This window comes from Pecten maximus, chromosome 4 (genome assembly GCF_902652985.1).
Source record: "Pecten maximus chromosome 4, xPecMax1.1, whole genome shotgun sequence".
NCBI classification, from domain to species: domain Eukaryota; kingdom Metazoa; phylum Mollusca; class Bivalvia; order Pectinida; family Pectinidae; genus Pecten; species Pecten maximus.
The window spans coordinates 39,825,470-39,955,500 of NC_047018.1; the positions used below are offsets into that span (position 1 = coordinate 39,825,470).

General features: G+C 38.1%; 2 protein-coding genes across 5 annotated transcripts in view; both read left to right on the forward strand.

Moving 5' to 3' along the window:
• Window positions 1-72,020: 72,020 nt before the first annotated feature.
• LOC117326057 (regulator of G-protein signaling 22-like) lies at window positions 72,021-121,570 on the forward strand. 3 transcript variants are annotated; one of them, XM_033882654.1, is made up of 21 exons: window positions 72,021-72,184; window positions 91,620-91,682; window positions 92,275-92,505; window positions 92,949-94,267; window positions 98,431-98,592; window positions 99,442-99,619; window positions 100,488-100,636; window positions 100,797-101,115; window positions 101,413-101,514; window positions 101,900-102,094; window positions 103,157-103,240; window positions 107,093-107,425; window positions 108,066-108,293; window positions 110,350-110,511; window positions 111,133-111,312; window positions 111,995-112,156; window positions 113,370-113,411; window positions 116,680-116,911; window positions 117,273-117,414; window positions 118,729-118,796; window positions 119,194-121,570. In XM_033882654.1, exons 1-21 carry the CDS (start codon window positions 72,143-72,145, stop codon window positions 119,331-119,333), a joined length of 4,533 nt encoding a protein of 1,510 aa, XP_033738545.1. In that variant the 5' UTR covers window positions 72,021-72,142; the 3' UTR covers window positions 119,334-121,570. The 3 variants fall into 3 exon arrangements, with proteins under 3 accessions (XP_033738545.1, XP_033738547.1, XP_033738546.1); XM_033882655.1 differs by lacking the exon at window positions 72,021-72,184 and adding an exon at window positions 77,157-77,663; XM_033882656.1 differs by lacking the exon at window positions 113,370-113,411 and having other exon boundaries at window positions 72,023-72,184.
• A 7,536-nt stretch (window positions 121,571-129,106) lies between these two features.
• The window catches only part of LOC117326058, an 8,471-nt gene continuing 7,546 nt past the window's right edge, over window positions 129,107-130,031 (forward strand). For both annotated transcript variants that reach the window (XM_033882659.1, XM_033882657.1), the window contains exon 1: window positions 129,107-129,321. The gene's annotated coding sequence lies outside the window, so the exon portion shown is untranslated. The remainder of the gene's footprint in view (window positions 129,322-130,031) is intronic.

The window sequence follows — 130,031 nt, forward strand, 5'->3', positions numbered from 1 at the left end:
ATTATTTTTTGTAGAGAAAGTTTTGACACCATTACCAAGGGTTATAACTCTGTATATAGAAGGACATACAGGTAAATTTCAGTGTATAACTCTTGACCTTCCTAAGTAAGTGGTAAAAACTTAACTGAACGTACCGTAGGTGAAACAGCAGAAAATTTATGCTCATGAAAATTATTGAACATCAATTCAGCCAACCAGACAGCCAGATAAAACAATACCTTCAGATATCTTGTCATAGATGTGTGTCAGGAATACATCAGGAGGTCTAAACAATTATTTAACATTTGTTATTATGTTTCTTTTGTTACAGGATAGAAATAAAAATGCAATGACGAGGCCAAGACTCGAACCCAGGACCTCTGAGCTCTAGACAGACACTCTAACCATTTGAGCTACCAGGCCCCCAGCACTCAGCCCAGTCCAGTTCAATCATTCCTGCAAGTGAATGTTATTGGTTGAAAAAATGTCTGAGAAGAGGCTGTTTGGGAGTTTTCAACAATGGCTGGAAGTCAAGCACTTTTACCTTTAAATCAGGGTAATTTACTTGGACTTCCTTTCGTTCTAGAAAATAAGCTTTACAATTCTTTAGAAGAAGTTGTTTTGATATTTGTTGATTATTGATATTGTTAATAGGTAGTAAAGCTTAAATTTTGATAACTTGACCTTCAATTTGGGTCAAGGCCATACACATGAGCAAACTTGATAAACCAGCTCCCCTGTAACCAAATATCATCACTCAAAATCTCATGGGTCAGTAGAAGAAGTGATTTGAAGATTGGTTTTGACGTATTTTGACCTTTATGATATGAATATGGGACAAGATGTAATAGGCCTTCAAACAAGCATGTGTCAATAAACTGACACACATATGTACTGACACTTGACAATAGCTATATACACACACACATATCACCCCCACACACAAACTGCTACAAATGTGTGGATACATGAAATAGCTTTATACTATAAATATTACTCCCCCCCCCTTTAACCCTAGCCCTAAAACACCCCCAAACACCCGAACACATACAGTTACACATGTATATAATTACACATGTGTTTTAGACACCTGACATAGCCAAACACCTGTGGCGGAACATCATCCCAATAAAATAGAATCAACCTCTTTGAAATAACTGCCACGATAAAACACTAAATGTGCGATTAATCAGGTCCCACCGATTTTTTCCATATTTTTTGAGGATGAGAGTCCGCAAGCACTTGTTACTAGTCCTCGAACCTGGTGGTATGTCTGCGGGCTTCTTCAGCCTCACGTGTTTAAAATACTAAAATTCCCAACTCCAACAAAACAAATAATTTTTATGACCAATCATAAAATCACACACTGTTACCCGTTTTATGACAAATCTTGTTTTCCCTGAAGGATGAGAATTAAAACTAATGATAACCATGTACTGAGAAGCTCTGGTTACTCCTACAGCTGGGCCCCGAGCCCTACGCGCGTTTTACGATGTACTATAAAACAGAGGGAGCTACTTTTTTACACAAAACACAAAATTGTTGAATAGGTCAGGGGTCATCCTTTCTTGTCATAACTCACGAGACCTGTCAGATTTAAATGAAAATTACAGCTTGAGTTTATCAGAAGTTGGAGAAACTCGGCTGATATAGTTTGATATAATGGTAGTAGCCATCCAACGATGCCAATACAAGTGTCTATTGTTGTTTCTTCGAGAGACATCAATGCTCGGACTTCGGCCACGATAACATTTTGAAGTCCTGTTTTTTATCTCTTTATTTGTTGCCAGCCTAATAGTTCCTGTCCAAATTAATATGTTGAGCTTTCGTGTAGCTCCAATTTTTAGGCCATTTTGTTGCTAAGAGCTGGCATGTTTCTTGTCAAGGATTCCGATGGAATTATCTCGTAAAACACTGACAATAACAAATACTATCACATTAATATCTCTGGTACCTTGAACTTCGACCTGAATTCATCAGTCCGGAACATATGCCTCTCTATAGGAAATTCTATAATACCCATAGTCAAGGTCAACTCTGAACTTTGACCTCACCATAAATGAAGCTTTTATACAGAAATAATCTTGACCTTTGGCCTTTTGTTCAATTACATAGCTTGGTTTGATACCAATGAAATAAATTATTTTGACCTTCAACCTTATTGCGAGTGTTATAACAACTTTGACACCATTGACCTTTGACCTTTTGGATATTACATTTTCAATTTTCAGACAATTTTCTTTATATGGAATACAACATTACAGTAGAACTGGATTTGCTATAAAGGATATCTCTTTAACACAAAACCTGTCTATAAAGGCCACCTGTTGCCCCCTGATGTACCAAAGCTCTTTATATTACTCTGACAGGTGTCCAAGCCAAATTGCCAATTTGATGACAAGTGACAAGTGATAAGAACCTATATCATTAGATTTCTCTTGGTTTGTCTTTGATAGCTTAACCTTTGACCTTACAGCAAATATTTAATTTTACACATTGAATCGGGTATGTTGAATTGCACCTTCATCCTTAATTTGGACATGCTTGCAGAATGAAAGCACTACATGAAGTTTGAGTTCAGTTTGAGCTGAATTCAAAACATAATGCAATGAAATGAAATCTTTGTTTCTATTGATAGATAAGGTGACCTTGACCTTTGATCTTCAGGCCTGAAAAGTAATCCCATACAAGAACTCTCAATAAGAAACCACTCTATTCAGTGTGAATTTCATTTACCAACAAATATCTGAGTTCTAATTCTAACAAGAAATCAAGGGAAGTAACTCACCCCTGGTTCATCTCCCAACATGATGATTGATGCTACCCGCTTCTTCTCCTTGACAACCTCCATCTTTGTTTTCCCAAAATCCTTCAATATGACAGGAAGTGGGTTTCTTCCCTCGTTCTGTCAATTCTTGATTCGTTCCATTAAAACTGCAAGGAGATCACAGACCATAATTCCACTAATTTTCATAACTCTGTTTTATATTGATATCACAAAAAAAAAAAAAATGTATGTTGGAAATCTAAAAACAAATATAAATAAATCGGACTTCCACCTTTGTTTATACAAAATTGGTTTAACACTTAACTCAGGGATACTCCATACCACAATCCATGAAAATCCCTTCAACCATTCATACTAACAGGGTATTTCTACATTTTTATTACCAATATCCCTCTAGTTTAAATATGGGAGAAGATTGTTTAGATATGTACAATATGGAATCCTCTTAGCCGAGGGATGCTCTATACCAAGTTTCGTCAAAATCTGTCAAGCCATTCTATCATAGTAGTTATGTGGAAGTTGACACCGGTTGCTAATGGATACAACACAGCACAATTATTTAGGGAAACAGAAGTTCGAGCTGTGGATTAAGTATCCACACAGAAAATCCAGGTAGTGCTGCATGGATTACATCAGCTGCACATGACAGTAAGAATAAGAAATGTATCCCATGAAATAAGATAGCTTTGTTTAAACTCATCCTGTTTACGGTACAATAAATAAATCAGTTTTAAATTGCAAGAAACTGAAAACAACATGTTTTAATGATTTTTCTTATAAAATAATAATGATGTTTGAATTCTAATTCAAATTTGATGATCAACCTCTGGTAAAATGCTAGATTCTGAAAAAAAACCTTAGATTTATTATTATGTAAAGTTAAATCATAACAACAGGAAATTATTGATACATCATCAACAGCTGGGTAGTTTTTTTAGTCGATTTTATGTTTGATTTACGATTTTGTTTACATGTTGGCATACTGTTTGTTGTTTGTTTTGAGTTTTGCATCAACAAAGCAATCAATCATTGAAGCATCTCAATAAATATGTTTTTAGTAGTTTTGCAGATTACCTTTATAGGTGAACTATTATTGAGAATGAAACTGATTGAAGAATATAATACTACAAGAAATTTGGAAAAAAATTGTACAGTATTCAAAATCTGATATTGAACAACATGGTAATCATGGAAACATTAAATACAAAAAAGATAAAATTCCTTGTGTTCGAAGAATCCTGGGATTCCAATCTAAAAATGTAACAAAGGATATTTGGTTTAAAAATTTTGTACAAAGTGACACTGTTTTTTAAAAATTCCTTGATACAAAATACTTTAAACGTATATAAACAGATCTATGGTTCAAATAAAGAAGACGCGTTGAGACATTCACACGTATTTACAAATTCAACGTTTAAAATTGTCCTAAAGAAAGCTAAAATATCACCGCAAGGATGTTACAATTAGTTTATTTCACAGTATATTTGACTTTTTGCTGAATGTTTTAAGGTTGGTTTGGTATTGTTTAACGTCCTATCAACAGCTAAGGTCTTTTAATTCATGTATGTGTGAGGTGAATGTGTGTGTTCTGAGGGGATGCGGTATGTTGGTGTGTGTCTCCTTGTAATAGCATGAAACTGATGCTGAATTTATAGTGCTACCTCACTGAAGTATACTGCATTAGACACCAAATAGTACACCACACTTGGCAACATTAAACGAACAATGAGCGAACGAGTTGTCCCACTCCAAAATACACTAGTTATATTTTTTAGAAATGTTTTCTAAAAAGGTACACATACATAGCTTAATATTTGCAAGAAGGACCGGCAAGTTGGAAGAAATGGATTATGGTAAATAACTGTTTTAACTTTGATATGGATATATAGAGGTCACAGGCCTGCATCCATTATTAATCTTAACTTATCTTTGTCAAAATTAGCATGGAATCCTTATTTAAATATCTACCAATTTGATTTGGGAAGTGCTGTTTCACCTTGAGGAGGCACTCGACTTATGGTCAAAGGGAAGTAACTGCTACCTAAATCAAAGATTACTGTCTTCAAGAAAAATGTTTTCTTATACCATAAACATATATAATAATATTTGTCATTTTCTCCATGTCTTCTCCATGCACCTTACATTGCTCTTTAGACATTTATATTAATTTATTTGTCATGAACTCCCTGACCCTTATCATGACTTTTGACCTTATCATGAAACAAATTGAACCCCCAAAAGTTATGTACCCAAAAAGTGCATTATTCAACCATTTTACCATTCAAATTTTGTTCACTTATATAATTAGAAAAATACATTCTTGGAATAAGTTTTTTTTTTTAAATTTCATGAATTATCGTAGGGGCCTATAAGCTAATTATCTGATCATGAGAAAAATAATACAAATACATATCTGAAAATTTATAGAGCATCCTTCAGACCAATTGATTTGCAATTACAAGGTTCTTACATACATTTATGAAATGAAATAAATAAAAATTAACAAAACAAAATATTTAAAATGAAAGAGTAATCATTAAAAAGTTAAATCTTCATTCTGAAACAACACCTCTTAGACACAGAGTGTAATATATGCTTTTATGGTTGAAGGGAGATAACTCTTGTTAAATTAATATTTTACGGTCTTATAAAATACATGTTATATTCAAGTTCCAATTGTTCCCCGGTAGACACTAAACAGTTTCTTTAGCTTTGTTGATTTCTTGTTGTTTAATTTTTTATCATAAATCTTTTTGATACTACTATGATGCAAATGAAAGAAACTAACAAGTAATTTCTCAAAAATTCATTGTTCTTAAACATGTTGAGCAAATACATTGTATAGCAATTTTGATTTGTCAACAACATGATAACACAAACACACATATTAATCTATTTTTATACAAATAGTCAAAAACCAACAAGGCATCGCATGAGATACAAATCCCTTTGCATGATTAGCCCTGAGGCCAACCATTTCGTCTCATTGTCATACTTGACCACTGTAAGAAGTGTAATCAAAATTGATTCAAAAATGAAGTTGTTAGAGTGGTGACAAAGATTTTCAATTAATAGTAACAGTGATCTTGGCATCCTGAAACAAGAACTTGTTCAAGGTTTACTTATTCTTGACCATGGTATGAAGTTTGATTGAAATCTAGTTAAAAATGAAGTAGCTAGTAGGCTGACAGGTGAACATACATACACTTACGCACATATGAAATGTTTTGGCACCCGTTTTGGCACCCGTCGTTCAGCCCCTGAGGGCAGGTCAGGATCAAAAAGTTCATAACATCAAACCATCATCTCATGGATATGATACCTAACAAATTAAATTATTTCCAACTGAAAATAAACAAAATATACCCAAAAAAAAAGAAAAAAAAATCCAATATAGACTTTGATTAAAAAAAGTTTTGAGGAAAATGTAAATTCACAATTTAAAAAAAAATCCTTTAGACCCTTCTATCTATGATGGATATTCGATTCCATCATGTCTGGGTTTGGTGAAATTTTAGCCAAGTTGACAAACTGGGGCTATACCCCTCAGAGACAGAGACCATAAAATCTATAGATTTCAGGATTTTTTTAATGAATTAGTCAAAAACATCAACTGTTCAAAAATGCACAGCAGCAACAAAGAAGGACAAAATACAATCAGGTGGTTACCAGGAGTACAGATCTCAAAGATGCCAGGGACAAATAATTTGTCTCATGACTGTAAGATACTATATCAGATTTATCCTGGAAACTGTTTTGGACACTTATGAAAGTCAAAGGTCAATATATATGGCATTAAAGGTCATAGGGAAATTCACTTTGATAACCGATACATCACAGTGAGGGAAGACAGCTGGTTACTGTCTAGTTTAGTACAGGGACTTCCTGGTACTTTTATAGTGTTATTTTAGCTGAAATGTAATTCAACAGTTCAGCATGCCATCTATCCCGATCCCCATTATACTGACAACGGAGGGGGCCAGTCATGTTACCCTATACAACCCCTTCTGTCATGAGTGTCACATTATTCTGACAAAGGAGGGGCCAGTCATGTTTCCCTATACAACCCCTTCAGCCATGAGCGTTACATTATTCTGACAAAGGAGGGGGCCAGTCATGTTTCCCTATACAACTCCTTCAGTCATGAGTGTCACATTATTCTGACAACGGAGGGGGCCAGTCATGTTTCCCTATACAACTCCTTCAGTCATGAGCGTTAAATAGTACTGGTCCATTTTTGAAGAAGTTCTTATAACTAAAGTGAGGCTTATCAAAGGAGATATTAGTCGGAAGAAAAATACCGCTTTAATCAAATAAAGGAGTAGACTGCATATTTGACCTAAATGACCTTAAATGTAGGTCAATATCATTGGGGCCGCGGTGGCCGAGTGGTTAAGGTGTCCCGACACTTTATCACTAGCCCTCCATCTCTCGGTTGCGAGTTCGAAACCTACGTGGGGCAGTTGCCAGGTGCTGACCGTAGGCCGGTGGTTTTTCTCCGGGTTCTCCGGCTTTCCTTCACCTCCAAAACCTGGCACGTCCTTAAATGACCCTGGCTGTTAATAGGACATTAAACAAAAACAAACCAAACAAACCAAAAATCAATGTCATTCATTTAAACAAACTAGATAACCCATCAGTCAAGCATCCTAATATCAATTATCTAGGCCTCTTGGCTATTGAAAAGGAATTGCTTAAAGTAAAAACTTGATGCCAGCCAGCTAGAAACTAAGTCATCTCCTATATAAACATGCATAAAAAATACATGATGTTGAAGTAAATTAACTTAATTTGACACTGAAAACCCAACTTCTAACTTTGAATTAAGATTAAGAAAGACAACTCTTCTGTTCTTCAAAATTTTGTTTTTTCAAAATGCTCCAACTTCATCTAGTTGGCCCCAATTCCTACTTCCACTAGTTGGTCCCTATTCCTACTTCCTCTAGTTGGCCCCTATTCCTACTTCCACTAGTTGGTCCCTATTCCTACTTCCACTAGTTGGTCCCTATTCTTACTTCCACTAGTTGGTCCCTATTCCTACTTCCACTAGTTGGCCCCTATTCCTGCTTCCTCTAGTTGACCCCTATTCCTACTACCTTTAGTTGGCCCCTATTCCTACTTCCACTAGTTGGTCCCTATTCTTACTTCCACTAGTTGGTCCCTATTCCTACTTCCACTAGTTGGTCCCTATTCCTACTTCCACTAGTTGGTCCCTATTCCTACTTCCACTAGTTGACCCCTATTCCTACTTCAACTAGTTGGCCCCTATTCTTACTTCCACTAGTTGGTCCCTATTCCTACTTCCACTAGTTGACCCCTATTCCTACTTCAACTAGTTGGCCCCTATTCTTACTTCCACTAGTTGGTCCCTATTCTTACTTCCACTAGTTGGTCCCTATTCCTACTTCCACTAGTTGGTCCCTATTCTTACTTCCACTAGTTGGCCCCTATTCCTACTTCCACTAGTTGGCCCCTATTCCTACTTCCACTAGTTGGTCCCTATTCCTACTTCCACTAGTTGGCCCCTATTCCTACTTCCACTAGTTGGCCCCTATTCCTACTTCCTCTAGTTGGTCCCTATTCCTACTTCATCTAGTTGACCCCTATTCCTACTTCCACTAGTTGGCCCCTATTCCTACTTCCACTAGTTGGCCCCTATTCCTGCTTCCTCTAGTTGGCCCCTATTCCAACCTCCTCTAGTTGGTCCCTATTCCTACTTCCACTAGTTGGCCCCTATTCTTACTTCCACTAGTTGGCCCCTATTCCTACTTCCACTAGTTGGTCCCTATTCTTACTTCCACTAGTTGGCCCCTATTCCAACTTCCTCTTGTTGACCCCTAACTCCAACTTCCTCTTGTTGACCCCTAACTCCAACTTCCTCTTGTTGACCCCTAACTCCAACTTCCTCTAGTTGACCCCTACTCCTACTTCCACTAGTTGGCCCCTATTCCTACTTCCACTAGTTGGCCCCTATTCCTACTTCCACTAGTTGGCCCCTATTCCTACTTCCACTAGTTGGCCCCTATTCCTACTTCCACTAGTTGGTCCCTATTCTTACTTCCACTAGTTGGTCCCTATTCTTACTTCCACTAGTTGGCCCCTATTCCTACTTCCACTAGTTGGCCCATATTCCTACTTCCACTAGTTGGTCCCTACTCCTACTTCCACTAGTTGGCCCCTATTCCTACTTCCACTAGTTGGTCCCTACTCCTACTTCCACTAGTTGGCCCCTATTCTTACTTCCACTAGTTGGTCCCTATTCTTACTTCCACTAGTTGGCCCCTATTCCTACTTCCACTAGTTGACCCCTATTCTTACTTCCACTAGTTGGCCCCTATTCCTACTTCCTCTAGTTGGTCCCTATTCCTACTTCCACTAGTTGGCCCCTATTCCTACTTCCACTAGTAGGCCCCTATTCCTACTTCCACTAGTTGGCCCCTATTCCTACTTCCTCTAGTTGGCCCCTATTCCTACTACCTTTAGTTGGCCCCTATTCCTACTTCCACTAGTTGGCCCCTATTCTTACTTCCACTAGTTGGTCCCTATTCCTACTTCCTCTAGTTGGCCCCTATTCCTACTTCCACTAGTTGGCCCCTATTCCTACTTCCTCTAGTTGGTCCCTATTCCTACTACCTTTAGTTGGCCCCTATTCCTACTTCCACTAGTTGGCCCCTATTCCTACTACCTTTAGTTGGCCCCTATTCCTACTTCCACTAGTTGGTCCCTATTCCTACTTCCTCTAGTTGGCCCCTATTCCTATTTCCACTAGTTGGCCCCTATTCCTACTTCCACTAGTTGGCCCCTATTCCTACTACCTCTAGTTGGCCCCTATTCCTACTTCCACTAGTTGGCCCCTATTCCCCTTCCTCTAGTAGGCCCCTATTCTTACTTCCACTAGTAGGCCCCTATTACTACTTCCACTAGTTGGTCCCTATTCCTACTTCCTCTAATTGGCCCCTATTCCTACTACCTCTAGTAGGCCCCTATTCCTACTTCCACTAGTTGGCCCCTATTCCTACTTCCACTAGTAGGCCCCTATTACTACTTCCACTAGTTGGTCCCTATTCCTACTTCCTCTAATTGGCCCCTATTCCTACTACCTCTAGTAGGCCCCTATTCCTACTTCCACTAGTTGGCCCCTATTCCTACTTCCACTAGTAGGCCCCTATTCCTACTTCCACTAGTTGGCCCCTATTCCTACTTCCACTAGTTAGCCCCTATTCCTACTTCCACTAGTTGGCCCCTATTCCTACTTCCACTAGTTGGCCCCTATTCCTACTTCCTCTAGTTGGCCCCTATTCCTACTTCCACTGGTTGGCCCCTATTCCTACTTCCACTAGTTGGCCCCAATTCCTATTTCCACTAGTTGGCCCCTATTCCTAATTCAACTAGTTGGCCCCTATTCCTACTTCCACTAGTTGGCCCCAATTCCTATTTCCACTAGTTGACCCCTATTCCTACTTCCTCTAGTTGACCCCTATTCCTACTTCCACTAGTTGGCCCCTATTCCTACTTCCACTAGTTGGCCCCTATTCCTACTTCCACTTGTTGGCCCCTATTCCTACTTCCTCTAGTTGGCCCCTATTCCTACTTCCACTTGTTGGCCCCTATTCCTACTTCCACTAGTTGGCCCCTATTCCTACTTCCACTAGTTGGCCCCTATTCCTACTTCCACTAGTTGGCCCCTATTCCTACTTCCACTAGTTGGCCCCTATTCCAACTTCCTCTAGTTGACCCCTATTCCTACTACCTTTAGTTGGCTCCTATTCCTACTTCCTCTTGTTGACCCCTAACACCAACTTCCACTAGTTGGCCCCTATTTCTAATTCCTCTAGTTGGTCCTACTCCCTCTTCCTCTAGTATATAGTGAATCAATTGTACCAAATAAATGCTTTAAGATCCTGCGATAGCATTTTATGCGATAATATGAGTTGACCATTCCCAACATACAACCACAGACATGCCTATCAAGAGCTCTGGCACAGGATATGGCCCAATTCCCCCGGTTTTTCGTTTTGAAAAGAGAAAAAAAAATCCAATATAGACTTTGATTAAAAAAATTTTTGAGGAAAATGAAAATTCACAATTTAAAAAAAAAATCCTTTAGACCCTTCTATCTATGATGGATATTCGATTCCATCATGTCTGGGTTTGGTGAAATTTTAGCCAAGTTGACAAACTGGGGCTATACCCCTCAGAGACAGAGACCATAAAATCTATAGATTTCAGGATTCTTTTAATGAATTAGTCAAAAACATCAACTTTTCATAAATGCACAGCAGCAACAAAGAAGGACAAAATACAATCAGGTGGTTACCAGGAGTACAGATCTCAAAGAATTGCCAGGACAAATCATTTTGTCTCATGACTGTAAGATACTATATCAGATTTATCCTGGAAACTGTTTTGGACACTTATGAAAGTCAAAGGTCAATATATATGGCATCAAAGGTCACAGGGAAATTCACTTTGATAACCGATACATCACAGTGAGGGAAGACAGCTCGGTACTGTCTAGTTTAGTACAGTGGCTTCCTGGTACTTTTATAGTGTTATTTTAGCTGAAATGTAATTTCACTTCCAGATCGGCATGCCATCTATCCCGATCCCCATTATTCTGACAACGGAGGGGGCCAGTCATGTTTCCCTATACAACCCCTTCAGTCATGAGCGTCACATTATTCTGACAAAGGAGGGGGCCAGTCATGTTTCCCTATACAACCGCTTTAGTCATGAGCGTCACATTATTCTGACAACGGAGGGGGCCAGTCATGTTACCCTATACAACCCCTTCAGTTATGAGCGTCACATTATTCTGACAACGGAGGGGGCCAGTCATGTTACCCTATACAACCCCTTCAGTCATAAGTCACATTATTCTGACAAAGCAGGGGGCCAGTCATGTTACCCTATACAACCCCTTCAGTCATGAGCGTTACATTATTCTGACAACGGAGGGGGCCAGTCATGTTACCCTATACAACCCCTTCAGTCATGAGCGTAACATTATTCTGACAAAGGAGGGGGCCAGTCATGTTACCCTATACAACCCCTTCAGTTATGAGCGTCACATTATTCTGACAACGGAGGGGGCCAGTCATGTTTCCCTATACAACCCCTTCAGTCATGAGTGTCACATTATTCTGACAAAGGAGGGGGCCAGTCATGTTACCCTATACAACCCCTTCAGTCATGAGCGTCACATTATTCTGACAAAGGAGGGGGCCAGTCATGTTACCCTATACAACCCCTTCAGTCATGAGTGTCACATTATTCTGACAACGGAGGGGGCCAGTCATGTTACCCTATACAACCCCTTCAGTCATGAGCGTCACATTATTCTGACAAAGGAGGGGGCCAGTCATGTTACCCTATACAACCCCTTCAGTCATGAGTGTCACATTATTCTGACAAAGGAGGGGGCCAGTCATGTTACCCTATACAACCCCTTCAGTCATGAGTGTCACATTATTCTGACAACGGAGGGGGCCAGTCATGTTACCCTATACAACCCCTTCAGTCATGAGTGTCACATTATTCTGACAACAGAGGGGGCCAGTCATGTTTCCCTATACAACCCCTTCAGTCATGAGTGTCACATTATTCTGACAAAGGAGGGGGCCAGTCATGTTACCCTATACAACCCCTTCAGTTATGAGCGTCACATTATTCTGACAACAGAGGGGGCCAGTCATGTTACCCTATACAACCCCTTCAGTCATGAGTGTCACATTATTCTGACAACGGAGGGGGCCAGTCATGTTACCCTATACAACCCCTTCAGTCATGAGTGTCACATTATTCTGACAACGGAGGGGGCCAGTCATGTTACCCTATACAACCCCTTCAGTCATGAGTGTCACATTATTCTGACAACAGAGGGGGCCAGTCATGTTTCCCTATACAACCCCTTCAGTCATGAGTGTCACATTATTCTGACAACAGAGGGGGCCAGTCATGTTTCCCTATACAACCCCTTCAGTCATGAGTGTCACATTATTCTGACAACAGAGGGGGCCAGTCATGTTACCCTATACAACCCCTTCAGTCATAAGTCACATTATTCTGACAACGGAGGGGGCCAGTCATGTTACCCTATACAACCCCTTCAGTCATGAGTGTCACATAGTACTGATACCATTTTTGAAGAATTTCTTATGTCTAAAGTGAGGCTTATCAAAGGAGATATCAGTCAGTTCTCTAGGCCTCTTGGTAATTGAAAAGGAATTGCTTAAAGTGAAAAGTTGATGCCAGCCAGCCAGAAACTTAGGCACTTCCTATATAAACATGCATAAAGAATACATGATGCCCCTATTCCTACTTCCTCTAGTTGGTGTCCTGACACTTTATCACTAACCCTCCATCTCTGGGTTGCGAGTTCGAAACCTACTAGGGGCAGTTGCCAGGTACCGACCGTACGCTGGTGGTTTTTCTCCGGGTACTCTGCTTTCCTCCACCTCCAAAACCTGGCACATCCTTAAATGACCCTGGCTGTTAATAGGACGTTCAACAAAAACAAACCAAACCTCTAGTTGGACCTACTCTTACTTCCACTAGTTGGCCCCTATTCCTACTTCCACTAGTTGGCCCCTATTCCTACTTCCACTAGTAGGCCCCTATTCCTACTTCCTCTAGTAGGCCCCTATTCCTACTTCCACTAGTTGGCCCCTATTCCTACTTCCACTTGTTGGCCCCTATTCCTACTTCCACTAGTAGGCCCCTATTCCTACTTCCTCTAGTAGGCCCCTATTCCTACTTCCACTAGTTGGCCCCTATTCCTACTTCCACTAGTAGGCCCCTATTCCTACTTCCACTAGTTGGCCCCTATTCCTACTTCCACTAGTTGGCCCCTATTCCTACTTCCACTAGTTGGCCCCTATTCCTACTTCCTCAACTTGGCCCCTATTCCTACTTCCACTAGTTAGCCCCTATTCCTACTTCCACTAGTAGGCCCCTATTCCTACTTCCACTAGTTGGCCCCTATTCCTACTTCCACTAGTTGGCCCATATTCCTACTTTCACTAGTTGGCCCCTATTCCTACTTCCACTGGTTGGCCCCTATTTCTAATTCCTCTAGTTGGCCCCTATTTCTAATTCCTCTAGTTGGCCCCTATTCCTACTTCCTCTAGTTGGCCCCTATTTCTAATTCCTCTAGTTGGCCCCTATTTCTAATTCCTCTAGTTGGCCCCTATTTCTAATTCCTCTAGTTGGCCCCTATTCCTACTTCCACTAGTTGGCCCCTAACACCAACTTCCTCTAGTTGGCCCCTATTTCTAATTCCTCTAGTTGGCCCCTATTTCTAATTCCTCTAGTTGGCCCCTATTCCTACTTCCACTAGTTGGCCCCTAACACTAACTTCCACTAGTTGGCCCCTATTCCTACTTCCACTAGTTGGCCCCTATTACTACTTCCTCTTGTTGACCCCTAACACCAACTTCCTCTAGTTGGCCCCTATTTCTAATTCCTCTAGTTGGTTCACTCCCTCTTCCTCTAGTATATAGTGAATCAATTATACCAAATAAACTCTTTAAGATCCTGCGATAGCATTTTATGCGACAATGTGAGTTGACCATTCCCAACATACAACCACAGACATGCCTATCAAAAGCTCTGGCACAGGATATGGCCCAATTCCCCTGGTTTTTCGTTTTGTGTTGTGAAGAAATGTACGCATGGCTTTGAGTTCAACAAGATTGACTTTGCGGGAATTCTGACTGTCATATCTGGAGTACTAATTTCCAATCCCCAAAAAACTACTACACAATTTTCAGGGGCACCTGGGTACTTTTAGCTCTCCTGCTTGAAGGGCAAGTGAGGTTATGCAATGGTGCCATATTAGTTGTCAATGTCTAGCAACCTTGACCTACTTTCAAGATCGGAAAATGTTTGAACCATTCTTTTCCAATGTCAAAGAGACCAATGGTCAGGGTATTGGGCCTGTAACATGTTTGAATCAAAATTTACCAAAATGACCTGGTGCCCTTGCAAACTGTAGGGGAGGCCAAAGGGGCTGTTTTTGATTGGCCACCTGCAGCTGATAATAGAAGTTGACTTTGATAAAAAATACATTTCCTATCCACATTTGGTTGTAACATTAAAATGACCCAACTGATATATTTCCATTTCTGCATTTGGATCAAACAATGTGCAAAATGCATGATAGTTAGGTGAATCATCAGGACATCCAGTTAACCCTAGAGTTTTAGTAAGTTTAGAAGTCAAATCACTATTTCTCAGAAATCTGTAGGGTCAAAACATATGTTAAATAGACTGTACATGTACTTTTAAACTTAAGAGTCAAATTTGATTTTGGGGGGTCAAAAACATACTCTCAAAGTTCTACTGGATGCTTTGAGTCATGTAAAAAAAGATAACCTCGTAAATACCTTGCTTATGGTGTGAAACATATCCATCTTAAAATGCACTGAAACAAGAAATTAGTAATGAAAAATTTGTAACTTTTATTTGTGTTTTAGCTGTGACATTTCTAGAAAGATAAAGGTGTCATCAATTCTGGTTTCCAGATCCTTAAGTCAGAAAACAAAATAATGTAGTCATTGTCATAAAAATTGATAGTAGCTATCTTTTAACAAATATTTACTTTGCTGCAAATATATTTACCATGCCTTTCCTTGCTAAATTTCTTGCAATCAAGATTTTTGGAAAAAAAACCCATTTTTTTCAAAAAAGCAATAATTTAAAAATGAAAACAAGAGGCCCATGGGGCCTGTATCGCTCACCTGGTTGGATTAGACCAAATGTCATAATAATGTTCATGTTCAATTCGTTCTATTTGTCAATCTCAAACTAGAACTGTCGCCAGGATGGCTGACCAATACCCCCGCAATCTGCACGAGTCAATGGCGAATTGGAACTGTTAATTAGAGGCTAACTAAGATAACCCAGTAATAATTTTGAGAAAAGAAAGTGACATGCACATCTACGCATGGTCCTCTATATTTGTAAGAAATTTCATTGAAATCGGCCCTTCAGTTTAGGAGGAGTTGTCCGGACAAACTCAAAGTAATGGTTCTTATCGTAAAACTGTTTATAGTGACCAGTTGCCATAGCAACCATAATTTTGAGAAAAAGAAAGTGGCATGCACATCTACACATGATCATTGATATTTGTGTGAAGTTTCATTGGAATCAGCCCATCGGTTAAGGAAGAGTTGTCCGGACAAAATGTGTCTACAGACAGACGGATGGATGGATGGCCGGACGGACAACCTGATTCCAGTATACCCCCCCTAACTTCGTTGCGGGGGTATAACAATGCTATATATGGTAATGGTGTGGGGATCCAAACTGCTTTAAAGACTCTCTAAGGTCTGAAAGACCTCAAGGATTGTTTTTAGAACATCCATTTATAACTTTATGACTAGTAGCGATTTAAAGGAATTACCTCTATTTCCCCTATGGGGCCCCTCCTCTTTGGCCCCTCGGGGGGCAGAGTCACCATTTATGCAAAATCAGTTCTTCTTCCCCCAATGATGTTTCTGACCAAATTCAGTTCAAATACATTCATAACTTTATGACTAGTAGCGATTTGAAGGAATTACCTCTATTTCCCAATTAGGCCCCGCCCCTTTGGCCCCTTGGGGTCAGAGTCACCATTTATGCAACATCTGTTCCCCTTTCCCCAAGAATGTTTCTGACCAAATTGGGTTCAAATCCATTCCTAACTTTATGACTAGTAGCGATTTAAAGGAATTGCCTTAATTTCCCTTATTGGGCCCTGCCCCTCGGGCCCCTTGGGGGTCAGAGTCATCATCTATACAAAATCTAATCCCCTTCCGCAAAGGATGTTTCTGACCAAATTTGGTCAAAATCCAATAAGAACTTTATGACTAGTAGCGATTTGAAGCAAATAATGGCAGACGGACGACGGACGGACGGACGGACGGACGGACGACGAACGCCGCACCATGGCATAAGCTCACCGGACCTTCGGTCGAGGTGAGCTAAAAATGCACAATTTTTGTTTAGTTGTTACAGGTGGAATCTTATTTTTGTTTAGTGGTTTCAGGTGGAATCCTATTTTTGTTTAGTGGTTTCAGGTAGAATCCTATTTTTGTTAATAAACTTTAACTATAAGTAACAATTTTATTTTTTGGGGCATTTTTATTTCACCAAAATATGGACTTTTTTTTGCCAATTTTTTTGTTGTCATGAATGAAATAACCTTTCCTGTAGTGATATGTATCAGATTACGGAAGAATAAAAAACATAATCTTACCATAGAAATAAAAATAATACAAGACAAATCATGTTGCAATGTCACTTTCCAGGTGTCAGCATAACATGCTTCCTGAATATACATCTGATGTTCATCAGTTGTTCACAAGGGCAATAACTCTTATAGGCTTATTACCAGATACAAGCTTATTATGAGACATGGGCATATTACCTGGCTTTGGCTTATTGTCAGACATGGACTTATTGTCAGACATGGGGCTTATTGCCAGACATGGGCTTATTACCAGACATTATAGGCTTATCACCGTACAATGGCTCAGTACCACACAGAGGCTTATTACCATGTACATGGGTTTATTACCAGACATTGGCTTATTACCATACACTGGCTTATTGTCATACATGGGTTTATTACCACACATGGGTTTATTATCATACATGGGTTTATTACCATACATGGGTTTATTACCAGACATGGGTTTATTACCATACATGGGTTTATTAGCAGACATGGGTTTATTACCATACATGGGTTTATTAGCAGACATGGGTTTATTACCATACATGGGTTTATTACCAGACATGGGTTTATTACCAGACATGGATTTATTACCATACATGGGTTTATTACCAGACATGGGTTTATTACCATACATGGGTTTATTACCAGACATGGGCTTATTACCAGACATGGAGTTTTTACCAGATAGATAAGTAACATGTATTGTTTCCCATTTCTTTTGTATAGATGTATTCTTTACCAAAATCAGCTTGCAAATGTCTGTAAAAGAACAGGGAAGGACGTATTTCTAGCGTGATAATTCCTGGCTCTACCTCCTGTGACAGAGAAGCATACTCCATCAGCTGAGTGACAGAAACTGTATTTAACACTATGTACAAGCAACACAAACTCATTCCATCTACATGTCAATGTTTGCATAATTACAACAAAAGCTTGAAAAATGTGTAGATGAAAAGGAAACAAACAAGAGGCCCATGGGCCTTAACGGTCACCTGAGATTTGAAATATTTCAGTTAATTTAATTTACCCTTTTTGACCCTGCCCATCAGCCCTCAGGGGTCAGTCAGGGCCAACATATGCATATTATCAAACTTTCATCCCATGCTGAAAATGTTAACCCAAACTTTCATCCCATGCTGAAAATGTTAACCAAGTTAGAATGAATTCCAATAGAAATCAAACAAATCAGTCAAAAATGTAATTTCCGTATATAAACTATAGTAAAATTTAATCCCTCCCCAGGGGCAAACTTATGACCCCCGGGTCATTAAATTAATAAATTTTAGGGGATTAGAATAGGGGATTAGAACAGGGGATTAGAATAGGTCACTTGAGACTTTGTCTCAGGTGACCTAAAAATGTCAAATTGATATCTTTTGGCCCCGCCCCTCAGCCCCCTGGGGGGTCAGCCCCACCAATTGTACAATTTTGAATCTCTACTCCAATGGGGTGCTACCAGGCGAATATGAGCGATATCCATTGCTTAGTTTCAGAGGAGAAGTTGTTTATAACAATTCAGCCAAACTGGCCCCTTTTGGCCCCGCCCCTCAGCCCCGTCATTTGTACAATTTTGAATCCCTACCCCAAGGGGATGCTACCAGTAAAATATGAGAGATATCCATTGATTAGTTTCAGAGGAGAAGTTGTTTATAACAATACAGCCAAACTGGCCCCTTTTTGGCCACGCCCCTAAGACCCCAAGGGGGTCAGCCCCACCATTTGTACAATTTTAAATTCTTACCCCAAGTAGGTGCTACCAGGCAAATATGAGAGATATCAATTGCTCGGTTTCAGAGAAGAAGTCTTTTATATCAATATAGCCCAATTGACCACATTTAGCCCCACCCCTCAGAACCCTAGGAGGTCAGCCTGATCATTTGTACAATTTTGAATCTCTACCACATAGTGATGCTACCAGGCAAATATGAGCGATATCCATTGCTCGGTTTCAGAGAAGTCGTTTATATCAATATAGCCCGATTGACCTCATTTGGCCCTGCCCCTCAGGCCCCTGGGGGGTCAGCCCCATCATTTGTACAATTTTGAATCCCCACCTAATAGTGATGCTACCAGGCAAATATGAGCTATATCCATTGCTCGGTTTCAGAGAAGAAGTCGTTTATATCAATATAGCCCGAATGACCTCATTTGGCCCCGCCCCTCAGGCCCCTGGAGGGTCAGCCCCATCATTTGTACACTTTTGAATCCCTACCACATAGTGATGCTACCAGGCAAATATGAGCGATATCCATTGCTCGGTTTCAGAGAAGGGGCCGCGGTGGCCGAGTGGTTAAGGTGTCCCGACACTTTAACACTAGCCCTCCACCTCTGGGTTTGCGAGTTCGAAACCTACGTGGGGCAGTTGCCAGGTACTGACCGTAGGTTGGTGGTTTTTCTCCGGGTACTCCGGCTTTCCTCCACCTCCAAACCTGGCACGTCCTTAAATGACCCTGGCTGTTAGTAGGACGTTAAACAAAAACAAACAATCGGTTTCAGAGAAGAAGTCGTTTATATCAATATAGCCCGATTCACCTCATTTGGCCCCGCCCCTCAGGCCCCTGGGTGGTCAGCCCCATCATTTGTACAATTTTGAATCCCCACCCCATAGTGATGCTATGGGGCAAATAGGTGTAATATCCTTTGCTTGGTTTCAGAGAAGAAGTCGTTTATACTAATAGAGCCAAATTGACCCCTTTCGGCCCCGCCCATTAGCCCTCAGGGGTCAGTCAGGGCCAACATATGCATATTATCAAACTTTCATCCCATGCTGAAAATGTTAACCAAGTTAGAATGAATTCCAATAGAAATCAAACAAATCAAAAATGTAATTTCCATATATAAACTATAGTAAAATTTAACCCCTCCCCAGGAGCAAACTTATGACCCCCGGGTCATTAAATTAATAAATTTTAGTAGAGCACCTTAAGACCCTTCCAACTATGAAGAGTATTTGATTCTACCTTATTTTGGTCTTTAGAAGAAGATTTTTGAAACATCAGCCAATTTGACCATTTTTAGCCCCGCCCATCAGCCCCTCCGGGTCAATCAGGGCCAACATGTGCATACCCTCAAACTGCCATCCCAAGTTGATAATGTTAACCAAATTAGAATGAATTCCAATAGAAATCAAACAAATTATAGTCAAAAATGTGATTTCCCTATATTAACTATAGTAAAGTTTACCCCTTCCCCAGGGGCAAACGTGAGACCCCAGGGTCATGAAATTCACAATTTTAGTAAAGCATCTTTAGACCCTTCCAATTATAAAGGGTATTTGATTCCAACTTATTTCGGTCTTGAGAAGAAGATTTTTGAAATTTCAGTCAATTTGGCCATTTTTAGCCCCGCCCATCAGCCCCTGGGGGTCAGTCAGGGCAAACATGTGCATGCCATCAAACTGTCATCCCATGCTGACAATATTTACGAAATTAGAATGAATTTCAATAGAAATAAAACAAATAAAAGTCAAAAATGTGATTTCCCTATATAAACTATAGTAAAGTTTACCCCCTCCCCAGGGGCAAACTTGAGACCCCGGGGTCATGAAATTCACAATTTTAGTAAAGCATTTTAAGACCCTTCCAATTTTAAAGAGTATTTGATTCCAACTTATTTCGGTCTTGAGATGAAGATTTTTGAAATTTCAGTCAATTTGGCCCTTTCTAGCCCCGCCCATCAGCCCCTGGGGGTCAGTCAGGGCCAACATGTGCATGCCATCAAACTGTCATCCCATGCTGACAATGTTTACCAAATTAGAATGAATTCCAATAGAAATAAACAAATAAAAGTCAAAAATGTTATTTCCCTATATAAACTATAGTAAAGTTTACCCCCTCCCCAGGGGCAAACTTGAGACCCCGGGGTCATGAAATTCACAATTTTGGTAAAGCACCTTCAGACCCTGCCATCTATGGAGTGTATTTGATTCCATATTATCAGAGAGTAGAGAAAAAGATTTTTGAAATTTCAGTCAATTTGGCCATTTTTAGCCCCGCCCATCAGCCCCTGGGGGTCAGTCAGGGCCAACATGTGCATGCCATCAAACTGTCATCCCATGCTGATAATGTTAACCAAATTAGAATGAATTCCAATGGAAATAAAACAAATAAAAGTCAAAAATGTGATTTTCCTATATAAACTATAGTAAAGTTTACCCCCTCCCCAGGGGCAAACGTGAGACCCCTGGGTCATGAAATTTACAATTTTGGTAAAGCACCTTAAGATCCTTCCATCTATGAAGAGTGTTTGATTCCACCATATCTGAGAGTAGAGAAGAAGATTTTTGAAGTTTTAGTCAATTTGATCCTTTTTAGCCCCACCCCTGAGGCCCCTGGGGGGTGGGGACCATATAATTTACAATTTTGGTTGACCTTTAGCCATAGAAGCTTCCTGCCAAATTTCATTGAATTTGGTTTAGGGGTTTTGGAGAAGAAGTCGAAAATGTAAATTGTTTACGGACGGACGGCGCACGACGCACGACGACGGACAAAAGGGGATTAGAATAGGTCACTTGAGACTTTGTCTCAGGTGACCTAAAAATATAACAGAATTTCTGAAGGTCAAAAGCAAAATAATATGAGTGGGGGCAGTAGTTGAGTGTTTGGTGGAGGGGGATGGTTTGTAGAATGGGTGGGCCAAGCTCAAACTTACTCTCTTAAAGGGTCACTTCCTAACTACGCAGGTATAGGGAAATTCCCAACAGTTTGAGCTAGTAAATTACATCCTGAACTCTCGTTTTTGTTGCACTCTATTCCATCATTCAACTTAGTCTCTGACCTTAAACACAATCACAACCTAGGTTGGTAGCACAGTGAAACCTCTCAAATATTCTAAAGTTGAAATTTTTAAAGGGTCAAAGGCACCAAATCGTCACTAAGAAGTTGTAACGAAAATATTTTGACGTGCTGGATCTCGAACACAGGAACTTTCGTTCTATAAAAACCTTCACCACCTTTCTAATGGGGACATCACTGCCAGCGGTAATTAGTGAGACAACTATTACCTGTACTCTCGGCTGTGACACTAGATAGTTTAATTAGTATGGTAGCTATTCAAGTTTAACTTCCTTAGAACCAAAATATTTTGGCTGACCAGAAAAAAATATACTACTGGCATTGAATAGCAAAAAATTCTCTGATTGCTGCTTGGAATATCAATGATGATGATAAAAAAGAAATAGTCATTTTCGTAAAACTTATTTATAATTATATTGCTAAATATGTGATGAAACCAACAACCAGGTGACATAATCTTATCTGATCGCGAGCCGATATATAATTAGTGGGTTATCAGATAATCAAAATCTAAAAATCTTGTCCGCAGGCAAGTTTACATGCAAATGTTATACAACAACCATTCTTTAGAATGACAAAATTTGAAATGAAAAACTTCCTCAGATATTTTCACACAAACCTGCGTTGATTTCACTTGTCAGGATGACTTTCTGTGTAATATATCCAGGATGTGAATTTCATTTCTTTTCATCTGTAAATTGGTGATGAGCGGAAAATCCTACAAGTCACTAGCAGAGAAACATATGTACCCGCGACAAAAAAGTCCACATTTAATGATCGTACACAAATTAGCCGGAAATCCTTTTATAAAAATATCCTGCTACACACCATTATGGAGGTAACTCTCTCAATTCTTTGTATCTTTTGAGCTAATTAAAGCATATTGGACATGATGTATGGGCAACTTGTCAAACAGTTGTGAATAAGAAAACATGACAAATTTTAATTCTATACAACAAGAGATTTGAACAAATAAAACCTTTCCGATTTCTAAAACGTAAAAATGCTTGAAGAGTAATGCTATTAATACACCATTTTGATTGAGGAGTTTTTTAACTGGTTGGGCTTATGTTGACGAGATAGCTGAAAATTACACTTTAAAATGCATTGCAAGCTTAATGACAAATTATCAGAAATATACAATTAACTCTTTCTCTAATTCTTGAAATATTTTCAAGCATTTTGAATTTTCTTGTATTTTATGTATCAATTTTAGTCCAAAATTTCATCTTTTTAGAAAATAAATATTTCAGAAAATTATTTCAACACAACACCTGTGATGAATCTAACCAGGTATGAAATACTATCAGATTGTGTTTGATACCACCTATGTGTTTTGAAGGACAATGTCCCCTATTCCAGGTGAAAGAGACTTCGCCAATCACTTCCTACACATAGCAGGTAAAGATCAAGGTAAAGTTCATAGTAATTAAAGAGTACCAGGTAATATAGTTTACCTGATGCAGGTGTTAACGATATGATGGAAACTTAAGGATCCATATGCAGTAAAACTGAGTATTTTTTCAGGTGTGAACTATTTTTGTAATTGGCTTCCAAAACTAGCAATAATTTTGGTCTGTTTTATAACTGAAAAGAGTTTTATCTCCAGTATCTACTCCACAATGTGTTCTATCTCAAGTCTCTACTCCACAAAGAAGTGTTCTATCTCCAGTCTCTACTCCACAAAGTGTTCTATCTCAAGTCTATACTCCACAAAGTGTTCTATCTCCAGTCTCTACTCCACAAAGTGTTCTATCTCCAGTCTCTACTCCACAAAGTGTTCTATCTCCAGTCTCTACTCCACAAAGTGTTCTATCTCCAGTCTCTACTAGTACTCCACAAAGTGTTCTATCTCCAGTCTCTACTCCACAAAGTGTTCTATCTCCAGTCTCTACTCCACAAAGTGTTCTATCTCCAGTCTCTACTCCACAAAGTGTTCTATCTCAAGTCTCTACTCCACAAAGAAGTGTTCTATCTCCAGTCTCTACTCCACAAAGTGTTCTATCTCCAGTCTCTACTAGTACTCCACAAAGTGTTCTATCTCCAGTCTCTACTCCACAAAGTGTTCTATCTCCAGTCTCTACTCCACAAAGTGTTCCATCTCCAGTCTCTACTCCACAAAGTGTTCTATCTCCAGTCTCTACTCCACAAAGTGTTCTATCTCCAGTCTCTACTCCACAAAGTGTTCTATCTCCAGTCTCTACTCCACAAAGAAGTGTTCTATCTCCAGTCTCTACTCCACAAGAGTGTTCTATCTCCAGTCTCTACTCCACAAAGTGTTCTATCTCCAGTCTCTACTCCACAAGAAGTGTTCTATCTCCAGTCTCTACTCCACAAAGTGTTCTATCTCCAGTCTCTACTCCACAAAGTGTTCTATCTCCAGTCTCTACTCCACAAGAAGTGTTCTATCTCCAGTCTCTACTCCACAAAGTGTTCTATCTCCAGTCTCTACTCCACAAAGTGTTCTATCTCCAGTCTCTACTCCACAAAGAAGTGTTTTATTTCCAGTCTCTACTCCACAAAGTGTTCTATCTCCAGTCTCTACTCCACAAAGTGTTCTATCTCCAGTCTCTACTCCACAAAGAAGTGTTCTATATCCAGTCTCTACTCCACAAAGTGTTCCATCTCCAGTCTCTACTCCACAAAGAAGTGTTCTATCTCCAGTCTCTACTCCACAAAGTGTTCTATCCCCAGTCTCTACTCCACAAAGTGTTCTATCTCCAGTCTCTACTTCACAAAGTGTTCTATCTCCAGTCTCTACTCCACAAAGTGTTCTATCTCCAGTCTCTACTCCACAAAGTGTTCTATCTCCAGTCTCTACTCCACAAAGTGTTCTATCTCCAGTCTCTACTCCACAAAGTGTTCTATCTCCAGTCTCTACTCCACAAAAGTGTTCTATCTCCAGTCTCTACTCCACAAATGTGTTCTATCTCCAGTCTCTACTCCACAAAAATGTGTTCTATCTCCAGTCTCTACTCCATAAAGTGTTCTATCTCCAGTCTCTACTCCACAAAGAAGTGTTCTATCTCCAGTCTCTACTCCACAAAGAAGTGTTCTATCTCCAGTCTCTACTCCACAAAGTGTTCTATCTCCAGTCTCTACTCCACAAAGAAGTGTTCTATCTCCAGTCTCTACTCCACAAAGTGTTCTATCTCCAGTCTCTACTCCACAAAGTGTTCTATCTCCAGTCTCTACTCCACAAAGTGTTCTATCTCCAGTCTCTACTCCACAAAGTGTTCTATCTCCAGTCTCTACTCTACAAAGTGTTCTATCTCCAGTCTCTACTCCACAAAGATGTGTTCTATCTCCAGTCTCTACTCCACAAAGATGTGTTCTATCTCCAGTCTCTACTCCACAAAGTGTTCTATCTCCAGTCTCTACTCCACAAAGTGTTCTATCTCCAGTCTCTACTCCACAAAGATGTGTTCTATCTCCAGTCTCTACTCCACAAAGTGTTCTATCTCCAGTCTCTACTCCACAAAGTGTTCTATCTCCAGTCTCTACTCCACAAAAAGTTCTATCTCCAGTCTCTACTCCACAAAGTGTTCTATCTCCAGTCTCTACTCCACAAAGATGTGTTCTATCTCCAGTCTCTACTCCACAAAGATGTGTTCTATCTCCAGTCTCTACTCAACAAAGTGTTCTATCTCCAGTCTCTACTCCACAAAGTGTTCTATCTCCAGTCTCTACTCCACAAAGTGTTCTATCTCCAGTCTCTACTCCACAAAGTGTTCTATCTCCAGTCTCTACTCCACAAAGATGTGTTCTATCTCCAGTCTCTACTCAACAAAGTGTTCTATCTCCAGTCTCTAATCCATAACGTGTTCTATCTCCAGTCTCTACTCCACAAAGATGTGTTCTATCTCCAGTCTCTACTCCACAAAGTGTTCTATCTCTAGTCTCTACTCCACAAAGGAGCATTCTATCTCCAGTCTCTACTCCACAAAGATGTGTTCTATCTCCAGTCTCTACTCCACAAAGTGTTCTATCTCCAGTCTCTACTCCAAAAAGTGTTTTATATCCAGTTTCTACTCCACAAAATGTGTTCTATCTCCAGTCTCTACTCCACAAAGAAGTGTTCTATCTCCAGTCCCTACTCCACAAAGTGTTCTATCTCCAGTCTCTACTCCACAAAGTGTTCTATCTCCAGTCTCTAATCCATAACGTGTTCTATCTCCAGTCTCTACTCCACAAAGATGTGTTCTATCTCCAGTCTCTACTCCACAAAGATGTGTTCTATCTCCAGTCTCTACTCCACAAAGAAGTGCTCTATGTCCAGTCTCTACTCCACAAAGAATATTTCTATCTCCAGTCCCTACTCCACAAAGGAGTGTTTTATCTCCAGTCTCTACTCCACAAAGAAGTGTTCTATCTCCAGTCTCTACTCCATAAAGGAATGTTTTATCTCCAGTCTCTACTCCACAAAGTGTTCTATCTCCAGTCTCTACTCCATAAAGTGTTCTATCTCCAGTCTCTACTCCACAAAGGAGCATTCTATCTCCAGTCTCTACTCCACAAAGAAGTGTTCTATCTCCAGTCTCTACTCCACAAAGTGTTCTATCTCTACTCCACAAAGTGTTCTATCTCCAGTCTCTACTCCACAAAGTGTTCTATCTCCAGTCTCTACTCCACAAAGATGTGTTCTATCTCCAGTCTCTACTCTACAAAGTGTTCTATCTCCAGTCTCTACTCCACAAAGATGTGTTCTATCTCCAGTCTCTACTCCACAAAGATGTGTTCTATCTCCAGTCTCTACTCTACAAAGTGTTCTATCTCCAGTCTCTACTCCACAAAGATGTGTTCTATCTCCAGTCTCTACTCCACAAAGTGTTCTATCTCCAGTCTCTACTCCACAAAGTGTTCTAGCTCCAGTCTCTACTCCACAAAGATGTGTTCTATTTCCAGTCTCTACTCCACAAAGATGTGTTCTATCTCCAGTCTCTACTCCACAAAGTGTTCTATCTCCAGTCTCTACTCCACAAAGTGTTCTATCTCCAGTCTCTACTTCACAAAGTGTTCTATCTCCAGTCTCTACTCCACAAAGTGTTCTATTTCCAGTCTCTACTTCACAAAGTGTTCTATTTCCAGTCTCTACTCCACAAAGTGTTCTATCTCCAGTCTCTACTCCACAAAGTGTTCTATCTCCAGTCTCTACTCCACAAAGATGTGTTCTATCTCCAGTCTCTACTCTACAAAGTGTTCTATCTCCAGTCTGTACTCCATAAAGATGTGTTCTATCTCCAGTCTCTACTCCACAAAGTGTTTTATCTCCAGTCTCTACTCCACAAAGAAGTGTTCTATCTCCAGTCTCTACTCCACAAAGAAGTGTTCTATCTCCAGTCTCTACTCCACAAAGAAGTGTTCTATCTCCAGTCTCTACTCCATAAAGATGTGTTCTATCTCCAGTCTCTACTCCACAAAGAAGTGTTCTATCTCCAGTCTCTACTCCATAAAGATGTGTTCTATCTCCAGTCCCTACTCCACAAAGTGTTCTATCTCCAGTCTGTACTCCACAAAGTGTTCTATCTCCAGTCTCTACTCCACAAAGTGTTCTATCTCCAGTCTCTACTCCACAAAGATGTGTTCTATCTCCAGTCCCTACTCAACAAAGTGTTCTATCTCCAGTCTCTACTCCACAAAGAAGTGTTCTATCTCCAGTCTTTACTCCACAAAGATGTGTTCTATCTCCAGTCTCTACTCCACAAAGATGTGTTCTATCTCCAGTCTCTACTCCACAAAGATGTGTTCTATCTCCAGTCTCTACTCCACAAAGTGTTCTATCTCCAGTCTCTACTCCACAAAGTGTTCTATCTCCAGTCTCTACTCCACAAAGATGTGTTCTATCTCCAGTCTCTACTCCACAAAGTGTTCTATCTCCAGTCTCTACTCCACAAAGTGTTCTATCTCCAGTCTCTACTCCACAAAAGTTCTATCTCCAGTCTCTACTCCACAAAGTGTTCTATCTCCAGTCTCTACTCCACAAAGATGTGTTCTATCTCCAGTCTCTACTCCACAAAGATGTGTTCTATCTCCAGTCTCTACTCAACAAAGTGTTCTATCTCCAGTCTCTACTCCACAAAGTGTTCTATCTCCAGTCTCTACTCCACAAAGTGTTCTATCTCCAGTCTCTACTCCACAAAGTGTTCTATCTCCAGTCTCTACTCCACAAAGATGTGTTCTATCTCCAGTCTCTACTCAACAAAGTGTTCTATCTCCAGTCTCTAATCCATAACGTGTTCTATCTCCAGTCTCTACTCCACAAAGATGTGTTCTATCTCCAGTCTCTACTCCACAAAGTGTTCTATCTCCAGTCTCTACTCCACAAAGGAGCATTCTATCTCCAGTCTCTACTCCACAAAGATGTGTTCTATCTCCAGTCTCTACTCCACAAAGTGTTCTATCTCCAGTCTCTACTCCAAAAAGTGTTTTATATTCAGTTTCTACTCCACAAAAATGTGTTCTATCTCCAGTCTCTACTCCACAAAGAAGTGTTCTATCTCCAGTCCCTACTCCACAAAGTGTTCTATCTCCAGTCTCTACTCCACAAAGTGTTCTATCTCCAGTCTCTAATCCATAACGTGTTCTATCTCCAGTCTCTACTTCACAAAGTGTTCTATTTCCAGTCTCTACTCCACAAAGTGTTCTATCTCCAGTCTCTACTCCACAAAGTGTTCTATCTCCAGTCTCTACTCCACAAAGATGTGTTCTATCTCCAGTCTCTACTCTACAAAGTGTTCTATCTCCAGTCTCTACTCCATAAAGATGTGTTCTATCTCCAGTCTCTACTCCACAAAGTGTTTTATCTCCAGTCTCTACTCCACAAAGAAGTGTTCTATCTCCAGTCTCTACTCCACAAAGAAGTGTTCTATCTCCAGTCTCTACTCCACAAAGAAGTGTTCTATCTCCAGTCTCTACTCCATAAAGATGTGTTCTATCTCCAGTCTCTACTCCACAAAGAAGTGTTCTATCTCCAGTCTCTACTCCATAAAGATGTGTTCTATCTCCAGTCCCTACTCCACAAAGTGTTCTATCTCCAGTCTGTACTCCACAAAGTGTTCTATCTCCAGTCTCTACTCCACAAAGTGTTCTATCTCCAGTCTCTACTCCACAAAGATGTGTTCTATCTCCAGTCCCTACTCAACAAAGTGTTCTATCTCCAGTCTCTACTCCACAAAGAAGTGTTCTATCTCCAGTCTTTACTCCACAAAGATGTGTTCTATCTCCAGTCTCTACTCTACAAAGTGTTCTATCTCCAGTCTCTACTCCACAAAGATGTGTTCTATCTCCAGTCTCTACTCCACAAAGATGTGTTCTATCTCCAGTCTCTACTCCACAAAGTGTTCTATCTCCAGTCTCTACTCCACAAAGTGTTCTATCTCCAGTCTCTACTCCACAAAGATGTGTTCTATCTCCAGTCTCTACTCCACAAAGTGTTCTATCTCCAGTCTCTACTCCACAAAGATGTGTTCTATTTCCAGTCTCTACTCCACAAAGATGTGTTCTATCTCCAGTCTCTACTCCACAAAGTGTTCTATCTCCAGTCTCTACTCCACAAAGATGTGTTCTATTTCCAGTCTCTACTTCACAAAGTGTTCCATCTCCAGTCTCTACTCCACAAAGTGTTATATCTCCAGTCTCTACTCCACAAAGTGTTCTATCTCCAGTCTCTACTCCACAAAGTGTTCTATCTCCAGTCTCTACTCCACAAAGTGTTCTATTTCCAGTCTCTACTCCACAAAGAAGTGTTCTATCTTCAGTCTCTACTACACAACGAAGTGTTCTATCTCCAGTCTCTACTCCACAAAGTGTTCTATCTCCAGTCTCTACTCCACAAAGAAGTGTTCTATCTCCAGTCTCTACTCCACAAAGAAGTGTTCTATCTCCTGTCTCTACTCCACAAAGATGTGTTCTATCTCCAGTCTCTACTCCACAAAGTGTTCTATCTCCAGTCTCTACTCCACAAAGATGTGTTTTATCTCCAGTCTCTACTCCACAAAGAAGTGTTCTATCTTCAGTCTCTACTCTACAAAGTGTTCTATCTCCAGTCTCTACTCCACATAGATGTGTTCTATCTCCAGTCTCTACTCCACAAAGATGTGTTCTATCTCCAGTCTCTACTCCACAAAGATGTGTTCTATCTCCAGTCTCTACTCCACAAAGATGTGTTCTATCTCCAGTCTCTACTCCACAAAGATGTGTTCTATCTCCAGTCTCTACTCTACAAAGTTTTCTATCTCCAGTCTCTACTCCACAAAGTGTTCTATCTCCAGTCTCTACTCTACAAAGATGTGTTCTATTTCCAGTCTATACTTCACAAAGTGTTATATCTCCAGTCTCTACTCCACAAAGTGTTCTATTTCCAGTCTCTACTCCACAAAGAAGTGTTCTATCTCCAGTCTCTACTCCACAAAGAAGTGTTCTATCTCCAGTCTCTACTCCACAAAGATGTGTTCTATCTCCAGTCTCTACTCCACAAAGTGTTCTATCTCCAGTCTCTACTCCACAAAGATGTGTTCTATTTCCAGTCTCTACTTCACAAAGTGTTCCATCTCCAGTCTCTACTCCACAAAGTGTTCTATCTCCAGTCTCTACTCCACAAAGTGTTCTATTTCCAGTCTCTACTCCACAAAGAAGTGTTCTATCTCTAGTCTCTACTCCACAAAGAAGTGTTCTATCTCCTGTCTCTACTCCACAAAGATGTGTTCTATTTCCAGTCTCTACTTCACAAAGTGTTCCATCTCCAGTCTCTACTCCACAAAGATGTGTTCTATCTCCAGTCTCTACTCCACAAAGTGTTCTATCTCCAGTCTCTACTCCACAAAGTGTTCTATCTCCAGTCTCTACTCCACAAAGATGTGTTCTATCTCCAGTCTCTACTCCACAAAGTGTTCTATCTCCAGTCTCTACTCCACAAAGATGTGTTCTATTTCCAGTCTCTACTCCACAAAGATGTGTTCTATCTCCAGTCTCTACTCCACAAAGTGTTCTATCTCCAGTCTCTACTCCACAAAGATGTGTTCTATTTCCAGTCTCTACTTCACAAAGTGTTCCATCTCCAGTCTCTACTCCACAAAGTGTTATATCTCCAGTCTCTACTCCACAAAGTGTTCTATCTCCAGTCTCTACTCCACAAAGTGTTCTATCTCCAGTCTCTACTCCACAAAGTGTTCTATTTCCAGTCTCTACTCCACAAAGAAGTGTTCTATCTTCAGTCTCTACTACACAACGAAGTGTTCTATCTCCAGTCTCTACTCCACAAAGTGTTCTATCTCCAGTCTCTACTCCACAAAGAAGTGTTCTATCTCCAGTCTCTACTCCACAAAGAAGTGTTCTATCTCCTGTCTCTACTCCACAAAGATGTGTTCTATCTCCAGTCTCTACTCCACAAAGTGTTCTATCTCCAGTCTCTACTCCACAAAGATGTGTTTTATCTCCAGTCTCTACTCCACAAAGAAGTGTTCTATCTTCAGTCTCTACTCTACAAAGTGTTCTATCTCCAGTCTCTACTCCACATAGATGTGTTCTATCTCCAGTCTCTACTCCACAAAGATGTGTTCTATCTCCAGTCTCTACTCCACAAAGATGTGTTCTATCTCCAGTCTCTACTCCACAAAGATGTGTTCTATCTCCAGTCTCTACTCCACAAAGATGTGTTCTATCTCCAGTCTCTACTCTACAAAGTTTTCTATCTCCAGTCTCTACTCCACAAAGTGTTCTATCTCCAGTCTCTACTCTACAAAGATGTGTTCTATTTCCAGTCTATACTTCACAAAGTGTTATATCTCCAGTCTCTACTCCACAAAGTGTTCTATTTCCAGTCTCTACTCCACAAAGAAGTGTTCTATCTCCAGTCTCTACTCCACAAAGAAGTGTTCTATCTCCAGTCTCTACTCCACAAAGATGTGTTCTATCTCCAGTCTCTACTCCACAAAGTGTTCTATCTCCAGTCTCTACTCCACAAAGATGTGTTCTATTTCCAGTCTCTACTTCACAAAGTGTTCCATCTCCAGTCTCTACTCCACAAAGTGTTCTATCTCCAGTCTCTACTCCACAAAGTGTTCTATTTCCAGTCTCTACTCCACAAAGAAGTGTTCTATCTCTAGTCTCTACTCCACAAAGAAGTGTTCTATCTCCTGTCTCTACTCCACAAAGATGTGTTCTATCTCCAGTCTCTACTCCACAAAGTGTTCTATCTCCAGTCTCTACTCCACAAAGATGTGTTCTATCTCCAGTCTCTACTCCACAAAGAAGTGTTCTATCTTCAGTCTCTACTCTACAAAGTGTTCTATCTCCAGTCTCCACTCCACAAAGATGTGTTCTATTTCCAGTCTCTACTTCACAAAGTGTTCCATCTCCAGTCTCTACTCCACAAAGTGTTCTATCTCCAGTCTCTACTCCACAAAGTGTTCTATTTCCAGTCTCTACTCCACAAAGAAGTGTTCTATCTCCAGTCTCTACTCCACAAAGAAGTGTTCTATCTCCTGTCTCTACTCCACAAAGATGTGTTCTATCTCCAGTCTCTACTCCACAAAGTGTTCTATCTCCAGTCTCTACTCCACAAAGATGTGTTCTATCTCCAGTCTCTACTCCACAAAGTGTTCTATCTCCAGTCTCTACTCCACAAAGATGTGTTCTATTTCCAGTCTCTACTTCACAAAGTGTTCCATCTCCAGTCTCTACTCCACAAAGTGTTCTATCTCCAGTCTCTACTCCACAAAGTGTTCTATTTCCAGTCTCTACTCCACAAAGAAGTGTTCTATCTCCAGTCTCTACTCCACAAAGTGTTCTATCTCCAGTCTCTACTCCACAAAGAAGTGTTCTATCTCCAGTCTCTACTCCACAAAGAAGTGTTCTATCTCCAGTCTCTACTCCACAAAGAAGTGTTCTATCTCCAGTCTCTACTCCACAAAGTGTTCTATCTCCAGTCTCTACTCCACAAAGATGTGTTCTATTTCCAGTCTCTACTTCACAAAGTGTTCCATCTCCAGTCTCTACTCCACAAAGTGTTCTATCTCCAGTCTCTACTCCACAAAGTGTTCTATTTCCAGTCTCTGCTCCACAAAGAAGTGTTCTATCTCCAGTCTCTACTCCACAAAGATGTGTTCTATCTCCAGTCTCTACTCCACAAAGAAGTGTTCTATCTCCAGTCTCTACTCCACAAAGAAGTGTTCTATCTCCAGTCTCTACTCCACAAAGTGTTCTATCTCCAGTCTCTACTCCACAAAGTGTTCTATCTCCAGTCTCTACTCCACAAAGTGTTCTATTTCCAGTCTCTACTCCACAAAGATGTGTTCTATCTCCAGTCTCTACTCCACAAAGTGTTCTATCTCCAGTCTCTACTCCACAAAGTGTTCTATCTCCAGTCTCTACTCCACAAAGAAGTGTTCTATCTCCAGTCTCTACTCCACAAAGTGTTCTATCTCCAGTCTCTACTCCACAAAGTGTTCTATCTCCAGTCTCTACTCCACAAAGTGTTCTATCTCCAGTCTCTACTCCACAAAGTGTTCTATCTCCAGTCTCTACTCCACAAAGAAGTGTTCTATCTCCAGTCTCTACTCCACAAAGATGTGTTCTATCTCCAGTCTCTACTCCACAAAGAAGTGTTCTATCTTCAGTCTCTACTCTACAAAGTGTTCTATCTCCAGTCTCTACTCCACATAGATGTGTTCTATCTCCAGTCTCTACTCCACAAAGATGTGTTCTATCTCCAGTCTCTACTCCACAAAGATGTGTTCTATCTCCAGTCTCTACTCCACAAAGATGTGTTCTATCTCCAGTCTCTACTCCACAAAGATGTGTTCTATCTCCAGTCTCTACTCCACAAAGAAGTGTTCTATCTCCAGTCTCTACTCCACAAAGATGTGTTCTATCTCCAGTCTCTACTCCACAAAGTGTTCTATCTCCAGTCTCTACTCCACAAAGATGTGTTCTATTTCCAGTCTCTACTTCACAAAGTGTTCCATCTCCAGTCTCTACTCCACAAAGTGTTCTATCTCCAGTCTCTACTCCACAAAGTGTTCTATCTCCAGTCTCTACTCCACAAAGTGTTCTATCTCCAGTCTCTACTCCACAAAGTGTTCTATTTCCAGTCTCTACTCCACAAAGTGTTCTATCTCCAGTCTCTACTCCACAAAGTGTTCTATTTCCAGTCTCTACTCCACAAAGAAGTGTTCTATCTTCAGTCTCTACTACACAACGAAGTGTTCTATCTCCAGTCTCTACTCCACAAAGTGTTCTATCTCCAGTCTCTACTCCACAAAGAAGTGTTCTATCTCCAGTCTCTACTCCACAAAGAAGTGTTCTATCTCCTGTCTCTACTCCACAAAGATGTGTTCTATCTCCAGTCTCTACTCCACAAAGTGTTCTATCTCCAGTCTCTACTCCACAAAGATGTGTTTTATCTCCAGTCTCTACTCCACAAAGAAGTGTTCTATCTTCAGTCTCTACTCTACAAAGTGTTCTATCTCCAGTCTCTACTCCACATAGATGTGTTCTATCTCCAGTCTCTACTCCACAAAGATGTGTTCTATCTCCAGTCTCTACTCCACAAAGATGTGTTCTATCTCCAGTCTCTACTCCACAAAGTGTTCTATCTCCAGTCTCTACTCCACAAAGATGTGTTCTATTTCCAGTCTCTACTTCACAAAGTGTTCCATCTCCAGTCTCTACTCCACAAAGTGTTCTATCTCCAGTCTCTACTCCACAAAGTGTTCTATTTCCAGTCTCTGCTCCACAAAGAAGTGTTCTATCTCCAGTCTCTACTCCACAAAGTGTTCTATCTCCAGTCTCTACTCCACAAAGAAGTGTTCTATCTCCAGTCTCTACTCCACAAAGAAGTGTTCTATCTCCAGTCTCTACTCCACAAAGATGTGTTCTATCTCCAGTCTCTACTCCACAAAGTGTTCTATCTCCAGTCTCTACTCCACAAAGATGTGTTCTATTTCCAGTCTCTACTTCACAAAGTGTTCCATCTCCAGTCTCTACTCCACAAAGTGTTCTATCTCCAGTCTCTACTCCACAAAGTGTTCTATTTCCAGTCTCTGCTCCACAAAGAAGTGTTCTATCTCCAGTCTCTACTCCACAATGATGTGTTCTATCTCCAGTCTCTACTCCACAAAGAAGTGTTCTATCTCCAGTCTCTACTCCACAAAGAAGTGTTCTATCTCCAGTCTCTACTTCACAAAGTGTTCTATCTCCAGTCTCTACTCCACAAAGTGTTCTATCTCCAGTCTCTACTCCACAAAGTGTTCTATTTCCAGTCTCTACTCCACAAAGATGTGTTCTATCTCCAGTCTCTACTCCACAAAGTGTTCTATCTCCAGTCTCTACTCCACAAAGTGTTCTATCTCCAGTCTCTACTCCACAAAGAAGTGTTCTATCTCCAGTCTCTACTCCACAAAGTGTTCTATCTCCAGTCTCTACTCCACAAAGTGTTCTATCTCCAGTCTCTACTCCACAAAGTGTTCTATCTCCAGTCTCTACTCCACAAAGTGTTCTATCTCCAGTCTCTACTCCACAAAGAAGTGTTCTATCTCCAGTCTCTACTCCACAAAGATGTGTTTTATCTCCAGTCTCTACTCCACAAAGAAGTGTTCTATCTTCAGTCTCTACTCTACAAAGTGTTCTATCTCCAGTCTCTACTCCACATAGATGTGTTCTATCTCCAGTCTCTACTCCACAAAGATGTGTTCTATCTCCAGTCTCTACTCCACAAAGATGTGTTCTATCTCCAGTCTCTACTCCACAAAGATGTGTTCTATCTCCAGTCTCTACTCCACAAAGATGTGTTCTATCTCCAGTCTCTACTCCACAAAGAAGTGTTCTATCTCCAGTCTCTACTCCACAAAGATGTGTTCTATCTCCAGTCTCTACTCCACAAAGTGTTCTATCTCCAGTCTCTACTCCACAAAGATGTGTTCTATTTCCAGTCTCTACTTCACAAAGTGTTCCATCTCCAGTCTCTACTCCACAAAGTGTTCTATCTCCAGTCTCTACTCCACAAAGTGTTCTATCTCCAGTCTCTACTCCACAAAGTGTTCTATCTCCAGTCTCTACTCCACAAAGTGTTCTATTTCCAGTCTCTACTCCACAAAGAAGTGTTCTATCTTCAGTCTCTACTACACAACGAAGTGTTCTATCTCCAGTCTCTACTCCACAAAGTGTTCTATCTCCAGTCTCTACTCCACAAAGAAGTGTTCTATCTCCAGTCTCTACTCCACAAAGAAGTGTTCTATCTCCTGTCTCTACTCCACAAAGATGTGTTCTATCTCCAGTCTCTACTCCACAAAGTGTTCTATCTCCAGTCTCTACTCCACAAAGATGTGTTTTATCTCCAGTCTCTACTCCACAAAGAAGTGTTCTATCTTCAGTCTCTACTCTACAAAGTGTTCTATCTCCAGTCTCTACTCCACATAGATGTGTTCTATCTCCAGTCTCTACTCCACAAAGATGTGTTCTATCTCCAGTCTCTACTCCACAAAGATGTGTTCTATCTCCAGTCTCTACTCCACAAAGATGTGTTCTATCTCCAGTCTCTACTCCACAAAGATGTGTTCTATCTCCAGTCTCTACTCTACAAAGTTTTCTATCTCCAGTCTCTACTCCACAAAGTGTTCTATCTCCAGTCTCTACTCTACAAAGATGTGTTCTATTTCCAGTCTATACTTCACAAAGTGTTATATCTCCAGTCTCTACTCCACAAAGTGTTCTATTTCCAGTCTCTACTCCACAAAGAAGTGTTCTATCTCCAGTCTCTACTCCACAAAGAAGTGTTCTATCTCCAGTCTCTACTCCACAAAGATGTGTTCTATCTCCAGTCTCTACTCCACAAAGTGTTCTATCTCCAGTCTCTACTCCACAAAGATGTGTTCTATTTCCAGTCTCTACTTCACAAAGTGTTCCATCTCCAGTCTCTACTCCACAAAGTGTTCTATCTCCAGTCTCTACTCCACAAAGTGTTCTATTTCCAGTCTCTACTCCACAAAGAAGTGTTCTATCTCTAGTCTCTACTCCACAAAGAAGTGTTCTATCTCCTGTCTCTACTCCACAAAGATGTGTTCTATCTCCAGTCTCTACTCCACAAAGTGTTCTATCTCCAGTCTCTACTCCACAAAGATGTGTTCTATCTCCAGTCTCTACTCCACAAAGAAGTGTTCTATCTTCAGTCTCTACTCTACAAAGTGTTCTATCTCCAGTCTCCACTCCACAAAGATGTGTTCTATTTCCAGTCTCTACTTCACAAAGTGTTCCATCTCCAGTCTCTACTCCACAAAGTGTTCTATCTCCAGTCTCTACTCCACAAAGTGTTCTATTTCCAGTCTCTACTCCACAAAGAAGTGTTCTATCTCCAGTCTCTACTCCACAAAGAAGTGTTCTATCTCCAGTCTCTACTCCACAAAGATGTGTTCTATCTCCAGTCTCTACTCCACAAAGTGTTCTATCTCCAGTCTCTACTCCACAAAGATGTGTTCTATCTCCAGTCTCTACTCCACAAAGTGTTCTATCTCCAGTCTCTACTCCACAAAGATGTGTTCTATCTCCAGTCTCTACTTCACAAAGTGTTCCATCTCCAGTCTCTACTCCACAAAGTGTTCTATCTCCAGTCTCTACTCCACAAAGTGTTCTATTTCCAGTCTCTGCTCCACAAAGAAGTGTTCTATCTCCAGTCTCTACTCCACAAAGTGTTCTATCTCCAGTCTCTACTCCACAAAGAAGTGTTCTATCTCCAGTCTCTACTCCACAAAGAAGTGTTCTATCTCCAGTCTCTACTCCACAAAGATGTGTTCTATCTCCAGTCTCTACTCCACAAAGTGTTCTATCTCCAGTCTCTACTCCACAAAGATGTGTTCTATTTCCAGTCTCTACTTCACAAAGTGTTCCATCTCCAGTCTCTACTCCACAAAGTGTTCTATCTCCAGTCTCTACTCCACAAAGTGTTCTATTTCCAGTCTCTGCTCCACAAAGAAGTGTTCTATCTCCAGTCTCTACTCCACAATGATGTGTTCTATCTCCAGTCTCTACTCCACAAAGAAGTGTTCTATCTCCAGTCTCTACTCCACAAAGAAGTGTTCTATCTCCAGTCTCTACTTCACAAAGTGTTCTATCTCCAGTCTCTACTCCACAAAGTGTTCTATCTCCAGTCTCTACTCCACAAAGTGTTCTATTTCCAGTCTCTACTCCACAAAGATGTGTTCTATCTCCAGTCTCTACTCCACAAAGTGTTCTATCTCCAGTCTCTACTCCACAAAGTGTTCTATCTCCAGTCTCTACTCCACAAAGATGTGTTCTATCTCCAGTCTCTACTCCACAAAGAAGTGTTCTATCTTCAGTCTCTACTCTACAAAGTGTTCTATCTCCAGTCTCCACTCCACAAAGATGTGTTCTATTTCCAGTCTCTACTTCACAAAGTGTTCCATCTCCAGTCTCTACTCCACAAAGTGTTCTATCTCCAGTCTCTACTCCACAAAGTGTTCTATTTCCAGTCTCTACTCCACAAAGAAGTGTTCTATCTCCAGTCTCTACTCCACAAAGAAGTGTTCTATCTCCAGTCTCTACTCCACAAAGATGTGTTCTATCTCCAGTCTCTACTCCACAAAGTGTTCTATCTCCAGTCTCTACTCCACAAAGATGTGTTCTATCTCCAGTCTCTACTCCACAAAGTGTTCTATCTCCAGTCTCTACTCCACAAAGATGTGTTCTATTTCCAGTCTCTACTTCACAAAGTGTTCCATCTCCAGTCTCTACTCCACAAAGTGTTCTATCTCCAGTCTCTACTCCACAAAGTGTTCTATCTCCAGTCTCTGCTCCACAAAGAAGTGTTCTATCTCCAGTCTCTACTCCACAAAGTGTTCTATCTCCAGTCTCTACTCCACAAAGAAGTGTTCTATCTCCAGTCTCTACTCCACAAAGAAGTGTTCTATCTCCAGTCTCTACTCCACAAAGATGTGTTCTATCTCCAGTCTCTACTCCACAAAGTGTTCTATCTCCAGTCTCTACTCCACAAAGATGTGTTCTATTTCCAGTCTCTACTTCACAAAGTGTTCCATCTCCAGTCTCTACTCCACAAAGTGTTCTATCTCCAGTCTCTACTCCACAAAGTGTTCTATTTCCAGTCTCTGCTCCACAAAGAAGTGTTCTATCTCCAGTCTCTACTCCACAATGATGTGTTCTATCTCCAGTCTCTACTCCACAAAGAAGTGTTCTATCTCCAGTCTCTACTCCACAAAGAAGTGTTCTATCTCCAGTCTCTACTTCACAAAGTGTTCTATCTCCAGTCTCTACTCCACAAAGTGTTCTATCTCCAGTCTCTACTCCACAAAGTGTTCTATTTCCAGTCTCTACTCCACAAAGATGTGTTCTATCTCCAGTCTCTACTCCACAAAGTGTTCTATCTCCAGTCTCTACTCCACAAAGTGTTCTATCTCCAGTCTCTACTCCACAAAGAAGTGTTCTATCTCCAGTCTCTACTCCACAAAGTGTTCTATCTCCAGTCTCTACTCCACAAAGTGTTCTATCTCCAGTCTCTACTCCACAAAGATGTGTTCTATCTCCAGTCTCTACTCCACAAAGTGTTCTATCTTCAGTCTCTACTCCACAAAGATGTGTTCTATCTCCAGTCTGTACTCCACAAAGATGTGTTCTATCTCCAGTCTCTACTCCACAAAGTGTTCTATCTCCAGTCTCTACTCCACAAAGTGTTCAATCTCCAGTCTCTACTCCACAAAGTGTTCTATCTCCAGTCTCTACTCCACAAAGTGTTCTATTTCCAGTCTCTACTCCACAAAGAAGTGCTCTATCTCTAGTCTCTACTCCACAAAGTGTTCTATCTCCAGTCTCTACTCCACAAAGAAGTGTTCTATCTCCTGTCTCTACTCCACAAAGAAGTGTTCTATCTCCAGTCTCTACTCCACAAAGATGTGTTCTATCTCCAGTCTCTACTCCACAAAGTGTTCTATCTCCAGTCTCTACTCCACAAAGAAGTGTTCTATCTCCAGTCTCTACTCCACAAAGATGTGTTCTATCTCCAGTCTCTACTCCACAAAGTGTTCTATCTCCAGTCTCTACTCCACAAAGTGTTCTATCTTCAGTCTCTACTCCACAAAGATGTGTTCTATCTCCAGTCTGTACTCCACAAAGATGTGTTCATCTCCAGTCTCTACTCCACAAAGTGTTCTATCTCCAGTCTCTACTCCACAAAGTGTTCAATCTCCAGTCTCTACTCCACAAAGTGTTCTATCTCCAGTCTCTACTCTACAAAGTGTTCTATTTCCAGTCTCTACTCCACAAAGAAGTGCTCTATCTCTAGTCTCTACTCCACAAAGTGTTCTATCTCCAGTCTCTACTCCACAAAGAAGTGTTCTATCTCCTGTCTCTACTCCACAAAGAAGTGTTCTATCTCCAGTCTCTACTCCACAAAGATGTGTTCTATCTCCAGTCTCTACTCCACAAAGTGTTCTATCTCCAGTCTCTACTCCACAAAGTGTTCTATCTCCAGTCTCTACTCCACAAAGATGTGTTCTATCTCCAGTCTCTACTCCACAAAGTGTTCTATCTCCAGTCTCTACTCCACAAAGTGTTCTATCTCCAGTCTCTACTCCACAAAGAAGTGTTCTATCTCCAGTCCCCAATCCACAAAAAAAATGTGTCCTTATATCTCAAGACACATCAAAGAGTAGACATTACATAGGTATACATTTATATATTATAACAGTACAACAATATACAAGAGGCCAAGAGGGCCTGTATCGCTCACCTGGATTTCATGAGATATGAAACAGGAATGATGATTAAGTATATTTGTCACTGGTATTGCTATGTCAACATATCATAGGCATTTTATATGGGTACGTTAGGTTTTTATGCCAAAAAATGCATTAATCCATGAAATGAAATTGACTTTTGGCGCAACCCCATAGTGATGCTACCACACAAATGTGAGTGATATGCATTGCTTAGATTCAGAAAAGAAGTTGTTTAAACCAATTGACCCCTTTTGACCCCGCCCTCTGCACCCCAGGGGGGTCGGCCCCGTCATTTGTACAATTTTGAATCCTTAACCCAAGGGAATGCTACCAATCAAATATTAGAGATATCCACTGCTTAGTTTCAGAGAAAAAGTTGTTTATATCAATTCTGCCAAAATGACCCCTTTTGGCCCCGCCTCTTAGCTCCCCAGGGGTCAGCCCTGTCATTTGTACAATTTTGAATCCCTATACCAGGGGCTTGCTACCAGGCAAATATAAGCAATATCCATTGCTTAGTTTCAGAGAAGTTGTTTGTATCAATTTAGACAAATTGATCCCTTTTTGCCCCGCCCCTCAGCCCCCAGGGAGGTCGGCCCCACCATTTGTACAATTTTGAATCCCGACCCCAAAGTGATGCTCACAGTCAAATATGAGCAATATCTATTGCTTGGTTTCAGAGGAGAAGTCGTTTATATCAATATAGCCCAACTGACCACATTTGGCCCCACCCCTCAGGCCCCTGGGGGGTCAGCCCCATCATTTGTACAATTTTGAATCCCCACCCAATAGTGATGCTACCAGGTAAATATGAGCAATATCCATTGCTCGGTTTCAGAGCAGTCGTTGTTTATATCAATATAGCCGTATTGACCACATTTGGCCCTGTCACTCAGGCCCCTGGGGGGTCAGCCCCATCATTTGTACTATTTTGCATCCCCACCCCATAGTGATGCTACCAGGCAAATAGGAGCAATATCCTTTGCTTGGTTTCAGAGGAGAAGTCGTTTATATTAATAGAGCCAAATTGACCCCTTTTGGCTCCGCCCCTCAGACCCCTGGGGGGTCAGCCCCACCATTTGTACAATTTTGAGTCCCCACCCCATAGGGATGCTTTTGACCAAATTTGGTCAAATTCTGATCTGTGGTTTTGAAGAAGTCAATTGTTGACGGACAGACGACGGACGGACGGACGCTATGGTATGGCATATGCTCCCCTTGGTCCTTCGGACCAGGTGAGCTAATAATAGGACATACATGTACCAGGTAATTATCTGACTATAGATTTAATAATTCATATAGCTACTTTCAATATACTCCATTATATAAATGTATATTACTGTCTAATGATATCAGTATTGTAGAATGATATTTTGTCAGTGAATTAGAACCATAACAAGAGGCCAAGGGGCCTTAACAGTCACCTGAGTTCTGATGTGTACACTGAGAGATGATGTTTTACCTTTAAACGAACAATAAACACATCTCAGCACTGTTACCTTGAAAGACGGTCAAGGTAATTCATTTGAACAAACATGGTAGTCCTTCATACCAAAATGCTAGAGGCCCAATATCATGAACCTGGGCCTCTTGGTTAATGAGAACAAGAGGCCCATGGGCCTTAACGGTCACCTGATTTTTGAAATATTTCAGTAAATTTGAATGAAAGAATGAATTTCAAAACAAATAAAACAAATGATAGTCAAAAATTTGATTTCCCTATAACTATAGTAAAGTTTATCCCCTCCCATGGGGTAAACACGAGACCCCAGGGCTAGGAAATTCACAATTATAGTAAAGCACCTTAAGACCCTTCGATCGGTGAAGAGTATTTAATTCTACCTTATTTGGGTTGTAAGAAGAAGATTTTTGAAATTTCAGTTAATTTGACCCTTTTTGGCTCCGCCCATCAGCCCCTGGGGGTCAGTCAGGGCCAACATGTACATCAAACTGTCATCCCAAGCTGATAATGTTAACGAAGTTAGAATGAATTCCAATAAAAATCCAACAAATAATAGTCAAAAACGTGATTTCCCTATATAAACTATAGTAAAGTTTACCCCCTACCCAGGGGCAAACGTGAGACCCCAGGGTCATGAAATTCACAATTTTGGTAAAGCACCTTAAGACCCCTTCATCTATGAAGAGTATTTGATTCTAACATATCTGAGAGTAGAGAAGAAGATTTTTGAAATTTTAGTCAATTTGACCCTTTTTGGCCCCGCCCACCAGCCCCTGGGGGTCAACCAGGGCCAACATGTACATACCATCAAACTGTCATCCTATGCTGATAATTTGAACAAAGTTAGAATAAATTCCAATAGAAATCCAACAAATAATAGTCAAAAATGTGATTTCCCTATATAAACTATAGTAAAGTTACCCTACCCAGGGGCATACGTGAGACCCCAGGGTCATGAAATTCACAATTTTGGTAAAGCACCATAAGACCCCTTCATCTATGAAGAGTATTTGATTCTAACGTATCTGAGAGTAGAGAAGAAGATTTTTCAGTCAATTTGACCCTTTTTGGCCCCGCTCCTTCAGCCCCTGGGGGTCAACCAGGGCCAACATGTACATACCATCAAACTGTTATCCTATGCTGATAATTTGAACCAAGTTAGAATAAATTCCAATAGAAATCCAACAAATAATAGTCAAAAATGTGATTTCCCTATATAAACTTTAGTAAAGTTTACCCCCTACCCAGGGGCAAACGTGAGACCCCAGGGTCATGAAATTCACAATTTTGGTAACGTACCTTAAGACCCTTCCATCTATGAAGAGTATTTGATTCTAACATATCTGAGAGTAGAGAAGAAGATTTTTGCAAGTTTAGTCAATTTGACCCTTTTTGGCCCCGCCCACCAGCCCCTGGGGGTCAACCAGGGCTAACATGTACATACCATCAAACTGTTATCCTATGCTGATAATTTGAACCAAGTTAGAATAAATTCCAATAGAAATCCAACAAATAATAGTCAAAAATGTGATTTCCCTATATAAACTATAAAGTTTACCCCCTACCCAGGGGCAAACGTGAGACCCCAGGGTCATGAAATTCACAATTTTGGTAACGTACCTTAAGACCCTTCCATCTATGAAGAGTATTTGATTCTAACATATCTGAGAGTAGAGAAGAAGATTTTTGAAAGTTTAGTCAATTTGACCTTTTTGGCCCCGCCCACCAGCCCCTGGGGGTCAACCAGGGCCAACATGTACATACCATCAAACTGTTATCCTATGCTGATAATTTGAACCAAGTTAGAATAAATTCCAATAGAAATCCAACAAATAATAGTCAAAAATGTGATTTCCCTATATAAACTATAGTAAAGTTTACCCCCTACCCAGGGGCAAACGTGAGACCCCAGGGTCATGAAATTCACAATTTTGGTAAAGCACCTTAAGAGCCTTCCATCTATGAAGAGTATTTGATTCTAATATATCTAAGAGTAGAGAAGAAGATTTTTGAAATTTCAGTCAATTTGACCCTTTTTGGCCCCGCCCACCAGCCCCTGGGGGTCAACCAGGGCCAACATGTACATACCATCAAACTGTCATCCCATGCTGATAATGTTAACCAAGTTAGAATGAATTCCAATAGATATCCAACAAATAATAGTCAAAAATGTGATTTCCCTATATAAACTATAGTAAAGTTTACCCCCTCCCCAGGGGCAAACGTGAGACCCCAGGGTCATGAAATTCACAATTTTGGTAAAGCACCTTAAGACCCTTCCATCTATGAAGAGTATTTGATTCTACCATATCTGAGAGTAGAGAAGAAGATTTTTGAAATTTTAGTCAATTTGACCCTTTTTGGCCCCGCCCCTCAGGCCCCTGGGGGGTGGGGACCATATCATTCACAATTTTGGTTCACCCTCAGCCATGGAAGCTTCCTGTAAAATTTCATTGAATTTAGTTCAGCAGTTTTTAAGAAGAAGTTGAAAATGTAAATTGTTTACGACGCACAACGCCGGACAAAAGGCGATTGCAATAGGTCAACTGAGACTTCGTCTCAGGTGACCTAAAAAGTCATTCAAAGATTTTAATACATTTGACCTCTGTGACCTTGAAGGAATGTCAAGGTCATTCATTTGAACAAAATTGGTAGACATGCAATCCAGCTGCTACTGGCCCAATATCATGACCCTGAGCCTCTGGGTTATTGAGAGGTCATTTAAAGATTTTAAGAATTTGACCCCTGTGACCTTGAAAGCAGACCAAGGCCATTCATTTGAACAAACTTGTAGCCCTACATCAAAACATGCTACTGGAGGGGCCTAATATTATGACCCTGAGCCTGTTGGTTATTGAGAAGTTGTTGAAAATGTAATTCTTTTACGGACAGCCGACAGACAGATGCACGAATCACAATGATAGACAAAAGGAGATTGCAATAGGTCACATGAGACTTTTCTTTGGTGACCTAAAAACATAGCACAATTACGTACATACGCACATAGTTAACATGTAATATGTTTTAAACTTTTACATAATACATGTAGTTTGCTGCTACACTACAATATATGTACATGTATAGTAACACAATATGTCAATATCTATACTGACCTGAAAGAGTCAAGTCATAAACTTTTTGAAAACATGCTTTGCATCTTTAAACAATTCATAATAATAATACTTATATTGACAAAATATACAATACGTATGTAACCCTAATATATACCAGCCGCAATATAACACTCGGCTAGGGAGATCGATCAGTTGAGCATCAGACTTGTAAGCTAGATGTCCGGGTTCAATCCCTAGCGGAGGCAGTGCTTTAAAATTGATTAATCATGCGCTCTGTTACATTAACGCCCATGTAGGGACTCGGGAATGATACTCATCACTGCTTGTATCGCTGTTACCCCTGGATAACTCGAGGACAAGTTCTTTCCTGGAGGGGAAGTATGTAACCCTGGTAAATACTAGTCACAATATAATGCTCGGCTAGAGAGATTTTCTCTTTAGATCGATCAGTTGAGCATAAGACTAGTAAGCCAGGAGTGCCCATACTTGCCAACTTTTTAAAATTCTCATGGGGGAGAAAGTGCGTGAGCGACATTTTTGACCGGAAAACACATTTCACGCGCGACACATTTAGCAAACAAAAACTAAGGGGAGATAATTTCCTATTGGAAAATAAATCCCTTGCATGAACACTTAAGCTTCCTTCCCTCACTGAAAAAAAGGGGGGGAAAACTTATTTCAATGCTCTTTTTTATTCAAGTTTGGAAAGATAATTATATAAGCAACAAGTTACAAAAAAAAAACTGCAAAATTACATCATTTTTAATTATTTCTGGAAATGATTTAACTCACTGTTCACTCTAAATAAAAGTATTTACTTAGATATGTTATGAAAACAAGTCTCTGTTAATTGACACGAAGTATGGTGATGCTACGGTGATTGAAACGACGTTACCTACCGGCAACCAGGCCTTCGGTCTATATGGTCGTTATTGTGAATTTATTTCCTTGTGCTAATTATCTAAAGATCAGTCAATGTTTAAATGTAGATAACATTTCAATAAGTAATCTGTCAAATTTGATACTCCGTTGATAACATTGCCAGTGTTGTTTTCACTTTTTCTGTCCGAGATATACTGTCAAGTAGAGGTCGTTTATGCGCTTGACATCAAAGGCAGTATACGAAGCCATTCACAAGCGTTCAATCAACCATGACTGACCTGCTACAAAACCATCACCACGCGTCCTCAGCTTAATTAGTTTTAATTAATTGTTTATTTATCGGGGTATTGTCACCCTTGCAGTCAGTGAAGTGTCAGAATTTCGTTACGGTCTGTGAGCAGTTAAGTTAACTGACCAATGCCCCACACATATGTCTTTCACCAGCCAGCAAGCGTTACCTGTCATAGGCCTTGGTGAATCTAACAAGATGAATAGGGGCTCCATACGGGGTTATCGAGACATATTCTCCAAAATCGGGAGAATACACTATGTTTTATCTATACGATCGGGAGACGGGGCAGGGAGTCTGGAATCGGGAAATTCCCGACTAAATCGGGAAAGTTGGCAAGTATGAGTGCCGGGTTCGATCCCTAGTGGAGGCAGTGATTTGAATTTTATTAATCATGCGCTCTGTCATACACATATTAAAGAAGTATCACACCGTACGCTGAGAATCATACAACTCCATCTCTAGGGTTTCTCTATGATGTACAAAAATATTACATTGTGTTTTTTCGATCTTGTGGATAGAAATTGTCCTAGCTTATTCAATTCTTTGAGTATTTAAAAGTTGAACAAGTTTAAAAACACTGGGTTGTTTGTTAATACAGTATTTAATGTACTCCCGTCTCAAGTCATCATAGAAGTCTCATATGAAATGAAATTCATCTTCAATGTTATTATTACATATATGGTACACAGCCTTTGGACTCTTTGTAGGTTTCTATACCTACTTAACTACCAACCATTAAATAAAAAAGTAATGAATAAAAAATATGAATATCTTCCCAGCTTTACCGGAATATTACTTAACTTCCCACATTTCAAACAAACACTGTTGTTTTCACATAGAAATATCACTGAATTAAAGCTTAGCCTGTGCTATCAACTGAAAATAAGTCAAGAGTTTAAATGGAGACTGTACTCTGTAAGTGAGGGTAACACTTCCTTTGCCTATACAACACCATCAACACCACTAGGAACCAAAAAATGTACATTTTAACACTAACCCATGAATTTTTGTAGGATTTAAACAGACAAGTTTTGAACATCATTGCCAAATACATATAGTGGGTATTCAAAGTTTAAGCAAGGACTCATGAAAATCATAAGTTCAGGACTCAAATATCCAGGTCCCAAAACCCACCTTGAAACCTGGTTGACATTAGTTGTTCTTCTGATTACACAGGATGTCAAAATACACAGGTATTATTTATTGTGTAGTTTTTAAATGATGTTTGAATACTCAGTGGTCAGATTAAGGCAGGCTTCATAATTTAATGAACTATTTGCTATGCATGTGTAAATCTATATATAACTTGTCCAACATGTGGGTATGTTACATGCATAGAAAATGTGTCGATTACAGCCTATGAAATGGATTTCAAACAGATTATTTGTTCTATTAAAACTTCTCAGCTGTCACACTTCAATACAACATATTTTAAGTCAATATTAGTCACATGTGTATGACCTCCTTAACCTATTTCAAGAAAAAAACAAACTTGTAAATTTAAATTTCAATGGCCTTTAGAGTGTACGTTCTAGATATATATCACGGGAATTTTTGCCAATATTAAGTTTAGTTTGCATGAAAAAGATATTTAAAGTCTTTCAAAGTACACACCTAAAGCAGAATGGATGCATTGGAATAAGTTTACCGTTTACAAAAGATATATGAAAGGATGTAATTTGATCTTTGTTTGGTCTGATACTCCGTCAAAACAAACCTAGAGCCGGAAGTTGTTCCAGTCCAGCCTCTGTAACACGTAGCCTACAGCCATGTTCGTTGTAGCGAAACAAAACTTGAGCACGTGCCGTTTTGTTACAAGTTTGGAGAGTTCTCACAATCTTCCGAGTGAGATATATTGTAACATATAAACATAATATAGCTCTATCAGCACGTGCCGGCATTCTTACCTGATGTATCATACTCCCGTGCTCTATAGCCAACGTGTCCAACTCTAACGCACGGTTCCAAATGTTCGCCATTTTTGCTTGAATCCTGGGAAAACATGTTAGAGGTACGCAGAGGGGTTACTTTCAAGACGATGCATTTTGCGTGTCTAGATATTCTAGCGTGGGCGAGAGCGGTTCACACACTCTAAACTTTCTTATGTAAAATAACTCATAATATTTAATTCCTCCTGTTTTAAAACTAACCAAATTAAGTAATGTTAAATGTCATTATGGGACTCTAAATTTTATTTATCAGAATCAAGCCGAACCTTAAGCAGAGAATTTTTTTTATATAGATGTGACATTTTATGTGAAATTAGTCCAGTAATTATGTGGTGAAGAGAGTTTTCTTTTCATTTAATTATTTATAAAAGTAGATTCTAGTTATAGTTTCTATTTTTCTCTTTTTTTTCTCTCCCCCTTTTTTAGGGGAGGGTGTTCCATTCGATATCAGTTAGTTTCTGGAGACGATCCAAGACTAAACGAGAAGATAGTAAACTATAAATATGGGCTCTTATGGATTATCATTTAATGTCATATTGCCAAAAAGCAAATTAAGAAACAATTGGAATCTTGATTATAGACCTTCTAGAAGCGCGCATGATATATTTTTTCATAATTATATAAAAAGGGAGTTACGATACGCGTAGTCAACATAGAAATGAGAAGTGAGTTTTTAAGTAAAGTTGATGCGAAAAACACACCCCAACTGTCTTTTGCACAATCACCTGCAAGCACAACTGACATTTTACAATTCAAAAGTATTCAACCATTTCTTTAACTAGTTTGACTAGTAGACATGATTACATGTTAAGCCATTAACCTGCTGGTTGTATGCCCCCTTTGCTGAAAGATAGAATCTCCTGCCTAAAATTAATAACACATTTCATCAGAGTCCCGAACGGACAGCCAGCTGTCCAGCTGTTTGGGCGATCCCACTTTAGTACCAAGGATGGGAACATCGATCATGTGTCTATGGACAGTGTATACTGTATATACAGACTATACATAATAAGACATTGCCTCCTGCATTATTTGAAAATATGGCAAACAAAGTCACAGTTTATCGAAACGATAAGTTTCTGAGCTGTCTGTCTTAGTATTTTGTTATAAGGGCAACGCGATGATGATGATGATGATGATGATAATATGATGCTGCTGCTGCTGCTGCTGATGATGATGATATGATGACGACGACGACGACGACGACGACGACGATGATGATGACGATGATGATGCTGGTGATGCTGATGTAATATAATACAAATGACATCGTACAATAGGATGTAAATTAATTTAGACCATAACGTTCGAGTTAAACATGCATGTGATCAAGTTTTAGATTTTATTTCTAATAATAGATTATTCACGTATTTGAATATTAGTAGCAGATTTTAAAGGTTTTTTTTTTTTTTCTTTTTAAACTTTGAAGTACGCTGCCAAAAGACGTGAAATGCATTCCCCGAAATATCTTAAAATGGCTTTAACCAAACAAATAGTTAATGCTAAGTAAAAGGTAAAGAAAGTAACAGGGATGTTACAAAATATCAAGAAATAATTACATGTCAAAAATCTATCAAAACTATCTATCTCGCGGATTCGACTTTATTGAAATTTCAATTTCTCTGTCGGTTGCATTTGAAATGAACAGTAAATCCAGAAGCTCCGCCTTCTAACCTGTCAATCAAAAATGGTGTGATGCATGTTTCGCTGTTGCGCTTGCGCGCATTAATTATATCAGCACCAGACCGCCTGCGTGTGTTCGAAGAAAGCAGACATATTGGAAAGTTTTGGAACATCAGAAGTTTGAAAGAAGACCATCGACGACAAGTAGGTGGAGAAGCTTCAAAGGGTAAATTATTGTAAAGTTTCAGCAAGTAAAACAATTGTAAACAATTGTTGCCTAGTGAATGAATGCAATTAAGAAATATTTTTTGTTGTTAAAATATGAAGAAAAAAAATCCGTAAGGGACATTGTATCATATTTCAGTAGCGATTCCGAAAAACTGTCAGCAGAAATGGCCCCTGTTTTTAAATTCTCAAATTTAAGTGGTAAAGAGAAATACAATATTATCTCAACAAAAAAGTAAACCCACAGTTCCATGTGAGCTCTTACGATTTGAATCCCGCCAATAACCAACAACTATAGGGTTTATAACCCAGATAGCAGGTCATCATAACAGGGATTCATTTCGGGGGAGGAAACTCCTTGTAACTGTGATAACTACTTTTTTGAGTCTAGATTCATTTTGTTTAATTTCATACAAGTTTCCTTCTACAGATATGTGAGTAGACTGCGTTCTGTGATTTACTCCATTTTGTTTTGTCAACAAAATATATTTCAAATTGAAATGCTGTTGGACGTCTTCCATCAACACCGAAATGAAACGTTTCTAGACTTGTTGAGTCAATTTCAGGTTTGAAGTGTCAATCAAAATGGCGAACAGAAGCAAGTACCGATATCGTGTTTGGTTTGATTTCGCGATGTTGACATATTATGTTGGAGACAACGGTACCTGAAAGGGGGGACTCGGAAGATTCAGATGATCCAGTCACATTCTGATATATAAATGTACATCAGATGATAAATAAAAGAAATGTTAAATGTTACCAAATTGAGATGTTGTTATATTTCCTCCGGAATACATAATGATAGAAATGAACAGTTCCGGGCCTGGGATGGAGAACTTTCGTTGTGCATGAAATATATCTAGGATAAGATTTCACCCTAAGTTGGAAGCGTTGTTTTTCTTTAAATGAAATCATAATCACTTCAAAATGTACATGTACTTACTTAACTATATTGGAAAGTTGTGACACACCCGAGAAAACAAAAAATATACATGAGTAGGCCCAAAGGGTAAACATATTGTAGATATTTTAACAAGAAAAAAACCCCAGTAGAAACGGGCCATACATATATTTCGTCAGTAAGTGTACATTTTTGTATTATGAGGAATTATATATACATGTATACACAAATACGAACAAAAAGCAAACCCACATTTCCTTGTGAGCTCTTACGATTTGAATCCCGCCAATATCCAACGACTGAGTGGTTTATACCCCAAATAGCTGGTCATCATAATAGGGATTCATTTCGGGAGATGATCTACTTGTAACTGTGATGCTTGCTTTTTGTCCGGTTTGTAATTCATATTTCATACAGGATGTGAATTAACATGTAATCACGCCCATACACTTAGAAGTTGTAGTTTCGTTTTGCTGTACACAATGTGTATAGTCAACAGGATTTGTCTTAAATTTAGATTCTGTTATTTCTAGGCTTGTTGAGTCAATTTAAGTTTAAAGTTTCAATCAAAATGGCGAACAGCGGCAAGTACCGATATCGTGTTTGATTTAATTTCGCGAAGTTGACATATTATGTTGAGGATTTGGAAGATATGTGGAAAGACTCCCTTTTGCACCCCATGCAAAAATGAAGTAAGTAGAATATATGTGGAGGTGCATGGGGTCAGGATCCAATTTGTTTGTTTCCTAATGGATGCCTCAAAAATACACATGCAATGCATAAATGCAACAAATGGTGGGAGGGTGGGGGTGGCGGGAGGAGGGGGGGATTGCAAAAGGAAGTATTACCATTTATTTTATATGATAAATAAAATAAAGTTACATGTTATCAAATTGAGATGTCGTTGACATATTTTTTGCTCGCATGCATTGCTCTTAGAAGTTAACAGATCCGGGTCCCGTGATAAAAAAATTCCGTTACGAAAATTGGGGTCAGCGTATACCAAACTCTGGCGTCTGTTTTGAGATATAAACCATAATCAGCTATAAACTATAAATGTACTTATTTCACCATATTGGAGAGTTGTGACGCATCCGAGAAAAACAGTAGACACAGAGTAGGACCAAAGAGTACACATATTGTACACATTTCAACAATTTTTTTTTCTTCAAAAAGTAGAAACGGACCATACATTTATTTCGAAAATACATGTTTCATATTTATAAAATGGGGAATTATATATATATACATTATGCAGAAATACAAACAAAATCAAACCCACAGTTCCATGCGAGCTCTTACGATTTGAATCCCGCCAATATCCAACGACTGTGGGGGTTTATACCCCAAATAGCTGGTCACAATAATAGGGATTCATTTCGGGAGATGATCTACTTGTAACTGTGATGTTTGTTTTTGGATTTCAAACAAATTTACTTATTAACTTCATTGTCATTATGTAAATCAGCGTATGTACTGGTTAAGCGGAAGGAGATTTCGATTATTAAATTGAAATTCTGTTTTGCAATGAAATGTTTGTAGATTTGCTGCGTCAATTTCAGGTTTGCAATATCAAACAAAATGGCTGACAAGATCAACAAGTATTTGATATACTGTTTTGAACTCGAATTAAGTTCCACATCTCTGCAGGAGTAGTGCGAGTATTGGGATATTCATGGCGAGAGAGAGGTGTGTTTTGCGTATTGTAATTTTTGTTGATGTTGTGAACAAATAAAATTAGTACTCGGCATTGTCGAGCCATTGTAATTTATTTTAGATTTTGTGTTATTTCTTGACATGGCGTTACGTTGATGGCGATGACATGATACAGTGTCATAGGAGAAACGACGCTATTCATTTATATAAATAAGTTGTATGAATAAGTGATGTTGGTAAACTGAGAAAATGTACATGTATACATAAACAAAAAGCAAACTTGCGGTTCTTTGTGAGCACTTACGATCTTAATCCCGCCAATAACCAACGACTGTGGGATTAATACCCCAAATAACAGGTCACCACAACAAGGATTCATTTCGGGAGAGAATATCCTTGAAACTGTAATAATTACTCTTTTTAAATTGATTCATTTACAATGAAGTTTGAATTCCATACAACAAGCTTCCGCAATTAATATCTGATCAACAAACGTGTCATTATTCCACGTAAAGTTTAAATCTATGACGATTTAGTCCATTATGTTTAGTCAACAAACTATGTTATAAACTGAAATGCTGATTGTTCATTCGACGACTTCCATTAATTTGGGAATGTAATGTGAAAAGATTTGTTTGTGACTTGCAAGTGTCATACAGATCGGCGGAAACGGACATGTATACAAAAAGCAAATCCACGGTTCCCTGAGAGCTCTTACGATTTGAATCCCGCCAATAACCAATAGCTCCAGGGTTTATACCCCAAATAGCCGGTCACCATAATAGGGATTCATTTCGGGAGAGAATATCCTTGAAACTGTGAGAATTGTTTCTTATTTTTCCTTTTTTTCATCTTTTTATCTAATAATTCATCATTCCATATAGAGTTAAGATATACTGATTCCATTGTGTTTAGTCAACAAAATTCATTTTAAATTGAAATGCTGTTTGTTCATTGGACGCCTTCCATCAACATGGTAATGATACGTGTTGTGACTTGCAGTGTCATACAGATCGACAGAAACAGACGTATACAAAAGCAAATCCACTGTTGCCTGAGAGGTCTTACGATTTGAATCCCACCAATAATCAACGACTGTAGGGTGTAAACCCCAAATAGCAGGTCACCATAATAGGGGAGGACACTCCTTGTAGCTGTGATGTTTGTCCTATTGATATATATTTTTTTTAATTTCCTACAAGTCTACTTTCCCGATATGTATATTAGTGAATGTACTGATTATTTCACCAATTAAAGCAAAAGAATGTTTGAATTGTTAAATTAAAAGTCTGTTTTGCAACGAGACATTTGTTGAATCAATTTTTTTCAGGTTTGCAGTGTCAAACAAAATGATAAACCACGTCCACAAGTATTGCTCTCCTGTTCAGTAATCTTTTAACACCGCAATGTTGACGAATAATGTATTGTCACAAAACATATCAACAGATAGCAAACTCGCGATTCCTTGTAAGCTCTTACGATCTGAATCCCGCCAATATCCAACGACTGCAGGGTTTATACCCAAAATAGCAGATCACTACAATAGGGATTCATTTCGGGAGAGAATCTCCTTGTAACTGTGATGCTTGCTTTTTGTCTGGTTTTCAATCTATATTTTGTTTAAACAATATTTTTATTAACATTCAAGTACACACATCACAATACAAATCATATATACCTATAGGATTAGAAAACAAGCTACAATAATGTATTTCATACAGGATGTGAATTAACATAATTAATCACGCCCATACACTTAGAAGTTGTAGCTTCATTTTGCTTTACACAATGTGTTTAGTCAACAAAATGTGTTCTAATTTGTTTTAAATTGAAGCTGTGGTGCTTGCTTTTTGTCAAGTTTCGTTTTGTCAATTGATGATTTAACATACATACATACTGGTTGTATACCGTTACCTGTCGTCGAGATATTTATATATCGGAGTTCGCTGCTCTGACCTTTCACAAATTGGAGGTCATTGTATTGTATTGGATCCCATCCATCTTGCATTAACGACGAAGTGCTTTATATTCAATTACGTAATGGCAAAATGGAATATCCAGTTAATTCAGGAACAATGTAACATTTCAAATGTATGATATATCATATTACAAATAAAAGAAATATTGCATGATATTGAATGGCTATATAGTTTAGTTTTACTTATTGGACACCACATGGTCACAGAAGTTGACAGATTAGGATTTTTTTTTATAGAAAAATGAACCCTTTCCTTTCAATGGGCAGTGTATTTGATAAAATACTTTAAAACGAATAAATGTATGCAGTGTCAAGAAATATGGCGGGCAACAACAAGTACTGACATCGTCCTTGAAATGTTGTAATCTAACAGTAGGAATATACATGTAGTTGTTGATGTATCGCTCTCTATTTGTTTACATGTTTATGTTGTCACAATAAAGAGCATTACACAAAGATACGTGCTTTTGTTGTTTTATTGTTTTTGCATTTTACAGTTAATGAGAAAGCAATATTTTTATGGAAACGCACGGTGGTTCTTAATTGGGGAGAAAACCGGAGTCATCGTAGAAAACCCGCGTGGTCCGGCAGGGACAGTTTTCCATGTCCGATCGAGGAATCGAACCCTGGTCACCTTGTAGAAATGCGTGTGCGTTACCACTCATCCATCTAAACACTCGTGCATATTCACGTGTTTCCGTCGTTGAGGTATGATTATGGTACATGCAATGTAGGTTTCTTGAAAGCGATGTCTGTGGTTACATGAATCAGTCCAAATATGCTACTGTACAAATAAATAAAATAACATTGTATTTGACGTAGTATTACATATATACGGTGTAACTGGAGTAATTTCATTAAAAATCTCGAAGACGAAAACCACAGTTCCTCTACCAGAAATGAGGATGTACCGAGGTATCGTGTACTCGAGCCGGTCACCTCAGCTGATCTGACCTTCATCGGTGACCTTGACAATGTGACGTCGCTAGTGGAGAGCAAACAAATTCCAGTACCTGTGTATTGGAGGGCAGGTAATTAGAGCTTGTATTTGCGGATCGATTAGTTTTGTAACTACCAGTAACACAATCTTTCTAGAGACAAATGTTAAAGGGCTCCGGCGAGAAGTTAAGATTACTGACACTGGCAAATCAACGACTACTGTACTAGTATATATAGTGTTATACAAAATCAAACGCCAGTGTTACATCCCCTCACATTACAGTGTTACACCCCTCACACTACAGTGTTACACCCCTCACACTACAGTGTTACACCCCTCAAACTACAGTGTTACACCCCTCACACTACAGTGTTACATCCCTCACACTACAATGTTATACCCCTCACACTACAGTGTTACACCCCTCACATTACAGTGTTACACCCCTCACACTACAGTGTTACACCCCTCACACTACAGTGTTACACCCTCACACTACAGTGTTACACCCTCACACTACAGTGTTACACCCCTCACACTACAGTGTTACACCCCTCACACTGCAGTGTTACATACCCCTCACACTACAGTGTTACACCCTCACACTACAGTGTTATACCCCTCACACTACAGTGTTACACCCCTCACACTAGAGTGTTACACCCCTCACACTACAGTGTTACACCCCTCACACTACAGTGTTACACCCCTCACACTACAGTGTTACATCCCTCACACTACAGTGTTACACCCCTCACACTACAGTGTTACACCCCTCACACTACAGTGTTATACCCCTCACACTACAGTGATACACCCCTCACACTACCGTGTTACATCCCTCACACTACAGTGTTACACCCCTCACACTACAGTGTTACACCCCTCACACTACAGTGTTACACCCCTCACACTACAGTGTTACACCCCTCAAACTACAGTGTTATACCCCTCACACTACAGTGTTACACCCCTCACACTACAGTGTTACACCCTCACACTACAGTTTTACACCCCTCACACTACAGTGTTACACCCCTCACACTACAGTGTTACACCCCTCACACTACAGTGTTACACCCCTCACACTACCGTGTTACACCCCTCACACTACAGTGTTACACCCCTCACACTACAGTGTTACACCCCTCACACTACAGTGTTACACCCCTCACACTACAGTGTTACACCCCTCACACTACAGTGTTACACCCCTCACACTACAGTGTTACTACCCCTCACACTACAGTGTTACACCCCTCACACTGACAGTGTTACACCCCCTCACACTACAGTGTTACACCCCTCACACTACAGTGTACTACCCCTCACACTACAGTGTTACACCCCTCACACTACAGTGTTACACCCCTCACACTACAGTGTTACACCCCTCACACTACAGTGTTACACCCCTCACACTACAGTGTTACACCCCTCACACTACAGTGTTACACCCCCTCACACTCCGGTGTTACACCCCTCACACTAGAGTGTACACCCCTCACACTACAGTGTTACATCCCCTCACACTACGGTGTTACACCCCTCACACTACAGTGTTACACCCCTCACACTACAGTGTTACATCCCCTCACACTACAGTGTACCTCCCTCACACTACAGTGTTACACCCCTCACACTACAGTGTTACACCCCTCACACTACAGTGTTACACCCCTCACACTACAGTGTTACACCCCTCACACTACAGTGTTACACACCCTCACACTACAGTGTTACACCCCTCACACTACAGTGTTACACCCTCACACTACAGTGTTACACCCCTCACACTACAGTGTTACACCCCTCACACTACAGTGTTACACCCCTCACCACTACAGTGTTACACCCCTCACACTACAGTGTTACATCCCCTCACACTACAGTGTTACCATCCTCACACTACAGTGTTACACCCCTCACACTACAGTGTTACACCCCTCACACTACAGTGTTACACCTCCTCACACTACAGTGTTACACCCCTCACACTACAGTGTTACACCCCTCACACTACAGTGTTACACCCCTCACTACAGTGTTACACCCCTCACACTACAGTGTTACACCCCTCACACTACAGTGTTACACCCCTCACACTACAGTGTTACACCCCTCACACTACAGTGTTACACCCCTCACACTACAGTGTTACACCCCTCACACTACAGGTTACACCCCTCACACTACAGTGTTACACCCCTCACACTACAGTGTTACACCCCTCACACTAAGTGTTACACCCCTCACACTACAGTGTTACACCCCCTCACACTACAGTGTTACACCCCTCACACTACAGTGTTACACCCCTCACACTACAGTGTTACCCCCTCACACTACAGTGTTACACCCCTCACACTACAGTGTTACACCCCTCACACTACAGTGTTACACCCCTCACACTATAGTGTTACATCCCCTCACACTACAGTGTTACACCCCTCACACTACAGTGTTATACCCCTCACACTACAGTGTTACACCCCTCACACTACAGTGTTACACCCCTCACACTACAGTGTTACACCCCTCACACTACAGTGTTACACCCCTCACACTACAGTGTTACACCCCTCACACTACAGTGTTACACCCCTCACACTACAGTGTTACACCCCTCACACTACAGTGTTACACCCCTCACACTACAGTGTTACACCCCTCACACTACAGTGTTACACCCCTCACACTACAGTGTTACACCCCTCACACTAGTGTTATACCCCTCACACTACAGTGTTACACCCTCACACTACAGTGTTACACCCCTCACACTACAGTGTTACACCCTCACACTACAGTATTACACCCTCACACTACAGTGTTACATCCCTCACACTACAGTGTTATACACCCCTCACACTACAGTGTTACACCCCTCACACTACAGTATTACACCCCTCATACTACAGTGTTATACCCCTCACACAACAGTGTTACACCCCTCACACTACAGTGTTACACCCCTCACACTACAGTGTTACACCCCTCACACTACAGTGTTATACCCCTCACACTACAGTGTTATACCCCTCACACTACAGTGTTACACCCCTCACACTAGTGTTACACCCCTCACACTACAGTGTTACACCCTCACACTACAGTATTACACCCTCACACTACAGTGTTACATCCCTCACACTACAGTGTTATACACCCCTCACACTACAGTGTTACATCCCTCATACTACAGTGTTACATCCCTCACATTTGAGTTTCACATCCCCACAATATCTTAAGTGAGAATTCATTGATACAGGTTCAAACATATTGTGAATCTCCCTCGTCACCTGTCCCGATTTAAGTCAGTATAAAAGAAACAGCTCTGATGTAATCATTATAGGTGAACATTTGCTCCGTATAGATTTTAAATAACATGACAAATTGCCAGATTCAATTGTCACTTTTGTTGTAGTGCTCACTGAGTGAATAATTATAGTGTAAAGTTCCTCTGGTTAACGTATGTCAGTAATAACAGGTATCCCGCCAGTCTGAACCGACTCTGATTAATTTGTACCAATCATCCAGGTAAAAAAGATCAATGCCAGTTGCTATAGGGCCACAGGTAACTATATAGCGGTGTCACATTCTGTCTCTTCATAGTATCCTACCTGTATTTTCAGGTGAGTCAAGTGGATTTATTCAAATGATAATCTTACATATTTTGGCTGTGGTGCGCTCAGCATTAGAGCTGAGATATTGACACCTTTATAGTGTGCCTTTTACAACTAGAGTCTGACGAGAGACGGTCAAACAGTCCAAGTTATCACCTCATACCAATACCCAGATCAATTCACCTATATTGAATTGATGTTGACTTTACTGGTAAGTTAGATAACAAGTATGCGAGCTGATTAGAACTTTAAAAAAAGAAACAGGTGTAGAGCCACTCAGGTAGTTACCAGGGAAGTGTGAAGAGCTTGCACGAGGAACGCCAGGCTGTAACCAGGGAAGCGTTAGAGAGATCTTAAGAGCAACACAAGATTAAATCACCATTGGGATGTGTGTCTGTTCTCCAAAGGTGACCGATGGATTTCTAATTGGTGACACCAGTTCCAGTGAACATCCGTGTTGAGTAGGAATCTACTGTTCATGGGACCATGAAAGCAATTACTCATTACATCAACACAGGTGAGTAAAGCATATTTTCTATAACATGAAATTCTTTTTGAAGAAAAGGTATTTTACAAATGTCAAATAACCTTTGATTGCATACACATGTAATTATTAAACATATTTTTAGTCAGTATATTTATAATTAAAATTCAAACTACTCTTTTTTTGTTTGAATTTTCAATCCCTGAATTTTACATTTATGAGCAATGCATTTTCAGGTGTTGCTTGACACTCAAATACAAAAAATTAATGCAAAGTAAAAGATAAAATGAAAAGCTAATGGCGTCCTATATATCTCATGTCTACATAAATTTAGGACATGGTACACCAGTATTTCTGTACCATTCGGCTGATAGGAATATTTAAGTGTAGCACATTTACAGTGCTGTATAATTTTCTTTTTGTATGTTTGGGCCTCAGGGACTTGACACGTTCCTATGACCCAGAATGAAAAAATAAACCCAAAGGTTCGACTTCTTGTTCATTTATTACTGTAAAAATTTTTTATTCATTTATAAATTTTATCATTAATAAGTGATTAAGGGGCCGGACTCAGGTGTTAATTTTTCATTCTGGGTCATAGGGATGTGTCAAGCCACTGTGGTTTGGTAATTGTTAGTACATGCAAAACCAGGTATTAAAAATATCTACATGTAAAAGTACATCCAAATTCTTACACTCTTAATTCATTTTTCTATGTATTCCTTATAAATTCAAGACATTATTTCTAAATCCCAAAGTATTGTATTGGATCCTCGGTCATTTCTCAAGACCAGTCCAGGTCTAATTTCAGATCTTACTTTTCAGTCCAGTCTACATGTAGGTTCAATGACAAACCTGCTAGTTGGTAATTATCTCAATCATGATTAAGCTATTTTAATTTGCTGACTAATCACTGAAAAATATGACATTATGACGTTTAAAACTTTTTACGAAAAAATAAATTATGTATATCAAAAAACATTTCTGCATGACAGTGTAATTTGTAAATTTCACAACATGTTAGATTTATAAATTCATTGTGTGTAATGAACCTGACAATAGTCTATCAACATCACATTTTCAAAAATTACAAAATACAGGAATTACAAAATTCACGCCAGCATCCATTATTGTTGCATCAAGTGGAAGAAAATCGGCTCCCATTTGTTTATTTATGACCTGATAAGTAGGCAATAGGCCCATTGAGATTGCAGCTCCTAGACTGATAATGTGCCTATGTTGCATGTGTTTGGTGCATACAGGTTAGAATCCAACACATGTCGACACCAACAGCAGAACAAATAGGCCATGTATCATATTTTATCTGCAGTAAATCTGTCGGCCTTATAGGGACAATTTAGCAGATTTACGAATTTGAAAGTGGCCAGTTACAGAAAATATCTCACTATACAATTATAATTGACAGAAAAATGTGAAGTTTGTCGGTGTTTTGGGCATCAATTGTTCAAAATGAGTACCAAACAATGTATATACGTGTAAAGGGAATTTTATAACATGATACAAAAAAAATCCAAATTTTACTAATTTGTTACTTGAACCTCTTACAAGAGGATAAGATGGGCTTGTGAGTTCATACCAAAAGTAGCTATGTATCAGCAAATATCCAAACTATTGAAAAAATATTTGAACTCCCACAATGCCCCCAATTAATAAGATTTGTTATGACATATACCGTAGATTAACATCTGTAACTTAGAAAGTAATTTTGGACCCTTGTAAGTTCTGTTACCAGAAAAGTATGCAATGTCTATCACTGAGTCTCATATTGTAATGTAATAAGTACATTCCTTTGTTTAAGTCTGTTGAAATATTAGAGATCACTATTCTATAAATTTACTAAAGATCCTATAGAACTATTGCACAATATTATCAACTGATCATGAGTTCTATATTGTGCGTGAGTTTTTAAGTTAGATAGAATTTTTAAAGAAGTGGACTACTAAATAATTATCATATCTTCTGAATGAAAAAGGCTGTACAAGTTCAGATTAAAACAGAGATAAATAAAGAAATTAAACTTCCTTACTTAGTTCTCGAATTACTTTGATTTTTGTATCGTTTTACTCCTTCAATCGATACAGAAAGACACTCGGGCACCCTTAAGATAGTTTTGTGCTTGTATATAACCCTGGTACTCCTGATCAAATACATACCCATAATGCTGGTTATAACCGATCAACATACTTGAATAACATGAACTACCTATATAATTCATAATACTTATACACACTACATAATTGTACTGGAATCCCACAAATATATATATATAGATATACTAATTAGTTTACACAAAATGGAAATGCCCTTAATACAAACACCCTTAAACCTTGAAGGAAATATAGCATCTTGAAAATGAAAGAGACAAGCTAATTGTGATTAGTATCTATCTAGGAGGCTGTGACCATCATGATTTTGTCTGTCACATATAAAATGTTGATTATACATTGTTGTTTGAAGTCTTGTGAAATTGAAAAATGAAATTTTGAATTTACTTTCATCAGTGAAAATAAATGTCCATGTATGCATACGGAAAACATGATTTGATCAGGGCCTTCATCTCAGAACATCTAAAATGATCCATGAAGGCAACTGGATATTATTATAAAAAATGATTTGAAAATATTCCACACTCTGCCTGCAGCTGAAAACACCTTGAAAATTCAATGATCCTGAAAATATTTCATCTAATCCTTATTCAAAAAATAATATAAGCCTTCAAATACTTTTCGGGATGAATACGATACCCTGTAATATCATTTGAATCACAATCTTGAATACAAGTTTTTTTTTTATTTATTTATTGTTTTTTGTACATCCTATTTGCTTCCAACCTTAAAGCGACTTTAACTGTTAAAATAACAGTTGGAAAATGATATCAGGCATAATATTTTAAAGAAATATTTCATATTACTAAGACTTTCCCTTAATTACGAAAATTCAAAGTGTTTGTAAAACCCTGTTTTGTAAATACTTAAACCTGTGCAAAACATTATAACATAACAATTCGGTAAGTCCTACAAGCATTCTTTTATATACATCAACTATGGAAAACAGTGTCTTAAAACTTGTAAACATATATTCATAAAACATTTTTTATGGTAGACTCATGTATTGCTTTTTCTTTAACATATTTCACAATTTATATAAAATCTACACTTATAGTTGCCTAAACTAGTAAAATTGCAATGTTGAACTATTGAAAAAAAAAAAAAAAATTATTTCGTATAATTAAATTATTTATTAACGAATAACTTAACATACCAACATGCATAAACTCATTGAACACTGCAAAATATCAAATAAAGGATTAAGAATCCTCTACTCACATGTATGTCCTATACATCTGGTATTTCAAATGTTGACACATCAATAGATATGTTTCAGTGCAGACTTATTTGGATATTAGCTGTTCTTATCTGCTAGCTGGAGTGCCATCGACTTAGAAAACTTTTGGTGTATGGTTAAATCATTTGTGATAGGTTAAAGCCTTTATCTTTAGTCCTCAGCTACTTCTCGCATAAATCAGATCACACAATAAGGGAACTCTTCAGACAAAAAAGGAGTAAAAATTAGCTAATCTCCGAACCAGTGGAATTACGATCAATTGTGTAAACACAGCATAAATTGTATTTACAAGTCTAGATTTCGTGAGTCAGTTTTAGACGCGCAGGGGGATTATATATGCTTAACTGTACAACCATAAATATTTTCGACAAGATTGTGTGTATCGGAGTCAATATACAGCACAGAAATATATCTGATTCAGTTTGAAAGCAACTGCATGGTGAATAAGAAATGAGTTTGTTGGAATCTATTCAGATAGTGGGGATTTAAGTCTGAATAAGTACATTATACATACACAATGCTCATTTTGAATTTGTTATTGGTGTGAGCTCATTATTAAATCAAGTGTAATTTGAATTTTAATTCTTATTGTGAGACTGAATTTATACATACATCTGTCTCTCTGTTGCCATGTTTAAGGCAGTCAGAAGTCAAGAGTCATATAAAAACTAATTATGCTCGAGGACCTCAATCTATAAAAACTAGTTTACACAATCTAATGTTCGATTATTTCGTGAAAAGGCCATAAAAATTAAATCTGTATAAGAACTGTGTTAGGCTGTATTTGAATATCCAGGTTTAATTTATTTTACCAGAGAATCTTGGTGTATATAGACCATCCTAGTGTAAATAACTGGGGGCTTGATTATAAAATTATGTTTGTTAATGCTTTTCTCCATTACACTGACTGACTTTGACCTTCATTTACTATAATGTTGATGAACTCTGACCTTCATTTACTGTTATGTTGATGAACTCTAACTTTCATTTACTATAACATTGATGAACCCTGACCTTCATTTACTGTAACGTTGATGAACTTTGACCTTCATTTACTGTAACGTTGATGAACTTTGACCTTCATTTACTGTAACATTGATGAACCCTGACCTTCATTTACTGTAACGTTGATGAACTTTGACCTTCATTTTCTGTAAAGTTGATTGAATGCAAAATGATGAATTTGTGTAGGAAGTAAATTCTAGACTGAATGTTGGACAAACCCAACATGTTCAATAATTCAGTAATTGTGTTTGGTAGAATAATGTGATGAATTCAGTAAGATCACTACTTTAATGGGCAGTAACAAACTTTCATTGCAAGTGAAGTAAGAAATTCCAGTGATAGAATGTTCAAGAGATCAGGCTGAAACAAACTTTTTATCAGATTATCATAGGCCAAAGGTCAAAATGTATGAAGTTCCAGTGACTAGTTGTGTAGGAGACACAGCCTGGACAATATAAAGTACAGTAGGGCTGACAACACAAAACTAATAATCACATTTAGATCTCACATGAACATTAAGATTTAATCATTTTTGAAAATTAACAAAAAAAACAGGAATTATTGTCTGATATCCCTTATATCAAACTCTATAATAAGATACATTTCTGTTATTTTTACAGATCCGGAGGAGGTTACATTAGACGATGTGGTAAGTATGAATGTACTCAGCTCAAGATGAGGGAGGTGATGGGGGAGGCTAGGATAGAGAAGAGGACAGTGGAGAGGATAGGGGGAGGATAGGGAGAGGAACAGGGGAAAAGGATAGGGGGAGAGGACAAGGGAGAGGATGGGGGAGGATAGGGAGAGGACAGGGGAAAAGGATAGGGGAGAGGATAGGGGGAGGATAGGGAGAGGACAGGGGAAAAGGATAGGGGAGAGGACAAGGGAAAGGATAGGGGGAGGATAGGGAGAGGACAGGGGAAAAGGATAGGGGAGAGGACAAGGGAGAGGATAGGGGGAGGATAGGGAGAGGACAGGGGGAAAGGATAGGGGAGAGAACGGGGGAAAAGGATAGGGGCAGGATAGGGGAGTGGACGGGGGAAAAGGATAGGGAGAGGACGGGGAAAAGGATAGGGGGAGAGGATAGGGGGAGGATAGGGAGAGGACGGGGGAAAAGGATAGGGGCAGGATAGGGGAGAGGACGGAGGAAAAGGATAGGGAGAGGACGGGGGAAAAGGATAGGGGGAGAGGAAAGGGGGAGAGGACAGGGGAAAAGGATAGGGAAAAGGACAGGGGAGAGGATAGAGAGTAGGATAGGGGAAGACGGGAGAGGATAGGGGAAATGATACGGAGGAGGATGAGGGAGGACAGGGGATAAGATAGGGGAAGAGGATGGGGGAGATAGGGAGAGGAAAGGTAGAGGACAGTGAGAGGATAGGTAGAGGACAGGAGGACAGGGAGAGGATAGGTAGAGGACAGGGGGAGGACAGAGAGAGGACAGGGGAGGACGGGAGATGATAGGGGGAGGATGGGGGGGGGAGGATAGGTAGAGGACAGGGGGAGGACAGGGAGAGGATAGGTAGAGGACAGGGGAAGGACAGGGAGATGATAGGTAGAGGACAGGGGGAGGATAGGTAGAGGACAGTAGGACAGGGAGAGGTATAAAGGTAAGAGGTATATTGATATTAGAGGATAGGATAGGTATAGGGAATGTAATTGAAGAGGAAGGACAGGGAAGTGACAGGGGATACAGTGAGATTGATAGGGGGACGGGGGGGGGGGGGGGAGGTATGAGGACAGTGGGGAGGATAGGTAAGGACATGGAAGGAATAGTATGGATAGGGGAAGATAGAGTAGGAGGACAGTGAGGAGTACAGGGAAGGATAGAGAAGAAGGAGAGGATAGGTTAGGACAAGGGATGATGGGGGTTAGAAAGGTGGAGGATCAGGTGAGGATAGGATAGGACAAGGGATACAGATAGATAGGTTAAGACAGGGAGATAAGGATTATAGGAAGAGGGAGGACAGGAATGATAGGTAGAGGACAGGGGGAGGATAGGTGGAGGATAGGTGGAGGATAGGTGGAGGATAGGAAGAGGACAGGGAGAGGATAGGTAGAGGACAGGGGGGGGATGGGTAGAGGATAGGTAGAGGACAGGGGGAGGACAGGGAGAGGATAGGTAGAGGACAGGTAGAGGACAGGGGGAGGACAGGGAGAGGACAGGTAAAGGACAGGGGAGGATAGGGGGAGGACAGGGAGAGGACAGGTAAAGGACAGGGGAGAGGATAGGTAGAGGACAGGGGGAGGACAGGTAAAGGACAGGGGAGAGGATAGGGAGAGGATAGGTAGAGGACAGAGGGAGGACAGGGAGAGGACAGGGGAGGATAGGGAGAGGACAGGGGGAGGACAGGGAGAGGATAGATAGAGGACAGGGTGAGGACAGGGAGAGGATAGGGAGAGGACAGGGGAGAGGATAGGTAGAAGACAGGGGAGAGGATAGGGACAGGATAGGTAGAGGACAGGGGGAGGACAGGGAGAGGACAGGTAAAGGACAGGGGAGAGGATAGGGAGAGGACAGGGAGAGGACGGGGGAGGACAGGGAGAGGATAGGTAGAGGACAGGGGAGAGGATAGGTAGAGGACAGGGGAGAGGACAATGGAGAGGTGAAAGGATAGGGATAGGACAGGGGATAATAGGGGACAGGCCAGGAAAAGGAAAGGAAGAGGACAGGGAGTAGAATAGGGGAGAGGACAGGATGTTTGAAGTAAAACTGAACCAGGGATGTATCATGTCAGTGTGAAGGGCATTAGGGTGGTTGCTCTATTAAGTTTTTGATGAATTCTACAAATTTTCTTACTTGATGATAAGCCAGTTTGTGTGTATAAGTTTGTCTTTAGCCCAACATTATCATATCCATCATCTGTCCATCATACATATCCTTAAAAAATATTTGTTTTTTGCTCTTGAAGCACTGGAAGGATCTTTCTCAAATTTCGTTTCTATGTTTCTCTTGGTCCCTAATTGGACATGTTCAATTTTGAAGAACAAAATGACATCTGTCTTTCAGTTCAACATTTGAAGATCGCTGTCACTGTTTTGTGGAAAATCCTAATGATGAATTTGGTTTTGCTGCTTTTTGTTGTCCGTATCTAATTTTGAGACTGACCAGAAAAAAAATAGACAAACATCAACTACAAATGGCTATCTGGGAGCTTGATAATTAAACATGAATTTTCTTCAAAGGGCACTGGGTAGATTATTCAATTTTTAACATTCTATATCAATTTTTTTATAGGTTCTAAAAGAATTGTGAACCATAATTGAAATAATCAGTATATTGCAATTTTTCTACAAATTGACATAAGTTATTAATTCAAATCCAATTAAGCCATCCAAACAATGCTAAATAAGGCAGAACATGCATGAATCCTAGCTAATTGCCTTTAGAATTATCATACTTTTTGTTGTGTTACAAATAATTTTACTGAAAATAAAATCATCTCTTCATCATATTTCACTCAGTGCTGGCTAGTAGAAAGTTAATGAAGTGTGTGGGTTCATTTTGACATTTAAAAAAAATACATCTGGAACATAAATACTGTATTTGAAAATTACTAATTTATAACTAACATTACATCAGTCTCGATCCTGACATATTGCGACTGTTCAAGTCTATTTTCCTCAAGGATTGATTTCCAATATATGTTAGGTTTGATTTTAAACTTTCACAGAGGTGTATTTTGTGAGTTTTGCTGTGTGCACATGTCAGTTTTCAATAATGGTCCAGGCTCTGTATTACAGCCGTAGGCTTCATGTTTATACATTGTTGGTGGCAATCACCAGCAATTCATCAAGGTAAAAATTCAATATTTACAACAAAGAATGGTACAATGTGTACATAGAACTGTGTACTTGATTACAACAGGTGCCAGGTACGTCACCAGTTACTCCACATTACCAATACCATAGACCAAATTGATACACTACAACTCAGTTCATTTTTGATGGTAGTTAACGAGTTATAGCAGTTAAAGGGAGACAACCCATGTAATAAATGTGATCGCTTTTTGGATTCATAAAATGATTTATGATAATTCTATTTTTTGAGTCAAAATTTAATCCAAATTGTGTACAATTTGTGTTTTGATTTGATTTCTCTGAATTTTTTTGATAATTTATTAATTTCTTTTTTTTTTTGGTAGATGAAAAACAAGTCCAAATTCCTAAAACCCAAATGTCTCTGACAAGTAACACATTTTAACAGCAGGATGCATGCATTTGTAGTTAATCTAGAAGAATTGATTTAAAGTCATTTCACTGGTTTTCACAGATAAAATTCCTCTGTAGCAGGATATCACTATCACATCGATCATTTTCGAAGATTTAGCTATAAACAACAGACTAAATTCCTAAAATGTCAGTCTAAAAATTAATACACAGACGATGAGTGATGTATTTACATAAAAAATCTAAAATAAAAAAAATAACTGTTGTACTGTCAATTTATAATAAAAGAAAAACATAAATATTAATGTTTCAAAATACTTATGTATATGTCTCCATATTGGCTCTCCAACTATCCAAAACAGAATTGTCAATACAGTAATGAAAATATGTACTTGTAGTTTACCAATAAGCTGAGAATATACTGTCTTTTTGTACAATTTGCTTTATAGAAAATAAGAAAAGATAAAAAAAACAATAGCTTCCTAAGACTACAGTCACACCTTTTTATGAAGTCAGTGTACATGTGGTCATGAAAATTTTTCAAGATATCTTTGATATAGTTTTTTTTACTGTCAGAACTGAATTTTATTTCAAGTTAAGCAGAGTCTTCCAGTTATCAGAGTTCAAGAGAATGATATAATTCTATATAGATATCATATCTCTCACCAAATTTACTGAAACAAAGAATGTTGTATTGTGACATAATTTATAACACAAGCACCATAAATGGATGCATAATATGCCCATTTTACCCTATCCAATGATCTAAAAAAATGTTTTTTTTTTGATATTTCAATCAACTTTTCTTGAATATGGTAATAATTATCCAAAAGTCCAAAATGGGTAAAAAATATTTTTAAAAAACCAAATGATATAGAAATCATGTTTCAAAAATTTCAAAAATAGAAATTATTTTCCCAAAATAAGTTCCTATTGGCCTTGTTAGACTCCACATGAACATCCATGCTTAAAATTAGGAAGATAACATATTATTTGCCTGAACTGTAAATCCCTGAAGGAACTTGCACCCAAACTTTAGATTGATGGATGGAAGCAGACGCCATGCCATGATATGCCCATCGAAATTTGACCGGCACATACAATAAGAAAAACTCCAGACTACAATGTGACATTAAAGTTCACCAGGCTCATAACATTTTTTTCCAAAGAAGTTTTGCAGTCTGTTTGGTGGGTTAATATTAACAAAAATATAAAAATGTTAAGCAATTTGTCACAGTGTAGGATTTACAAATGTAAGATCTACTAATGGTCATTTGAGACGACGTCTATTGTTGTGTGTCATGCTTCAGTAAACAATTTACATCTTCAACTTCTCAATAACCTTAGAGGCCATGAGTCGTGATATTTGGCAAGTCAGCATACTGATGTGAAGGGTATATCCAGTCTAATATGTTTGTTCAAATGAATGATATTGACCTACTTTCAAGGTCAAAGGGGTTATCAAATTCATTAAAATCCTTAAAAACTTCTTCTTAAAAACCAAAAGGTTCATGATATTGGGTCAGTAACATGCTTATGTGAATGGTTTTATAGTCAAATGAATGACCTTAACCACACAGGAGTCAAATCTTCTTGTCAATAACCGAAAGGTTTTCGGTCATGATATTGGACCAGTAACATGCTTATGTGAAGGGCTTTATAGTCAAATGAATGACCTTAACCACACAGGAGTCAAATCTTCAAACAACTTCTTTTCAATAACCGAAATGTTTTGGGTCATGATATTGGTCCAGTAGCATGCTGGGGTGAAAGGCTACCAAATACTCTCATGTTCATAGTGATCAAATGTGTTAAAATCTCAACATGATATCTCAATAACCATGTGGCTCAGGGCCATGATATATCAGGCCGGTAGCATGTGGTATAAAGGGCTATCAAGTTTATGACAATAAGTGACCTTGATCTATATTGAAGGTCACAAATTCAAATATGTTTGAATCTTTAAAACAACTTCTTCTCAATAACTCAGAAAGGCTTTGAGTCATAATATTGGGCCTGAATATAGCATGCTGATGTGAAGGGCCACCACGTTTGTGTAACTAAATGACCTTGACCTACTTTCAAGGTCACAAGGGTCAAATGTCATTTTGAAATGACTTCTCAATAACTAAAAGGTGCAGATTCATGATTTTGGGCAAGTAGCATGCCCGAGTGAAAAACTATTAAGTTTGTCCAATTGAATGAGTTTGACCAACGTTTAAGGTCACAAAGGGTCAGATGTGTTAAAACCTTTAAACACAAAGCATGAGCTTCCTGCATAAGGCCTATGGACCTCATGTTTATATAAAACCTCCTATTTCACCAGTAAAAATATACCATTCAGTGCATTTAAGATGTATTAATTATAACCATACAATCACATGGGTTTCCTTCAGGTATTTCAGAATTTTTTCCCCAGGATTCCAAGTGTAATTACAGTCTATTAATGTCATCAGAGTGAAGCCTGAAATGTAGATAAAATTGAACTGAGAAGTGGTTGTCCTTGGCTGTCTTTGGATGGGTCGTATATACATTACAAATTCACATATTGAATCATGAGATTAACTATCAATATACACGTACAGGGAAACATATTTTATAAGTGTGGAAGTACACCAACAGAAAATAATTTTTACAGTGGTATAAAATCATAAACCATTATTTGAATCAGTTGTGGTGTACTGGATTCTAGATTACTTGAAAACTGTTGTATTGTTCAGAATAAACTATTGATAAAGACAATTTGGCTGTCAGTTGGATGTGTGATTGGGTTGTCATTGAGTATTGGCACTAAAGACATTTTCTGTGTTAACAGATCAATACCAATTTCAGTGTTCAAGGTCGACTATTCACACATATCCTGGGTCAAATTTGAGTTAGATACTATCAGGATCTCATATCCTGGTTGAATCCTGGTTGCATAAGAAATAATCAGTTCTATCAGGATCTAATCAAAATCTCCTCTCATATATTTCCTCTTGTGTCCTTAAGAGCATGTATTACTGTTTGCTGACCATTATGTAATGAAACTTAAATAATACATCAGGTAATTATTCATAGGCAATATCTCAAGTTCATGATTACAGAGTCCAAGGTTAAATTGACTGATAATGTTTAGGGCATAGTAATTAGTTCTGGATGACTGAACACCACTATCAAACTTTAAGAGATGTGTATCTCCACTAGATGGTGTGTTAGCTCTGGGCTCTCTAGTACATTAACTTACAATTCTTCTGTTTTATTTATTTTAAATCCAAATTAACAAATTAATTAATTTTTTCAATTTTACCTGTATAGACTTTATAAAAGCATTTATTAATATGTATCATATTTGGAATTCTTTCGGAAAGAAGATACATTTTGTAAGGTAGGGTAAAACCTTGATAGAAAGTTTTTAACATGTTTATACAATAAGAAAGTGCCGGAAAATGTTTTCTTATGCCAGATTCCAATGGATCTTATAACTATAGAACATTGTAGTTCGTTGTAGAGTCGATAGACCCGAAAACGCAGTATATAAAGTATAGGAAATGGCGTTAATGTCAACAGTTACAGAATGATTGGACTTGATTTAATCAGTTATAATTTGATATTTCATTGATGGTGGACTTTATCAATTACATGGTCTGTTGATCAGCCAATACACACATTGTGATACTGGACTCGATTTGTAAGCCCACAATCAATGGACGACAATGTCCAAGACGGAGGTAATGAGATGGGCACAATGAGGTGACAGATATGGTGTTATGCATGCCTCACCAACGCACAACACAATGTATATTCCGATCGAGACCCTATAATGATTAACGGCACTTTATGTTAGCAGTGCGATCGGTTACTAGTGCGCGTGTTTGATCGGAGTTATATTCTGCAAATATGATGAGGAAAATCTGTGTAGTTCGCTGTGAAATGAAAGGCAGTATGTGTATATAGTACCAGAAAGTGAAAAGGTTGTGATTCTGACTAAGAATGGATTGAATGTGCGATAATGGAGTGTAAAATACACACTGTTACTAAGGATCGCAAGCCGGTAGGTATGATGTGATAACTTATTAATGTAAACTGAAATTTTACAGTTTCATTTTGTTGAAAAGTTTTTTTGTTTTTTTATTTTAGCGATTATTAATAATGGAAGGCATTGGGAATTATACAGTGTATGCTTCAAGTAACCAGTAACATTTAGTCCTCAATGGGTTTGTCCTCTGTTAGTCCTTATTTCACTTTTTCTTCAGCGTATCTCACACATACAGTATGTATAATAAATTGTCATATAAGGTATAATATTATCTCTTGGGATGACAAGAGTTCTTTATACGGCTGTTTTGGTTCCCTACTCAGAGTAAATGAACCTCTATATAAAGGTCCCCTCCCTATTAAGACCACTTTTCTCTGCTTCTTTGAGAGACCTTTATTGATAGGTTTGTTCTAGAATCAATTCTCAGACTCATACTAGAGTTAATATGTTTTTACAAAATCACTTTTAAGTCCCCCACTGATACTACAGGAGGTGACTCTACCTGTGAGCTAATCTGTCTGTACTGCCATGCTAACCCAGGTTATATCTCATCCTTTCAGTTGTGACACCATGGGTGTCTATATATGTGTCACCATGCCTGGGATATATCTCATCCTTTCAGCTGTTATTGTCAAATTTTGGATGAAAGTATCTCTTGTGATGTTGCATACTAAATATGGGTGACTCACTTCAATATATATAAAGTTAGAGTTCATCATTTGTTACATTGTCTGGTACATACCTCATATGCTCCACCACCTACAACTATATACAGAGTTATACTATATACAGAGTTATTTCCCTTTGTACAACTATATACAGTTATATCCCTTTGTACAGCTTTATACAGAGTTATGTCCCTTTGTACAACTATATACAGTTATATCCCTTTGTACAACTATATACAGAGTTATGTCCCTTTGTACAATTATATACAGAGCTATGTCCCTTTGTACAACTATATACAGTTATATCCCTTTGTACAGCTTTATACAGAGTTATGTCCCTTTGTACAAGTATAAACAAAGTTATGTCCCTTTGTACAACTATATACAGAGTTGTGTCCCTTTGTACAACTATATACAGAGTTATGTCCCTTTGTACAATCATATACAGAGCTATGTCCCTTTGTACAACTATATACAGAGTTATGTCCCTTTGTACAACTTTATACATAGTTATGTCCCTTTGTTCATCATGTGTCACATTGTCTGGGATATTCTCCTATACATAGAGTTACTGCCCTTTACTTATGTGCTACTTTCTCTGGACAGTGGCATATGATTAATCTCCGGGCCTAGTTGTTCATAAGGTTATTAGGCTACTCGCAGTTTAAAAAACAATTTTAAAATCCATATAAAATCATTTCTCCAAAAACTAAATTGACCAGATTTTATGAAACTGTAACACTTATCAGTCACAGACTCTCTTGTTCCTACCTGTCTCTTTTAAGGAATAAGGTTTTGAAATAAAGGAGAAATGAATTTTTCACTAATTAAGTTTTTTTTAATAACTGGGCCCATGTTTACAATACAATTATTGATGATATGAGCTGATACTGGTCACATACACAGAAATTCTCTCAAAGATTGTCTCGATCAGATCATTGATTTTACATTCATATATGATTGTTTTGAAGGACATTCCAACTTTTTCCCAATTTGAATGGTAGAACATATGTTACATATCCCATGGGATCATGGATATCAGAAGACTCAATTATTTTAACAATAGAAAGGTCAAGTAATTTATATAATGATATAAAATATAATCAAAATCTTAATTGAATAATACACTTACAGGTAGAGACAAGAATTCAATTTCATTGTTGTAAGAGATTTTATTTCCTTCATGGCTCATATATTAGACTTCACATTTTATATTACACTGTACAGAGCAGCAATATTTTACATCTTCAGATTTCCGTGTATTTACTTTGGAATTGAAATACCAGCCTATGTTACTCCTGGAATGTGAAGCCAACACCTAGTAATTGAAAATAGAAATATATCACTGTGACTAATATATTTTGAAGTGTTTGATTTTCTGGATATTATGAAGATTTTCTGCATTCCATACTTACATGTATTCCAAAAAGGATTTAGCTGTTTTCAAAATGAAAAAAAAAAAAATAAATAAAAAATAAATGTTCAAATATCAAGTAAAATATTAAGAATAAACTTTTAGAATATTTTTCATATATTTTATCCTGAATAAAATTTTAAGAAACAAATATTAAAGCCTCAGCAGGCTACTATAAATACAATATAATTAGCCTGAGTTTTTTCACCAGGCATTAGGCATTTGCGAGGTGTCCTCTGTCCCCATCACCAGGTATTAGATATTTGTCAACTCTCCTCTGTCCCCAAGAATACCAGACATTAGACATTTGTTAACCCTTCCACTAACTGTTTTCCAGTTTACTCTGGCTCAAATATCAGACAATAGACATTTCGATTAAAAGTCGGCCTCCATTATTTCCAAATCCACTATAGAATTATTCAGGTCTGCACACTTGCAGATTTCTGATGACCAGCTCAAATCTTCAAAAATGCTGGAATCACATATACTGTTACATTTTTCAAGTTTAGTTTGTTTTGTATCAGTTATTAATTTGATAAAAACTGATGATGATAAAAGAATATTTTTTCATTTTTTGGTATAATAACCTGAGTCTATAAAGTACATTCTATTCACCACAGATGTTTCTGTTCAGGTGTAAAATGGAGCCAACAATGAATAGGGGATTGTTTTGTTGTGATGCTTTTCTGCATGCAAAGCACTTTTTAATAAAACACACATTTGATACATGTTTTGTAAGCAATACCTAATATAACACAATGAGATTAACATTGAAATACACTTAGCAAATACAAATTATAACACCTTGATACTCATTGCATATAAATGCCTTTAATTTTTTCCTTGGTACCCTTTAGACCATTCTCACCCTTGATTTTGAAGGCTATGACTGGATTAGAACCCCACTCATCCTTGATTTTGAAGGCTATGACTGGATTAGAACCCCACTCATCCTTGATTTTGAAGGCTATGACTGGATTAGAACCCCACTCATCCTTGATTTTGAAGGCTATGACTGGATTAGAACCCCACTCATCCTTGATTTTGAAGGCTATGACTGGATTAGAACAACTTTTCACCCTTGATTTTGAAGGCTATGACTGGATAAGAACCCCACTCATCCTTGATTTTGAAGGCTATGACTGGATTAGAACCCCACTCATCCTTGATTTTGAAGGCTATGACTGGATTAGAACCCCACTCATCCTTGATTTTGAAGGCTATGACTGGATTAGAACCCCACTCACCCTTGATTTTGAAGGCTGTGACTGGATTAGAACAACTTTTCACCCTTGATTTTGAAGGCTATGACTGGATAAGAACCCCACTCATCCTTGATTTTGAAGGCTATGACTGGATAAGAACCCAACTCATCCTTGATTACTGTTTCACCTTCAACTCTGGAGGCTATGACTAGATACTGTATATAAGAACCAGTCTGGCAAGTGTGTTTAGTGGTGTTTATGTAAGGGACAGTTTATTGGTTTGGGTATTATTGTTGTGAGTATTTAATGATGTAAGGGTATTTTATGATGTAACAGGTTTGATGGTAAAAGTTTTCATTGTTTTGATCCTCTGTGTGGAGATTTATTTAGTGTAGACAAACTATAGCTGAGAAGAGATTAAATGATCAATTAGCTGTGACTACCAAGGGACATAACTCCGGCTTGTTACAAAGCACAGTGATTAAAAACCTTCTACAATGAATTATCTTACTAATTTTCAATGACAGCTGTTTCTGACAAATATTTTAAAACAGAGTTAGAATACATTAAAAAAAATCAATGAATATTAACTTCAAGGCAATAATGCAAAATCTATTTAGAGAACTTTTTGATTTCGTTTGACAATCGTTGGACAGTAATAACGCTAGTATGAGTTTTGACTAAATACCTAATCGTTTAACGATTACTGTACTGCTATCAACTGTAGCCATTGTCCACTTCCTCCTGTTGATTAGCTCTTCTGTTTACACACCTGGTAACAACTGCGGATCAATTTTACTTTAATACCCGAAGCATGAAACCCAGGCATATAGTATATACAGTTACTATACACCCTTCAGTGAGTCTTGTATTATAAATATGCAGGGAATTAATCTCTTTAGCGCTTTTCTTGTCAACATCAAAAAGTTCTATTCAGAGTCCTTTTCAAGCCTTTACGAGTATCTTGCTGGTAATTTAAATATGGTTGATATAAGTTCTACTTTGAAAGGGAAGAATTTTTGTGTAATGCATTTGAATCAATTAAGTAGATCTTGCTATTTAAAAAGAAACTTCTAAGTTACGGTCTGTTACATAGATCTTTACTGTACACAATACTTCTAAAGATTTGTTAGTTTGACTGATATGTTTTTTTTTTTTGTATTTTTTTTTCTTTCAAAATACCCAAAATATGCTTTCTATAGTTTGGTGTTTTTCTGTAACTTATGCGTAAATGTTGATCTATCTGACGATGGGATACCAGGTGACTTTGAACATTATGAAAGCAGTTATCCCTGATGAAATATATTTCTTTTCTTTGTCGTTAAGCTTATTAGCTTTTTTACAGCTACATATATCAATCATTCTGCAACAATGTACACAATGTATTTACAGCTTAATTGTCTATTATGATTTGGTCAATATAACTTCTGCAGAATTGAATGACGAAATAATTTCGAACTGAAAGATTCATTTTGACTAAGACACACCTGATATTAAGATAATTTCATCGGTTGTCAAATTTAAAAAGTTGGATATGTAATGTTAAATCTGTTTTAGTTGAATTTAAGCTGACTTTTGATTGGCCCATTCTACCTAAGATATTATATATACACATCAGGCTGACATATATATACATGTACACCTATATATGTACAGCTATAATAGTGTTCTACCCTAGTCCAGTGGCACATTAATCTGACTATAGTTTAGAAAGGGCGATATTAACTTTAATTGTTTATAATACAGGTCTGTGCGAAGTTTGTCGACTGGTAACTGTTGTGATCTACAGTGCATGGGTCATTGCTCTTTAACAGGCTTCATTTCATAGTGACGTCCTCAGTGTTAGCGTGGCCTTGTCTGTCAATATCATCAATACCATTTTGGTTAAAGTGCTAGCTGGCTTACGCCCTTGTATTAACAAAGAAAAGTGTGAGGGGCTAATGTTATATCCTCTAGCAACGCTCTTATCACCGGCCGGACTTACCTGTCAGAACCCACCTGTAACGAGACATGTTTACCTGGGATCAATCTGAAGTTCCACAGGTCAAAATGTGACAAATCTTAAAGTCTACTTGGAATTTTTCTGACGGAAAGAAAAAATTCCCGTTAGTATGGATTTACTTAAATGTGACGGGCATTGAAAAGTTTACTTACCTCAGTGATATAGAGCTATGGAGGCTCATATCGTTTTAGGATTTAAGACTTTGGTAAGTGAACATTCAATATTTGGATATTGTTGACGGTTTTGTTGTATTTATTCATTAATATTTAAGAAATAGTATTGTTTCAGGTGAAATATACTGTAATATAAATATCGACATACATAGATGTTCATTTTTACTATGTGGGTTCCTGTATGTAAATATCGACAGACATATAGATGTAAATTTTTAGTATGTGGGTTCCTGTATGTAAATATTGACAGACATATATATATATACATTTTGGTAGGGACAGCAATGGATGTACATTTTTAGTATGTCGGTTCCTGTATGTAAACATTTGTATGCAAGTATATCATGAGTGTATGGATTTCCTCTTGTGTTTTAGACATTTTGAGAACTTTGACAGCTACCCTTTATTTTCAATGTCTGGGACATAGTCTCTATACACAATGTTAGATAGGATATCATGTATGGGTGATTAGGCTCTGTTTACTTTCAGGTTTTTCTGTAGGAACAGCCAATGTTATAATGATTTTATTAACAGTTAAAAACTTCATCCAGCTATGACTATAAAATGTCTGCTATGTTGTATATGCTACACTACTTAAAATGAGAGGTGATTATACCCTTTACAGTGAAATAAACAGATCTGGGGTTGTCATGTAAATGATATAGGTTCGAATGTTGTGGGGGGTATTCCTGGTGTATGTTGTGAGGGGTATTCCTGGTGTATGTTGTGAGGGTATTCCTGGTGTATGTTGTGAGGGGTATTCCTGGTGTATGTTGTGAGGGGTATTCTTTGTGTATGTTGTAGGGGGTATTCTTGGTGTATGTTGTGAGGGTATTCCTGGTGTATGTTATGAGGGGTATTCCTGGTGTATGTTGTGAGGGTATTCCTGGTGTATGTTGTGAGGGGTATTCCTGGTGTATGTTGTGAGGGGTATTCTTTGTGTATGTTGTAGGGGGTATTCTTGGTGTATGTTGTGAGGGTATTCCTGGTGTATGTTGTGGGGGGTATTCCTGGTGTATGTTGTGAGGGTATTCCTGGTGTATGTTGTGGGGGTATTACTGGTGTATGTTGTGAGGGGTATTCCTGGTGTATATTGTGAGGGGTATTCCTGGTGTATGTTGTGAGGGGTATTCTTGGTGTATATTGTGGGGGGTATTCCTGGTGTATGTTGTGAGGGTTATTCCTGGTGTATGTTATGAGGGGTATTCCTGGTGTATGTTGTGAGGGTATTCCTGGTGTATGTTGTGGGGGGTATTCCTGGTGTATGTTGTGAGGGGTATTCCTAGTGTATGCTGTGAGGGATATTCCTGGTGTATGTTGTGAGGGGTATTCCTGGTGTATGTTGTGAGGGGTATTCCTGGTGTATGTTGTGAGGGGTATTCCTGGTGTATGTTGTGAGGGGTATTCTTTGTGTATGTTGTGGGGGGTATTCCTGGTGTATGTTGTGAGGGGTATTCCTGGTGTATGTTGTGGGGGGTATTCCTGGTGTATGTTGTGGGGGGTATTCCTGGTGTATGTTGTGAGGGGTATTCCTGGTGTATGTTGTGAGGGGTATTCTTTGTGTATGTTGTGGGGGGTATTCCTGGTGTATGTTGTGAGGGTATTCCTGGTGTATGTTGTGAGGGGTATTCCTGGTGTATGTTGTGAGGGGTATTCTTTGTGTATGTTGTAGGGGGTATTCTTGGTGTATGTTGTGTGGGTATTCCTGGTGTATGTTGTGAGGGGTATTCCTGGTGTATGTTATGAGGGGTATTCCTGGTGTATGTTGTGAGGGTATTCCTGGTGTATGTTGTGAGGGGTATTCCTGGTGTATGTTGTGAGGGGTATTCTTTGTGTATGTTGTGGGGGGTATTCCTGGTGTATGTTGTGAGGGTATTCCTGGTGTATGTTGTGAGGGGTATTCCTGGTGTATGTTGTGGGGGTATTACTGGTGTATGTTGTGAGGGGTATTCCTGGTGTATGTTGTGAGGGGTATTCTTGGTGTATGTTGTGAGGGGTATTCCTGGTGTATGTTGTGAGGGGTATTCCTGGTGTATGTTGTGAGGGGTATTCTTTGTGTATGTTGTAGGGGGTATTCTTGGTGTATGTTGTGAGGGGTATTCTTTGTGTATGTTGTGGGGGGTATTCCTGGTGTATGTTGTGTGGGGTATTCTTGGTGTATGTTGTGAGGGGTATTACTGGTGTATGTTGTGAGGGGTATTCTTTGTGTATGTTGTGAGGGGTATTCCTGGTGTATATTGTGGGGGTATTCCTGGTGTATGTTGTGGGGGTATTCCTCGTGTATGTTGTGAGGGGTATTCCTGGTGTATGTTGTGAGGGGTATTACAATGTACTGGTGTATGTTGTGAGGGGTATTCCTGGTGTATGTTGTGGGGGTATTCCTGGTGTATGTTGTGAGGGGTATTCCTGGTGTATGTTGTGAGGGGTATTCCTGGTGTATGTTGTGAGGGGTATTCCTGGTGTATGTTGTGAGGGGTATTCCTGGTGTATGCTGTGAGGGGTATTCCTGGTGTATGTTGTGAGGGGTATTCCTGGTGTATGTTGTGAGGGGTATTCCTGGTGTATGTTGTGATGGGTATTCCTGGTGTATGTTGTGAGGGGTATTCCTGGTGTATGTTGTGAGGGGTATTACTGGTGTATGTTGTGAGGGGTCTCCTAGGTGTATGTTGTGAGGGGTATCCTGGTGTATGTTGTGAGGGGTATTCCTGGTGTATGTTGTGGGGGGGTATTCCTGGTGTATGTTGTGAGGGGTATTACTGGTGTATGTTGTGAGGGGTATTTCTGGTGTATGTTGTGAGGGGTATCCTAGGTGTATGTTGTGAGGGGTATTCCTGGTTTATGTTGTGAGGGATATTCCTGGTTTATGTTGTGAGGGATATTCCTGGTGTATGTTGTGGGGGTATTCCTGGTGTATGTTGTGAGGGGTATTCCTGGTGTATGTTGTGAGGGGTATTCCTGGTGTATGTTGTGAGGGATATTCCTGGTGTATGTTGTGAGGGATATTCCTGGTGTATGTTGTGAGGGTATTCCTGGTGTATGTTGTGAGGGGAATTCCTGGTGTATGTTGTGAGGGGTATTCCTGGTGTATGTTGTGAGGGATATTCCTGGTGTATGTTGTGAGGGGTATTCCTGGTGTATGCTGTGAGGGATATTCCTGGTGTATGTTGTGAGGGGTATTCCTGGTGTATGTTGTGAGGGTATTCCTGGTGTTTGTTGTGGGGGGGTATTCCTGGTGTATGTTGTGAGGGGTATTCCTGGTGTATGTTGTGAGGAGTATTCTTGGTGTATGTTGTGAGGGGTATCCCTGGTGTATGTTGTGAGGGGTATCCCTGGTGTATGTTGTGAGGGGTATTCTTGGTGTATGTTGTGAGGGGTATTCCTGGTGTATGTTGTGAGGGGTATTCTTGGTGTATGTTGTGAGGGGTATTCCTGGTGTATGTTGTGAGGGGTATTCTTGGTGTATGTTGTGAGGGGTATTCCTGATGTATGTTGTGAGGGGCATTCCTGGTGTATGTTTTGTAGGGTATTCCTGGGGTATGTTGTGGGGGTATTCCTGGTGTATGTTGTGGGGATATTCCTGGTGTATGTTGTGAGGGGTATTCCTGGTGTATGTTGTGAGGGGTATTCCTGGTGTATGTTTTGTGGGGTATTCCTGGTGTATGTTGTGAGGGTATTCCTGGTGTATGTTGTGAGGGTATTCCTAGTGTATGTTGTGAGGGTATTCCTGGTGTGTGTTGTGAGGGTATTCCTAGTGTATGTTGTGAGGGTATTCCTAGTGTATGTTGTGAGTGTATTCCTGGTGTATGTTGTGAGGGTATTCCTAGTGTATGTTGTGAGGGTATTCTTGGTGTATGTTGTGAGGGTATTCCTAGTGTATGTTGTGAGGGGTATTCCTGGTGTATGTTGTGAGGGATATTCCTGGTGTATCTTTTGTATGGTATTCCTGGTGTATGTTGTGAGGGGTATTCCTGGTGTATGTTATGAGGGGTATTCCTGGTGTATGTTGTGAGTGATATTTCTGAAGTATGTAGTAAGGGGTATTCCTGGTGGATGTTGTGAGGGGTATTCCTGGTGTATGTTGTGAGGGGTATTCCTGGTGTATGTTGTGAGGGATATTCCTGGTGTATGTTGTGAGGGGTATCCCTGGTGTATGTTATGAGGGGTATTCCTGGTGTATGTTGTGAGGGGTATTCCTGGTGTATGTTGTGAGGGGTATTCCTGGTGTATGTTGTGGGGGTATTCCTGGTGTATGTTGTGAGGGGTATTCCTGGTGTATGTTGTGAGGGGTATTCCTGGTGTATGTTGTGAGGGGTATTCCTGGTGTATGTTGTGGGGGTATTCCTGGTGTATGTTGTGAGGGGTATTCCTGGTGTATGTTGTGAGGGGTATTCCTGGTGTATGTTGTGAGGGGTATTCCTGGTGTATGTTGTGAGGGGTATTCCTGGTGTATGTTGTGAGGGGTATCCCTGGTGTATGTTGTGAGGGGTATTCCTGGTGTATGTTGTGAGGGGTATTCCTGGTGTATGTTGTGAGGGGTATTCCTGGTGTATGTTGTGAGGGGTATTCCTGGTGTATGTTATGAGGGGTATTCCTGGTGTATGTTTTGTGTGAATGTCGTGTGTGATATTTCTGAAGTACGTAGTAAGGGGTATTCCTGGAGTATATCAATATAAGTATAGTAGGTGTACCTAGGATATACCCCTTGGGTGGATCTTAGGGAGAAGCATGATTATATTTGCTGTAAGATTAGGTAGCTCTGACGGTAAAGTGGCTGTCCATAATTTGTCTGATTTGAATCTACTCATGATGTTTTCCTCAAGTACTATGAAGTATGTCATTATACATATACAAACAAAAGTCTCTGGGGGAAATTAATGTCTAGATTCTGGGCCTTGTAAGCTTGAAATATACCAACAACACATTCTTCAAAGGTACCAGGATATCATATAAAATGTTTACCTTCGTATCCATGTGAACAAATTTGAAATTCATCTGAAGTGATAATTAAATAGACAATATATTTCTACATTTTAAAACATTTGAACAAATTAAAAACTATTTGATACCCAAAATAATTCTTCTCGTTATGCTGACAAATATTAAGAACGAATATGCCCTGTAATGGTAGGATAGCCTAGGTAGACTAAACCAGGAGGACGAGTCCAGTCCTAAAAGACCCAACCTGTGACCACCCTCATCAATCAGTAGATAGAGCCAAATCATGTTTTCGGATTGATCTTTCAGAGCTATGATACCATTTGCTTAAGAGTTTTATTAAGCATTGATGTCATTTTTTTTTAGTTTCATCGGGGTATGAAATTTTGTTTGCTACGCGGATTCTTACAGAAGTTTGCAAACAAAATTTGTTTCATACCCCGATGAAACTAAAAAAAAATTGACATCCACGCTTATAATTAATTTTTGAAAATGATTTTCTAATTTAAAACATGTTTTATGTACAATTTTACTGGTTTTAAATGGGATTATTTTTCTCAAATCAATACGCAACGTCAATTGTCATATTGTGACGTCACATTTTTCGCGCCATTCACGGAATTTCTTTCATAGAAGAATGAAAAGTATTTTTCGACCAATCACATTTGAGTATTTACCATGAAAACAAAGAAAAATCAATAATTCAGTTTTGAAAAATCCTACCTTATATGATGTACCTGTGGTTGGACTATGTGGTGGAATTCATTCTCACCTTAAAAATCATCCTGAGTTATTTGCCTGTACCCTGAAATATCAATGTTGCTTTCCTCTTGTCTCAGTGTGTTTCCCTTCACATTTAGCCCCTTATATGTTTCCATTAGGGCCAAAAAGGGCAGTTAATAATTTATAGATTACCATAAACATTATCATAAAAGGGTAAGAATTACGTCCCTTGCCAATTATCATTACCTACCTAGCAAGTGGATATATTTTTCATTGGCATTTCATTCTTCCCTGGATTTTGATTCCTAGAATTTAATTTTCATATTTTTGATTATTTTTTATGATTGTTTTCAAATATTGAGATTTTGAATCTTTTGATTAGAGATCACTTATAGAACTACCCACTGCAGCATTACTCAAACAGTTAAAAAATCCCGCTAAAATCACCAGATATTTCTTTTAAAATCATGATGATAAACCGAAGTAATGTTTAAAATTCGGCATAGTATATTTTTTGTATAAATTAATATACACAGATATGATAAACTGATTACCATACAATGAAATTGATTGAAAGGAGGTTTCCTAGGTGATCCTTTAAAACTCCTTTTTACCGTTGATTTGAAGGTCACAACCAGACATTTTATCATGGACACTACCATTGTATTGCTTCTCAATGTTATCTGGATCTGTATTATACAACTAATGGGGTTGACACAGGTTTTTCCTCCCAAGAGTGATTTCTAAACGCAGAAGGATTGAGTGTAATCTACTATAAAAACCCCACACAACTTATAGATCACATTGTAGACATTTCTAGGTACATTTTGATCCAAAAACTTCAGATTAGACAGGTTCTATTGTATAAGATATAAACATCAGTTGTAAATTACTCCACAAGTTTACTGCTGGGAGGATTTTAATCCCCTAAATAAAACAATCTGTCTATGAAGGCCACACTTAAGAATGAAGGGAAAAGTGCCATTATTGGTAGATGGTCTTTTTACATTGATACAGTGAAGGGTGGTACATTGAGAAATAAAGTGGATCAACACATACCCACACATTTATACTCGCTACGGTACCCACACATTTATACTCACTACGGTACCCACACATTTATACTCACTACGGTACCCACACATTTATACTCACTACTGTACCCACACATTTATACTCACTACGGTACCCACACATTTATACTCGCTACGGTACCCACACAATTATACTCACTACGGTAACCATACATTTATACTCACTACGGTACCCACACATTTATACTCGCTACGGTACCCACACATTTATACTCACTACGGTAGCCACACATTTATACTCGCTACGGTAACCACACATTGATACTCGCTACGGTACCCACACATTTATACTCACTACGGTACCCACACATTTATACTCACTACGGTACCCACACAATTATACTCACTATGGTACCCACACATTTATACTCACTACGGTAACCACACATTTATACTCACTACGGTACCCACACATTTATATTCACTACTATACCCACACAATAATACTCACTACGGTACCCACATATTTATACTCACTACCATACCCACACAATGATACTCACTACGGTACCCACATATTTATACTCACTACGGTACCCATACATTTATACTCACTACTGTACCCACACATTTATATTCACTACTATACCCACACAATAATACTCACTACGGTACCCACATATTTATACTCACTACTATACCCACACAATAATACTCACTATGGTACCCACACATTTATATTCACTACTGTACCCACACAATGATACTCACTACCATACCCACACAATTATACTCACTACTATACCCACACAATTATACTCACTACTATACCCACACAATTATACTCACTACGGTACCCAAACATTTATACTCGCTACGGTACCCACACATTTATACTCACTACGGTACCCACACATTTATACTCACTACGGTACCCACACATTTATACTCACTACGGTACCCACACATTTATACTCGCTACGGTACCCACACATTTATACTCGCTACGGTACCCACACATTTATACTCACTACGGTACCCACACATTTATACTCACTATGGTACCCACACATTTATACTCACTACGGTACCCACACATTTATACTCACTACGGTACCCATACATTTATATTCACTACTATACCCACACAATAATACTCACTATGGTACCCACACATTTATACTCGCTACGGTACCCACACATTTATACTCACTACAGTACCCACACATTTATACTCACTACAGTACCCACACATTTATACTCACTACGTTACCCACACATTTATACTCACTACGGTACCCACACATTTATATTCACTACTATACCCACACAATAATACTCACTACGGTACCCACATATTTATACTCACTACCATACCCACACATTTATACTCACTACGGTACCCACACATTTATACTCACTACAGTACCCACACATTTATACTCACTACGGTACCCACACATTTATACTCGCTACGGTACCCACACATTTATACTCGCTACGGTACCCACACATTTATACTCGCTACGGTACCCACACATTTATACTCACTACGGTACCCACACATTTATATTCACTACTGTACCCACACAATGATAATCACTACCATACCCACACAATTATACTCACTACGGTACCCACACATTTATACTGGCTACGGTACCCACACATTTATACTCACTACGGTACCCACATATTTATACTCACTACCATACCCACACATTAATACTCAATATGGTAGCCACACATACTCACTACGATACCCACACCTGTTTACTGTCTCTTCAGTCACTCTTTATTTAGTTTTTGGCATTAGAGATGTGGTCTTAAGAACAGATTTGATCTTGTTTTGTGTGGCTTCTATGTAAACATTTCAAATTAAGCAAAACAAATATAAATTATTAGTGAATATTAAAACACTTGTACCATTGATGTAAATGTAAATCTATGGGAAAAGATACACTGTATATCTCCCAAAATTGGAGTAAAAAAGGAAAAGAGTAGATATTTGTTTAGAAAAAAAACAAAAAAAACAATGGTAAAGCAAACCTGCCTGGTTGATTTGATAGTTTATCTATTCCAACAGTTTAACTGGTTCGGAAATGTTCATTTTACACAAGGTACCACCAATTAATGATTGAATCTTGATTTGGTCGATTTCATGGGGTCATGAATTGAGTTGCTCTTGAGACAAATTTAATGAACTGCGAGGCAGTTCATGTTGAATTTGTCTCAAGAACAACTCAATTCATGACCCCATGAAATCGACCAAATCAAGATTCAATCCTTATATTTCATTTGTTTGCTAAGTCGCTAGACATTAATGTCTCGAAGCTTGTGCAAGTCCAAATGCGGAAAAGTCCGAGGAGTTCCGGATTGTGCATGTCTAGTCGGTCGAGTTAAATAGTCCGCCATTTTAGGATTAAAAAAGCATTATTCTGTCAAAATAGAAGTATTTAGCATATCTGGTCTTTCATAAAATACAAGAATACATTATAAATTTGATAATTTTAATAATTATTCCATGTTTATAACAACCATGTAGAAAAAGTGAAATCATTTCACGGAAGGATTTTGTCTAGGTGTTCATACGCACTGATCAATGTTAATCTGGTCAAATTCATGAGCAAATGAAACAGATTAAGTTTGGTAGTTTCATTGAGTCCAACTTGAGTAGAAATTGAAATATTATAAAACATATTAAACTGAAACTCTGGATTTGTACAATAAATTACTACATTAATTAACTTATTAAAAAGGGTGGTAAAACAAAATTTGACTCAAAGAATCCTATTGCTGGAAAAAGAAGAGATATTTTTTGTATGTTTTTTTTCACTTAACTGCAATAGATATGGATGGGCTTAATAGTATTACATGGCACGGACTTATTGTCAGGCATCGGCTAATTGTCAGACATGGGCTTATTACCAGACATTGACTTATTGTGAGACATATGGGCCTATAACCATACATGGGCTTACCAGGCATGGGCTTATTGTGAGGCATATGGGCCTATAACCATACATGGGCTTATTACTAGGCATGGGCTTATTGGAAATCATGCACTTATTACCATACATTATCAGACACATGCTTATTACCAGACATTACTGCTAGATGAATACGGTAAAACATTTGGTACTATATAACACCTGTGTTTTATATTAAACATGACCATGTGTTCTAACATATGGTGACCAGAAAGCGTCAGGTACCTTGCCTTTATGGGTGTTGACAGGGGACTTGTAGAATCTTACGTTACATTCGCTATCGATCACATTTACGTGCCATAGAACATTTCTGACATTTCCTCCGGTTGCAGGCCTATGTGTAAGCCAATTGTTCAATTGTTATGAACCTTGGTCAGCATTAAAACAGCCAATATTGATGAAATCCAATTCGATTTTGGGATTTTGATGCCTGCCGTCACCCGAGATGCAATGTTTCACAGAAGATCTAAATGAGTTATAAATTATTTATTACTTCATGGTAAAATATTGTCCCGTACATGTAGTTCTGATTTCTCTCTCATATGGATAATAAAAAACACAAAAGGCTGGACTTAGAAGAGCGCCAGTCCACACTTTGTGCTCTTAAAACATGTGTGGCGCTATCTCGTGGGGATAACACATTTTCGATAAGAAGCTAAAACTTTAAACCTCCAATACTGTAGTCTTTAATACACTCAATATATTGATTTATTAGCTTTCACTGTCCGTTTTGTGTATCAGCAAGGTGACAATGTTTTCATTGTCTTTGTCACAAAAATACCTGTCTCAAGATGGCTGAGGCACCGAACAAAGTATCGTTTGTCTATATTTTACTGACAGTTTGATACCTTCTACAAACGGAATCGTTTCCTCGCAGTATGAATGGAGTTTTTCAGTGAAAGAAGACATCCATTGCCTGAGTTTAAACTGTTAATGTTCTCTTATTGTTACATACAGGGAACAGTTTAAGTAAACATAAACTTTATTTATTTTACAACAATTGCGAAACAAGTTATATCAACAAACTAAATATATCAAAATCACTGTTGTTGGTCCGGATGGAAGTGTGTGAGGGGTGTGTGGTCGGGTCAGGTAGGGCAGTCTTACACGACCTCCATAAATAATTTTCATGTCCAATTGGGGAATCAAACCCTGGCCGATTATGTGGAAGACAAGTATGTTACCATATTGGAAATATAAGTGAATTAGTAAGAAAGAGAGGGTGGTTTTATTGGAGGTGTGGAGTTGTTTGGTTGGAAATGTCAGTTAATAAGTTGGGAAGGAGGGCAGGTTTATTGAAGATGTAGAGATGTTTGGGTAGAAATGTTACTGAAATAATTTGGAGGGAAGGACAGGTTTATTGGAGATGGGGAGGGGTTTGGTTTGGAAATGTCAATGAATTAATTTGGAAGGAAGGACGAAGATGGGGAGGGGTTTGGTTTGGAAATGTCAATGAATTAGTTGGGAAAAATGGCAGTTTATTTGGAGATATGAAGTGGTTTGGGAATGCCACTTTGGGGGGAAAAGCTATATATGCATATATATAATTACATTTGTATCATTAAATCTCCACAAAAGGAATATTCCAATCATCACTCAACATCATTGCCATATTTTTTTCCATTGGTACCCAATAAAACTTTGGATCTTACTAGTCATTAAATATAAATTTTCTCTTGGAATTTTTTTCATTTCAACCCGCAGAACGTGAAAAGGTAAAAACAATGAGAATTAAAGTATGGTGGTTTGTATGATTCTACCAGTTGTCTCTGTGTGGCAGTTGTATACGCCAGGTAGTACATCGTATGTACATAACATGGTGTCATTGGGGTGTTCAGAGGTCCACTGCAGTGGCACTCAAGACTCGATTACAATCAGCATTGTAACCTCCAGTTATAGATATCATTTTAATTCAGTCTTTAGAACGATCTTATAAAGTCTAATTATGGATCAAATCATTTAAATTAAAACATATGTGATTATTTTTCCTATATCAGGCATCTGATAAGAATTATTGAAGAGACGTTTTGTAATGCCTTGATGTAGTAGACTACAGCCTTCAATAGTTAATGTATGTGTATACATGTTTGGAATTTCTTTACAGCAAACCTTATGTTGACTGGGTTTTAAATTACACATAAGTTATATGACTTGTACAGAAGTTTGAGGTGGATTAGTGTATGTAACAGGGGCACAGTTTTTCCTGGTCTTATAACAGGATCTGTTGGGGGCAAAATGTTTATACAGGGTTCAGTTTAGTCAGTACCCAGGAGTATCTAGAATTTGAATACATATTTGTGTCAAATTATTGATTTAATAATGAATAAAACCAGCGTACAAAATAGTATTGAATTATGATATTAATACACTACAATTCACAATTACAATTCATTACAACATGACATCTTTGCTAGCCGCAAGGGTAACTCTTCATATTAATGAATACAAGGTTAGAACCCTTGGCTAGCAAATACAATAACACGACGACAGCCAAGGAACTAATATGTACCTTAAGGTATTGTTAATATATTTTTTGTCCAGCAAAACAATTTTTTTGGCATAGCCAATGAAGGAAAATCATTTTACATCATTGGCTATGCCACAAAACATTATTCAAACTGACTACTGGAATCCAGGGCAAATTTAACCTCGATATGGGAGATTACTAAATAAGAATTTAGGGGAAATTTTTTATGTTTTTCTGGGGCTGCCCCACGTAATCTGGAATGATTGACACTTGAGTAGGCTGGAAAATGACAGAAGGTCAGAGAAAATGTCTGTTTCCAGAGAAGACTAGAATCTAGTTGATCAGATATTATTTGCAATATAAGATATGACTGGCAAGAGGAGATGTGACAACCAAGGGGCACTAGTTAAGACAGGGGTCACATTAGAGAGAGGTCTAGATTAGACTGGGGTCACTAGTTAAGACAGGGGTCACATTAGAGAGAGGTCTAGATTAGACAATGGGTAGTTAAGACAGGGGTCACATTAGAGAGAGGTCTAGATTAGACTGGGGTCACTAGTTAAGACAGGGGTCACATTAGAGAGAGGTCTAGATTAGACTGGGGTCACTAGTTAAGACAGAGGTCACATTAGAGGGAGATCTAGATAAGACAGGGGTCACTAGTTAAGACAGAGGTCACATTAGAGAGAGATCTAGTTAAACAGGGGTCATTAGTTAAGACAGGGGTCACATTAGAGAGAGATCTAGTTAAACAGGGGTCATTAGTTAAGACAGGGGTCACATTAGAGAGAGATCTAGATTAGACAGGGGGCTCTAGTTAAGACAGGGGTCACATTAGAGAGATATTTAGATTAGACAATGATAATCAACTTAAACTGGGACCTAGATAAAAGAGGACAGTGACCAAGTTAGACAGGGTACCAATTTAGATCTTGATAGTGTTATACATCAATTAACCTGGAGCTTATAATCCTTGACTAAAAAACTGTGTGTGGTCAATACAGGTCAGTGTCTTATAGAGTTTGTAGGGTCACAAGTTCAAAGTTTTAGATTGTTCTGGTCCATGAGATTCCTAATCCCTATTACTAACTAGTGACTTTGTGACCTACCATCGAACAATGAAATATTAAATCTGTTCAGAAAGTTTACGTACCTATGTATATATCTTAAGTTTGTATGCATGGTATATGATTAGGGGCAAAGATTTTGTAAACAGATGGAGGTGTTGCTAGTGACCAACTCAGCTCGTACAGCTGAAAGTCAATTTCTAATAAAACAACATCATTTCTTAAAAAAAACAAAAACACACACTGTATGGGAGAACAAAAGTAAAGATAAGTTTGAATATTCAACAAGATATATAATGGTAGATGTACATTGTCACAGAGGGTCCCCTATCTAACAGGAAATAATTCTAAGATATAGGGATTCGAACCATGAACCCCCTGGTTCTAGACAAAATTCTTTACCAACTTGTACATGTTACAGGAAGTTGAGTTGTGTTCCACCAGAGGGATCAAACCAATACTCTCATTCCCAACTATAGAGAAAGTTCATCTAGTGCCACTTAAAGGTCTAATCTCAGGGACCCCATGTATCTTATTTTGTTGCTTTTGTCATCAAGCTAAAAGGGAACTTCCTCTTGTTCAAAGCTTGATGGGAAAGATGTCAATATTTCTCTTGCTATTTAAACCAATAAGTATATCTATCAAATATGGTATGCATTATTTGCTGAGGATGAATCTAGGAGCACAGGTTCCATCTCAGACTTTTGATGGTGTATTTTTTCTAGATTTAACTGAATTATCTAGTATTGATTGTAACCATGGTTACTTACAGGAGGACTTCCTGGCTACAGATGAACTGTTTGTGGAATACTTCAATGCCTTCCTCACCCTACCAGTAAGTACAAAATATTGTGAGAAACAAAAAATGCCTTAAGCCTATGCAAAGTTGCTGAACTGGTGACTGGGAAACCATATCTTTTCCCACATTTAACTTGTTCTGAAACAAAGTTGGACACAAATCAAATTTGACTTTAAAGACAAAATGTATATACGTACTGTACACTTAACAATTGGTGAAAAAAGAACAGTATTTGCAAGGATGAAAATATTTCCATGCAAAATCATCACCCTGATTAAATTGATAGAATGTGTAATGAAAAATGTATCAAACTTCCTTTTACCTTGCATTGAATTGAATAGTATGCAAGAAATGTAATTTTTGTATTTGGAAATCTGTAGGAAATTTTATCAGTATAATTAAGTGAGTTGGCAGAAAGCAATTGCAGATATTTCATTAATTACCGATACAATTATGACGGTGAAAATAAAACAATGGAAGGCATTTTTTTTAATTCATGTATTCAACTTGAGTCATTTCCCTGAAAAACTGGACATATATGGACATCTGAACGTGAATATCGTAGATCATATGACTTTAATGATATTTGAACCTGGAAATGTTGCTCAAATTTCATTCGTTATTACAGACTTTTCCGGTGCCTTTGTACTTCAACAAGGAGACCGGAGGGTTTGAGGTTGCTACGGATGCCAAGAAGGAGTTGTCAAAAAAGATTAAGGCAGCCATTCGATCCCAGAAACACACCAGCAAAATCTATCGTGTAGTGAAAAAGCACAGTTTCATTGACATACCGTTGATCCCTATTGAGGAACCAGAGGGGCCAGAGAATGTGGAAATCAACACAACATTCACTGTTACCGTAAGTAACATAATAGTCCATCATTGAAAAAAGTAATAGTAAATACCATGTTTGGTGTACAGATCTGGTTTAAGTTTCAGATTGATATATCCCTTTTTTGTAAGAGTTATTGCCCTTTGAACCACGCCTTCCACTTCAGACATCCCGGCCGAGATATTTTACAGTTTTTCCATCATGCTTATACATACAGTTATAGATCAAATCTTTAAACTTTCAGTGCTTTGGCAGTTTATTTACAGAGTTATTGCCCTTTCAACTGTATTTGTTTCACTTGGCTGTTTTTTTCTCAGAAAGTTCATAATTAGGTAATAGTGTGGGGGCTTGTATGGGATGTGAATGCTTATACTTTACTTTTCTCACCTTTGGTAATAACTATATTACATAGCTATATAAGGTAATCACTATTGTTTGGTAGCTATATAATGTGTAATTGAACATTTCAGACCCTGAACAGGGAGCAGGGCATCCACTGGGTGAAGGAAGTGCGTCTGCCTGCTTTCCTAGAGAGTGACCTATACCTGGAGTTCCGACTCGCCAAGCTAATATCTCAGTCCCAGATTACGGGGGAACGTGGTGAGTTTGTCCTTCAGAGAATCGACTTTATACCTCGGGCACAGAAAGTGAAGAAGGAGGAAGAGGAGGAGGTGGTTATCGACCCACGGGAACAGATCATTAAGGACATGTATGTGTGTGTAGGGGAGGCCCTCCCCACACAAACGGAAGCTTGGTTCGCGATGGCACAAGGGGCTACCACAACTCATACCACATACTCGACACAGCCACGCCCTAAAAGTGCTGCTGATATTGGCAAACGGCCGAACAGTGCACGCCCTGTGAGTGCCTATAGTGCTATTGACAGTTACAACTACTCCGAGAGTGGGCTGGGTATGTCTGTACGCGGTTCAGTGAATAGTTCAATGGGGAGGGGCTACCAAGTATCGCAAATGTCAACCAGTGAAGATGAGGATGTTTATTCTAGCAAACTTTTTGCAACAGATGGAAAACCAATGACACCCAGACCATCAGAAATGATATGTTGTATGGCAGATGAGCCATCTAAAAAGTCACGGCCATTTAGTGCCACTGTGTACAGTACACCGAAGTATGATGCTGATGGGGACAATGAATCGGGACTGGGCATTGAAGATGACAAGTTTGATCTGGCCTCGGAAGGTTCTGGTCCACAGGACTTACTTATAGAAGATGATGTCCAAGATAAAGTCTCGAATAGTCCTACTGAAGTAAATGTTGTCTTCAGAGACATGGATGATCTTGGAGCAGCTCTGGTTGGAGCAGTACTGAAACGCTCTATAGCCTACCTTACCAATAGAAATGAAATAGAAATTGCAGAGGACCCAGATATTCTGAAACATCTACCACCGACTTCTTGTAAGGACATGACCTTGGACATGATTGACCGTGTATCTCTTGTGGAAGACAACAAAACTATTCCGGAAACAGAAGAGGATAAAGAAGTAAGGTCTGTGACGGAAGTACACAAAAACAAGGACAAAAAAGACGAGGACAGTGACGCAGATTCTCTTCTCGACAGTGAAGACGACTATGAAGAGAGAGATTTGTTTTTCCGTAGGAAGAAGCAAAAAACATTTAAATTAACAGATCGGAAGGGAATTGAAGCTTTCAAGTTGTTTCTCCAGGGGACAGCAGGGGAGAAGAACTGGCACATGTGGCTGGACATTGACCGTATCCAGTTCTTAACAAAGGGCAAGAGTGGGCCGGTGTTGGAGGTGGCCATCAGTGGGTGAGTACAGTCTCCTACAGCTACAATGGTAATTAACCAAGAGCAAGAGTGGGCCGGTGATGGAGGTGGCCATCAGTGGGTGAGTACAGAGTCTCCAGTTCTTCACAAAGGGCAAGAGTGGGCCGGTGTTGGAGGTGGCCATCAGTGGGTGAGTACAGAGTCTCCAGTTCTTCACAAAGGGCAAGAGTGGGCCGGTGATGGAGGTGGCCATCAGTGGGTGAGTACAGAGTCTCCAGTTCTTCACAAAGGGCAAGAGTGGGCCGGTGTTGGAGGTGGCCATCACTGGGTGAGTATGGAGTCTCCAGTTGTTAACAAAGGGCAAGAGTGGGCCGGTGTTGGAGGTGGCCATCAGTGGGTGAGTATGGAGTCTCCAGAACTTAACCAAGGGCAAGAGTGGGCCGGTGTTGGAGGTGGCCATCAGTGGGTGAGTACGGAGTCTCCAGTTCTTAACCAAGGGCAAGAGTGGGTCGGTGTTGGAGGTGGCCATTAGTGGGTGAGTACAGAGTCTCCAGTTCTTAACAAAGGGCAAGAGTGGGCCGGTGTTGGAGGTGGCCATCAGTGGGTGAGTATGGAGTCTCCAGTTCTTAACAAAGGGCAAGAGTGGGCCGGTGTTGGAGGTGGCCATCAGTGGGTGAGTATGGAGTCTCCAGTTCTTAACAAAGGGCAAGAGTGGGTCGGTGTTGGAGGTGGCCATCAGTGGGTGAGTATGGAGTCTCCAGAACTTAACCAAGGGCAAGAGTGGGCCGTGTTGGAGGTGGCCATCAGTGGGTGAGTATGGAGTCTCCAGTTCTTAACAAAGGGCAAGAGTGGGTCGGTGTTGGAGGTGGCCGTTAGTGGGTGAGTATGGAGTCTCCAGTTCTTAACAAAGGGCAAGAGTGGGCCGGTGTTGGAGGTGGCCATCACTGGGTGAGTAAAGTCTCCTACAGCTACAATGGTAATTAACAGATGATTTATATGTAACCCTGGATAAAACTCACCTGTGTTTGAAAAAGCATGAAAAGGGTCACTTTCACTCAATAAATTTCATTCATTTGGAGGTAGATTTTTTCCTTTTAGCATTGTTATTTTTTCTGGAATTTTCTCATTGGCTTTGATAAGTTTCATTCAATAAATGGTGACAGTCTTAAATTAACCTAAATCTTATTGAACTATGGGATTATTGCACCTTCCATACCTGTTTTGACATTTCTTTCTAGCTCCCTCAATTTTTAGTTATCGTTATTGTCTCCTACATTGATAGGTACCAACTATTTGGGCCTTAGTCGATGATGATTTCTAGAAGGACAAAACAGCTGTATGATGCAGTCTAAATCATTTTTTGACTCTGCTGTATATAACTCTAAATTTGTATTTAAAGATACAATACTGTATAATCTGTGCTTTTTTACAGTCCTTTAAGTAGAACATTGCCAAAATATAATTGATATATAATTACCTGTCTCCTAACCCACAAAACCATCTATTTTCTCTGTATCTCTTGGTGATTTCCTGTGCTTCGTGATATGATAAAAATATGTCCAAAAAGCCATTCTATTAAATCAATATCACATTTTGTATGAATGCCACTTCTTTTTCTATCAAAGTTAACATTGAATATGATATTTGCTCACTGATGATGGCCATAATGGCATTTTTCAGACTCTTAGAACTTAATAGCAATGTATTAATTATCGGCATTTGATCAGAGGTTATATATATGGATAAGTGTAATGGTACAAGTATATAATTCTATCAGTTTCTCTGTACACGAACCACAAACACGGTTGTACCGATTCTTTATCACCAATAATATTGACACTATACAGCGATGATCCATGTGTATATATGGTACCAGGTTTTTTACTACTCGTACATGAGTAGGGTTTTGCCCCTACAATATAGTCAGCCGTCGAGAGGTTTATATACAACTTCTCATTCACACTACATAGGTATTTACATACTTGAGATCTATAGATTCTATCCTTGTTATGCAATAAAATATTTAAGTACCTAATACTCTTTAGGAACATAGGTTGTTGAAAATGGCTGGATATATATTATATTGATTCTACTCTTGAAATCAATATTTGTTTTTTATTTCATGCCATAAACATGTCCTAACTTCCTAGTCCCATATGATATCACAACTTTATATTATATACCTACTTCGAATTTACACGCATCAAGACTTTCCTTTCAAGACAAAATTTTACGAGAATAAAAGCCATATTAGATATTTGATTGAGGAATATAAATTTCTTTATTCAAATTGAATGTAAAATTATTTTTATCTGAATATTTCCTTTTCATGCATTGCTAAATGGGATATAAAATATAATTTATTCAAAATGATCTCAAATGCCAAGAAATGTTGTTTATTTCTATCTGTATATTTTGCAATATAATTTTGAATACCCATTATTTGGTTGATAACATCATTATAATCATTTAATGGTGACACGGATATAAACATTACCATTGATTCCACCTGAATACATTAAGGTCTCATTTCAAACCCGAGTTTTAAAGTTTTTTTATTGACCTGCAGACAAGTTTGATATTTCATATATATATACAATTCAATACTACACACAGAAAAAATATTATAGCCAGCATTGATCGAATATATCACTGAAATTTTGAAGCCACTAGAGTAGACATTTAAATATTGGCTGTACCTGGACGTACATTTCACATGTATCGATAGATAGCATTTGTAAAATGTACTTCACTCTTGGGAAAAGAAAACATGGCTCTCGCTTTAGGCCTGTTTACAAATGTTTGACCTTTGCGGGTTGCCAGGTGACAATGAGGGTTTGATATATAGGGTATTGTGAGGGGTGTATTAAATTTGTTGGGTATATGTGACTTTAATTAGAAATAACTTCACCTTAGTCTTCTATGAGTGTGGACATAAGAGTCACACCTTTAGGAGATAGATTCCTGGGTAAACAGACAGAATTCTCACCATTGTCTGGGGCTGTATACATGGTAGTGGGAATCCACCGGTACAAAAACGACACACCGTGTACAACAGGATCCAAATCACACACATACAAAATGTATATATGTAACATAACAGTCGTATGATCTATTTGGTTATGAATTGAATTCTGAAGTTCAATAAATGTGTGAAAGCTGGACAGAGACTATTGTGGTGGGCCACCTAGCTGAGCTGAGTAATTATATACTTGTACAATCCAACATGAAAAACCCTATAGTTTCATAGAACAACACCCAAAATACAATGTATATAAGACCATTTCAGAAAGGAGATACAATTTATACACCATGGGATTCCCAAAAGGCTTTAGAATTAGGGTACTTATATCATATACAATACTGTATTTTACCAGGTATATGCTCACGCTTGGAAATTGGAAATAAGCCCTCCCCCTACCCCCCTATATTCACACCCCTACCTATTTTCCACTTTGTCTCTGCATAGGTCGAAGTCCATTCCCCACTTTTTAATGTTTAATCCACAATGAAAAAAATCAGACCCCCCCCCCCCCCCTCATCCCAAAAAGGAGAAAATCATAATGTGAAAAAATAGTGATTCTTTGATTTTATTTTAACACTTTTGACCTTTGTGAACTTAAGTAATTCAAGGTCATTCATTAGAACAAACTAGAAGCCCTTCATCCTAAGATGCTGCTGGCCAAATATTATGACTCTGAACCTGTTAAAGGGAAGAAGTTGTTTTAAGGTTTGAACACATTTGAAATTGAAGGTCAAGGTCTTTCATTTGAACAAACTTTGTAGCTCTTCATCCAAGCATATTCATTATAGGTATTGGCCCACTATCATGACCCTTGAGCCTTGATTAAGTTTGATTTAAACACATTTGAGACCAGTGACATTGAAAGTATGTCAAGGTCATTTGTTTGAACAAAACTTGATAGCCCTTCTGACCAGCATGCTACTTGATCAATATTACCATGGACCTTTTGATATTGAGAAGTTGTTTAAAAAGAATATACATGTATATGTAGATGATGTCATCGGATGGGCAACAGATATATCACAATGTCAATAATTACCATAGCTGCTAATATGCATCACTAATGCCTTCAGGGAGGTGAGCTAAAAATCACAAGAATCCTCCTTCTTTTCTCTGTATATTAAAAATGTATGTTCCGTGTCACAAATACCTGAACAAATTCCTTTGTTTGTGTTTATAGCTACCTGAACGAGATGCGAGAGCTTTATCACCGGCCAGGTGCTGTTTATGAGTTAACTGTGGAACAGAAGAAGAGCCTTGGTCTATCTGAACCAGCATCATGGACCCTGGAAAGACTGCAGCTAATCCACAACAAAATAGCAGAACCCCTGGTTCTGTACTGGTAGGTTAAAATAAATGAACCCCTAGTTCTGTACTGGTAGGTTAAAATAAATGAACCCCTAGTTCTGTACTGGTAGGTAGTTAAAATAAATGAACCCCTAGTTCTGTACTGGTAGGTAGTTAAAATAAATGAACCCCTAGTTCTGTACTGGTAGGTAGTTCACAATAAATGAACCCCTAGTTCTGTACTGGTAGGTAGTTCACAATAAATGAACCCCTGGTTCTGTACTGGTAGGTAGTTCACAATAAATGAACCCCTAGTTCTGTACTGGTAGGTAGTTAAAATAAATGAACCCCTGGTTCTGTACTGGTAGGTAGTTAAAATAAATGAACCCCTAGTTCTGTACTGGTAGGTAGTTCACAATAAATGAACCCCTAGTTCTGTACTGGTAGGTAGTTCACAATAAATGAACCCCTGGTTCTGTACTGGTAGGTAGTTCACAATAAATGAACCTCTAGTTCTGTACTGAAAGGCTGTTATCTGTAGAAACTCCAGCTTGTTCACTACAAATTAGCAGAACCCCTGACCTCTGATTCTGTCCTGGAAGCGAGTTCCCTGAAAAAACTGTAACATGCTCACAATAAAATTTCAGAACCCCTAGTTTTGACTGGTAGGTATTAATTCTATTATCAAAGTTTAACCTGGCTCAACCTTTTTGAGACAAACTGTGTAGATACCATAACTTTAAATACTTAATAAATACTACATACACCTTTTTATTGTAACTCTAGCTGATTATGTTGATAAGGAACAAAGTTTTTTCCCTAAACAATAATTTCAGTTCTTTCCTGGATAAAGAAGTGTTTGTCATTCCAATGTCTCTTTAGCGATGTCTTGATATTTCTGCAGGGCTCCGCGTTTCCTCCTGAAGCAGAGCCTGAAATCCGACCCCGCAAAGAATGAGTTGTACCACAATATGTCTCTACTCCGCCTGAGTACTGATGGAGTCCATCCCAACCCTCCTACCACCAAGTTACTGCCCCTCCGACCTAAGTCTTGTGTGCCGAAGATCACCACACCCCAACCGGTAGGTAAAAAAGATATATAAATCCTATATTCTGGATGAGATTCATCAGTTTGATAAGATGAGCTTAAAATCCAAAGAATCCTACTTCCTTTCCCTATATATTGAATATGCTTGTTAACCGTTTCACAAATACCTGAACAAATTCCACCAGCTTAAGGAATGAGAATATCATTCCTGCTATCAAGCCAACTCACTAGACCTAGCTCATGCAGACTAAAGATAAATTGAGATTTGAACCTGAAGTAACTTAGATAGAAGCTGGATACTTTAACCATCTGATCTATCTCTAGGTCACCAAAGATTGATCCTCAACCAATATCACATTTATCTCTATGACCTAGACATCATTACACCTAAGCTATGAGACCAGGAATGGTAAAGTCTGGATCTGACAGTCAGACAAGGTTTTGAACTAGACTTTACCGGTGTCACCGGTATGTGTACACTACTGCAGTTGACATTGTCTTTTGTAACAGTTACCTCCCCTTGTATATATTTTAATCCCTTAAAGCACGACTGCCTTTGTACATTAATTACCTCCCTTGTAAATCAAAGTCTTCATTCACATCCAGTGCAACACATACATCTAATAAATATGTCTCGCTTCTAGAATTGAAAATACATTTTATGTGGTGGTTTATTCAGTGTATTATATATAAAAGATCAGTGCTGCCCTGCATGTACTGTAGCGCTGACATTCATCACTGCAAGTTATAGTATTTTACCCATTTTAGAGTTACCTCCCCTTTTTATTTCAGACCTCCCCTGTATCCATTGTACTATTGACATCTCCTAATCAAGGATACAAACATCATTGTCTACATTTTAGATGTTTCCATTTTAGAGTTACCTCCCCTTGTTATTTCAGCCCACCCCTCCATCCAGTGTACCACTGACATCCCCTCCTGTAGGATACAAACGTGTGTATGCCCAGAATGTATTGTCATCAGCAACTAAGGATAAGAAGAAAGAGCTCATCACACCCAGACTTCAGAACTCCAAAACTCCTGTCAAAAGGTTGGTGATTTAACTGTCTTCAAATTCAGTCAAGTGCTCATGTTTAAAAATCTCTGTAAAAATAAATATGGAATCATCATTTGAGCTAAGAGGAGCCAAAATGTACTAAAATAATCTCGATATTTTCACATTTTTTCTCATTACATTATCTGGTTTTCAGGTCCTCAATAGGAAGTGCTAGTTCATCACGCCCATCATCTGCTGTTCGCCAGCCCCGTCTTCCATCTGCTAGACCAGTCTCGGCCCTTCCAGCCCAGTCAACTACCCGCCCAGTGTCTGCCCGACCAGTGTCTGCCAGACCTTCTGCTTGTGTGGAAAGACAGACGTCACGGACACGCCCCTCCTCTGCAGGATCTACCCCGAGTACACCCCTGGAGCAGGTAGACCACAAGGAGGTGGAGTCGTTACTTCAAACCTTACATCATGAGAGAATAGCTGGTGGCTTCTTCAGGAAATATGTTGAGAAGACACAGAAGAGGGTATGTGTTGTCAAAATACAGTATAAAATAATTAAATTGACATACATTGATCCTTATCTAAAACATGTAGGGCCCACATGGTAAATTGGTGATGTAGACCTGAAAGCTGTTATAAAATTACAGATAAACTGCATGCGAAGGTATATAGGTGAAAGACACCTGTCCATTCTCCTTGTTTTGTCCTGAGTATATATATATATATATATAGTTTTTGTTTTTCCTGAATAAAGAGTGTTTAATTCCTTTTCAACACAAATCGTTCTTGAATAATTAGACAAAGTTATTTATTTTACCTAGAAATGGATCAACTGTCTCAACTTTTGGACCGACTTACAAGAATTCCATCTCCTGTTTTATGCTGATTCTATCGACCCAGCCATTGTGACTAGGAAAGCTAAGGTAGTGTATTGATATGTAAATATTACTCATATTTGCTGTCTGTATCCAGGAAAAAAAAGAAAAAAATATAAATTTAAAAATTGATGTCTTAATGTTTTAACTAATATTTTTGAAACACATCATAACATTTATTTATTTTCCTTTTGTTTTTTCATTTTATTTTTTTCTCCTATGAATATTCTTTAATCCTTGAAATATAAGATTAAGGATGTTATCCGGTATCATTCATAAAGATAAAATTGTATAAGCTTTACATTTTATTATTTTTCAAAATTAAATCTAATTTTAAAAGCACATCTTAGTTCTATATTTATCAACTAACAACTATTGATGATTTTATTTTCTGTACACTTTTGGTTATTTGTCTTTTTAATTCAATTTCCAGATATTATATTCCCAATACATTGTGGTTGGGTCCTCAAGAAATATTGGATGCAGTTCTGTGATATTCCGTGAGATTTACCGTTGCCTGGAGCCTGCCTTTGAGGACTTGTTTGACGAGGCAGAGGAACTAGCATTATCAGTGCTCCTTGTACCTTGGGTCCAAATGATCAACTCTGACATGAAAACATACGGCAAGGTACATCAAACTTTACCGTTATTTGATATATAAAGTACTCTGATGAAATGGAAATCTCAATGAATAAACCTGCAATATAAAGTCCGATTTTTTAACATGTAATGTTGATTTATTTGATGTGACTACATCAACATGAAAACATGCACAAATAGCCATATCTGGACTGGCCTCTCCCTGTATATTCAAATTATAACTAAAATTGAGCTTTATGATATTGCATGGTCTCTAATCCCCAGATTTAAACTAGGGGAGATAATCTAGTTTTAGAATTTAGCTGAGCAATTCTTATTTCTTTGCAAAACAACTTAGGGGCTGGTGGCCATTCTAAAGGTATATGTACGTGTGCATTAGCAACTGTAAATTTAGACTGGCCTCCTGTCTCTAGAATATTAAAATTAAAAAATAAAATTGAGCTTCATGGTTATGGTTGATCCTAAGTTTCAAACTAGGGGGAGATAATCTATCTGATTTCCCCTGAACATAAGCTGTTAGAGTAAAAGGTCAATGTCAATGTATTGCTGTCGACCTTCACATGTTATTTCCCCTGAACATAAGCTGTAGGTTAAAATGTCAATGTTAATGTATTGCTGTCGACCTTCACATGTTCGGCCCTCATCCACAGCTCTGTGTTCTAAATGCTACACCACAAACTGTAATTAGTATTTATTATTGATTTCTCTTACTTGTGTGCCTGACAAGACATGCTTTTACATAATTATTCTACACAACAAAGTCATAAACAAATTGTCTCACTTTTTAGGACCAGTTTTTTCATTAATTATTGATGTAAATTTAACGCATCATAAATCCTGAAGTTTTTTCTACAATGATTTTGATATTCTATTTATACCACTAATGGCTGTATGAATTATTCATCTGTTTTCACCTTTAAATATTAGTTTTTTAAAACTAATGTTTGTTTTGTTCTAGTTAAGTAAATATTTACAGGTAAACAGCAAACAAAATAGTTTCAATTGTATACGGTGTAGGAACAAAGATCTACAGGAAAATAAAGGAATGAATTTAGGTATCTTGTTACTAAGTGTTTACCTTTCCTGACAGGTGGAGCTTATTGAGGTGAAAAAACACCTGGAGACAAAGTCCAAGTATGTTCTTACGTTACAGAAGAAAGGGCTTATAAAGGAGGTAAGAATTAATCTAAAGTACAGGATTTTTACTGTATACATGCAGTCAGATAGCTGTCATGACCATCCACCATATTGTCTATAATGTAGGTCACTGTGACCTATATAGCTACCAATTTGTATTTTCCACTTGTTGACTTCAGGACTTAGCTTGATCTTGATGCACCCTCCTATCAATAACCCTTTCATAGATTAGATTAAGTATTGGTCTCTCAAAACAGAAGCTTGAACACACATTTTCTAGTTTTGTTCTGGTTTTTAATTTTTCTTCCAATTTTTAAAAAGACACTCCCCCGGTTTGTCTGTTTTAATTTATTCAAAAAAAAGATAGTATTGGATTTTCCCTTTGTTCTTTTAAATAACATAATTAAACCCTTAAAATTTAAAAAATTACAGTTAAATTTTCCCACCCTTTTATCCATGTGCTATTCCCCCAAAGTAGGAAAAAGCCATTGTCCCATTTAGATGTTTCCATTTGGGGTTCCCCCCCCCCTTGTTTTTAAGCCCACCCCTCCATCGTGTACCACTGACATCCCTCCTGTAGGATACAACGGTGTTGCCAGAATGTATTGTATCAGCAACTAAGATAAGAAAAAGCTCATCACACCCATTCAGAACACAAATCTGCAAAAGTGGTGTTTAACTGTCTTCAATTCGTCATGCTCATTTTAAAATCTCTGTAAAAATAAATATGGAATCATCATTTCAGCTATAAGGAGTCAAAATGCACTAAAATAATCTTGATATTTTCACATTTTTTCCTCATTACATTATCTTGTTTTCAGGTCCTCAATAGGAAGTGCTAGTTCATCACGCCCATCATCTGCTGTTCGCCAGCCCCGTCTTCCATCTGCTAGACCAGTCTCGGCCCTTCCAGCCCAGTCAACTACACGCCCAGTGTCTGCCCGACCAGTGTCTGCCAGACCTTCTGCTTGTGTAGAAAGACAGACGTCACGGACACGCCCCTCCTCTGCAGGATCTACCCCGAGTACACCCCTGGAGCAGGTAGACCACAAGGAGGTGGAGTCGTTACTTCAAACCTTACACCATGAGAGAATAGCTGGTGGCTTCTTCAGGAAATATGTTGAGAAGACACAGAAGAGGGTATGTGTTGTCAAAATAGAGTATAAAATAATTAAATTGACATACATTGATCCTTATCTAAAACGTGTAGGGCCCACATGGTAAATTGGTGATGTAGACCTGAAAGCTGTTATAAAATTACAGATAAACTGCATACGAAGGTATAGAGGTGAAAGACACCTGTCCATTCTCCTTGTTTTGTCCTGAGTATATATATATATATATATAGTTTTTGATTTTCCTAAATAAAGAGTGTTTAATTCCTTTTCAACATGAATCATTCTTGAATAATTAGACCAAGTTATTTATTTTACCTAGAAATGGATCAACTGTCTCAACTTTTGGACAGACTTACAAGAATTCCATCTTCTGTTTTATGCTGATTCTATCGACCCAGTCATTGTGACTAGGAAAGCTAAGGTAGTGTATTGATATGTAAATATTACTCATATTTGCTGTCCGTATCCAGCCAAAAAAAAGAAAAAATATAAATTTAAAATTTGATATCTTAATGTTTTAACTAATATTTTTGAAACACAACATCATACCATTTATTTATTTTCCATTTGTTTTTTCACTTTATTTTTTTCTCCTATGAATATTCTTTAATCCTTGAAATATAAGATTAAGGATGTTATTCGGTATCATTCATAAAGATAAAAGTGTATAAGCTTTACATTTTATTATTTTTCAAAATTAAATCTAATTTTAAAAGCACATCTTAGTTCTATATTTATCAACTAACAACTATTGATGATTTTATTTTCTGTACACTTTTGGTTATTTGTCTTTTTAATTTAATTTCCAGATATTATATTCCCAATACATTGTGGTTGGGTCCTCAAGAAATATTGGATGCAGTTCTGTGATATTCCGTGAGATTTACCGTTGCCTGGAGCCTGCCTTTGAGGACTTGTTTGACGAGGCAGAGGAACTAGCATTATCAGTGCTCCTTGTACCTTGGGTCCAAATGATCAACTCTGACATGAAAACATACGGCAAGGTACATCAAACTTAACCGTTATCTGATATATAAAGTACTCTGATGAAATGGAAATCTCAATGAATAAACCTGCAATATAAAGTCCAATTTTTTAACATGTAATGTTGATTTATTTGATGTGACTACATCAACATGAAAACATGCACAAATAGCCATATCTGGACTGGCCTCTCCCGGTAATATATTCAAATTATAAATAAAATTGAGCTTTATAATTTTGGTCTCTAATCCCCAGATTTAAACTAGGGGAGATAATCTATAGTTTTAGAATTTAGCTGAGCAATTCTTATTTCTTTGCAAAACAACTTAGGGGCTGGTGGCCATTCTAAAGGTACATGTACGTGTGCATTAGCAACTGTAAATTTAGACTGGCCTCCTGTCTCTAGAATATTAAAATTAAAAAATAAAATTGAGCTTCATAGTTATAGTTGATCCTAAGTTTCAAACTAGGGGGAGATAATCTAGTATCTGATTTCCCCTGAACATCAGCTGTTAGAGTAAAACGTCAATGTTAATGTATTGCTGTCGACCTTCACATGTTATTTCCCCTGAACATAAGCTGTTAGAGTAAAACATCAATGTCAATGTATTGCTGTCGACCCTCACATGTTCGGCCCTCATCCACAGCTCTGTGTCCTCAATGCTACACCACAAACTGTAATTAGTATTTATTATTGATTTCTCTTACTTGTGTCCCTGACAAGACATGCTTTTACATAATTATTCTACACAACAAAGTCACAAACAAATTGTCTCACTTTTTAGGACCGTTTTTTTTCATTAATTATTGATGTAAATTTAACGCATCATAAATCCTGAAGTTTTTTCTACAAGGATTTTGATATTCTATCTTTACCACTAATGGCTGCATGAATTATTCATCTGTTTTCACCTTTAACTATTAGTTTTTTTTAACTAATGTTTGTTTTGTTCTAGTTAAGTAAATATTAACAGGTAAACAGCAAACAAAATAGTTTCAATTGTATATGGTGTAGGAACAAAGATCTACAGGAAAATAAAGGAATGAATTTAGGTATCTTGTTACTAAGTGTTTACCTTTCCTGACAGGTGGAGCTTATTGAGGTGAAAAAACACCTGGAGACAAAGTCCAAGTATGTTCTTACGTTACAGAAGAAAGGGCTTATAAAGGAGGTAAGAATTAATCTAAAGTACAGGATTTTTACTGTATACATGCAGTCAGATAGCTGTCATGACCATCCACCATATTGTCTATAATGTAGGTCACTGTGACCTATATAGCTACCAATTTGTATTTTCCACTTGTTGACTTCAGGACTTAGCTTGATCTTGATGCACCCTCCTATCAATAACCCTTTCATAGATTAGATTAAGTATTGGTCTCTCAAAACAGAAGCTTGAACATACATTTTCTAGTTTTGTTCTGGTTTTTAATTTTTTCTTCCAAAGTTGAGTTTTATAGATGCAGTTGTCTACCTTGGATTGTTGATCATATGAAGTTAAAATTATATTCAAAAAAAAAAAGATAAAAGTATTTAGGAAATATTCCTTAGTCTTACTTATATATAATTTTATCATGAAATCAAATTCTTTATTAATGATTTTAAAAAAAATTAACAAGTTGAAAGATATTAAAAAGCCATTTTAATGTATATTGCATATAATTTGAAAAACAAGGTAATCTAAACAATCCAGGCGCATTGAATTTGCAGATATTTATAAAATAAAGATGGAATGAAGATTTCTAAAGTGCGATAAACTGAGACATTATATGTGTTGATTTTTCAGAGAGTGATCACACCAGATGATCCTATGGATGGATATGAGGATCCGGTGTATGATGAAAACCTAATTAATAATATACCTGATGAGTTTAAAGATCATTCCTTGGACAAATTAGTCCATAATCGCATAGAGCTTGAACATTTCCGCAACTTTTTGAGTGAGAACTATGCCAGTATGGATCTTCTGTGCTGGATGGAGATTGAACAGTTCCGACGTATGCCGCAGAACGATGAGCGGAGACGTGATGATAAAGCTAGAGAACTAAAAAATAAATTTTTGAACAAAAAATATTTCTTTGGTCCAAACAGTCCTGCTGGGAAAGCGGCCCAAGATAAGGTGTGTTTAATTTTAGTTGTAGTCAGATTTGATATGGAAATCTTGATTAGGAATCTGAAAAGGCTGTTTGCCAATGAAGTATTGAATGTAGTAAATGGTACATGTAGGTAATTGTCAATTTCAAACTTCATGAAGTGAAGAAATTAAAAAAAAAAAAATGCTAAAATGTAGATCCTGATATCATGTAATTTGGGATCTCTTTTGGCATATAAATTTAGTGTGAGTGACACCCTAGTCGCAAGAGAGTATTACAGCCTGATCTGGGGGCAATCTATATTCATATAGGTCCATTATGTCTCCAAATATATACTACATAGTACAGCTGTATATCATCAAAAGATACAATCTTCCAGACAAAGTAGTATTAGAATGAATGAATGCTGTACAAAATTAATGGAATGCTCTATTTGGTACACTAGGTCCCTCTTAAGGGTCCACTAAACATAGCTTCCTTTAATTTTCAATAAAAATGCAATTGTCTAATTTGGATAAATAAAATTGCAACTGTAGCATACCAAACACCACCTGACCATGTAAGTGGTAAACTTAAAGGTACTCCTGTAAATATTTGCTTCCTCTATTTTTAATGATTTCTATGGTAGATGACCATTTTTAATTTAAAAAACCTCGTAATTTACAGATAATGGCAGATGCAGGTGGCTGGGGTAAATTATTAAACGAACGTCCCCCAAACTCTGTCTTGTTGGAAGCCCAGAAGTATGTAAGGGAAAGACTGGAAAAGAAATGGCTGCCTTTATTCCTAGTCACCCCCGCCTTCGCCGAGCGCCAGAAACCCAACGCAGGCATGGATGATGTGGTTGATGATGTTATGGTTCAAAAGAGGAAGAAAAGTCAAGCTGTACTCAAGGTATAACTAGAGCTATCGCCAGGATGGCTGACTAATACCCCCCGCAATCTGCACGAGTCAATGGTGAATTGGAACTCTTAATTAGAGGCTAATTAAGATAACCCAGTAATATAGTGATCAGTCGCCATAGCAACCAAAATTTTGAGAAAAAGAAAATGGCAGGCACATCTACACATTGGTCCTCTATATTTGTGTGAAGTTTCATTAAAATTGGCCTTTCGGTTTAGGAGGAATTGTCTGGACAAACTTAAAGTTATGGTTCTTATTGGAACATCTGTTTATAGTGACCAGTTGCCATAGCAACCATAATTTTGAGAAAAAGAAAGTGGCATGCACATCTACACATGGTCCTCTATATTTGTGTGAAGTTTCATTGAAATCGGCCCTTCGGTTTAGGAGGAGTTGTCCGGACAAACTTAAAGTTATGGTTCTTGTCGGAAAACCTGTTTATAGTGACCAGTTGCCATAGCAACCATAATTTTGAGGAAAAGAAAGTGGCATGCACATATCTACACATGATCATTAATATGTGTGTGAAGTTTCATTGAAATCGGCCCTTCGGTTTAGGAGGAGTTGTCCAGACAAACTTAAAGTTATGGTTCTTATCGGAAACCCTGTTTATAGTGACCAGTTGCCATAGCAACCATAATTTTGAGAAAAAGAAAGTGGCATGCACATATACACATGATCATTAATATGTGTGTGAAGTTTCATTGAAATCGGCCCTTCGGTTTAGGAGGAGTTGTCCGGACAAACTTAAAGTTATGGTTCTTATCGGAAACCCTGTTTATAGTGACCAGTTGCCATAGCAACCATAATTTTGAGAAAAAGAAAGTGGCATGCACATCTACACATGATCATTAATATGTGTGTGAAGTGTCATTGAAATCAGCCCTTCGGTTTAGGAGGAGTTGTCCGGACAAAATTAAAGTTACGGTTCTTGTCGGAAAACCTGTTTATAGTGACCAGTTGCCATAGCAACCATAATTTTGAGAAAAAGAAAGTGACATGCACATGTACACATGGTCCTCTATATTTGTATGAAGTTTCATTGGAATCGGCCCATCGGTTTAGGAGGAGTTGTCCGGACAAAATGTGTCTACAGACAGACGGACGGACGGACGGACGGACAACCTGATTCCAGTATACCCCCCTAACTTCGTTGCGGGGGTATAAAAACATCATCACAGACATGTTCTCCATATTATACTTTGTTGCTATATAGAGACGTGGGGTGTTCTGGAATTAAAAGTAAAAAAGGTCTTTCTCCTCCAGCTATTGTCTCATTCAATGTTGGAGAGAATGGTCACTGGAACTTATACCAATGGTGTTATTACTAACTTTTTAGTGGCTTTCTTCCAAAATCTGAAGGTACAAGAAGCAATCAACACCAACTAGTCATGCTTTTGGGTCAATTATCCTGTTCTTGCCTTAAACAGCCGTTCTCCAATACGGAAATTCTCCGTACCTAAGCTAGCAATACTCTTTGTAGTGAAATTATACAGTGATGTTGAAATTAGTCCTAGGTTTTCATTTTTTCAGTCTTAATTTCATCTTTATAAAAACATTTTTCCATCAGACTGTACATATGTATATAATTTTTAGACTTGATTGCTATAAACAATAAATATTTGTTTAGATTTACACACCTGTATTGATGAGTTAAAATTTCGGCCCATTAAAAAGTTTAACTCATGAGCAAATATGACATCGAAATCAAGACAGAAAACTGAAATTGACACAATCACAATTTAGTATAAGGTTTTAAGCACAAAAAGAACCAAACTGTATACATTTAAAGTATTGGTGTACAAAAATATGAACTCGATGACCAAATGATAACAGTAGTTGCACAATTATAAATTGGGACTACCAGCAATGCTTGCCATAGAAAACAATATACCGAAACTATATATATATATATAATTAGCACAATCATAATTTAGCAGAATATTTCCAGCGTGAAAAGCACTAACATAAAAATATATAACCTCTAAAATATGAATATTTACAGTATACATGTGTATGTAGAGTTTGTTGTTTTTTATCCTTCCAGCTTTTGGAGAGTAGGTGGATATCCTCATCCAAGGAGATCATCACGTTCCGTAGTGCCCTCCTCAACCCTATCACTGCCCTACAGTTCCGTCGCTATGTGTCCATCAAGGGCGACACACTGGAGAATGATGTATTGTTTTGGCTGGAGGTCCAACGCTTCAAGGTTAGTAATGGTAACTGCCATAAATATAGTGTGTTGAAATATATTTTTTGGTTTTTGTTGATGAAGTAGAAGACACTTACTCTTCTGGAACACCTGGGCCCAGGTTCATGAAACCAACTGAAGTGTAAAATTGAGTGAAGATCTGACCTATCCAATCACAGATAACGTCATGAAAAGTAACATCATATCTGATTGGTTAAGCAAATAATTAAGATTAAAACTGTTTCATGATCTTGAAGCAGAATCTTATTCTCCATGTAGGTTTTTAAGGGTCTCTGAAATGATTGATAAAGCAAATCTATGTATTGTTAATATTTTGCTCTTATTTTATCAATTTCGAAATAGATTAACTTTTTTGCCTGTTAATTACTATAGGCATTCCCTGTTTGTTTTTGATATTCAAAATGGTGGCTTCACCGACTAACTGTAGGCACTTCAAGGGTATTATTTAATTTTAAAGTAAGTAATTACCATCCAACACGTCATAGATTTTACATTTAAAAGATCGTTATTTTATAATCATATTTTAATAAATTGTCTGGGATAGCTTGACATCAGAGAAAATGAAAGTTTCTTGTTCCTATTATTCAGTTCCATAGTCATCACTTAAATCTATTGTAGGATGTGAATCATACTCACAGTGACGAAACGTACATCCTTGGGAAAATCAACGCCATAATCAACTGTTTTATTGACTCGCCAATTCCTCCGAGTCTGCAAATAGATATCACAGGGGATATGGCGGAGAGAATACTAGAACACAAGTACGAGAGGAATCCCTATCTCTTTAGGGAGTCTCAGGTAAGCTAGCTATACATACTGTGGTTGTGGAAACCTTAATTGTATTTAAGGCTGTATGCTACCTAATTGGATTTCTTTTCAAAAGATCTCCTTTCGAATAAAAGCTCTTAAAGATCTTATAAAGGTAAGTTTTCGACCAGTAAATTAATAGACATAACTTTTTTCTTTCTAAAGTTATACACTTTTTATATTAAAACAATTATGTGACCAATAAGAAACTCATATTAAGGATGTTATGTATCTCTGACATTTTTTAATGAGTGATCATTAACAGTTGAAAACAGGAAAAGAATATTTATGTATTTTTGTAAAATACAAAAATTTACATACTTTAAACTAAACACCTTCCAAACGTTTGAGCTTCGATCTTCTTTAATCTTTTGAGTAAAGGTAATAAACAATTACTGAAAAAAATCTATCAGTGCTCCATCTCTATATATTTAGTACGTAACTTGTTCATGATAGGTGATTATTTTAGGATGTGTTAATTAGATATATTTCTATACTGTGGCCTCTGTGGGTGCCATTTTCTGCATTTGTGATGAGAAGTGTACATACACTGTCAGCAGTGTAGCATCAATCTTTATAAGGAATATTGTTGGCCTGGAAAGGAAGTGGGTGAGGGGTTTTACTAGAATGCTCAGATGAGTAATTGATTTGAAATGTTTGACCCTGTTTACAGTGTGCTGTTTTTCGTACTCTCTTCCAACACTGGAATGACTTCTGTGAGTTCAGATCTAACGTAGCCGATGATAAGGTTCTACCGACGATAGAAAGGCGGCGACGACATGCCAAGATAAAAGAGAGACAGAGACAGAAAATGGAGGATGAGAAAGCACTCAAGGTACACCTTCTGTACTATGATATTATGTAGCTGTGAATGTTGGCATTAGATTGCTAAGGCAGGTGTCATGAGACTTGCGTTTTACTTTTTGGATTTTCATTCAAATGCAGTGTTTTTAAAGCTTATTTGCAATTCCTAATTCAAAAGTTGTTTTTTCTTTTTGTGATTTGTTTTTCATTGTTGTTTAATTCACTGGTTTGAAATTGTTTTTGAATATTGATTCATTTTGCGGTGTGTATGAGTTGAAGTTAGCAGTGTCTATGTAGAAGATACATATGTAGTAATTAAGAACCATGCACAGTATTGCAGAGATTGTGTCTGTGACAGCAGTCCATGCACACCCAACGAGATTTAATTAATTCGAATAGTAGCCAGACATATATAACTAGAAGCCTGTCTCATTGTCCTAGCTGTGCTGTTGTAGTTGCATCTTTGGACACTTTACCCCTATTGTTTTGCATATCATGCGCCGGGCTGCCCAAATGTTGTTCAGTGAGGTAGCCACCAGCTACTACAAGGATCCCCCTTCCTGAAAATTACCCTAGCTGATCTCAAAGGAAAATAGATACCCCCCCCCCAACCAAGAAAAAAAAACGAAAGAAAAGAAAAAAAAATCACACATTGACGATAACTAATTAAACAGTTTCAGCATAATAAGACACACTCACAGTGAAAGCTCTATAACTCTATCAATATACATTGTAGTCCCCGACCAACTTGGTACTTCTGGGTAGTACAGGTATTTTGCCCCGTTTGTCTGATGTCGTCGGGTATAGAAATATTAATCTGTACCTTGGCCAAATCAAAACACATCAAAGTACTATATTACCTTGCTATTTATCACTTTGCATTTATATGATATAGAACAAGACTGGCCGGTGATCAGAATCAGATATAGGGCAGGAGTGTGCCATGTCCAACACTTCACAATACAACATTACTGTGTTGATCAGGTCGAGTTAACACCACTGGCAGTCGTCCTTTAAAAAAAAACTCCAAAACAAGTTAGCTTGGTAAGATGCCACTGAAACGGCATGGTGTCATACCATTAAGATCTATTGTCTCCCCTTAGGGCTCCGTGTGACCTTGAATGACCCTGTTTATCCTTGATCAGTGGCTTTGTTGATTTCTGTCCTAGTGCCATGATCAGTTCATCGGTTGCAAAATATTTATGACACCTTTATATAAGTAAGATATGTTATTAAAATCGTAGGAAAACAACAGACAAGCTGAGTTGGAGGTTGACGATAGAGAAGTACTTAGTCCATCGTTGATATAGATTATGTTTAATATCACACCTGTTTGTTGTTGGCAATCACATCAGAAAGCACATTTTGTTGTTTGAATTTTGTGGTGCAATTGACCTGGCCAGCACTGTGTGATTATTTGGTTAGGCCATGTAGGAGCAGCACATAGACATTTAATGTGTAACCTAAAAAGGATATAAGATTCTGAATTAACTGTCGAGTGAAGACTCCCTCAGTTAAGTGAGGATGGGATTAAGGGATGGGGGTAAAATTGTGAAGTCATTGCCAACGTAAGGGAAGGATATGAAGACTATTTATGAAAAAAAGTCTTCTACAGAAAAAATTCAACGCCAGGTAGGAAAGACTTTCTATTGAATGTACAAGTGTACATGCCTGAAGTTATATTATGATATATCTCAGTTGACTTTGCATATATAATTATGATACAAAAAATGATGCATTGTTAAAATTCAGAAAATATTATATTTCTCCAAAGTCTATCATGATCAGAAATTAATAACCTGCTATATTATTAACTATTTTTTTTATTCAAAAATTTGATGTTAAAATAGTTTACTTCAGATTTTTTTGTGATTTGAAAATTCGTTTCATTTCAAAGATATCTAAGTTAACTGTAATTGTAGAATCAGTATTTATTTTTCTGTCGTTGTTCAGCCAATATGAATTATATATCACCTGTAATAATTTTTCAGCCAATCAGGCGCCAGTATAGGAAATGGTACATGCCAATGCTAAAGGTGTTTGTAAGTTTTAAACATCTAGTGGCTGATGCTGAGGTCTAAACAGTACCTGGGCAGGTCACTATAACACTTTAAATAAATTGTGCACAGGAAAAGGAATGTATATATTATGAGCAGGGTCACATATAATGAAATAATGCTTTTTCTGACCAGATAATAAGTTTATGGTTTGGGCTTATGGCTATTTTGAGTATAAAATGTAATTCATTTGCTTATAACTTACCAGAAATAAAATTCATGTCACAGGATAACAATATTTTGGGTTAATGAGAAATGCAGTCTAAACAATGACCTACAAATCTACTAACCACAAATATTTGACCAAATTATGAAACAACCTCATGGATATGCATTGACCATGAACCAAACCATGAACCACATTCCATGAATCAAATAAGGTTTAACTGCAGTTCATGGCTATAATGTCAGTAAGAAGCATTCTCTTATACAGAGTATAAGAGTATATAAGTACCAGATATTATTTTTTTTCAGAATTTCTTTTAAACAAACAAAATTTTACATTCCCGAAAGCCAAAGGTCTTATTCAAGATCAAATAAGTCTTAATTTGAGTTATTACCTGATGAAAATGATTAAAAGATTAAAATGTAATGATCTTTCTTTTTAAGTTTTCCAGAAAGTCATGTTCACATCGAAAAGTAATTATTTGTTATTCATTTCACAATTACAGCATCAAATGATTATTTCCTTTTTGGTTCTGGTCATGGGTGGCTAAGTAACATAATTATTACTACAGGTGCATGATGTTTGTGGTTGTTAATACTTGTGATACCTTAAACCTTTACTAAATATTTTTTTTTTTTTTTCAGGATTTACCATTAAATATTTGCGACTCACCTTAACCCCTCTTAATTCATCAAATTTTGAAACCATAACTGTCAATTAAGAATGAAATCCTTCCAAAGAGAGACTAGGTTTTCTTTTTATAAGCGATATTTCAGGAAATTGAAACAGGTAATTATATGTGATCAGTATTATACTGTCTTTTGTTCTCTCAAGCATTACCTGTAATACTGCAAATCTAAAAAAAAAAAAATAAACAATTTAATATGTAATTGCAAATATTCTTATCTAATATGTCTGTGTTATTCTGAAAGGTTTTAGAGATCAAATTCTCCAGACGAAGAAGTACAAAAAATCCCACCAAATTTTCATTTAATGACTTAAGGCGTGAATATTCAATGGAGCAAGCATTTCCCATTGTCCTGTATTTAAATGTGAGGTATTCAAATAATTTTACCTGAGGGAAATGAAAAGAGGACAGTTATTCAGGACATTATGTATTTATTACCGAGCCTAGGTGTTAACATTACATATTGAGGGACACTTCAGTCCTATAGGGACTATCAACAGTGTGGTGACACGCTATTCAGTTTTGCAGATTTCTGTATAAAACTCTGATCAGCTGACCTGTCTATTGTCATTTAATATGACACCTATTTGCGCGCATGATTTGTTAAATTATAAACATCCTGTGAATTTGTTGCATTGTTGCTAAAATATGAGATACTTTAGAAGAAAAAAAGTATATTGAGAAAAGTAATGTAGATTAGAGTTTATTATAAAAAAGCTACGGTATCTACAATGTATGTCTGTCTGCAGTGAGGCGGACGTGACAATGTATGAACATGTAATCGTAACTTTATCACCGTAGTATCAGTAGATCTAAACCATTAGGTATCTAGATTTGTATTATTTACAAAGATCTTAAGATCTGTATCACAGACCTAAATCTGAGATATAAATCTAAAGCTATTCTCAAGTCCTAACTCTGATTCACTGTACTCTATAATCGGTACAAAAAATGAGAACCAAATCTCTATAAGCTGTAATTATTGAGCTATATAAAATACTGGGTGAGTAATACAAACAAATTGGAGGTAAACATAAACTGCTTTGATTTATTTCTTTGTTGAAACTTGGAAACTTTGGTGTTCGTCATAGGGATTTTTTTTCGGGTATTTACCTTAGCTGGTATACAAAAGGACATATTCAATACCCTTTAAGATGGCTGACACCACAATACTTGGATTAGAAGGAATGTCATTATACTCAAGTTTTATTGAGTATTTCTCATATAGAATATGATTATTATATCATGTCAGATAAGAGAGTATGTCAGAATACTCAGGGGTCAGATTATACAAGTTTCTCTGTATAGTACACTTTTGTATATTCTTCAATGAAACGAAGAACATTTATTTATATTGACTGATCTTGAGTATCAAAAATTATATTTAAAGGCATTTTTTTTCTGAATGCACACTGCATTTCCTTACAGTAGACTTTGCTTTGTACTATTGAAGTAATAAATTTCAAGACCTTATATAAATGTATGTTTTGTAATATGGATATTCACATGCAACAATTTTCTTTCAAAATATTCCTGGAAAAGCATTATTATTGAAATTATGGCATGAGCATTGTAATGAATGTATCTGTAAATTTACAATTATTAAGCTTATTTCTTACATTTATAATTTGTAATGATTATAGGAGGCGGAGAGGCGGGCGGCTCTAGGTCTGGCCCCAGGGGATGATTTGGAGGCGTATCATGACCCGTTTGCCCACCAGCAGGGTGAGGGTAGTGAGATGGGCGAGGAAGAGGAGGTGGGAGGCAAGGACAAGATCTCGTGGTCCTACTCTAACTATATGAATGCTTTACATAAGGAGGACATTCTCAACAATACAGACGAGTCAACATTTAGCTCTCTCATGTCCGACTCCGGTAAATATTCTACCATTTCTGTCTGATAATATATTATTCTATCATCATCAAGTGGTTATTCTCTTCCAATGATATTTTTTGATGGATATTCATAGTATTTGTCCAATTAACTGTAAAAGAATGTATATTGGAAGCAAAACAGGGGTCTTTAAATAGCTTTTTGATATACATTGCATAGAGGTGGCTTTTATAGACAGGTTTTTGTCAACTTATAGCCTTTAGGGAAGTTTCAACTGACACATTAGATCAGTATTTGAGATAAAATCTGTCTACCAGCCACTCAAATTTGGAGAGAATCATTTGTTCGGAGAATATTTTACCATATCATACTGATGTATTACCATTATTTTCTACTGAACAGTCTCTCAGAAAGGCAGTGACATTGGAGAGAAGGGCTCGGTGATGAGCACCAGACCGTCGGACACCATCAACACCACCAACAGTAGTGCAGGCAAAAAGGAGACTAAGTCTGAGCACTCCCAGACAGATAAACCAGAAAGGAAGTGGGTATACAAAATGTAGCTCAAATATGATATACTTTGTGCCTTAAACATGCATAGGCATACTGAAACTTTTAATGCTATAACCTGAATGTCATATGTTTTAATTCCTTTGAACAGCGACACAGTTCAGAATATACAAATACAATTAGTATAATTTTTGGACATATTTTTGGTGCAGGGTGGCGCCATATTGCGCTTGCGCCACCCCCCACAGCTAGCCTATATAAGAGACCAACCAACCAATTGTTTTCCCATAGACTTTAGTGTTAACGTTTTGGAGTATTTCATTCAAATTATTGAATTCAATAAGACAATTATGGTTTATAACAAAAGTTTAGGGTCTGATATAACACCTAATCAAAAAAAAAAAGTTGGGTCCTTCAGCTCAAATTTTCTCCAGGGTAGCCATTTTGAAAATGGGTGAATTTCGCAGTAAAAATTCTCAAAAATCTTAAATGTTTACCTGTTAATCATTATTACCTGAACTTTTGGGGGGGAAATCAATCGTACTTACGAAATTAATATCAACATTTCTTATTGATAGTTACCTATCAGGCTACATATCTATTTTCTCGCTTCATAACATACTGGCCAATCAGTGGCTGCCAGACATTTTATCCTTGGCTCAACTTGAGGCTGTTTCAAAAATCTATTTTTTCAATTGGTTGGTTGTTCCCTTTAAAGAAAGGACAAGCTCAACACACCTACTTCTGATGAGTTACAATTGTAACGAAACAGGTCACGTTTTATATCAGGTTACCCATACACATCAGACTTTGGCACACTATTCATACAGCCATTGTTTTCATATTCAGAATATACAAATGTTCTTAATATTCTTTTGTAATCCAATATTGAAAATTATTAAATTTATTGAATTGTGAGGCAATTGCACCTTCCAATCCAAATGTTTTAATTTCTTTTGTCTTAAGTTGTCTTTATATATATTAGTGCCATTCAGCTTCATGGTCAATATAGATTTTAAATGACTTAGTTTCATTAATACAATTGGAAAGCGTAATAAGACAACAAAACAATCCTATTTAACACAGGGGTAGTACTTTGTGAAAACATCCAAAGCTTTACATTTGTGAAAATAAAGTAAAGTGAAGATCTGTGAAAACCAAATAAAGGAAAGTCTGAATGTATGGTAGCTGTTAATGTTATGTGACATATGTGTGATATATTTTGGAACCAGTTGTGTAAAATGTTGGGTTTGGCATTAAAATGTGATAAGGATTTTTGTTATACTCATATAGAGAAATCATGATGATATGGTTCATTCATTCAGATAAGTTCTGTTGCTTTTTACAGGAAATCAGTGAAAATCTCTGACCCGCCGCAGAGGAAGTGTGAGAGTCCAGCGAAAGGCGAGGTCAAAGGTACATATTACATGTAGATCAGTCTCATTCAGCTGCATTTCAGGATTTCTTCACATTCAATACATCTGAGGATTTCTCATATGCAGCCAGTTTAGCTATGAAACATGGATAGTATGGATGATGGTCTGATGGCTAGTACCTTGAGAGCAACCATATATAAGAGCAATGTTGTGACATAGAATGTGGAACCAAATATTATATAATGGTAGTTGTGGTTGTCATATACATCATTCTTTACATAACTGATAAGAACATCAAATTCAAATAAATCTGCAAAATAGAATCCTTCCTTCCTTCCTTCCTTCCTTCCTTCTTTCCTTCCTTCCTTCTATTAGGATGCAATGCATTGAACAAATCCTCTTTGTTAGAAACCTTGACCTTTAGTTTTGTTTTACAGGAAAGAAGAAGCCAGATGCAGTGACAAGGCGAGCAAGTGGAGATGTGACAAAAATGGAACCACTTAAAGAGGAAACAGAGGAAGAGGGTTCAAAATCACCTACAGATAAGAAAGTGAAGGGCAAGGCTCAGAAAAGATGATTGGTTCATGTGTTTCTATGACAACTCCATGACGACATGGCATGGCAGCAGATGCTTTTAGAACAGAAAAAGTACGGACCTGTGATTTTTATATTTCATTTTTTCTCCTGAATTAACAGCAAGACAAAGAGGATTAGGGAGCCTGAATCTTCGGATAGCCATGATAATGAGTGCACACAGCTGAACTTCATCAGACCTGGGGTATCAGACCAGCTCAGCATAATCATAGAGACTTCATCAGCCTGAATCTTCGGATAGCCATGATAATGAGTGCACACAGCTGAACTTCATCAGACTGAATATTATTCAAGATGTGTTTTGACTGACTCCATTGATGTTAATAATGTGATTTACAAATTTTCTAATCAGCTAATTTAAGATCAAGAAAACAATATTGGAGACTTTCTTAAAAGAAGTGCTGTTAGTAGAATGATCTGTTGTTAGTCCAGCTCAGCATAATCATAGAGACTGGTCAGTAAACTTACTGACCAGATCTACAGACATATATAAACTATAGCTAATCATTTATTGTCAGTGCCTTTGTATCCGTCCCTTATATAACTGAGACATGTTTAACAACGTGCCAAAGTCACGGTTTTAGTTTCATTCAGTGTTTCTTGTGAGAAACATGATCTCAAACTCGTGGTTGATTTTCACCTCAGTTTGTAATTTAAATTATGATTCATTAATTTGATGATTCTTTATTCCTTTAAGGTTCATGAAATAAATTTAACAAAGTGTCTCAATTTTCATAGTCACAAACCTTTATATTAACTAGTCCGAATTAATTAGTTTTTCATGCATGTAATTTATTTATTTAAGTTCCCATGACTTTGAATATGTAGTGTCTTCTACATATATGTACATACATGTATATTTATGTACTAGATATATATAACCATATGCATTTCTCTGACTATAATGCAGACTTATTTAGTAATGATGATGTTGATGATGTTGATGATGATTATGATGATGATGATGATATGGTGATGATGATGATATGATGATGATGTTGATGATGATGATGATGATATGATGATGATATCAACATTTTTGATATATGATAGAATTGAGATAAAGAGAATAAATTCCCAGATCACTAAGATCATTGGATGAGCTTGCATTTAAATGATGTTTATGGTTGTAATGACTTGATTATGAACAGATATAATTATAACTATTGTTCAAAATTATCGACTGCATAAAATTTTGAAAATGAAAATTTTAAGCAGATTTGGTCGCAAGTCATAAGTCGTGTTTTGATTCGTTTAAATTATATTGATATTCAGTGACATTTTTCTGTTATGCTGTTTTCTGTATTGTTGACATATTTTTATGAAATCTTGTGTAAATCAAAGTGCCTGATGTGATAATAGTACTTTTAAATAGATAATAATTATATTTACATCATAGATATATTGTATCATTTAATATTTTTAATTGTATGTCTGTTTTTTATGACAATGTATTTAGTTTTGTATCTATTTTAATTAACTTCCAAAGCTAAGGCTGTGATTTTGGTAGCTTTGTTTTTATTTTGTTATTTTTTTGAAACTGAAAAAATGTGGTAGCAGAACAATGTAGCTATAAAGTTATTCAAAAGCAATACATATATATATACTTATAAACTATCTATCTATGCATCGTTTCTAGGCATATGCGCCTATGGATATCAAAAGAAATAAGACCAATTTTAAATCTATTTGAATTGAAAGGAATTGCTCCAATTATGATTCGGCATCCAAGTTTAAATATTTGAAAATGGAGGGTTAGTTGAGACACGAGGTAAAATGTTCAAATAATTGATTCAGTCAAAGCTTCATTTCGTAATATGAATGGAGGATGGACAATAGACAACAAATTGCTCAGTTATTAGTTATTAGAAGGTGCTGCCTTATTGGTAACTAGTGATTATATCCTTTTTTACTTACATAGCTCATGCATCCTCTGTATTTATATCAAATTCATTTTCTCCTGCACTTAAAACAAGTAACAGTGTCTTTCCACAAAAAGTTACATGTGATCATTCACAGTATCTATCTCGGATTTTCATATTAAGTACCAGTAAATTTCCCCATTTTTCACTATATATTTTCAACATCATGCATATTTTTATATCAATCAGTTTCTTGATAAGAAAAAGAAATTTGTTTACTTGTTCTTTCGATAATATGTAGACAGTATAACATATACATTACCATTCAAATAAATTTTCTGCCGAAATAACATGAAAATGTGTGGTTTGTTTATCTTATTTCACATCAGTGTTGTCATGGAAACCATATTCATGAACTCTCAGGCTAAAATATGGGCATATAGCGAATGTAAAACTGTATCATGCAATTCCTTCTTTAGAACGCATCAGTGATATTTTGGAGATCCTGGAAGGATGTTAAGAAAATCGCAATGGGCCTAAACAGATGTTAAAATATAGACCAGTTAATCAAGTACCAACGCCATATTTTAATAAAAAGCTACATGTACATATTTTATATTGGATAGTAAATAAAACCATAGAAAACATGTACTTATAATGAATAAGGTCCCAATATTCATTAGAAGGCGCGTGGTATGCAGGGTAACGGCAAACTTGGGGGACTTAACTCAGCCAGCAGAGCTTACCTTAGGAATTGTTGAGCTGGGAGCTTGTGGCATGCTTGGTACTACGAGTCTAGATCTATGTAAATAAAGACCTCAGGCGTCCGTTCTATATGTACCGGAAGTAGAAGATAAGGTGGCATTAAAGTAAAAGATACAATATTTGACAAACAATGTGAACGAAGAAACAAAAGTATCAGATAAAGATGGAAGGTTGGGAACATACAAATGAACAAGAAAGGATATCTTGACAGGACAGAGCTACATGTACATCCTTCCTAGGAAATTGTGGAGCATCCAACTTTTTTTTTACAAATGGGTAAAATAAGCTTGTCAAAACAAATGAATTTAAAAAAGATAATATAAACATACTGTATATTGATGGCTTTTCGTGCCAAGTCGTGAAGGTCAGAGTTGAGTCAGACAGATTCGAGCCACAGCCCCTGTGATTCGAGCAAGGTTTGAGTGTTTCGTAGGGAAACGGGTAAGAATAACGTAACGGATGTAGCTGTGGCAATACTGATTGAAGAGGCGTCGGAAGGATATGATGTCGACACCAGTATTAAAGATGTTAACAGGATGTGTAGGACCTTCATGTCTAGGTTAGGAGTACATTGAAGACCACAACACAACCAGTGTTGACCAAATGAATAGTTGTAATGAGGATACATGGAATATTTTAGAAGCAACAGAACATACAATGACAAAAGAAAAACAAAAATCAAAAGCCGACCCCAATTGTTCAACGTTATGAAGTCAGAATCCGTCCGCCGGTGAGTTGTGATTTGCCTTGTCCTTGGATCAACTCGCCACATTTAGAACTTCCTGGGACTGGAGTCAAAACGTGCAGACTGTATTTAAGAAGTGATACATGCTGATAGATTCCGTGGAGTAAAACTAGTGTTTATTTGTATTGTATATGGAAGATATAGGGTCTTGGATAAATTTAAAATTTCCACATGTCGCTGGTAACTGTTAATACTTCACGATTGGAAAAGTATCATGACATAGTCATTTATTCCACCTAGGTGATAGACAACAAGCGCTGTAAGGAGTATCGATTCGGGCCAAGCCATAAATGAATACCAGAGCAAAAGGTCGTTGTTATGTAAAACAACATATTATTCCCACTATGTCAAAAGCAAATAAAAACTATTTATGACCCACGAACATTAAGTTTTGTAGAACGAGCATGTGGTCTTACCACCCAAACAACCATAAATTGTGATTGATATGGCCAATCGTATGTATATTGGTGGAACATCTATATTTTTATATTGTGTTTACAAAGACCCACAGTTGTCCTCTGAGCTTTATAATAGGCTGTTGTATTTCACACAAAGTATAAATGAAACGTTGTGAATTCGTATAATGTGTATTGTTAGTCAGAATGTACATATGTCAACATATGTTGTTTTGATTGGAAGTGTTGACAACTATCGATAGTCCTATATAGCTTGTAAGTCTACATGTATATACAATGGAGAGTCATGTCACCACTGGCTAGGTTCACCTATAAAAAGAAATATAGACCTATCATTATAATATCATGATATTCAATAATTATACATGTAGATATCAATATATGAATTAATTACGTTCCATTTTTTGTAAGTTCTTTTCAACAGTTCGTTCATGATAAAGAACTTTCCAAACATATGGGGTGTCGCACATATGTAATAATCACTGAGAACCCTGTGTAGGATCGGGACAGGATATGTCTGTTGTATCTGTGTGACTGATTGTGTCCCATACAAGATCGGGTTGGTATCTCTGAAGTCGTCTGTGTAAGGGATCAAGACCTACTATATCCCACACCTCGATCGCAAAAGGCGACAAAAAGGGTCCACCTGAAGAATCGGGGATTATCTTCCACGTTTTGTTTTCTATTTTGCAGAGGGGCATTGCAGAGATTAAAATCGTTCAGGCGCTGCTCCCGTCGCAACGTCTGGGATAACTTCCTTTTTTTGTTGTCGACACTTTGTTAAGGATGTTGTTTTCTTCGGGCTAATGTACATTCTTTTTGTAACACAAGGCACCCGTCCTAAAATAACACCGACTCATGTGATCCCTCTAGACACTAGTCCTAATATAGCCCTGACTCCTGCGGTCCCTCTCGGCACACGTCCTAACATAACCCCGACATCTGTGGTCCCTCTAGACACCCGTCCTAAAATAACCCCGACTCTTGTGGTCCCTCAAGACACCCGTCCTAAAATAACCCCGACTCGTGTGGTCTCTCTAGACACACGTCGTAACATAACCCCGACATCTGTGGTCCCTCTCGGCACACGTCCTAACATAACCCCGACATCTGTGGTCCCTCTATACACACGTCCTAAAATAACCCCGACTCCTGTCGTCCCTCTAGACACCCGTCCTAACATAACCCCGACTCGTGTGGCCCCTCTAGACACCCGTCGTAAAATAACCCCGACTCCTGTCGTCCCTCTAGACACCCGTCCTAACATAACCCCGACTCGTGTGGTCCCTCTAGACACACGTCCTAACATAACCCCGACTCGTGTGGTCCCTCTAGACACCCGTCCTAATATAACCCCCGACTCCTGTCGTCCCTCTAGACACCCGTCCTAACATAACCCCGACTCGTGTGGTCCCTCTAGACACCCGTCCTAACATAACCCCGACTCGTGTGGTCCCTCTAGACACCCGTCGTAAAATAACCCCGACTCTGTGGTCCCTCTAGACACCCATCCTAATATAACCGCCGAGTCCTGTCGTCCCTCTAGACACCCGTCCTAAAATAACACCGACTGCTGTGGTCCCTCTAGACACACGTCCTAACATAACCCCGACTCTGTGGTCCCTCTAGACACACGTCCTAACATAACCCCGACTCCTGTGGTCCCTCTAGAAACCCGTCCTAAAATAACGCTGACATCTGTGGTCTATCTAGACACCCGTCCAAAAATAACCCCGACTCCTGCGGTCCCTCTAGGCACACGTCCTAACATAACCCCGACATCTGTGGTCCCTCTAGACACACGTCCTAACATAACCCCGACATCTGTCGTCCCTCTAGACACCCGTCCTAACATAACCCCGACTCTGGTCCCTCTAGACACCCGTCCTAAAATAACCCCGACTCTGGTCCCTCTAGACACACGTCCTAAAATAACCCCGACTCCTGTGGTCCTTCTAGACACCCGTCCTAAAATAACCCCGACTCTGGTCCCTCTAGACACACGTCCTAACATAACCCCGACTCTGGTCCCTCTAGACACCCGTCCTAACATAACCCCGACTCCTGTGGTCCCTCTAGACACCCGTCCTAAAATAACCCCGACTCATGTCGTCCCTCTAGACACCCGTCCTAACATAACCCCGACTCCTGTCGTCCCTCTAGACACCCGTCCTAAAATAACCCCGACTCATGTGGTCTCTCTTGACACCCGTCCTAAAATAACCCCGACCCATGTGGTCTCTCTCGACACAACTATCACAGAGCAGTACCATCCATGAACCTTATGCTTTCTAAAATCGGAGGGAAACAACGGTTCCAGGACTCAAAAGATGGATAAATGCTGTTTCGGAAAAGCAACTGTTTCCTGTACAACTGGGTTGATTACGATTTGATGATATCAAATCCCAGGTTCTTGTATAGGTCTCCAACGATCGACGACAATGTACTAGCTGGTAGGAATAAAGATGGTGAAAACTGCAAATACCAGAGTAATCTGAGGATTCTCACTAAACCATGCTGATGTAGTTAATTAAAATATCAACTCTCCAGAAACAAATCATACATAGGGCCAACTCTCTACAGTGGCAAGTGAGATATTTCATGTGAATTCTACAAATATGTGAAGCTGTCGTGATACTTCCGAGGTAAAGTCACAATTATCATATTCGTGTAGTCAGATTTTCAATCGCAGTTTTAAGTATGATTCTTTCGATACCTCAGACAAGAGGATGAAAGGAAAACAAACAGTTTTGCTTTATCCGTGACTTTGTGACCTTCGTTATTTTGTTTAAAAGACTTCAAAGAAAAATTAAATGCATTATATAAGAAATTATGGGATGTTTCCTTTGATAACATTAATAGACTTTATATAAAAACTATCTGAATGTGAAATAAAAATGCGTATACGTGTTTGGTCTAATTGTAATATTGAATGTCTGTTTAAATTACGGCACCATAGCGTGAATAATAATTCTATGTTATAATGAAAACATAATCTGCCTTTGACGTAACACCAGACTGGATTTTTTTTTATCTATTTAACAGATTCTTTCATTCTAGAAATGATCACACACCTCTACTAACGTAAAATATTGCCAATATTTTTAAGGTTATGGAACGATTACAGAAATGCTTAAAACAGGTATGATAATATAGATATAATTTTGATAGAAAAAAACAAATATCACAGCGTAAGATAAAAAAAATCAGTCAACATCCGGATACACCATTTTCTATACAAGGATATAATTGGAAAAATATTACTTTCTTGTAGAAATTGCATCTGGTTCGTGTTTGCCCAAGTTAAAAGATAAAAAATGAACGTGCATATTTCTGTAACCAGACGTTATAAGAAAACAGCACCTTTGATGATGAATACAACACCTAAACACGTCATACATAATTTGCCTCTTTAACTGCTATTGAAATGCAGTGTCTCGAAAGCGAACATAGAAAACGCCGATACATGTATTCTTATGTTAATACACGTACTTCTCGTTTTCTTTTGTGCAAGTATGCACATGTTTCAGACGAAACTTGGTATATTTACATTTAACAAATACTTAGTGTCCCATGTTGCAATTTTGAAATGAATTACAAAAGGTATTTTTGTAAACATAATTGAAAAGATGATGTTTAATAAAGCATGTAAATCAAAATTCCGTGTAAAAATTATTAAAGACGACCAAACTTTCAATAACAGATATCGTTATAATTAGGCTGTTGACATGGAAGATAACAAAAGCAGACGAGAAATAACTTTCCCTGCATTGACAACAACCACCATAAAATCTAGATAAAATCCAGGTTATGTCAGGTTCTGGAAATAAGAACCGGGGTAGCTACTACGAAACTCCATTACTTCATATCACACAAAGAAACAATAATTCCAATGAGAGCATCGTAACGACCATAAAACTCATATTCTTCACCAACCTACATCTCTGGTAACACTGTTTCTCGCCAGAAGCCAATACTTTAAAATTCGTGAAGTTCGAAAGCAGCTATTGAATACAGAATCATTGCATGTTAGGGAAGCAGGAATGTTATTGTTTGGAAATGTTAAATTCACAGTAGTGCATTTGAAATATTCATGTTTTTTTTAAAGATATTTTCTTGATTAGCTGTCCCATTTGATGACGTTACAAAGAATGTCGGGGTAAGCTAAAAGAATAATGGACAAGACAATACAAAAAAAAAAAAAAAAAAAGCTACATGTATAATTATTTTATGGAAAATCATCAATGTATCATCTGTTTGAAAGGAAAGTCATGATTATTTAACAAATGCAAAAAACTTTATTTATAATTTATGGAAATTGGATTAGCTGATTTAACTGCATCATTGCTCATTCAATTTAGGAGTCGAACTACATGCTTGTGGTCGATGGTACGCGCTGTTGTTACCTTCTACGTACAGTTGTTAACACTTACAGATGACCCAGTTCTGCGTCAATGGAGACAGATTCATAAATATAAATAAAGTTCTGAAGATTTTTCACAAGTTAATGTAGTTAATTTCCTCCTTCATGACTAGAATGCCGACTTTCACCTACGCATTGGCTTGTGTTATTAAAAGGCATTGAATGAATATATACACAAAAAAATCAAGAAGATGGTAAATTCTATACACCAAAGGTAATAACTCGAGACAAACCAAACTTCAAGTACCGGTAAATATTAACTTTTACTTATCAGGCCCGAAATACAAATACATTTATGTACAATGTAAGCAGGGTGTCGTAGCTAAATTAACTTGTGTTTGTGTCTTTTGTGTAAAGCTGACACCAAGCTTCCGTCATACACACGGCATTGTACTGGTTTGTATATCGGAACTAAAACTCGTTGATAGCCCAATTTTACCCCAATGGGAAGATTTACACGAAAGAATACCTTTTCTATGACTTTCAGATTCCTTTCTGTTAATTTATTTCTAGCATAGCATATTTTACGACATGAAATGGAATATTATTAAAAGTATATTAATTTCATTTTTGACAAGTCCTTGAATATCATAAGATTAGGCAAACAAGGAAGATCAGTCTTATGTGTTTTGTGTTTAAAACAGAATTAGGACAATCCACAGTTGCCTCCCAAAGTATGCGTTGCTTTAAATAATCCACCAGACGATACCAAGTGTTAAACTCTTTTGTGTCAATCTGAGAAACAACCGGTCAGTTTATAGCAAGGTGCATATACACGGTTTGTTTTGTGTTCGCTTCAAGTAACAGCGACATTTAAATTGTTAAATGTCAGAAGAAAATTAACAAAATGCAATATATTTTTTATGTACGTAACAGTGTCATATTTCAACAGTCACGGAAACTTTATTAGCACGGCTGGTTTTTTTTTATGAGATTCTGTTCCCTCTAGATTTAAATTTCCTATTCAGGTTTGATAAGCTAGAGGTAATACTTATACTAGTGTAAAACTTTTTGTTTATATCGGTTTCTTAACGTTATCGAATAGATTATCATTATGTCCCAAAGCGTTTGTATAGACCTATTCATTTCTCTTTATAACAGGAGACGACACATGAGGGAAAGTCAGCAATCTGTTCATAAAGGCAGAAATTACTACCAAATTTAAGTTATGGAAAATCTTTAAAAGAAGTTTGTTATTTCTACTTGTCAGTTCGTCCAATGAGGCAGAAGTGGGTCATCTCAGAGTTTTAATGAATATAAATATACATACGGTTACAATGACACGCATCAATAAACAAAATCAAGAACCGAAAAATCAATATGTCAGGCAAAAACATTATAGTTAAAATACACAATCCGTGAAATTATGACCTTGTGACAATGAAACATTCGAGGGAAGACTTGTGGGATTCACAAATTAATAAAACCCTAAACACGCTTTCTTTCCTTGTGTACATTACACGTGTGTGTACGCGGTTACACTGTATATACACACACCCGTGAGGTAGTTTAAACCCACAGGTATACATACATACACCAATAGTTGGTTGACAGAGGAGGTACACGCTGTCGGGCACCCAGATTGAAAGTATAACCACGGATTCTAAGTTATTGTAATTATGTAAATAACATTAAGCCCTGTCCCGGCATGACCATACCAGCCATTGTGGAGAGAAAAATCTGACGGTGTGTCACTTCGGGCATCCTTCGACAAGGCTGACTTTATATGTACCAGGTGACAGCTCGCGATCCATGCACAGGTAAGCTACTTGAATATGGTTTGTTTATTTCGTTTGTCCTTTTCCCCTATAAAATGTCTGCTCAAGTTCAGGTTACGGTTTACATTTGATAACATGTGCATATTTGATTTAGACGTATAAAACGCCATGCAGTTGTGATATATATATAAACTAGACACAAATAACATGCCGAATTCAGTAATTTCTTGTTGACATGGCGTTGCTGAAAAGATTATTCCTGTAATTCCTATTGAAAGAAATGTTTTAAAAGTCGGGGACATGAGGCTATCTCCACCAAGTTAAAACCTGCTAATAACATATCAGTACCCGTTTACCAGCTCGTCTTACCTGGCCAGGAAATAGCATTATAACGGAGTGCTTTATCACTGCAAAACCTCGCGACAGTCTAAACCTTTATTCAGTGTTTGGTAGTCGATATCATAGGTATAGAAAGGAGCACGATTGTATTTTATGGAGTGAGAAGGGTTTGTAGTAATACATAGGTCCACAAATGTATGGTGTAAGTGTTCCCTATCCTGGGTTAGATATCGATCCTGAACTATACCCACGAGTTCACGCTGAGTCTTTAAACATTACGATCTAGTGGACATGATATGTGTTACTGCCTATGGTTAGTATATTATCCGTGGTTTATAGCGTCCTAAACCGTGATTTATTGTGTTATTGACCAGGCTGTGTTATTCTTAGCCCAGGTTTGTTATGTTAACACT

Bases quoted from the DNA above. Each gene is read 5' to 3' on its own strand.
- LOC117326057 (XM_033882654.1), top strand. From the start codon at position 72,143: ATGGAGTGTAAAATACACACTGTTACTAAGGATCGCAAGCCG. The intron at 116,912-117,272 runs GTAAATATTCTA...TCTACTGAACAG, and splicing joins CTCTCTCATGTCCGACTCCG to TCTCTCAGAAAGGCAGTGAC. The intron at 117,415-118,728 runs GTGGGTATACAA...TGCTTTTTACAG, and splicing joins ACAGATAAACCAGAAAGGAA to GAAATCAGTGAAAATCTCTG.